This window comes from Pleuronectes platessa, chromosome 7 (genome assembly GCF_947347685.1).
Source record: "Pleuronectes platessa chromosome 7, fPlePla1.1, whole genome shotgun sequence".
NCBI lineage: Eukaryota > Metazoa > Chordata > Actinopteri > Pleuronectiformes > Pleuronectidae > Pleuronectes > Pleuronectes platessa.
Genome location: NC_070632.1, coordinates 11,038,368 through 11,142,347, shown reverse-complemented (window position 1 = coordinate 11,142,347; position 103,980 = coordinate 11,038,368). Strand labels below are relative to the sequence as shown.

The window sequence follows — 103,980 nt, the reverse complement described above, 5'->3', positions numbered from 1 at the left end:
TATTTCATCCCCTTCTCCTCCCCCTCCCCTGTATATCTCTCTCTTCTCTCCCCACCTCTCCTCTCCTCCCCATTTTTCCCTGCTCACCCCGGCCGGTTGAGGCGGATGGCCGACCACACTGGTTTCTTCCAGTTAATGAGGGACCTTTTTTTCTCTCCACAGTTGCCAAAGTGCTGCTCATTATGGGAACTGTTAGGTTTCTCTATAATCTTTAAGGTCCCGTCCTTCTATGTAAAGGGACTTGAGACAACGTAACGTATTGAATTGAAATAAACATATCAGGGATTAGGACACTCTAATCTTTTCAATATTAAAAACCTAATCTTATTTTAAGGAAATTGTGTTCAAGTTTTAAAATAATTGAAAAAGATCTTAAAGTGCTGACCTCTGCTCTTCTTGCGTTCTTTGTTAAAGTGTGACTTAACAAAGGATTTTTCTGAAGTTGTATTCGTCCTTCACTGTACAAACTGTATTTAGTTCTATCACATCAGCACAACTCATATAAAAGTGACGGTCACTGCAAAAGTGTCTAAATATCCAACATTTGACAAACAACTTCTGTTTATAGGTCGTCCATAACTGTCAATTAGGTTCTGTAGTAAACAGGCGAGAGCTCTCACATCTGCTTCACTCAAATCCTGCAGAAATACAGAAATACCTCGAGCATGGGTCAATATCTCAAGGTGCCTCTAGGTTTGTGTGAGTGTCAGAATTTGAAAGAAAAACCAAACAAGCTGTTTTTATTTTCATCTTAAATGTAGTTTCATGAGTTTATTATTCAGCCATACATGAGCGTAAATCCAGTGTTTATGCAATGGACTTGTTTGCTGCATATTTTCAAAAGGAAGCCCAACCCATGTTTTATACTCCGTCCGTGGGCTGATCACGTAGTTGACCCCTCCAGCCCGGCCCTCACCCTCATAAAACTGCAACAATGTTCAAAATACTTCCACCGCGTTACTCGGAGCACTAAGTTAACTCATGCATAGTTTTACACCCAGGGTGAACCTTTGGCTATAAACTTAAACAGGTAAATTATACGTCTCCAAAATTACAGTGTTTATGCAGCTTTGATTTTACGAACTGCAAGATGACCACACTGAGTAATACAACAATGTGAGCTGTGTTCTAGCAGGCTAAATGTAACTCTGGACTCAGGGACTTGTACATTTGAAGAGGAATAACAGCCTGGACACATATTATTCTCCTCGTTCCATTTTGTTTAGATATTAGAATGAATGTAATTTAGCCTGTGCCTTGTAAATCTTTCCGGCTGAGTCACTTACTGTAAGGGACTCAATAATATCAGGCTTCAGTGTTTTTCAAAAGCTTCTGTAAATCATCAACTCAGATGTTTTGCCACTTAAAATGTCATTGCAGTACATACTGTATTACTGCATGTCTGAATTTGCCTGTTGGTAATAATTCATTTTGTATGAATGCAAAAAAGAAAAAGTACCAGCGTGATTGATCTCATGCGTATCTGGTCACATTTTCTCTAAAAAGTCAAAGTTTGCAATTGTCAGTTTCATAATTTTATGGTTTTCTTGCAGTGCTTTTAGATTCTCACTTTACGCATGTCTACAGTATGGACACAGATCCCCACACCCTTAAAAATCACGAAGGCCATATTATAAAATATTTAATATTTATTTCATAGTTTTACAGTATGATAAAAGTAGAGGAGAAGACCTTCACAATATCAAGTGAAATATACTATTGTTTACACATTTTGTCACTGTAAACCACACCTTTTTACATCCTTTTTTAATCAATGTAGTTAATAGTTTTAAATGAAAATGTTACTTTTAAGTTCTAAGGAATTAGAATATCAATGAATTTCGTGATGTTTATTAACTATTTATTGGTAATATTGAGAGTTATTACCCTGAAGGAGTAGAATCCTGCTTGTGTCTGTTTGTTATTATTTGTCTCTTATGCAAGGCTCAATTTTCTTCAAGCTGGAATAAAAACGAAACATGAAACGTGGCCCAGTAACTGGAAATAATTTGCAGATGCTTCTCTACGAATATGGTCCCGTTGGACTGATGGTGGTTCTGTGATAAGTGCCCAAAAATGGAAATTTCGAAAAATTTGACACAAGTCTAGCTCAATATGCTCCACAAAGAAAGTGTCTTGGACTTTGAAAGTCTACCATGATGGATTTGTTTAGCCAATTTGCATAATTTGAGTTACAACCCTATCAACACCAAGTTCAGTACACGTGAAGAAATGGGATACACAACGCTGTTGGAACATGGAAGCAGCCAATTAAAACAATTTGAAAATGAAAGCGGTTAGAGTTGAAAAAAATTCGATTTGCCACAAGGTCGAAAAAAGACCACTTACAAATGATGGGAAATGCTGCTCTCTCACTTTGAGTGGGACGTCCTGCACAGAGATTCAGCCCTGTGGTCCCACTCCTTTGCTTTGCTTACGTTACGTGTTGTTTAATGTTGAAAAAAGCTCAACAGCGTAAACACCAGCCAGTCAATGCTTGGAATGTATATGCAACGCAAATACAGATCCCAAACATCAAAATGAGCCTGGGGGGAGTAGGCAGCTAGTGTGTGTTCACATGGTTGTAGACTTTCTTTCCTATTTTCTCCCCTTTGACGCCTGCTGAAAATGTTGGTCACTTGTCGCTATGAGGATCACACCAGTAACATGTGTCAGGTAGGCCCATTACAAGTGTCAAAGCAGGGGGCACCCATTCCTGTGTCCTCAACTTATATAATAAATACACCAATATGCTTAACACACTTTGTATGGGGTGCCCAATAGATCACCTAGTTGAACAGGCACTCGATTGTTCTCCTGCAGCGACCTCAGGTTTGGTTCCAACCTGGTCATTTGCTGCATGTCCCTAACCCCTTACCGCCTTTCACCCTTAACTCTATCCCATCAACTAAAGGATGAATGTCCAAAATATCTAGTACTAAAGTTATACACACTTGTGAATCACTTGTATGATATACTGTATCTGAAACCGGACAAAGAAACATCGCCGTGTCAGAACAGCACTTTCCATTGAATTATTCTTTCTCTCTTTTTGCGTTAGCCTATCACAACTGCTGCCACTTTTTGGTCAAATATAGTAAAATACAACGGAATTGGTATCATAAATAAATCTCTTCTCCAGATTAACTCAAATCAACCGAAGTGACTTGGCTCCTCTTTTGTTGAGCCTGACATCCACTTGTTGCTGCCCGTGGCCCTAATTTTGTACAACTGAGTTGCTTCCTCCTGTGGAGCGCAAAAAAGTTTAGAACCCGCAAATTGCTGCTTGTGGCTATATTTAATTTTAAGACATTGTATCCACTTCCGATCACCACTTATACTATCAGTTACCATGACCAGCAAGCCCTCTTCGTCAGGCTCTCCTTTCCTTGTGTTTTTGCTTCTGTCACTCAACCCCACAGAGGGGACGATATCAAAGATTCCATCAACCCCAAGCTAGGACTTGTTGAGGTATCCCTAAAGAACCCAGTTTTACCCCCAGTCACTCCATGTTCCTCCCAGGGAGAAGTGAGATCATCCTCACTTTCTGCACAAAGTCCGGGACATGCATGTAGGCACACAACCACACATACAGTGCACACAAACACATATGCACGCACGCTCATTCTATCCCTAAACCTAAAATCAAGTCTCAACCCTCAAACAGCCATTTAAACATGTGGGGTCCATCATTTTTTTCCCCATGAAGAATGGTGGATTACCAGTTCTTGGAGCCCACAAATATAGTAAAAGAAGCCCACGCAGACGCACTTACACACATACACAAACACTCACACAGACAACACATTTATTCACACAGGCTCATTGTACTGTCCTCACCTCCAATATAAATGAAAGAATTATGTGTTGGAGCAAAAAAGCCTGTGATCTGTCAGAGAAAGCATTCCCTTGTCATGTCTCTCTCTCACCCTCTCCACTTTTTTCCCCCTCGAGCGCCGTGGTGACAGTTCATTATTCAACTCCCAAGAAAGCTACATACTGTAGATAGGGGTTCAGGAAAAGTGTGTTATTAGAGGAGTCCACAGAAAAACGAATTGAGGAAAAAAGAAAGCTTTGTTTTTGTAGCCAAAGGTGATGAACCTGAACAAAAACGTACAAAAACACACTTTCTGTTTTTAGTTTTTTTTCCAAGCGTATTTGTCATATGTCAAGATCAACTGCCAATGAAAATGTTCGGCAGAGACGCAGAATTCTGCAGTCATACATAACCTTACTAAATATGCACGCTACGAGGTAATTTATAAATACCTATCACAATTTCCATGTAACCTTATTACACAAGTTCAATGTAAGGGTTCACATTAAATTACTTTTTGAGGTAGTGAGAAGTTAAACATTAATGTATACGACAATTTATTTAATTAAATCACTCATGTGATATGTGAAATGCATAAAGTCACCCTTGTAGGCATAATTATTATTTATAAACATAGAAGAATATATACAAAAAAATCAATATAAAGTGTTATTGCATATGACTGAAATATATAAAGTGTGTCAGTGTGGAAACCACGACTTCTGGGGTCTTATCTGTGCAGCCCTGGGTGAGATGAGGAGCTCATGAGCCACTGTAACTGGCTCAATGCGGTTGAATCGGGTATTGAGCATTCATCACTGTCTGCGATGAGGCCTCGGAAAGTGTCATCGTCAGCAATAATATTGGTGCTCTACCTGGCAACGCAGTATGTATGTGTGTAAACAGCGAGCACAGCAGTGGACTGAGCACACACCCCCGACCCTCACCCCTGCGCCGCCTCATTGAAAAGATATTCAACACAGACAGCCTTTTCTTGTGCAGTGTTAATTTGCAGTTTGGAAAATGTCTTAATTCCCCTCGACCAATATTTCTAACTCGACAGAAAGAACTTGTTTTGGGAGATGCATCAGAATAGTCCGATACACCAGATCTTATTCATGAGCACATCTGGCAGATCAGATGAACTGCTGCTGCTGAACCCATTTACATGAGATGAGTCAGGATTCTGCTGTTCATCATCTTAAAAAACGTGCTAATTCGATCATAAGTACAAAAGTTTTGGGAACTACAAATAAATTGACCATTGTACACCATTTGGATCTGCTTGTGGTGACATGACTGCAAAATTTGTCGGAAATTCATTCGGTAGCTTTCATTTCAGTCTGGATCGAGGTGCTAGACATGCTAGATATCTAGAGCCACTTTGCCCTTGTTAAGCTTAAAGTTTGTTTTTTAAAGTTTGTTTTTGTTCATTTCCATGAGGCCGTTCCAAGTGTAATAAGATCAGTTAACACTTTTTCACATTAACTTGTTCAGATACAGCAATGTTGACCTCATCTCCAGCCTAATGTTCTCCATGTGGACAAAATGTCTTGATATGGGTACGACTCTTGTTTTCCAGTAAGTATCATGTCAGCAAATTTACACAAATGATTAATTATTTCTTGACTCATTTACACAAATATCTGTCACTATTATTTAACAACAATGCTCTGACTGCTACTTAAAACTAATTGTTCCCGACGGTAATATAAGTCCAAGAAAAGGCCAGAAGAGCGGTGAGTCACACAAATACATTTCAGTTATTTCTGCTTTCCCTGTTGAATTCTCTTCGTCCGCAGTACTGAGCCTTGAACTCACTTCCATTATATAACCCCAGATGGTTCTCTGGCGCCTCTGCTCATCTGTAACATGTTCATAGGTCCAGCCGGCACATACACCAGGGCCTGCCGCCGGTGGCTCTTTGATCTCCCTCCCCTCCAGGGCCTCCTCGGTAACGTCGATTCTCCTCGTGCTCGTCCAGCCTTGATGCTTGTAGCCGAATCTGCTCCAGGTTTGATGCGGATTGTAACTCTACTGATTTCATCTTCTGCATCTACGCTAATAATATGACACCACAGGGTTTGACCTTATGGCAGTTTGCGTCAGCCTCTCAAGTGGACGTGCAAGTACTTGTGCACCGCCGGTCCAGGTATTACCCTGTTGGCCCTCAGTTCCAGACAATGCCAGCGTTCCTCCAGGCCTTTCTTCTGACAGTTATTTCATTCTGAAGGCAGAGGAAACCTTATGCTACAGTGTGAAAGGTGCGTGAAACACACTCCTGTCAAGATTTTTTGGTCGACCAAGGAGGTTGTGGTGTTTGTCTTTGAGTAATCAGGCATGTGCTATCCTGTTCAAGCAGGGTGACTTTTGGCTTTGGCTAAAAGTGAATGGATGGATGGACGGGCAGACTGATGGATGGATGGATGAATAGATGGATGGATGGATAAATAGACAGAAGTCAAGTGTGTTTACAGTTTTACATCTGTAAATTGGGTGTGTGTGCATACTGTATTTGCACAGATGGTTGTATGTGATCCAGAGGCTAAAGGACAGTAAAATACTGTGTTGGCTTTACTCTGTTATGCTCTTGTCGTGAGTCTCAGTGAGAGGAGGTTGGCTTGACTCTCTTGTTTTGGATAATTGTACGCTGCCGAGGTCTGTGGTCCCCTGCTCTGTCTCCCTGTGGCCTCGGCTGCAAGAGCCATATTTAGGTTGCACGTCCTCCTCATCCTATCCTGTCTCATCCCCATCCTGTCTGACACTCCCCCACAGCGCAGCAGGGGGCAGATAAAGGGACAGCAAGTGGTCCTCAGGTCAAGCTGTATTGTAGATATCTGAGTTATTACATCACTTGTGTTGACTTCTGAGTGATGGTCAGAAAACTTTGTTTTGGAACTATTTCCAGGACATAAAGTTACATGATTCCACCACTGGAAAACCAGGAAAAGAGTTGACTACTTTTACAATCATGGAAAACCCATGGAAAATAATGTGTTGTCAAACTATTTCAACATTCGCCTCTTTTCCTATGAGTCTAGCAGAGCTCACCGAAACAGATCACACTGCCTTCTGAGAGTCATGTTCAGAATTAACCTTCAAAATAGTAGTTAATGGAGGAAAGTCTTTTGAATAGTCTCTTCTGTTTTGTTGAGAAATGCCCCCGCCCCCCCGCCAAACATATCTTAACCTTACCTTACCGGAGGCCTAACCTCACAACGTTTTGCCTCATTAGGACCAGGCTTTGGTCCCCATGAGGTCCACTGGTCCTGACAAGATCTTTAATACTGGAGAAAGGTCCAGTATGAGGGTGAACAAAAATGAACACACTCATAAACTACCCTGTGTGCTCGGCTATGCCGGCGCACAGGCTAATACGAAAAAATTGGTGTCAGATGCCCCTTATTACAACTGCAGCCATAGCTAATATATTTCTCCACAGGTTAACTATTTTTTATGATATTTTTCTAAAATCTACATTTATCAGTGTGTGTTACTGAAGATCCATGAGAGAGGGCTCTTCCAATCTCTTTGATGGACAACAACAGATAAGATATGACAGATAAAATATATATTACACTCACAGCACGGAGCCTTCGCTTTAGGCAGAGCGACTGTTTGAAAAGGAAGACCTGTTAATAATTATTATATTTCACTCACTGTTCTCTTGAAATTACAGATATTTAGGTCGTTCATTAGACATAGGTAAGGCGCTCTAGGTCTCTGTATATCAGTCAAGTGGCTAATCTATAGGCAGCACGCTCATAATCAAAATCTATAAGCAGTATCCATTGGTTCGTTCAGGGCTGCAATGTGATGCGTGCTGTAGTGTCATCATATATGATCTCCAGCCATTACCTGCATCAACTCATGCCTGTCTCCTGCAGGAAATGATCGAAGGAGCAGGTGTTGATGCCTCTTTTATATATGGCCTTTGGTTAATTCAAACAAAGGCTTATGGGAGAAACTCTAGATTATACTTCGTTTTTCTCTCCTCCTCTCTCCCTGTGCACGTTCCAACAACACCCTTCACCTACTCTTTGCCTCTCGGTGAAGTCACCCAGCAACGACTCATCACTGCAGGGCTTGGATTCCAGTCATTATCTATCGAAATCAACCATGCATTTGCATGCATTTTTTATAATAGCTCGAGGGCTACTTTTCTATTTTTTTCTTCACTTATACTCTTTCAGGGAAGATTTGTGGTAATTCATCATTCTGTGGCTCATTTTTTCTTTTCCTTACTTTGACAGCTAAACATTGACCACGTCATGTAGAGTCTTTTGAGGTGTAATCTGGCAGAAGTGTACCTGCTTAGACTGATGAGTTTATATAGTTCACTGTGAGTATGGGGCAAACGATGGGGTCAGACGGGGGCTTCTTTCCATTGGAGCTCCTGTCTGGGGTTATAATGTGAGTTACTTAGGAGAAAAAAAAGGGTTTCATCAGTATTAGAATGGGAGAATGGGAGTAGATACAGGACCTTGATATCATGTGGTTTTATTAAGGATTGAGGATGTATCAATCAGGACTAAAGAAAATGTGACTTGAGCTTGAACTTCAATAAAGCAAAATTATCGACAAGTTACAGGCCAGGCTGATTCATTTTCCACTGCAGTCACTTCACTGCTTTGGCCGGAATGTGTTTATGACCTGTGCCATTGTACAGCAAACCTTACTGGTGATGACTAAATGATTCTAGTTGTTGCTGGAAATGTTTCCAAACCACAGCTGTGCGAAACGAAAACCCACTGCTTTCCTTCTTCACCACTGTCGTCCCTTATATACTTCGTCATGCTCCTCATAGATGCTCGTAAGCCCCGCTCCTAACTGGAATTGAGATGCAGAATTTCCAGCACACAACCATTCATCACTCCAGCAACGTTTCTCCTCACTTCAAGTGCTCTGTGTTCACGTGCAGCAGAGAATGTGATGATGTGCTAAAAGATATTTTGACGTCCCAGGAGAGGAAACATAATATAGCCCCCCCCCATTCCAGACTAACCCAGATGTTGTTTGTTTATTAGTCATCACTTATATGTCTCTTGAGATTCACCATGTAAGATTAGTTGATCGTGGTCCTTCATATTCCTGGTGGGAGTTGGCCAGGAAACATGTCAGACTAAAAGTGCTGCCACTATTCAGAAAAATCTCTACATTATGTCTCACAAATTATTAGATGGAAGGAGCCTGATTGACTTTGATATATCTTTTATGAAAATGAAAAGTTTAGGTAATTATAAATCATTACTTTTGTACAGATATTTGTGGTCCCTGGAGGATGAATCCTAATTAATCTGATGATCCCTTGAATGGAAGATTTGAAAAGATTTATTACTCAAACATGTCCAGAACTAATAGATTGATTGGCACAAAATTCAACACAGAAGTTTGGGATTCTCAGATGTAATGATTACCTTATGACCTCCTAGTGATTCCCTGACCTTCCCTGTAGCACCACCATGAGGTTGATGGGTCAGTGGCAAATGTCTAAACTAGATTGGACGGATTACTGGGAAATTTGTGCAGACTCTTAATGGTCAGCTGGCAAACACATTAAAGTAAAATAACAGTGATGGACACTAATTGAATCGGATGATGATCACAGAAACACTGCAGTACATAAGATAAAATGTGTCATACCTAAATCTGCTCACCCATTTAACATGATATCGGGAACTCCAATGGAGCAGTTGGGGTGTTCTAAGGCATCTAATCAGGAGGCCTCCTGGGCCCCTTTCTTTGGAGGTTTATGGGCACACCCAACTGGGAGGTGCCCCGAGGTTCACCCAGAACTCTCTGGAGGGATCCCATATACCATCTGGCTATGGAATGCCTCAGGATCCCCCAGGAAAAGCTGGACAGCATGGCGAGGGAGAGTAACGTCTCGAATAGCCTACCTGGCTGGCTACTTCTGCAAACCCGAGCCCAGATAAGCTAAGGGCGATGCATGGATGGATGGATCATAAATCCCAAGAGGTGAATTAACAAAGTTACTCTCTTGGAAAGTGTGACAAAGCACATCTTGGAGATAATCAAACTAGGCAACAAAAATTTGGGTTTATTCAGAGGGCAGAATCTGTTGCCTTTGGTTATGACAGACTATGTTTGGAGTAGTCCATTATCTGCATTATGACTCACATCTCAGCCCTGCATGTGAACATACACATCAACGCTCTGTAAACATCCAGTGCGAGCTGGATCGCACTGGACGTTAGGTCTGGTGTTGTGCACATGCGTAGTTGAATGTGCATATACAGACATGTAAAGTATGCCTTAATGGTTTGGTTTAGGGTTTGGATAAATGGACTGACTATGAGAACAGCTATATGGTCTTAGCAAATTAGGATCCATGACAGAGGCGAACCCTTCTTTTGAAATGTTGTTGAGTGAGATAGAAGTGGGAATGTTTGGGAGAAGACAAGCAGGAATTGGGAAAACTCTGGGGGAGTGAGGGATGACCATGACCAGAAAGAAGAGAATGCTGTGCCAAGCTCTCAAAGCCTACACAATGACTCATAGGTCGAGGCCCCACTGCCTGTAAACAGGATTTTTCTGGTAATTTGCATGCTGAATCACATGCTGCTCTCACACACTCTGCTTCCATCACTTTGATTCAAGTCGTACTAATCTCCCAGGGAGTATGGGAGAGATGAGTTGGGAGTCAGAAATGAAGCAAGGGATAGTAAACTGGTTATCAGTGGAGTCAGGAGAGAGGGAGGGAGTATGTGTGAACATTTTCAGGATATCCCCAAGTGTGGCGATAAAGCCGGGGCCAATCAGATGACTGCGATCTTTTGCGATGATGACTCCGCGCTTTAATCTGGTTTTCAAGTACATATCTTTCATCTCCCGCAGGGCTGGGGAATGATGTGAAAGAGATTGTGCGTGTCAAGGTCATGGTCAGGGTGTCAGCGCTGCTCCGGTTTATCTCCTATCAGTTACAAGATGACCAATGAACTGGACTGACTGTACTCTATCTCTTTTACTCACAATTCGGAAGAAATGCAGAAATCAAGATGATGCAGAGTTTCCCATGAATCTGGGACAAGGTTTTGTTGACCATTTGGTTAAGTCTCCTGCAACTTATCTAAGTTTCCCCTATTTCCTTTGCACTCTGCTCCTTTCAGTCAATGAGACCATGACATCCTGAGGAGACACCCAGTAGGGTTGCCCTTTAACAGACCAGTAAGCATAATGCATTCTTTGCATTCTTAAGAACACAGTGTCATGGCCGTTAAAATACTAAAATGAAAGGTACTGTATGTGAGAGTGTTGCAGCGGTCGGGCATCCACGAGCCGAAGTGTGCATTTCTCTGAATCGTCCGATAAATACCTTCAGTAGACCGTAAATTTAAAGTCTCACATTAACTACTTCTGAAACCAGACTACAGTGGAAACAGTATGGTTTGGACAGCTAAGTCCAAAAAGATTCCCTATTTTTGCTTTACAGTACCACCCACCCACACACGCACACACACGCACACACACGCACACACACGCACACACACGCACACACACACACACACACACACACACACACACACACACACACACACACACACACACACACACACACAAACACACACAGACACACACACACACTTTAATAATAACAGGTGTGTCTCCGTCATCACACAGCTGCACACCAGAGCTTGAAACTGAGGCAGAAAGGCGCATACTGTAAGCAAAGTGTGTGTGTGTGTGTGTGTGTGTGTGTGTGTTGGGGAGAGGGGATTCTGTCTGTCAACAGTGACAGACTACAGCAGGGAGCGAGGGAACTAGTGTGGAATATTTTTGCGAGTGAAACAAGCAGAAAGATCATTTAAGAAGAGAGGGTGGCTGGTTTACTGATTGGCAGAACGTTAAGAAAGCAACAAAATAAGTGGTTTCAGGAAAACTTTAAATGCTGCTGGGAAAAAAAGTACCTTCAGAGAAACCGGGTAAGAAGAAATCACTGTGAACAGAACAACATTTTAGTGGAGTGAACCGTATTAATCCTTTCTCCTGAGGGCGTTTTTTGGGAAGTCTCTCTCTCATCAGTCTGGGGAGGACTCATTTGTCCCTCTATCCCTCCCGCCCTCCCTCCCGCCTCCTCCCCCCCCCCCCCCCCCCCCCCCCCGTGCCTCCACTCACTGCAGTAGAGCATAACCAGAGCCACGCGATGACTACAGGTTGGGAAGTGAGTGAGAGGAAGGGAGACCAAGGAGAGGAGAGGGACTGATACACACCTCACACATTGGAGATTGGTTTGGTTCACAAAGGTGAGGTGAGGAGAGAATCTTCCCAGTTTGTCAACTTTCCCTGTGCATGAGTGTGAGCATTTGTGTTCATACATATTTGTGTGTGTGTGTGTGTGTGTATGTTAACAATTCTTTAGGGGAGTGTGACCATGATTAGAATTAGAGCATTGAGCAAGCAAGTGCATGTTGAGGAGAGGGTTTTTCTTTGAATCCTCCTCAATGAAGGCTGCTGTTCATGTTGTGTTGTGTAAACCATTCTCTTGTCAGTGTCACAGTTTGAAGTGTGTGTGACAGGTTTGCCTTTCCAGCATCACAGATAGGTGTGTTTGTGTGTGTGTGTGTGTGTTTGAATCCCCCTGCGAAGCGGATAAAGAGACACATTGTGAAAATCACTGCATGCAGCTGCCAATACATTTATGGCTGTGCAAGCAGGGTATTGTTTCATTTTCTTTGATTTCTCTGCGGTTATTTTTTTTGAGGGTTCTATAAACTACAAGGGATTGTTTAGCTGTGTCAGCAGTGGACACCTAGTGAAGGACAGAGACTGGAGGGAGACAACACCTCATCTGGCCAAAATATGGCCTGCCTGCACGTTTCACTGTCATGTTTCAAATTGGCGAGTTTCTTTTTGAAAAGACTTGTATTTGCAACAGACATGAGAAGTTATGACTGTGATGAGAAGCAGAAAACATCTGTAGCTGATAGATGGGAGAGCTTCTCTGCAGAATCTGCAGGCATGCATCCACCATAACGATCTGTTTAATGCAAGAAGACGCTTCACTGGTGGTACCGTTTTGCCCATAGCTCTCTGATCCTACACACAGATTGGTTTTCATGTCTTTGTCTCTCTCTTATCCTCTGATTCATTTATTTGCAACATGCGGCTGCTTTACTTTCAGTCCTGCTCTGACAGCTCAGGGTTTCTAGGGTGTGGCTGAAGTACCTCAGGCTGGGGCTCAGGTTGAGGACACCCACAGGTCATAGTTGAATATTTGAGATTCCAGTGAAGTGCAGTGAATATGCCCACAGCCCCTTAACCTGCATGCCCCCACCGAACCTCTGTATCTTCGCCTCGCACCAGGCACTCCCCTCGTCCTCTTCCACCCACGTTATCCTCTGTGCCTGTGACTGGAACCTGCTCAGTCATGCCAGCCTGCCTATCTGTGCCAGCCTAACTACCACACTCTTTTAAAAAAAAGATGGAAAATCCTCCTCAGCACGACCAGGTGTGGCATTCCCCCCGTGAGTTTAATGCTCTCTTTTACCAGGTGTGCCATTAGCATGTCTGTGAGAAGGAGACATCAATATTACAGTGGTTATGAGTGGGCTGTGGCCTGGGCCTGGCCTAGTGACTGATCTTGAATCTCTATGTTCGCGGGGGAACAACCCTTATTGAGCAGCTGCCAGTATTCATATCTTGTCCTTGCGATGTGTGCGTATATTACATATTTTCTATCAGTGTTTGCGATAATTAGCTTAGATTGCTATGTGCCACTCCCAAGGGAATCGGGAAGTGTGGGTGTTTGCGTGTGTGAGAGTGTATGACCCTTTGAGCACCACGGTAAAACAAGGTTTACAGCAAGACTGTAAACCTTGTTTTACCCCTTGCAATCACAAGAGCACATAAATAAGCTTCTTGTGCCTTTCAGACTGTATAACACGGATTCTGGTCCTTCTCTTTTTCTCTTTTTGGAATGCGATATACCATAAATATAAAAAGCCCTATATCTTTTATATCCCATGCATGGACCCCTTGGACTGACAGCGGTCCATGCACGGGATATAAATACAAAATTATAACAAGTTGCCAGATTTGTCCGTCAGTCAGCAATCAGAATCATGCGCTCATTATCAAGGGACCAGCCAGGTATTTATTTTACAGGAGAATTGATTGATTTATGAGATTGGAGGCGGCAGTGAGGTCAGGAATCCAGGTGTAGAACACTGCAAGATGAAGGCGCCAGACAAATATTCCACTGAGGACAATAGAATGGACGAGGGAGGCTTGATATAAAGTTGCTGTGCACTTGAGACGTTGGCTGGGAGAAGGAGAGGGCTCAAGATGTCATTGATGGCCACGGGAGTAAAACATCAGGCACTTAGCGAAAGGAGTGGGACAGATGTGAAGCGAAGGGTGTGTCAGGAGAGGGAGACAGCAGGGAAGTGAGAGGAGAGTCGCCGTCCAGCTGTATGAAAGCAGTGTTGGCTGGTACACAGATCTCTCCAATGGCTCAGTAACTGCTGCCGGAATGAAAACTATATCAGCGCTGCAGACCTTTTACCTCATGTAACCTCTCCCCCTTCCTGCTCCTTCCCCTTTATCCCTTTTTCCCTTGTCCCTGTCTTGTGGCCTCAGTGGGGCTCCTCTGGCAGTGGTATGCTTTTCATTAGTCAATTACAACCTCAGAGGCTGGCGGCTTTTCTCTCCTATTTTTACTTCTTTTTCTTTCTGAGGTCGCCTTTCATTCTGTTCGGCAACATATTCCTTCTGTTTTTTTCTTCACCCTCTGAATTGCACTGCCTATCGCAGCTCAACCGGCGACTCATTGCAGTACGTTATGTACCTAATGGGCCCCATATGATATAGCAGTATCTATGACAGGCTCTTGTCAGAATGCCAAAATTTGATGTGCTTTAAATTTGAAAGGCTCGACAAGTTCACCGAATACCTTCTGAGCATAGTGCATACCGGCTTCTTGCATCTGTAGGTAGAAATGTAAGATGCAAGATACACAGAACATGCTCACGTGTCGGATAAGCTAACACATGCGAGCCCTCACTTGCTCTTGCATTAATCAATGCATGCAACAATAGGATACCTCAATATTCCATCTGGGATTAAACTAGTCAAGCACGTGACACGCTAAGCATTTCAAAGATATATTGACATAGATATCCTTATGTCATTTAAACGACCATTTTTTATCTGTGCTGTCGAAATGTGGTGATCTGGTCATGTCTATGGGATCACACAGAGTCCATGCCCCATGGCATGGGAAGGAACCAGGAAAATATTCTATTCAAATTCTAAACTTGCAAGTACTTGCCTATTGATTTTTTTCAGTTTAAAATATTGTAATATCTTAAATGTATTGGGTGCCATGTTGCAGGTTTGCACTCATAACGTACATAACTGATTAATTACTACTACATTACTGTGTAGTATAAGCAGCCAAATGCAGCTGCTAATAGGTTAGAGTTAACACCCTATGTGTAAAGCTGTATATAAGCACTGGGCTACAATAACAGTCAGAGTGTGTGGTGGGGCCAGGGATAAACAGCTGGAGGCAATTTAGCCTGCTGGATGTAAAGTTCTGGGCAGTGGGCGGTAGGCTGTGTATTCGCTGTGGCAGCTTAATCTCCTGCTGAGATGTTGGAGGACACTCAGCCATTGGATGCACGCTACTGTTTTCTTCACTGATGGACATCGGTTGACCAAAAGAAAATAAGAAACGAATGGGACCACAGCCCGAAAAGACGGAGCTGGATCACAGCCGAATTATCATTAAACCCCACAGAGTCTCTCATCGACCCGGCTCAGCATTTCCTCCCACAGGAGTGTTTCCTCCGCTCAGCCAGAGGAAAAGAGGTGTAGTCATTCGATTTGGTCCAGTTGTTGCTGCCTAAATTTGTTCAATAAGCAATTCATATCAGCAGTTAACAACCTATTCCCCTTGATATTAAAGCCACTCCCATTTTGTATCAACTGACATATCATTGGATTGTCTAATTGGTAACAAAACAAATAAAAAATACTTCCCTATTTCCTCTAACTTGGTGTGACGTCATAAATCTCCAGCAGTAATCTTTTTTTGGAGTTTTTTAATGTGTCTTTGCTTTGGTTTAGAGTATAGATTCCTGTTAATACTGTTACTGGATATTTAATTCTGTCCTTCTGTGTTCTGGCTACTTGCCGTTGTGAGGAATGATGGAACACTGTCATGTAGCAGCAGTGTAGCAGCAGTTTAAAGGGATCAAAATGTCCTAAAAATAAAATAACTCACTACTGGCGGGTTGGTTTTATGTTTTTTGGCCATGCGAGATAGAAGCATAAATAATGATTTAATAGTTTTTTTTAATATTTCAAACTATAAAACTTCAGCAACATTGATTTGAAAAATGTTTGTCAATTGGACACAGAATTAAATCTGTAAGTAATGTTTGCTGTATGTACAAATAAGATCGAATAGAGGCAGCGCTGCTTTTAATGCCTGATGCAGCAAACTATCAATTGAAAGCCTGTAACCCATCTCAGCACTTTCTCTGAGGCCTCAGGAGGGAACTCGGAGTGGGGGGTGTGGAGATAATAATGTCCTGACAACTACCACAAACTTTAGCTCTGTTTGACAGCACATATCTTATTTAATGAACTCAAATTCTTGCCTGAGGCTTCATCCACTTGTTTCATCAGTTGTGTTTATTATATTTTTCCTGGTTGAAATTAACAATCCCACACCCTCTTCAGTGTAAAGGCCGGAGCAGGCTAATAGCAGAATAGCGTTCCCTCTTCACCACTTCACTGGATTTAGAGACAATGCCACTGAGGACACAAAGCCTGCCAGTAGGCAGTGTAAGCAAGGATGCCAGGAGGGGATTAGCCCGGAGTCAAGCACACACACAGCATACAGACACACAATCACATACTGTACAAGAAAGACCTCTTTCTGAAGTTTCCCATGATACTGCACATACGTCAGCCGCCTTACTGCGAGATCCTCAGCTCCTCGCCGTCACCAAACGCACAACCTCATGTGGTCACTTTCCTGTCACAGATCTTGTGCCAGGACAACTTCTCACTTCGGCCCCTGAGGTTTTGACTGCGTATACATGTGGACCTAATTGAATGGGGAAGGTGTAACTCAGGGCGGTAGAGCGGAAGTTCAGTCTGTTGCCCTCAAGCACACAATCCCTGTTTCATCTTTACTTAAATCCCCATTCAGTTTTTTAATTAGAAAGAAGGCAGGCAAATGCTTCTTTGTGGTTCAGGTGAGGAGAGTCTTCCAACCTCCAGCTTTTGCCTTTGGGCCGTTATCCGAGTGTTCTTTGTGTTAATAAGAGGAGTCGTGATCCACTAAATGGCTTTGTTCTAAAAATGAAAGCGGGACACACCTAAAGATGGCATTAAGTGGTATATGCAGACGTTCCCATCCCTGATAAGTAATATGACTCACGTTTCCTTCCGTGTGTGTGTGTGTGTTGGGGGGGGGGTGTTAATGTGTGGGTGTGTGTATGTGGCTTTGTGGTTGCACGACTGCGTCTTTGTGTATTTGTGTCTCTGTGTGTCTGTGCGTGTGTACACATGTTTGTCACAATAGTAAAAGTGCTTAACTCCTTGTGGTTGCAGCTCTGTGGTCGCATGGACTAGATGAACTCGAACGTCACACACACATACACACACACACACAAGTCAGAACACCTCGAGGTGACTCCCCATGGCAGTGTGCCCAGTGTGTCACAAAACCACACAGTTGTGCATTCCCAGACTTCGAGAGTGGGATTAGATTAGCAGAGTGGAACTTTTGAATCTGTGGGCGATGGCTCTGTGTGTTTGCCTGATTGCGTCTCTATGTTTATTTGTGTCTGCGCATAAGCGTGGCCTGTGAGGCTCATGCCAGCTCAAGGTGTGTGGGGAAGGAGCGCTCGGCAGCGGCTGCACTTTTATTGGATTATATATGAATGCTCTCCAATGAGCTCACGTGGGTCAGTATTTTATGGTGGCACAAATGGCTCTGTCTGCCATAAGCCAATTTCAGTTTGTGAATAATTTAATGGTTTTACACTGAATGGTGATCGGCACACACGCCGTGTATGGCTCAGTGCTTCCACTCTTGCCACAAGAGGATACTTTTCTGATTAAATGTTAGAGCACTGACCCTTTGGATCAATTGCTTGAATGTATTTGTTGTAAAATCACACTTTTTAAATTGAGTTTTTCCAGCTTTGAACTCACACCTGTTCTGTGCCATTGTAGTTTCGTGCCTCCTCTACCGTATGGTATGCATGTGCACCAGATCTCAGGCCTCTGATGTGAAGGCTAAATCAGAGTCAGTAGGGCCCACTTTTGTTCTTCAGCACCATCCTACCTCATGTGAAGTTATTCAAAGGGTGAAACAGAGTGTCATCACAGACGTCAGCGCTTGGTATCAATTTATCCCATGAAGCACATGTCAAACACACTCAGCTGTAGCTGCGTTGAGGCTGTAGACTTAGAAATTATATTACAGCTGCTTCCAGTGGCTTTTTAATTGCTGGCATGGTGTTTGTTGCTGACAGACAATCTAATGAGATCTGATATCTCCCACAGCTTCAGGCTGAGATTTGTTTTAGCAAGAAGAGCGACGGCGCAACTTAAAGCAGCATACTATACAGTGTATCCATATTTTGGTAAGAAGGAAGCAGGAAACACTGAGCAGAGAGATGTACAGGGATGAAGCTGATTATCCTTACACGAGTGCTTTGGTTTCTGTTTTTGACACGTACTTCATTCCTACTTTGAAAACCAAAGCCACATTTCAAACCTAGATGAGGGGAATGTTTGATAATCAAAGGCGGATGGATTTTAAGTGGGGTATCACTCTAAGCACGATGTGGAGAAAGACTGACAGGCTGTAAAGTCGAGGTCCTAGACTGTATAAAGATGGACGATCTGAGGGCTTTCCAAAAGTGAAGCCAAAATGTAGTGATCGCCCCCTGGTGGCTGGAAACTGTACAGGTCCATACAACATGTGTCCTCCATGTTAGTCGATTGGACAAGGTCCAAATAAAAATGTCAAAGTAGACATCAAATACATTTTGCACATCAACAATCTCTGGTTCCAAATGTGTGATGGCAGCGTGATATATTTTGGCTTCATTTCTGTACAATGGGAGGAGATTCACGGATCATCTGTATACAGTTTATGTTCCTGGTCTATAATTCAGGCATCTGTGCGTGTGTGTGTGTGTGTGTGTGAGTGCACGTGCGTGCGTTTGTGAAGCCTGTGTGGAGATGGAGAGTCTCAATGCCCCTAAACTGTGTTTGTTGTTTCAGCTGAGATGGTGTTGAGTATCTATTAGAGTGGTGCTGAATGGTCATTGTGCAGGGTGGTGAGATAGGGTGTAATGTGGATGAGTCCGGTGTGGATAACCCACCATGCAACTGCAAGTCCCGACTCCCTACGGCTGCTGCAGACTGACTGCAACTGCCCATGTGAGTGTTTAATTCAACTTCAAGTTTGCAGGGACACTGGCCGAACTGTGGCAGACACAGTGGGGGCTCGAGTAAGCAGTGATATGACGAGGCAGAAAAGAGGAGCAGGATGCCACCATCTGTTAACCACATGCCCGCCCCACAGCAGTCACATAAATCTCAGCCATGCTCAGCAATGCAAGGCCGCATTCCAACAGGCTAAACGTCCACTGGCTAGCTGCCTCCTCACAAATGTGCGGCTCATGCATCATACAGACCCGGGTCATATATTAAGCATATATACTGTACAAGTTCAGGCAAAACCCAATGATTGGGTCAGGACATTGGACTGATCTGGGACAAGTACGAGAAGTGTATTGACAACAAATTCTCCAGTGGGAAGAGTTGTTGTATATTTAATTAACAACTTGCCCGCATGTAGAGAAGTAAGTGAGCCTCGGTAACACAATCATATTGAATGTGCTGCTGTCACAGTAGACGTGTGAATCAGAGCTTCAAACCATTGGCTAGAAATCTGTAGGAAAAGTACTGCAGCGAGGCGATGGTTGATTTAAAAGATGTTTATAAAGGCAAAGTTCTTCTGTTCTTCTGGTGTGGTCCTTTGGCCGTACACTACACAAGGAACAGTGGATGTGCAAATACACAGGGCACACACACACACACACACACACGCTGCTACAGGTCACCAGGGTTAAAGTAAAGCTCAAGCAGGGAGCCGTGTGGATGAGTTGGGTGTGCCTGTCCTCTACAGATGGGCTGGAGATTTTCAACAATGATTCTTCCCACCAACCTTTGTTTTATGACAGTTGCTATGTTAAACTGCCGGTGTGTTTTGCCTCTGGAGAGACTGTGAGGGCAGCTTCAATGCCCTTGTCCCTGGCTACGTCTTGGCCCTCCACTGTCTATTTTATAGACAGTGGAGGGCAAACGTAGCATATTAATGTGTGTTGATGCATGAGATTAAAATTAGAACATTCATATCTATCGCAGGTTATTCCAGCCCTAGAGAGGTATCGTAATACCCTGCTGTTAAAAACGTCATTTTATTAGTGCTGATGACGATGTTTTAATAGAAGCCGTATTTGCGTCATTGGGCGGGGCAGTATGTGCTCCTACAAGTGTTCCAGGGCTTGTCAACAATGCAGATGCACAAAAGAAAATGTGGTTATATTCCCTTATATAACCAATAGTCCGGCCGAGCCAAAGGACACCACAAAGCCTGTCTGTAAAACATGTCTGAAACCTACTGACAAGGGAGCCAACATGTCCAACTTGGCAAAGCACAGACCATATGTAGGGGCCCCTGCAAATGGTGTTGTAAAACGAGCAGTTTTCCACATCACTGTGCTCTTTGTTAATATCTATGATATTCCCTTGTCATGTCTCTGATGTCACCTTGTATGACAAATTACAGGGTTGGGGAAATAATGCTGAGGGTTACCGGTTTTTAGTTGTAATGCAAAGAGGCATTTTATTCTGTGAAATGTCCTCCATGTGTGGAACTCGTCTTCATGTTTGACCTTTTGTACCCATTTGAAATCGTCTATGATGTATAGAATGTGAAAGTAACATGGTAATTACAAAGAAAAATCAAATTTTCCATCTTTCGGAAACGGAGGCATATTTGGGGCTTTTTTGGTTTGATTTCATGGAACTTTAGATCGATTGAAATCATTGCTGGTGAAGAAATGATATAATAACATAGCGGCAAGAGATGAGTCACCACTAATTTCACGTTTCCTTTCGAACCCGCCGTTCAATTGTAGCGTTCAAGCACTGCGGGCAAACAGGGCCCAGCCAATGAGAACGTCCAGTGATGACATCAGAGTCACGCAGTGTGGGACATGGATGTGAACGTTCCAGAATACACATCAGAAACACGGCAACAGAAGCAAGAGTTAAACTCTTCTTTCATGATTCATGGCAGTGATCAGCAGAAGTGGTTAGAGGGTGGCGTCCGGCCGAGCGCTTGCTTATGAGGCAGGAACACAGTGACACTCCACAGCTACTATAGGAAAAAGGAAACCGGAAACTGAGGAATAATCCCAGCCTCAGAGTCTCATTGGTGTACGTCCATCATCAGCCCCTCATCAGCATGCCTCTTCTATGAGGCGACGGGAAGCACAGCCAAAGTGGCTGCTTGCCTTGCCCCGTGTAAATTAAGTAAATGAAGGAACGTCCTTCAGAATATAATTGAAGACTACAGGGAACACTGCACAGGGAGTATACATCTGAGGTATTGTTCCAGGAACTCTTAGGGGACATTTGATTAATCTTCAATTTTCCATGGACATTAACAAAATGGCCAGTTGATGAAAGCTTTGGCATGAATGGTTACTGTCCGTCCAGCTGGTGCTGCTCCAACAAGCCAGCCAGCTGCCCAGATGCCAATTAATCCCCGGTTTGAGCCTCTTCCTGCTAACTCTAATCTGGTTCACCATCATCAGAGCATATATCAGAAATACTGTAGCTAAAATGTGTCTCTGTGACATCCGGAGAGATTTATAGCGCTCTGTATCATCAGGATGGGCTGATTTTGCAGCCAGTCACATGCTCACTCAGCAGCTGCAGGACAGCTGTGACTTCCTGAAACCCAACTACTGATACTGTTGTCCAGCCTGGCTAATCATTCTGATATGATATGTTGAGGTGGGTCCTTGAGAATCCCACTCGATGATCAGAGGTGTTACCTTAAAGATCAAAAGTACTCTGGGTTGTACGGAGCATCTACTACTCTCCTCCACAGCTGGTTGAACCTATTCCAGGTATGCATGATTCAGAGCGTCTGCCCATTAGCGACATAGCGTTCCTGAGGGGTTTATTTAATTGTTTGACGTCACCCTGCGAGGGAGCAGGAGTTCATAAATCAATCCACTTTGTACATAGCATCAAATTAAACAGGCAATGAGTGAAGGAAAGGACGCTCACTTTATCAGATTAGCCTTATAATACAATCAGATCAATGGGGGTTGTGGGAGCTGATCAAAAGTAAGTTAATGAAAGAAACAATACTGTCCTACGATACTACCTTGTGTGTCTGCCTCACAACACATAAAATTTGTTCATCTCGCCTCGCTGACTTTCTTTTCTCTCTTCTACTTCTTCCTTTCATCCTCGGCCAGGAGTTTTTGGACATGTAAAATGTAAAAAAATGCAGGAAGGAGGAGAAGAAAGAAAGGACAGTTCTAAAGGAATATGGCTCGTATTAATCTGGAAATATTGCTTTACCTCATCTGAACTAAATTACTTGTCTCTTGAACTCGCTGTCCTCAGAGAGCAGGCAGTGCGCCACCGGCAGCCCAGATGGGCAAGAAGCGGTCGGCAGATTTGTCACCATGACCACGGTGAGCACATGGACCCCTTGTCTGTGGACCTGTGTAGCTGTTCTCTCATACAGAGGACCATACGTGGGTCGTTGTTATTGTTGGGCTCAGGTTTGATACTTAGGGGCACCAGGTCTGGAGCCAAATCCACAAGATTTGAGACTCTTTCTCTCATCTGTGTGACTCTGTGCATGTGTTAAGAGACACAAATACCGTCTAAAGAGATGGCCAGGCATTAGAAGAGGATCTGTAATTTTGAAAATGTCCTTTTAGATGACGGCATTTGAAAAATGCCTTTGAGGACTCAGTCACACTTGTGCCTTGTTGTTGAGTAGGATCCAAATGAGCTTTGCTGGAGGCCATGAAATCTATAGTTAGATTGGTGTTGCTAAGGCTTGCCATGGCTTGTGGCTTCCACGTGTAAGGAGTAGAGGCAGGCACAAGTGACCTCAGCTTCTCTAACTGCTGTTTCGGAGGAATTTAAAGGTGTGATTGAACGCGCTACAAGTAAACACTGGCCCATCCACTCTCTTTCACTCATAACTAAGCAGAGCTGACACACAAATATTTCACTGTGCTACTCAGTAAGAGAGACAAGAGACTCGGAGAGACAAGACATAGATGTGATTATTACGTAGTAGCAATGCCCAGCGGCAACTAGTTGAACAGTGTTGCTGTGAAGACTTATAACTCCAGCTGTCATGGATGTTAGCCATGCTGTTTTGGTTGGAATGGTTTAGCTGTGAAAATGCTGAGATGACAGGGTTCGTTGCATCACTCCTCTGTCATCAAACACGTAAACATGCTCGAGATGCAGAGTGGCGTGCTCGGGCCAGTCAGAGAGAACAGGTCAGTGATGGAGGCTGAGCGGGACGTTTTTCAACTCTTAAATGAACTCCAGTTTTTACCTTTGAAAATTTTACAAGACAGAAGAAAGCTGTGATTTATCTCCAGCGATGACCGTTCATGCAAGAAATCATAAATTACCGCACATGTGCCCCTGACAAGAGTCTCTAACAGAAACCAGCATGAATATCACGGTCGGTGTGAGTGACAACTTGCAAGCAGGCTCGACTGCCTAGGTGCTTCAGTTGTTACTACTCACTACTCAGCACATGCAGCACAAACCACACTGTACATCTGCACAACACAAAATCAAACAATCTAAACTGGAAAATAAAAATTTGATTATGACCTGATGAGACTGTTTGCTAAGCATTAAGCCCCTAGATCGTCTGTGCGAGTTGTTTGTCACAACTTACAGTTACTCTTTATTGCCTCCAGTGTCTGCAGTAATTATGACCGGAGCAAAGGAGGAAGTCAGGTGAAGTAGTTCACACTGACAGGATGAATGGGCCGAACCAACGACAGGACCAACACACGTGTGTGGAACCATGGATCTGTGTTATTTTTTTCTCTATTACCATCCCACATATTTACTATCGTAACCACATCAACGACATCCTCTAATTTTAATCTTTTCCTGAACCTTCCATGTCAGCTGTATGTGTTACCATGACAACGATGTTTCCGTTCTCCTGTTAACATGACGACAGAGGTCGAACATACCGGCTGCCGGTACACTCTTTTCCCATGCCCATATAATCTCATGTAATGTCCATATGTTTTGTATCATATCTAAAGAGACCAAGTGTCAGTGTTGATAAGTTAAAGAATGAATAATCGGACTGGATTTGGACATTATAATCAAAATACTGAAGTTCAAATGTGGTTCCTGTTTAACCAAAAGCAGGCACGGTAGTTGGATAAGAAAATCTGTGTTAAATATGCACAATTTTAGCGGACATGCTTTGACCCTGAGATATAGGAAATTACTATATCCTGACAATTTGACACAGATGCTGTCAATTTGTGTTGGCTTTTAGACATTTTATCAGAATTGCAGCAAATGTTGTGTTAATATCTACTTTTAACTAGATCTGCCTGCACAGCAGCACAAAACCACCTAAGCATTGGGAGCATTGGACACCACTATTGTATGCTAGTTGATCCTTCTCTCTCCTCTTTGAGGCCTCTCCATCTAAGTGCCTGGTGGCAGTTTATTGACACACGCCATCATGAGTTGACACATCCCCTTACCTCTTGGGACTAGCAGCCGTTTCATCACATTTTTTCCAAAGATCCCAGCTACTGTCCAATAGACAACATCTTTTGTCTCATCCAGTGTCCGGTGTGTGGTATGGCATCACTTAATGTCACATGACACCACAGATGTGTATCCAGCAGCAGTCCTGCCATACACGGCTAGGAAATGTGCTATTGCTATGGTCCTCCTTCATAGGAGATGTAGTGGTCAGTGTCTCCTGTGTGTCCAGATTCACCTGGCCTTGCCGAACTCTGGCTGCAGGAAACACATCACCGTGGGAGAGGGAACTGTGCCTGTGAGAGGCCCACTCGTGGGCGGCAGAGTGGTTTTATACACAGACTGGCATTATCTGCGTCTCCTACTCCTACTCCACTGAAAGGACAGGGCCACTAAATATACGCTGTGAGGCCTTCCCAGGCTTCTCTGGGCTGGGGAGATGCGGCCAATGCTTGGGCCGAAGGCCAATGACATGGTTGCCGACCTCCACGGAAAGTATTTTTAAGGTCAATTACAGGGTACAGTGCCTTTAGATGGCCGACTGGTGCTGAGGAGGCCTCATATTAAAGGTTTATGTGGAGAAGGACCAGAGAAGTCTGTCTTAGCTCACCCCAGCTCCCATTGTTACCAAACACCCACTAAGACAGTGCACCGAGGGATTCACAGGGTGATGCATTCGGCGGGTGTGGCCTGAAGGACAGACCAAAACAGAGACATAAGCAACAACAAAAGTAATTTGATGATGGACTATTGTCAAAGTTAAAGATGACTTCAATCGCTCAAAGGGAATTGTTGGACTTTTGTCTGTGTACCCAAAATGCATCACTGTTATCAAAACACTCTGTTGAATTGTGCTGTTATCTACTCTTATGTTGATGTCCAACATATGCAGCAGTGGTCTCCAATTAGAGCACTTCAGCAGTTACATTGAGTCTTGAACTTTGTGTGCAATGAAGGCTTCCTGTAAGCTTATCATTGCATAAAACTAACAGTGCTTATAATTAAAGGATAGGGTTTCCCCCCCCCGAGTCTGTCTTAAAACAACACTCACAGGCCCATTTGTTTATTGAACTTATAAAACAGTTTGAAAGATTTACCGGCCACTGTAATCATTGCTCCTCTTTTACTGGCCATGACGAGAGACTGACTTCCTGTAAAAAAGACCAACCCCCAGGTCGTCTGCAGCACGTCATCGTGACCCACAGCTCCATTTTACTGTTAGATGCCCTCTGGCGGCCTCATTCATTATTATTGGAGCAAAGTGAAAGTCAGGTGACGCAGTACGAAGAGCGAAAAAGTCCATGTAAGGAGGAAGGGGTTTCGTTAAATCAATACCTTTATGTTTATTTTATCCAAAACCATTCCACAATGTTTTCTGTGTATTTATTTTTGAAACCATGAAAACAAAGATATATTTAATTTTAACCCAGAACTAAATGCCATAACAACGCGCCATCGCTTATATCCAAAGCGACTTACAATAAATGCCATGACGAAGAAGATTCGGTACAGCTGTCTCTGGTAGGCTCCTGTGGGTCGAACCTGAGGGGAGAGACAAGTGATATGAGAATATGAGCTTTTAAGTTTGATTACTTGTTCCATGAAGAGCTTTCCTGACATGATTCCAGTGAAGATAACATTAGCCTGAGGTAGTTACGTTAGCATGACATCTTAAGTCTTGCTTTCCCATCAGCATTTATCTTAGCAAGATTATGCAGTAATACAGCGGTAACTTCGAAAGATACCCTCTGGATTTGAATAACTGGAGAAGCCTCCAATTAAACCCTGATTGAACTTTTCAATTTCCCTTAGTTGAAATTGAAAGTCATCTCTCCATGGATGAATGACTGGAAGGATCAGTAACGTTTTCCACAAACACGTGTGTGCAAATAGATCACCCCAAGTCAGGCCATGATTTTTATTTTTATTTATATCACTTAAAATAATAAAAGCAAGTCATAAAATAACCATATCGTGATATTTTTCATATTTTTATGCAATATAATGTCAATCTAATTGTTTTTAACTAGAGTAAAACGTTTTTCGTTAGCATTGTGTTTTTCTTTCTTTGTGAGGACTACTGTGCCTCAAAGTTCTCAGGGGAAACACTGGATTATAAGTACATTTTAATGGCTGGACTTTCTGTATTGATAATGTTGGACCAGAACACACAGTCTCAGCAGAGAAAACACGTAGCGTCTTCGTCCGTCCGGACACAGACAGATAATAAACTTGTGATAAAAACAAATACACTGTTGCTCATTAGAGGGCTTATCTTAATCCTCCGTCCCCCCCCACACACACACACACTCACACATGCCCCATTCTCTCTGCACAGGCCACACACGCAGACCCACACAGCTGACCGACACTTAATATAAATGAACGTCCAGCGAGATGATTTTGGTCCTTTTCATGATTCATTCCAACATGACTCCAGCCGGCCATAAATACAGGTCTGTCAGAATGTGCTCTACCCCACAGAGTGGGGAGTGGTGGAAGGTACAGTAGACACCATTCACCTCTCTGTGTGTTTTAGGAGGGGGGCACACACAGGGAAGGTGGGAGCTGGTGGCTTTGGTCTCCATGAAGAGTGAAGTATTGATGGGACAAAAGTGAGGGGAAGGATTGAAAGGCCTATTTGTGCAGATGAGGGCCAGGCATCTGTGTGTTTGCTTTGCCGTGGCTCCGCTACAGTTCAATGGCAGCTCTATCCGCCGCCCGTCTCTATTTCAACCCAGACGCTTCAATCAAACAAAATAAAGACACCGGAAAATGGAGCCCAAAGAGGAAACACCGATATGTTTTGTAGTATTTAACTGTATCGCTTTATCACTGTGTTCCAGACATAATTTACATTTTGCCTCAGTAACCCTTCAATTAAGTACAGTTTAGCCTGAGACTCCAGTCTAGCGAAGCACAGCATAGTGATTATCTTGTTTTCACTGTGTGAACATGATTAGTAAATGAGCTGGGCTTTTTGAAGTGTCCCACGATGAAAACGTTATTTCTTATTTGCTGAGAAAAATAAGAAATACATGAAACTTCTTTTAAATAAATCAGGCGTAAAATAACGCTTCTATGGATTTCCATTCGATACCAAGTGCAGCTATGCAAGCAATACATTTAGCCACAGCATTCATCAGGTTTAACCAACATAATAATTATTCTTCGTGAAAGATAATTGCAAGGAGAAGCCAAGTTTCGTGTGTACGCTGAATCCTTTTTCTTTCTTTTTTTTTCTCATATAATTCTTGCTTTCTTCAGCACCCAGCACGGTATAATCATGAATGGGGAACTCACAGCAGCATTGCTAGAAAAACAATTCATAGTGGATGATTTACATTCATTGCCAACATTCAGAGCCAATTCAATGTTTGGAACAAGTATCACTTTAAGCCGGGTGGGGTGGGGTGATGGATGGGTGCAAGGTAAATTGACCCAAGTAAAAACACATTATATTTTTGGTGCAGATCCAGGTTAAGGGACGGATCCAGGATATTTTTTCACTCACTTTCACTAACATAATGAGATTTTTTTCCAATAAAAGAAGAAACAAATCCAGCATTTTTAGGGGACTGATATATATGAGTCACATTTGTTGCAGATCAAAAAAATCTAAATCTGACCCAAGGGAATTTAAATGTGGTTTCATAAGGGGAAAGTTGGGCCTTTGTGGAGTTATGCCTTCTACTGGGTGCCAATCTTTTTGCCATTTTATCCACCATAGCTAATGATCTTTACCTAACCACGTTCCAGAGTGGTGTAACCCAACCTGCCCTAGGTATGTGTACTGTGCTACCTGATCCAGTGGTACTTATCCAGATTGTTACTTTGTCATCATCATTAAATAAAGTGTATCTGCTATCGTTTACATTCCCTCATCCACAGAAAGGTGCCACCTTAGATTTATGTTATGTTACCTTATCTAAAAGTTGCATGTAAATAAGTGTCAAACAGTTGGTTTACAGGCTTTGGATTGGAACAATAGAATATTGGGTATCACCAGATACTCTGAGTTGAGGTGTTATCTACGGTGGCCCTGAAAGCTCAACGAACGGCAACTTAAGAAAACACATGCAAGTTGACAAAACACCTGCAAAAAGAGAAAAGAGCTGCAAATACCGGAACGAGCTGCAAATAGAGAAACGCGCAGCAAATACCGGAACGCGTTGCAAAAAGCCAAACGCGCAGCAAGAAGCCAAACGCGCAGCAAGAAGAGGCCACAACACAACGGAAGTGTTTCCAGGGGACAGCTAAAAGTGATGGACACTGCTGCCACAAAAACGTCCAATACACCATAGAAATTCGGTTCCACACAGGGTTCGGCCACCCGCGGCTCTTCGGCCCCTCTGCAGTGGCTGTACAGTACAATGTTGTGCATATGTTTAGCGAACGCTGAACTTAACGAATCAGTTTTCATATTATTAACGTGAACGTAACGATGAACGTGAGTGAACGTCACGTACATTTTTTAAATCATCACCGTATCAGGCCATCATGAAATACCAGGAGCGGGCGAGTGTGTGTGTGTGTGTGTACGTGTGTCCCCCGGCGCTCCGACCCCGCCCACTCACTCGGAGAGAGCCACAGTGAGCTCTGATCACGGAAGATGATCCGATCTAGAGACATGTCGTCTTCTCCTGTTAAACTGAATAAACAGCGCTAACAAGCAAGCCCCTGTTTGTGAGGCAATATATTGTCCATAGTGTGCAGGGGTACGAAACCTTTACTATCAAAAGAGCGAGTGGGCGGGGTCGGGGACTCGGGACCTATATACAGTCTATGCCCGGGACCGGAGCACTCGCTACACACACACACACACACACACACACACACACACACACACACACACACACACACACACACACACTCGCCCGCTCCTGGTATTTCATGATGGCCTGATACGGTGATGATTTAAAAAATGTACGTGACGTTGACTCACGTTCATCGTTACGTTCACGTTAATAATATGAAAACTGATTTGTTAAGTTCAGCGTTCGCTAAACATATGCACAACATTGTACTGTACAGCCACTGCAGAGGGGCCGAAGAGCCGCGGGTGGCCGAACCCTGTGTGGAACCGAATTTCTATGGTGTGTTGGACGTTTTTGTGGCAGCAGTGTCCATCACTTTTAGCTGTCCCCTGGAAACATTTCCGTTGTGTTGTGGCCTCTTCTTGCTGCGCGTTTGGCTTCTTGCTGCGCGTTTGGCTTCTTGCTGCGCGTTTGGCTTCTTGCTGCGCGTTTGGCTTCTTGCTGCGCGTTTGGCTTCTTGCTGCGCGTTACGGTATTTGCTGCTCGTTCCGGTATTTGCAGCTCGTTCCGGTATTTGCAGCGCTTTTCTCTTTTTGCAGGTGTTTTGTCAACTTGCATGTGTTTTCTTAAGTTGCCGTTCGTTGAGCTTTCAGGGCCACCGTAGTTATCAGAACGATAAAGCCAAATGTAAACATCACAGACCATAACCACTATGTCCAACTCAAACAGCCCTTTGTTTGTTCCTGGAGCTGAGTTGGCTTTGAACCTTTTTTCTTTCCAAAAACGAAATGATCTTAGGAACGTCCTTCACCCATTTTTCTACACCTCCTCTTTCACCTCTAACCCCAAAGTCCCAGCCCACCTTTTCACAGCCCTAACCCCCAGCCCATGGCTTCCTGGGAACATCATCACTCCTGGTCCACAGTGCAGGGCGAGTACACATCGCCATGCTGCTAAGTCTACACTGGCTGGGGTGCCCCGTGTTTGCCCTGGGGGAGAGCATGTGTTCATGGCTGCTGGGCTCTCTGGGTCAGAAATGGCACACCAGGGTGTGATGGGCTCTGCCCGTCGCTGGTCATGGCCATCGTAGGTGTGAAATTCCCTGAGCTGAGGCTGGCCACTCAACCCAGCTGCTCCAGAACCCAAAAGCTGCACAGACAGAGGGCGGGAGTGGATGTGTTAGACCTTTTGGTCAGACACCATTACTGGAAGCTGGAGTTTAAACCCAGTCTCAGTTGTCTGCAGCGCTTTCATGTCACGCTTTCATGCACAAACACACATAAAACTGATCCTTGTGTTTGTAAAGTACTGGATTTTCCTGCTATAAAGTTTTAACATACTTGTTTTTATTGGACATTTCAGGTGTTAGGGTTACTCAGTGAGTCATGGAATAATGTACCATATGTAGTCAGTGCCTACACTCAGTACACGTAATTGACAGTTACATGAGTGTTGGTATTGGTGGCGATGGGAAGGCCTCTTATTGGGGCTCTGGGTGTGTCCCCAACAGAGCCTGGAATGACCCTGGTCCTGTACATCCTCACAGAATTGTGGCAAAATCAGATCGCAGATATCATTTTACAACTTGGAAGGAAAACAGTGCTCGTACTGTTCTTGACGTGCTAACTAGCTACTGGCATGTCAAGCTGAAGTAAATAGTTTATAAAGCACAGACCCGAGGCTTCATCTTTGCTGTGGCAACTTTTGTCAAGTCTTGCTCCAGGAGCAGTCCAGGTTACCACAGATTAATGACTGTGTGCTTCAGCTTGCACCAGCTATTCTGGCACACAGCCAGGGTTCGACACTTGACTCCGTCTTCCTGCCGTGGCTGCACTGATTCATCCTCTTTTACAATGAAGTCCATCATTGGTTCCTAAATATCGTCTCCCGGTGTTTTTTAGGAGAAAGCTACTGTGGAGAGCATTTACATTACCACGCTTTTCCCATTGCTATATTTAGCTTTCGAAGAATATATTTAACTTTACAGTGGGTCAATAAATGCCTGCCGGCAGCTTCTCTCCTAAAGGACACAGTTTAATTAGTTATTTTTGACCCCGGAGTAGCTCCCATAGGGAAGGTTAGAATAGTCCAAGGTCATTAAAACAGTTTATATGGGGATCACTGGTGTTTTATATGATTATTTTGCTTGCAGTCTATGAGACACATCAGGGAGAATTTGAGTCCAAGGGTAAAGAATGAATTTTGTGTTTTTAATGCCTGATATATGTGTTTAGACTAGTATAATACAAACCACTGATGTCTCCTGATATGCATATGCCTTTGGGCCAGGTTTCTATATATTCATACTGGAAACTTATTGTAGGTTCCTTCACTTTGATGCATCTCACAAAGGTTTCCTGTGAAGAACACAGAAAGTCCCTATTTTTCCATCAGCCGCAACTCTGCTTTTAAGTGTGAAATTTCTATTTCACAACAACCTATGACTGAATCCTAAAGTCTGTTATGATTCCAGCTTCCTTCCAAAAATCATCTTATTTATCCTATTGTATGTTCTTACCGCAAGCTATTTGCTGTTATTGGCGTTACAGAGTTTTCATTCTCTACTTTAATGTGTTTCTCCTTTTGGCCCACACCAGTCTGGTGCTTTGCCAAACGTGTGTGATGCCCGGCAGTCAGACCTTCTCCTGTGGCTTTTGAAGTCCAGTCAATTAGGCAGAGTTTCTGTGAGATGATGGAGCCGTGCTTTCTGCAGCCTGCTCTGTGCAAAGGCTGTTTTTTTGCTACAGCTGTGCTAAGACCCCCCTCTTACTTTGATATTTGATGTTGTAATTTTTTTTTTATTAGTCAAAATCATATGTTTACATGCAATCATTGGACATTTTATGACATATCGTCCAATCTATCGTTTACGACTAGCAGATTTTTTGCACCATGCAGCACGTGGCGACCACATTAAAGAAAGCTGTGCTTGTTTCAGTTTTTGGACTGATTTCAGTTTTAAGGCAACAGGAATGATAACATTCTAGTGAATTGTTGTACAGTGTGTGTGCTGCACCAGATTAAATGAATGATAAATAAACGTGGGAGGAATTGCTCTTGAAAAATCAACAGAACCCTTCAGATAAGCGTGAGGCACAAAGGTGTATCCTCCCAAAAAGACACATGGAGGGTGAGAGTGGTGTTGTGCAAAAGGGTAAGTACCAAACTTCCTCCCTCTCTCTAAATCCACTGTATGTACATTATGCAGCTCAAGTCAGCCCCTAGTGGCAGGATATAAAATTGTCTCCTGTCAGGGAAATCTACCTCCATTTTTAAATCCCAGTTTTTTAACCAGAGTGCAATCATACGTTTGTGCAACAAGGTACGACTGAAAGCCTGTCATTACTCTTTTAATTGTCCTCATTATGCCACCGCTTAATGCTATTTTTATCTATTTACTATCGTTAGGGTAATGACAATTCTTGATTGCACAGTAGGACAGTAAACAAACTACAGCTTTCAGATGTTGGATTAGTCTTTTCTCTGTCACTAAAGCCTCAGATTACAGACATAAAACGCCACAGAGAGGCTGTTCATGTCTCTGGTTTTGCAGGATTAGTGTTTCTTAGCAGTAAAAAAAAAAATGGCAGTGAAATGAATTTCACTGCTTTCTCTGTCGTCCCTCCACCAGCCCGGTCTAAACTGTCTGGAGCTCCAAACCCAGGCCTGGGCTTTCACAGCCCTTATTGAAGGGAGCCCATAACCTTTAAGTGCTGTTTTGTGGACCTGTGTAAATGTGACACTATAATGCCACAGAGAGGGCCTGTATAGGTGTTAATGTTAGTGTGGGAGATCATTACGTGCTGCCCCAAAAAAGATTCCTCCCTTTTTCTTTTTTTATGTGCAACGCGACTTTTCAGTTCCTTTTGTTCCTCTTTTTTTTATCGCGTGGATTGTTTTTCACTGCTCTCCTTTAGTTTTTATGCCTTATTGCAATATGATATTTATTGTATATCCAAGTGGGTTTTTTCACTGAAGTTTATATCACTGTATCTTGGATTCATGTTGCCTCAGCACTGTGAAAGCACTTCAGATGGCCCACCAGATGCTGCACTGGCAGGCCGCAGTCGTGGTGGAGGTAGTGATGCTATGTGGTGATGGTTCTTTCTAATTTTCAGCAGGATCAAGGCTGACCTGTCACGCTATGAAAAGAAAAGTGACCTACAGCAGTTCCCAGGAAATGAGCCCTCTGGGATTCTAGGAAATTACCACAGGGAATTTTGCTTCTCATTGAGCTTCCAAACTATTTCTTTTGCGATTTCATGTCAGGAACCTACAGTATGCTTTGACCTCCAGTGCACTCGGAACTGCACAGTGCTTTATCTGCTTCTTTCCTGATGTTAAATGAATATTTCTTACAAATAGATCCAAGACATTAAACCTTCTTTTCTCTTTCTCTTCACCCCTCTCCTCTTGTGCCATGGCCCGGTTTAAACTTGGTATAGCTAGGTTTTGTGTGCGGTGGCACTGGGGGCAGGGTGCAGCGCTCGCCTGGGTTGAGTGTACCCAGCCCCACATAATTACAGACAGTAAACAGCTCGTGCTCTTAGGCCTATTTTCCCCCAGTCTGATGGGGAGAGAGTTCACTTTTGGCTTCAGAAGAAAAGGCAGCGAGAATGAGTCGGAGGGGAAAGACTCGCTGAAGACGGACAGAAAGTCTCAGCCAGGGTGTTGATGATGGAAGCAGTTTGTAAAGAGCTGGTGAGACTTACAGACAGGTTTATAGAAACACAAACACGCCGAGACAGACGCTGTCCCCACCCCCTCGAACCCAACACACACACTTTTATAGACACACACACACACACACACACGGAGTCACGCTTCCTCTTGAGCGACAGACTTTTGATGTGAATTTCTTACATCAAGCCTTCATAAGAACTTTGAACAACCCCTTGTAAAACTCGTCTCTTCTCTTTTTAATTTCCCCTCTGAAGCCGTCAAACTGATCACTCTCGCTCTCTGCCTTCCTCTGGGCGTCTGTGTTTTTCTTTCCACCTCTCCCGTGAATCCCCCCACTGCCACACACTCTTCACTTCACTTGGACCAAATTTAGTTCTCCTCCTTCTGTTTCCCTTCTTCATTTCCCGTCTCACTAATTTCACACTTCCACCTCACACACTCTTTGACCTTCAAAAGTGCTCCACTGGCAAAACTGTTCATTCTGAGGTAATGAACTTAACAAAGCTTGAAGACAAAGAAGAGTTTGTGGAATTAAACCATATGCCATATGCCATCTCCTTGACTGTCCATCTCCTTTCCTCGTGTCTCTCTGTCCCTCTCTCTCTCTCTGTGCACTGCACAGCCCTGGCAGGCGGTGGGTTTGGGAGGTTTTCTCTGGCAGACTGCTCCCCCCTCTCTTGGCTGGGACAGGCCCTGGAGCGTGCTACTGGCTGGGAGTGTGGAAGGGAAGCGGGGAGGTAGTGAAGGAGGGAGGGAGGAAGGGAGAGGGCTTGGGAGGAGGGAGACTGGAGGGGTGGAGGCGTGGTTTTGCAGCTGGTAATGAAGTCTTCTCTTTTCATCCTCAGAAGGCAGAGTGTGAGCGGACGAGCCCAGGATCTGCGTGGCTCCCCTGCTTGCCCTGCCTGTAAAGTGAGCCGAGTGTCGCACCACATTGTGCTGCTTGGTGTGTGTCGCTGCTCAGCCTCCCACAGCTGAGACATACAAGGAGACCAGGACTCTGAGAGACGGCCACAGTCATGAGGCTCTCCCTTGTGTCGGCTCCCCAGCATTACTCCTGAGGTAAGACGTCAGACTGTGCTGCTGTGTTGCTTCTGCCTGTCTCGCTCTCTCACTGTCTGTCTGTCTCTGTTGATTATTGTGGTGGTGGTGGGTTGGTGGGGGTTTAAAGGGGGTTGTCGGGGTTAGGTCCCTCCCACTTTCAATGTGCACGTGTGTGTGTGCGCGTGCGTGTTTGTGTGCGTGCAGTGTGAGGTATGTATGCGCTTGTGCATGTGTGAGCATGCACACATGGGTATACTGTATGAGTGTGTCTATGCAAGTTTCCTACACTGTTTATGTGTGAGCGCAGGCTGAGTCAGCGTTCAGTGAAAGGTTTATGTTAATGGTGATAAATGGCTCCTACTGGTCAGTCGAGGAAGAGGGTCAGACGGAGGCTTAGCAGTTGTGTAAAAAGGATGATGGGACACCAGTAGAGGGATGGGAACTTTTGTAATAGAGTCATAATTTAGTTTTTCAGAAAAGCTTTTTCTCGGGAAGATTAAGTTTCACTCTGTTGACATTTACAGTGGCTTTGGTCGAGTTCTCTTCAGACACAGAGCCATACAGTGATACCGCCCTCTAATATCAAACGAGCTGTTGAATACAGAGGGTAATATTATGGCAGCTGGATATGTGGATGTGTTGTGTGTGGGCATGTGTGGAGATGTTTATTTGCCCTTTTGATGCTGAAGGTAGATTGATGCAACAGGCTCTTGGGGTTTATCTCTGTAAATAAAAAGGACAGGAGGCTGTCTGTGCTCATCTGCAGCCCAGTGACACCAGGCTTTGAAGTGATTTCAGTGGCTCTGTCCTCCTCCCCGCTGGGCAATTCAGATCCGGCCTGCAGCTCGCTCACTTTCATCCACATCCCCCTTGGAAATCCATCCATCTGTCTACCTTCCCTCACCTCCTTCCTGCTCTCATTCACCCCATGAGCTCCTGCACCCTGATACTCCTGCTTGAGGCCTTTTGCCTCCCGTCAACACTCACTCACACTGTATTCTTACTGTGCTGCTCCCACGCTTTTATTCACCATCCCCACTAGTCTGACACGCTTTCTAGCGAAACGAGTCTTTCCAATACCTCTCCCGGAAAAAAAAAAACCTAAGCGACTTTCCATTAGTTTTCTGCCGGGCCACGAGAATTATGGTTTCCCAAATGAATAGTGTACAGGAGCCTGAGTTAATTGAAAAAACACAAGCATGGTTTGCCATGAAGGAGACGGTCCTTGTGTCACAGTTGAACTGTGTGAATGTACTTTCCAGAGCTGGAGAGGGGGAGAGAAAGAGAGAGAGGAAAATACCTAAGAAATAACATGAGATAAGCTGAGGAAAATAAAGTTTTGAAACAAAAGTATGGAAAAATCAAAAGGAGTGATTGAAATCATTGTGGGTACAATGTAATGTAGATTTGGACGTGAATGAAGAGGGATCATCAGGGGGGCTCAGAGGATTATATATGAAAACTCTCCTACAGGAACCAGGAGGAAGAATAAAGGAGTGCTGTGTGTGAAGATATTTGGCCTCATCTGCTCTGTCATTCAGGACAGTGTGTACAAAGGGGATTTTAGTGGGATCTAATGGCCACCAGTAGAAAGTTTGCTGGTCATTAAGCCCCGACGTGCAACAATAGCACCCCACAGTAAAAACCTGCTTGTTTGCAGTCTAGCTAACAGCAGCATCTCTCCCATGATTTTCCCAGCAGGGATTCATCATAACATTTCACCCCAGTGGAGAAGTCTGCTCAGCAGTGAGAGCGTTTGTATTGTAACCAGACCACCAGCAAGTCTTCAGGGAACTTGCCTATGTGTTATGGAATTTCCCATGTGAACAATACTTGTCACATCCTATCAATATCCCACGTCTTGCTATCTATTTATCTATTTTTTATTGTGGCTGCTGCCTCTCCCCGAGCAAAATTTCTCTCCCCCCCACACTGTCTTTCTCTGTGTTTGTGTGACATGTTTGTGTGGCAACTCCATATGGTGAAGCTCGAGACCCTGTCATTGGTTCAGAGGGCACATTTGTCCCACATGTGTTTGCCAGCAGCTGCCGTTGCCCTGGCTCCGCAGTTCTACAGAGGGAAGCATCTTTTGTTGACTTCCTTAATGGTTTGCTCATTTGTTTGTCAGGAGACGTGACCTCTGACCCTGCAACCACCTCCTGCCTCTCATGCCGCCCGTTACTGTTGCTCTAGACTCCCTGACAGCTCCATTGCACACGCCCCCTCCCTTTTCCACCACCACCCCCGCCGCCGTCACCACGCGTGCACAATTACAGAAAGGGAGAAATATGAAAATACCATCACTTGCAAGCAGTCTTAGTGAAAAGAATCTGCAGGGAGCGTGTGATGAAAATACATCTCGGCGAAGTGACTTTAAGCTCCCAGAATGTGCAGAGACTGAAATATGAAAAGGACGATGACCACAGGAAGTGTGATTTAAGACTCAGAGGAGAGGTGCAAACCCATTATTTTTATGATTAATGCACATTTGCCATCTTTACTAAAGATTATTGAATCATAATACACCTTCCAGATATTGATACCAAGTTTTAGATCTGGTTCACTGGCTAAAGTTTCGAATGCACGGGACAGAAAAACCCAGTGACACCCACTAACATCTGGATATTTTTCCTCAGTGGGAAAAGGTACAATCGGTATTTATTCTAGCATCAAATGACTATTATCGGTTCCAGCTGCGATCAGCATTGAGGTATATTGACATCGGAGTGGACTCGCTAATTTTCGCTGATGATTATGTGTGTCGCCTCTGTCAGTAACTTCTGCAACTCTTTGCCATCACAGCCACAATTTCCAGCTATTGCGATTCCAGCAGCGCTCAGTAATCATTCAGTCAGCTTTGAGTCTGAGGAGACTGGAGAGGAACAGCATAAAAAAAGAAAAACACTGTAACATAGACACTGGCCTTTATACCGCTTTCTTACATAAAAAAAGAGAAAGGCAAACTTGTCTCGTGACGTTAAAGTTAAATCACATTTTTACTCGCATTCACAAACCTGCGTACACACACTGACGTTAGTGTACAAAGGGTTTAAAGGTCAGAATAACAGATTTAAGGTTGGTTTTCATTTCTGCTCCGCAGGCACGTAGCACACTGCTTTCCTTAAATTTTAACTGACAACACCCATAATGCTTTGCAACCAAAGTTAACATCACCATACTTTAGATGTTCCCCTGAGAAACACCGACTACTCCTTCAGTCTGAAATGCAAAAGGAGATGTGATGTGGCCCCTGGGAATGTCAGCGTGAGGAGTTTGACACCGTTGTGGCTTTAATGTGAAACATAAATACAACATCAGCGAGAGGAGACGCATGTATTCAATCCCACCTGAAGCACACAAGTTTTGAATGCATCATAAATAATGAGAGCATTTCATTTGACAGACTCCCAGGATTTGCTCGCGGCCATTAAACGTTTTAGAACCTCCAAATTTATACTCGCCATAAACAAACTAAGAAGCCAAGTCCTAATTTCTATGCCAATATCATTTTCAACTATATTAAATGTATAAATGAGTATTGCCTACATGATTAATATGTTAATTCATGATTAATAAATATAGATTCTGTCAACACTTTCCCTCTCTGGATGATGATTCCTGTCCCAACCAATATAACGTTCATATGTTTTTAATTTTGTTGGTGCTTCCACTCCATTCCTCTGTTTGGGATGATAAAATATGCCTCAAACTTTAATGAGCTATAGCTGAGTTGGTTCAGGAAAATAAAATAAATTGGAAAAATATTTTTTAGTAGATCTGAGGACGTTCATAGTTTAAATAGAGCTCTCTGTCACAGTAGCCTTTAATGCTATGCTGTAAAATGTCTCTATAGAGTTATAGTAGTAATTTTGCTCTAAAGGCAGATAAGATGTTTTTTATTGTTTTAAGTGGGGATGTTGAATGTAGAGCAGCGCTATTAACCGCATTCTCAATCGCCTTTTATTGCAGTCTATGTACAGACAGTAAAAAATGTGCATCCACTGTAATCCCTCAATACAAACTGCATGTTCCTGCAACACACCCCTTTTATTTAATTCAGTTTTCTGTGCACAATCCATTGTGCAGATAAAAGTTTGTTGTGTAACATCAGGAAGCTCTTAGAATTGAACTGCTTGAACTCACCATGACTCACTATGTTGCCGTCGCTTTCTCAGCTCAGCCGTACCAACACTCACACTCACTATCTCTGCAGCTACCCGAGCTGACCAGGTAAACTGTGAGATGTGCATTGCAACCATACATTCTGAAAAGGTTTTTAAATCATCAGTTGCATCTTGCTCCAGCCAGTCTGATCCCATCTCCAGCCAATGCTTCCTCTTCTCATCACCTATAGTTTACCCGCATCTATAATCAGGCCTGTGAGTGGGATTTGATTACCAAGACTTGCATAACTGAGCAGATTCAGAGTCATGCAGTTGTAAAATACAAGACCTGTGGGAGAGGAGCGTCCCTCAGGATCCATCATTTTAGCTCTTTTCCCCACCGCCTTCCTTTGTCTCTTTTCCTCTCTATCTGTGTCGTCATTTTGAATTCTGCATACTTTCCATCCCACTGTACGTCTCTGTGTGTCAGGTCACACCTTCACTCTCTAGAGGCTCCCCGAGCTCCCACACAAATCCACAGACTCGCAGACTCATGGGTTCTTTATCGTGTGCACCGATTGTGTATTGTTGTGTACATTTAACGCGCTCCTGATTCGAAGTCCTAGTATCTCCATCCGATAGCGAGCGGAACAAAATGTGTCTACTGACAAATTGTAAACGGTTGGATCAGGTATCATGTGTTTATTCGATACTTTATGCAACAGGCAGAGAATTGGCCTGAACATTTGCCTTTGCTCCTCTGTTCCCTCTGCTGCGTGAACGCAGGCCGAGCAGCTCTGATTGCTTCTGACAGTGACAACAAGAACAGGCTGCCTGAGAAGACTTGCTGAAGAACACCCCCCCCCTTATCTGCACAGAAATGTCAGAGGAAGGAGCCAAAAAAAAGAAAATACGATTCCTTTTGAAATTCTGTTGAAACAAAGATTATACGGCATTAACGTCGGAATGCCACCATACGGAATTTTTAGATCTTTTTTTTTGTTATTAGTCTAAACTGAGTGAATTTTCCAGTGTGCTGAGTTTACAATATACAAGACATCATTTTATGACACAAAGAGAAACGCAATAGTGTTATGAGCAGCTCGCAGGCCACAACTGTGGAGCTTCAACCCCTTTTCATTATGCCTTTGAGTCTTTGATCTGCAGCGGTGACCTCAAGTCTTTGGGGGGGGCAGCGAGGGGAACCACCAGTAAACTTAAGCCCAGGCACATCCCCAGACACCTTGGCGAGGGTCCTAGAGCTAAACAGCTTTAGGACTGCTTTCCCTTTTTCGACCCCTTCTCTGCTGCATTCCTGCTCTTCCCCACTCACTCCTGCACTTTTCTCCAGATGTGGCATTGTTTAGACACATTTGTTTTGGGCTCGGGCTGGGAGACCTGTGCAGGGTCTGATGTCATGCTCTATTTAAAGGGAAAGCCATGAGAACTGGGTGGAAAAAGGAGTGTGCCGCGGTCGCACTTCAAAGCGTCTGCCCGGGACTACTGATGACTGTCATCCATGGCACAGCAATCTGTGTCATGGACAGATGATCATATTCATTTGAAGTGTTGACAGATATGTCATTTTCAGGTTCAGAGAGGAGGCAGCACAGAAGCCCGAGAGATGGATGGGTTTTTTTCTTTCTGTTATCATAATTGACACATCGTCTGCTGGGTAATCTCAGTTTCACTATCATTTGGAATAATCTGTCAGTCATGTGAAGAAACAGTACCGGGTTTATCTGAGGCTTTTCACGACGGCTGCTGACGGTATAATTGTGTGAAACGTGATCCTGTAGTCGGATGAAACGAAAAGTCGATGCCCTCAAATAAACCAACAAATAAGACAGGCTCTTTATGGGTCAGAGGAGTCACATGCTGCCTTAACTGCCCTCCCTAATTAGCACTGTCAGTCAGTGAACCTGGCATCTCGCGCCATAGAGGAATGGGATAATGAAATTATTTCTCCGCGTCTCTCAGTGTGTGGGATGGGTGTTCTCCATCATTGTACTTACGAAAGAACCTTTTCTTTCCAGAGACTTGAACCCGGCACCTTGTCTTCATGAAAGCGACGAGGGGATCTTTTCCTCGATGACTGAGCTTATTGTGTCTTCCTATTGAAACATGCAGCACACCGGAGAGTCCGCAGCAGCAGCTGACTATCGGGCTCTACTGTCAGATTCGCCATGAGGACTCTGCCTTCATGACTGTTTGGCCCTCAAACACACATCTATTTGCCAGGTCCTCTCTAGTGTCCCCGGTTCAAACAGGTATAAGCTGTAATGCCACTGAATATTTCCGGTTCAAACGGGCATGTTTGCCAGATCTTCACCCCCTCGCCGCTCCCCGCCATTATTCCGTGGTGTTTGCTCAAGGAGTTCACAGTGGCTTCTTGACCTTTGAGGGGGTTGAAAGCTGGAATGACATGAAGTGCTATAGTAGACAATTGGTGTAATTCCATTCAGTCACGCACCCGCACAGGCACAGAGAAAGGAAAAGTAGGATCATATCAGACAGTCGCTGTATCCATACGGCCTCAGGGTGACCCACGCAACAGTGCAAACAGGCCACATCCTGACGATGATTAGCATCTCAAACACTTTGTTTTCAAAAGCACTGTTGCCTTAAGACACTCAATCACGAGTGTTTTTGAGCCGCAGATCCCTCAGGTGAGACGGTGAAACTGTCATCCTGTGAAAACAGGGTTCTGACAGTTTTTAAAAGCAGTGCTTGTCTCACCTGTGTGGTATGATGACCTTCCAGGTGAGCTGCTCATTTGTTCTCTCAGGTGTTCGGCCATAGCAGGCGTACGTAGGATATTCAAGCAGCTCCCAACAAGTTGGCAAAGCCGACGGAGTTTTCAACACTTTTACAGCACACATATAATTCTGTGCTTGTATTTCGAGAGTAGTTATATATAAATGCAGATGTTTTTGACACAAAAATGCGAGTCTGTGTGGGTCTCTCTTTTTCTCTGTGTAAAGTTCACTACAGTGCAGTGCCACTGTGGTCAGCTTCAAAGACTTGGACGCAGACATGTTTACACGCTTGCATGCACAGACACGCAAATATACTTTTATATATTTATATTTACTTCCATACAAGGACATAAACAATTAAGATGAAATCAGGAAAATTCCCAAGCACGTGTGTCCTTTCTCACACACACATTCACAATCAGTTTTTCCTGCTGCGGTCCAGTGCAGCGCCCAGTGGGTCCTACAGCCTTAGTGGCCAAATAGTACACATGGTGAAAACATAACAGTTCAACCCTGGGGTTATAAGGTCAAGCACATCTAGGTGATCAGCGCTTCCGCTCCAGATTCTGTTTATGACTTGTGTATACACACCATGCAGTCTGTCAGACAATTGTATACACCCCACACCCAGCTTCAAGCTCACACAGCTGGCACAGCCAAACATTGACAGTCTGTTTTAGGGAAGGGGGAGGGTGTGCGTGTGTGCCTGTGCTTGTGCGTGTGTGTGTGTGTGTGTGTGTGTGTGCGCAGGCTTGTTTTTACGTCCCACAGGGAACTTAAGCCTACAGGGACTGACTTTCTGTGGGTACAGAAACGTAGGATTCCTCTTGAGGGTTAAGATTTGGTTTTAGGATTCAGGTTACTACTCGGTTTAGATTTCAGTTAGAGCAAGGGGTTAGGTTATGACAGTTAGTTGTGTTGGTTAAGTTACGGATAAGGGGCTAGGAAATGCATTGTCAATGGGTGTCCACATGGGGGTATTTAGACAACTATTCTGTGTGAGTGATTGTGCGTATGTGTGAACTCGCTCAACTTCAGGGGTCATCAGCCGCCACCCACACACTAAAACCCAAGACATGGCAAACACACATAAACTCACATACTTGATTGACATGTAGCTTAATACTGGACAGGAATCCAAACTCAATTAATTTTCAATTCTGGAAATAAGCTCAGCCAAACTGGATTGGATTTATTTATCGTTGGCAAAATAAAAGAGTGATTGCTCCATAATTCTTCAGTGTGCGCCAGATGCAGGGCTCCTCTATCTTGATCTAACACAGCCTGTATCTGACTGTGGACATTCCCCCTCACTTTGGTCCATGGGAGTCAATGGGTTGAGATGTATTCCTGCAGAAAACGGTGAAAGTGCTGCAGGTGTGAATATATACATTGAGTAAAAAAATGTGGTTTGTTCACACAAAGTCCTTGAGCGCTAAACACTCACTTTTCAAGGGTAATAGGCTCAAGTTTTATAGGGCTAAAACAGGTGGCCCGGCTGTCGACCTGGGAGGTGCAGATGGGTGAAGTGAGGAGGTGGAGTAATGATAAAGTTCAGGTTAAATTAAAGTTAAACATTGCCATTTGAGGGGAGTGTCACAGGCAAAATGTACCTTTCATTTGCTTGCTTCTGCAGTTTGGTTGTTTCTATCCCAGATGCTTCTTTTGCTTTTATAAATAGAAAGGGGCTGTAAATCTAAAGGGATCAGGAAGGGAATCAGGTAATTCATGTAAATTTACCACGGCTTGTCTACGGAAAAGCACATTTGCCAAGCCACAAAAAGACAAACTTGTCACTGATTGCAAAAGCAGGAAATCTATCCGGGGGAAGAAGTCTCATTTAAACATAAAACCAGCCCTGGAGGAGACGTTTGGCTTCCTGTCGCTGCGCTAGGAACCCTGTTTCATGTAGCATCTCATACCTGAACCTGAACCCATTTGATTTGTGAGTGGTCATCTCCATCACAGCTGAGTTTATCTCTCCCTGTGTGTGTGTGTGTGTGTGTGTGTGTGTGTGTGTGTGTGTGTGTGTGTGTGTGTGTGTGTGTGTGTGTGTGTGTGTGTGTGTGTGTGTGTGTGTGTGTGTGTGTGTGTCTGTGGGTGTGCATGCGCGTGCCTACATATGGTTCTGTTCAAATGGCCCTGTGCGGTTTCTCACGGCTATCTGTCATATCTCTGCTGTGGGAGGTTGGTGCCCACCCCTCTGGATTCTAACCTCGGCACAGTAGTGTGTGTCTCATTACCGTGTTTGAATGTAGCCCTAAACTGCCAATGAGAAGTAAGAATTGTTATGTGAACCATGTGCGACTATACTGATGCAGATGGGATCTCTTCAATCTCTTCCACCCTCCATCTGTCGTCCGACGCGAGATTGACAGTCTGCGAGATGCTATCAGCGGCCGGACAGCTACTGAGGCCGAAAATGAACACTGATCCGCGAGATAAGAGTGTTTTTCATCTTTATTAGCCCTCTGGGTTCTTCTTGAGGCCAGGATATCAAATTAACTTTTTGATACAATAAAAGCCAAGTAGTGTTCAGCATTGCATACTTGTAGGTTGGTGGAAATGGGACTTTTATTTAGGGGGCTGACTCTCTTCGGCCGGATCAAGTGAGTGGGCTTATGCAGCTGGACTAAGCTAACAGAGCTTCTCCCTGTGAGCCGCAGTGATATCACAAGTCAATACAACAGATAGGCGTGTGTATTCACAGATCATGGGAGTGATCCGCTCGCAGTTGGCTAACAATGGCCTCATCGGTTTGAGGTGCGGTGGGTTATTGCTGCTCTGGGCTGTGTGGTGTTTATGTTGCCCTGGGACGTCTGTCCTGCTACATGTTAGCACAGTATTAAATCATCTCATGCCAACAGCATTATCATAAGGAGGTTGACTCTGGAGAGCTGCATATGGCTCAGATTCGTCCAAAAGTGTCATCATGTTGTAGTTGTGTAACCACATAAAGCACATCTGGACTTGTTGCATATGTTTTCTTTCTCTTCCCTACAGTCTAATTAAAAAAGAAAGCTGCACATATACATCGTATTACCACGTTTCACACAATCCATAGTTTGGGGTTAAGCAGTTCATCTCAAAGTTTCAGGTCTTAAGAACTGTCCTTCTGAATTGTAGATGTTATGAATAGTTCTTTCTATTGGGACATTACGTGTGGCAACCAGGCTCACTGACAGAAAACTATTATTCCCTGAGACCTTGGGCTAAATGAGGATGCTTTCCGCAGGTATGCTAACAACATAAATGCTCTGTAGCACTGGAGCAGAAAGGCTTTTCCTGCTGCAGCTCTGAAAAAGGAAACCTTTGGCTTTCAGATTTCTCCCAACAATAGAACACCTAATGGGCAGATCATCCCCCAGACCAACAAATACCTCTTTCTCTCAGCTAGTTTTTATCTGAGGAGCTTAAACACATCTAAGAAGCTTAGCTGTGTTGTAGACGCAGGCGCACACTGGGAAGAGGGGGCTGCAGGGAATCCCCCCCGTACTCTCTCATTATCAGCGGAGAGCACAGACGTTATTATCGCCAGTCTCTTAATTCAGAACAACTCCCTTTCTGTCTGCCTTCCACCTCTGCCACTTTGCCTCTCTTGTCTCCAGACATAAACACACACCTCAGTCTCCAATGCTCCAGGGAAAGCTACTGATGCAGCGGGGAAAGCCTCCTCGGGTCGGCCCTTTCAAATCGTCTTGGCTCTGCGAGATGCTCGGCCGCCACCCTGTCCCAGGCACCTCCGTCGAGAAGAGTGACAGACTCAGAGCAGAGCAGCCAGGGAGACAGAGAGTGGGCAGACCAGGGGGTATTACTATCAAGTTTCCCTCTAACTACTAAGGCTGGGTCTGAGCCAGAGCCACCATAGGGTTCTTCATATTCCCAGTGTATATTCTGCTCAAGAAATAACACCCTGGACATCAGCTATTCTGTTTCATGGTAGAAATTCCCCATTATTGCTGACACTAGGTTTTCCACGATTTTTCTATCAAGCGAGATGAAGGATAAGAAAGAGCGGGGGGGGGGGGGGGGGGGGGGGGGGGGTTGCACTGTGTTGATAAAAGAGCTGTATACATCTGTCTCTGTTGGGGAGCGGCTATTCTCAGACGTCCCATGTGTTTTAGATGAAGTAACGTATAGATATTTTTACATACAGACAATTAGCCCAGATGTGTTCCTTGTTGTGTGACTGCAGCTCCCACAGCATCTATAAAGTGTGTTTGAGACGGAGCCATGTGAGGCGGTTTGATGTGCTGTGACTCTGTGATTCATTAGTCTCCCTTGGTTTGTCTTTATCACGTTGCCTCTTTGTTTTTACACTACAGCTCTCTCCTGTTGCTCTTTGTTGGCAGACAAAAGCAGACAACTTCATACACAGCCGTCAATCAGAAGTTAAACATTTCAGCGCTTTATCTTGACTGCATGCTACCTTCGCCAAGATGGTTTTCTTCTCAGTTTGTGTCTGTTAACAGGATTAAAAACATTTAACCCTCAACATGCAGTTTTTTCTGTGAAACTTAAAGAGGGACTCATTATGTTTCGGTGGAGATCTGAAAATACGGGGAGATAAGGGAGTTTCCCACTTCTTTTACACATTGTGAGATAAGTCCCTTCCATTTTCCAAAAGTGATTTATTATTTTTTGAATTATTCATGGTTTTTGATGAAATGATCTAGCTTGTTCAGTATACTGATATTTATGAGTGTGCACCATTTGGTGCAGATCCAAATAAAAATCCAGATTTAGTGAATTTAAATTTCCTTTCATAAGGGCATTGTTGGGCCTTGGTGGAGGTATACACTCCTCTGAGTTCTACCTGAGTTTCTACCTGAGTTCCCATCACTCGGTGGTCAGACTGGGATGGAGGACATTATAAAACCTTCACCAGAACTGCCCTATACTGCTTATTTTCCAATACCTGAAGTCATGATGGACCTTGAGTGAGTTTTAATGGAAGATTTCCTGCTTGGTCCCCGCCAGACCGACTGCTACGCAATATTATCCCCTCCTTAAGAGGTCACTCCTTCAAAACGGTGAAGGAAAACTACAATGCAAAAACTGGATAAGGCTCAAGAAGCAGTAACAGGAGCCGCATCCGACGTTAGACCCTGGTGAGGGTCAGTGAGAGTTGGAATAGTAAAACCCAGAGGGCCATTTCGCCCCCTCTCACTTCCCGAGTTCAGGCCAGAGATGAGGTGATCCACATGGTGGAGGAAGTGCGTGTGTGTCTGTGTGTGTGTAGAGACAGAAGGGAAAAGTCAGATTTTGGTTTTAGTCCAAGACAGGAAAACTCTGAAGTAAGCCCCCCAATCGCCTCTAAGATCCCGGATAATGCACTGACCTAATTATACTTAATGCAGTGGTGAGATTTATGCTTTTAACAGTTTGTAAAAGCAGCATCCAGTCTTAATGCGGTGGTGCTGCAGTGGGAAAGGTCATGTGAGGAGAACTGCGTTGAGGATGTAATGATGTATCTGGCTTGTTTTTGTTCTGTAGCAGATGTGTGTTTTCTGACAGCTTGTTTTCTCTCTCCTGTTCCTTGATTTGTGTCAGGAGCTGAGACTCACCCATTTCATGCTGTACAGACAGGACAGAACAGCCCCCATAGGCAGAGGAAGGAGTTCGTTCTGTCAAATGATGTCAGTGTTTGGAGAGGTTGAGTGTGTTGGTGGTGGTGGTGGTTGTGGGGGGGAGTGGGGGAGTTAGATGAGTCTGGCAGAGAGGAAGAGAAGAGTATGTGTGTGTGGGGGGGGAGGTAACATGAGATCCCCCACAGAGATGCTAAATTCCATTACAGACTGAAAGAGAGGGATGAGGACTCTTTACAAGGATGAAGAAAAACGTTCCACTTTTAATCTGTGTGCAATCTAAAAATAACCTCCCCTCTCTGTAAACTGCCCACTGGGGCAGGCGTGTTAAAGAGTCTGTCTCCGAAGAGAGAGAGAGAGAGGGCGAGTCGAAGTGTTCGAGAGGACCAGACAAAAAGAGGAGAGCAAAGGGACAAGCAAACAGGGAGGGATTAAGATGGAAAATGGAGCATGAGTGGGAGGCCAGTGGCAGGAGTAAGAGCAAAAAAGGCAAAGTCCTGGGAAAGATGTGGGGCAGATTAATCTTCTAGGGAGGGAGAATGACTTCATGAATCTTCAGAGACTGCTGAGTGGATCAGACTCCTCTGTTGTCAGCTGCTCCCTCTCACCACGCCTGTCACCCAGACGCACTCAATACACGGCCATTACACACCTATCTGGCCCCAAGGCTTTTGTGAGTCTTGGTGCAGCAATAAAAACACCTAGTGCTTGGAAATGTGGAATAACAGATGAGCTTTTACAGGGCCCGGTGGCATGGCCCTTCTCTGAGAGGTTCACCACACAAGCAGTGAATCACACACAGTACATAGTCACCCATTCTTCAGATGCCTCGCTGCTCTCCAGTCTGGACGTCTGAGTCACAGCTTGCTACTGTAGCAGCCAGGCCAGCCGCACAGCCCGATGTGTCATCCTCACCTCTGTTACTGTTACGTTCTCCTTTTTCCCCTGACTTCCAGCAAAGTGAATGGAACAGGACAGTGCTGGCTTGTTTTAAGTGGGGACTGGGATTTTATGAATTGCGCCAAAGACTTATGAGAAACGTTTAACAAAGAGGGGAACGGGTTCTAAGAATACCAGACGCTGTGTCGGGGACGCTCAGATCCTCCCTCGGAAACTTAAACAATCTTTGGCCTGATTCACACCCATCTGCCCAGGGGTAGGAGACGTCTCCAGACTGCACACACCCATGGCTTTGTCTTCCCTGAAGAAGAAATGTGTCAGGGTTTCTTCCGAGTGGGTTCACTGTGGTCATCACATGGCGAGGTAGCAGCACGCTCCCTCTGACCCGACTCTCAGCTGGTTGGATTTCAACTCCAACAGGGGCCAGTGAGGAGATCATCCTCACCACAGCCTATTTCTTTCTTTTTTGACACACACTCGCACTGTGATAGCCAGGAACTACATATTGTTCTGATATTCACTCAGGCGTCGGTTGCCAAGTGCACAATCAAAGCGGCTGCAATTATCCAGCATCACTGATAAAGGACTTAAAGTTCAAGCACAAAACGTGCAGACTGAAGTCACTTTCCTTATCAGAGATGCCTTTTTTACTACTGTGATGTCATTTTCCCCACTCGAGGCAAGGGCTCTGACCCCACCTAGCACAATTTGAAACCTTTTTCTGTTTTTAACAATGGAAAATCAGCTGGGCGTCTGTGGAGCGATTGCATCACTGAGATCAAGCAGCAGGAGCAGAGGCCTGAGACTTGAAACGGAATGAACGGAGGCCCTGACCATCCAGACACCATTCATATAGTCCTCCCAGATTGAAGCCAGGTGCACAATAGCTGGTGATTTGTGGATGTCCGTTCTCCTGATTACACACTTTGTTGTCCACAAATTTTCTCTATTGGCTGTTGCTGCTGGTTTGAAGAAATGCTGGTTGCCGACCTCGCCATAGAAAGGAAGGTATTCCAGTGCGAGATAAGAGCACGTCCTCGCTTAAATCTCTCCACTAAGCTTTCACTGACCCTTCAAAGCAGCAAAACCGAGATTTTGTGTTTCACTCTCTGAGGTTGGTCCGCTGGTCGTTTAACATTTTAAATCCTCTAAAACTTTATGAGGTTGTATATCATTTTAATCGCCAAGCCGTCCCTCAGTCTGCATGCTTGATATGCAAGGTGGATAAGGCAGAGTGTCTACTTCTGCCGAAAAACACCCGTGAGATGTCCATTTGTAATTCTTTCCCTGGAACTGTTGCACACATACACTCCTCCACATAGTTTTCAGTGCATGAACTTCAAATATGTATTTCTTGTGAAAACAGAAAGTTTACGTAATTGTTAGTCCTTAATTTCATATTATAGCACAAGAGGAGGACATGCTATGACTGCACTTCAGTTATGGTAAGTCTGGGATGTTGCATACTTGCATGCTAACACATGCTTTTCCGATGCACATGTAAAATACATCAGATGTAGTCCAGTGAGTGGAAACAGAAAAGAGAATGCTATCAAAGACATGCAAATTAATTACATTTCACATGCAAACAACTCCTATTTATTAAGCATCTCCACCGGTTCAAAAATTCCATAAATTGTGGCTCCTATTTCCACCTGAATCTTTTAACTGAGATCAGAGTGTGTGTTAGTGACCAATGGTCCTTGCAAGGTCCCTTAAGACTCACTAGCCTTAGATTAATGCCTTTCCTGTTTCCTGAGATTTGGGCCGTGCCAACACAAATGGCTGGCCATGCGATGTTGGCATGACAAATTGAGGTCAGGGCAAAAGCGCAAAAGGTCGACCACAGTCCACACTGGCAGTCTTTCTAGTGGAGCTGCATAAAGGCAGCATTCGGACCACAATGCTGAGCTGAGGGGTCAAAGGCTCGGGGTTACAGAGCCCAGCAGGTCCCTCTGTTGCAGCCTTTTAATGGACTATGACAGGGTTTCCGATCCAAACAACCGGGCCAAATGGTTTATTCATCAAAGCTGCCCCTTGGTGCAGCACGAGCACTTTTCATGCCTATGGAAGTTGACACATAAATTATAGTGTTCTATCCTTACTCTGGATTGTGAGAAAGGTTTTCATGTGACTGATGTGCGTATGAAAGCACAGAAAGCTGGCAACGTGTGCTGTAGTGCTCCTCAGTGACTCGTATATTGTGTCCTGTCTCTGAATCTAATGCTGTTTATTGTCAGCACAATAGCTAAGTGTTTGTCCAATGACTTTCAAGTGTTGTTTTGTGACAGTCTGATTTGGCATCGCATTATGCCCTGCAGTTTGAAGGCAATTGGCTAAAGCAAAGTGGAAAAACAGAGGCTGCAAATCATTATTCATTCTCAGATAAGATTTATTTTGTATTCATGTGCATGGAGCTTTAAGTTCACACACTCACACACACACACACACACAAACACGTGTGTGGCATGAATGCTTGCGTGCGCTTGAAGGTCAAAGGGGGATCATTGGTGGTTGTTTATGCAGAGAGTACGAGGAAGCAGAGTGACTGTGAGAACCTGAGGCTTGAACACTCTGGGTTTCTTGTCTTTTTCAGTCACCGAGGAATAAAGCGTTCGAGCAGATCTAGTTGTGCGGCAGCTGTAAAAATAGGAAGGAGAGGGAAAGTATGATTCATGTGAGGGAGGACAGGATTACGCCAGCTTGCATTTATTGTTTAGGTAAACCATATGATTTGCCCATTTCCGGCCTTATCAGCCAGATCCAACAGTCAGTCAGAGACATAGATATAGATGAAGACCCGTTTGATAAAGGTATAGCAGTGACTGCAGATACAATATTAATCACAGGTAAAGTGATTTTTTTCCCCATGAAGTATAATGCCCCTCATAAAGTTTTTGCTTAGGAATTTGTTGCAAGAATGTCTATAAACGGTCACTGGTATCAAGAGGATTTTTTAATCTTCTGCTTTGAGGTTGCTCCACTAAGCCATATGTCAGCACCACTTCTGTGCTTTCAATGTGTTCAGGGCCTCTGGTGTATCCATTAGATATCCGTCCATTAGCTATACTGCTTATTCTTTAAGGGCCGCGGGGGGACTGGAGCCGATCCCCGCTGACTTCGGAAACGAGGCTGGCTACGGCTTCTGCAGGTTGATATAGAGACAAACATTCAGTCACAATCACATTGGTGTGACCAATTAACCTAACCTGCATGCTGACATCAGACTGGCGTAAAGAGACGGAGCCTGAATGGTGTCCATCTTTTGTGACTTTTTGTGTGTACCCGACCTGGTGCAGCTGGAAAACCTAAGCAAGCACATGCAAACTTGTTCGAAACTCACAAACCTCTTGTTGTTACGCAAAAGTGCAAACTATTGCACCCCTGTGCTGACCATTCATCCTATATACCCTCTACAAATATTACAGGAGGGGTAGTTGTGTAATCTTTGTCAGTTTTACATAAATATACTATTAGCTGCTCCTGAACCGGCACTATATTCCCCTGTGTTTTAAAAAATGCCCCAAAGCACACAACTTTCTCTTTGGGTCGCTCTTTTGCTTGGCGCGGCCTGCCCACCTCACACTCAGGCATGTGAAGCCAGAGAGGTCGGTCACGGTTGATGCACAGAAGCCACCTTCTCTATCTCAGCCTCCAGCACCGGTCTCCAGTGGGCCTGAGCAGCTGTGAGGGGAACAACGTGAGCCCTGCCAGGGACCTCTGGTCCGTTCCTCAGCCTCCAGTCAGCATCTGACCTATACTAAGGCCTCCTGTTCAGCATGGCCAAGGAAACGGTGAGAGTGGGAAAAAAATGTACTGTATTCCAGCTTGATTTAGTTTGCTGATCAACCAGAGATTAGCCCTGTAAACACAGGTTTGGTTCCGTTACGCTGCAATGCCTTAGTAGAGCTCCATCAGTAATAGCAGTTTTGCATGTGACAGGCTGCAGTGATTCAGTGCTGGACAAGGTCGAGTATCTCCATGAACCTTCTCATCTGTGCAGGTGTTGACAGAGCCAGTGGAAGGGTTCTGCAGAGGTCTGTCCCTGGAACTGAATCAGGTTCAGTGTTGCACGTTGGTTGGACCCAGCGGTGATCCTGCTGAATCAGTGGATTTGTTGTCTCTGTAGTGGTGTCCTGTCCAGCGTGGATTAGATCAATACTAGTGTTGTGTAGTGTTGGGACAGCAGGGACTGGATCAGTACTGGTTCTGTTCTAGCCACCATGGGTCAGTGCTACACACTCTCTGTGGCTGAGCTGTGGCTGCATGAATGGCTTCTTGCAGTGGCCGTACAGAGCGTCATTCTTCTCACCCTCATCTGAAGCTGACATCCGAGGGGGAAGCCCAGGGAGCCGGCAGGCCAAATGTTTTTCTATCCCCCTGGTTGGAATGGACGTATCAGGTGCTGTTTTAATGCATTTAAAGTAGAAACCCAAGGCAGTGTCTGGTGACCAATGGTAGAAACGACAAGGACAGTAGTGAAAACAGACTGTGGCTCAGACTCTCCCATTTCAATATGCAAGGGCAAAAGCGAAAACATCCAGTCCAGTGACAGACTCATTATTAATGCTCTGGGTTTGTTTGTCTAAAGAGCTATTTGCCCACTCTGCCATTTCCCCAAGAATCTTAATACCCCTGCCCCATTGGCCCTCATTCGGTCCCTGCATAAATAGTCCATCTTGGTGGGAGTCCATTATCCCCAAGCCTCTGTCCAGGTCCAGATGAGACAAAGTGAGCATTCCAGGAATAGCACTACGACTCTAACACCCAAACCGACCTGCTCCCCTCCCCAACAGTTGGGGGATATCTTTTTACACTGCAACCACCCCCCCTGCACCATTATCTGTAGCTTTTTTTCACAGAAATCAGGTTATATTGTTGTTCAGGGACCCCTCATTGTCCCAGTCTTGCTTTAACCAAACAGAGCCAGTATATTGCTGTTGCAGTATGTGATTTTACATAGGACACCAGCATTCTGCAATCAGAGGCGCAACATATTACACAATGGCGTCGGCATCTGTCCTGCAGTTGACCACCCTGTCATTCCCACAGACGTCGACTCGTCATGTGAGTACCTCTGGTGCTGGTTTAAAGACAGAACTATAATGCTCCCTCATTCTGTGTTTGTATGTTATGTCACCATAAAAACCCAATATTCCCACCTTGAAAAAGCTGCATAAAAGGTGTTACTGTGGAGGCCCCCATGCCGCGCTTCTTTTTCCACAGGAAGCTATAAGAGTCATTTACCAATGAACCATCTCCTTAACGTTTGCTCAAACTTGTCCTTTTACTTACGACCCTTGCTTCTCTTTCCCTTGTTATGTAACGGCACAGATGCCAGAGGTGAGGCCGTGCCAGACATAAAGACATCGTAGAAATACTTGACACCAGCATGCTTCACCTCCCCAGTCAGGGGGCCGCACTGACGTTCATCGATCACGCACCAAAGAAAAAGAGGGAATGAGTGGCTAGTTGATCTCAGTGCCTACGGGAGAGGAATATTTGTGACTTTTTTTAAATAAAGCTAACCTGAGGTTGGTAGAGGAAAAGCAGGGAGGAGCTTTGGGTGAGAGGATGAATAAGGTCCTGTGCTCAGCCCCTGGGTGGACTGAACCCCTCTGTTTGCACTTTTTTCGGCCTTGGCACACAGAGTTGCCTGTGAGGAGTGGGTCGGAAGCAGGAAGTGGTCGTGTAAGGCGATCTGCAGATGCTGCACAGAGCCCCTTTTCAACTGCAGACCCCTTGGTCGCGTTCTGCACAGCGACACATCAGGTAGTCCTCCTGCTGCAGCCACAGCAAGACACAGGCCACGCCCACATGGGATCAACAGCAGAGGGAGGGAGAGATGAGAATAAAAGATAGGAGGGGGGACAGGAGGAAGGGGAACAAAACTCAGATCGGTGCAGTAAGAGGAAGAAGTGCACTGGAAAAAAGCTATCTGCTATTCTAGTCACTGATCGGATAGGAAAAAATGTTAAACACATTACTGCTGCAAAACGGTCCAAATTGTTATCTGTAAAATCTTCTGTCGTTATTTTGCTGACATCAGAGATGGAAGATCAAGCTACAGGTGTACAGCAGGTTCATTTTTCCAGGGCGCATTATAGAGGAACCTGTCGAGCTGTATCCATCTCTTGCAGAAAAGCTGCCGTATGATTCCATCCTGGATCTGATGTAGATTTGGCTTCCAGCGCTCTGAGCTCAGAGAGCTGGAATCTGTCTCCTCTCCTCCCTCTCTACCAATCGTGACTTTTGGATTTCCCAGGCGACATAATGGTTGTAGGTGAATTGCCGAACTCAGTTATATCTGATCTCAGATCCTGTAGCTCCCCAAGGTCAGCCCCCCCACCCCACCCCAACCCCCGTCCCCGCTCGGTATTTATAGACAGTTTTTGCAGCTGCAAATTAAAAAAGGGCCTTTTTCACAAAGGTGGCCCATTGACAAAACCCTGTGCAGGAATGTGAGGCACTCCAACGAGTCCATCACTTCCCCCTTCATTTTGCTTTAATTGTCTTGGCTATTTCCAAACCATTACCATAAAGTGGTTTTGAGCGCGACGCATACCACCTCGTCTGCCGCAGTCCTAAATAAACAAACAGTAAGAGGATGAAGTTAGAATCCTGCTGAAACGTCACTAAATGACAGCTCAGCTCAGCTTTTACATGGTATGAATGAAGCTTTTGTTTGAACAGGATTCATTGTTATTGTTTCCAAGCACTACTTTAGCTGCTGCTAAGCTGCTGAAGTGGACCAAAGTGTCGGGACCCAAAAACAGAAACAATTATTTAATGGTGTTTGTTCGGGCAGGGCCGTTTTTGTGTGCGAATGCCCGTCTATGCCAAAAGTTGGAGGGTCAGCTGTACTTTCAGCACTGCAGCGAGTATTGCTGAAACAGAGTCGGCGGTTGGTATTATTATGACATAGATTAAAGTCTGATGAAATGATCGGGTCAGATCTATGTCCCTGGCAAATCGTTTAGCTCCAGTGAGTCTTTGAAGGGCTGCCCAGGCCGGGGGAGCGAGAACCAGGACGCAGCGGAGAGGAACATAGACACAGGCAGACAGAGACCAGCCCACTGTCCCACCATAACACTTATAAAACCAAACAGAAGGAAAGCATGCTTCACTTCCTCCATAGTCCTGCTGTTTTGTGACTATGTATATTTTTGAATACCATGTCACAGACTACTTAGGAAAGCCTGAGTCGTAATTAGGTCATTTGGACATTTCCTTGGACTATTTAAAGGAAGGCAGGCAGGATGAATTTGGAAAATACTGGTACTGACTCACGCACACTGTGCCTGGAATTCCCTCTTTACCATTGGCCAGGGGACTACTGATTTTGGCACAGATGCAAATTGGACAGAAGAATAGAAAAAGAGAGAAAAATATTACTCACTGTTTTGTTTTTTCTTTGCTACCCTTTCCACCGGTCCCTTACTCTGACTGGTCCTGAAGTGAGAAGCGAACACTTGACACCGAATCACCTCAGCTCGTGATCTTATTCCTTGAGTTAGCCATGTTGCTTCTAGCATTAAACCTTGACTGTCAATCATGCGTTTGCCTCATGAACGTTCCTCCTAAATCTTCTCCAAATATTGCTGTTTCCTCCCCACCTGCCTCCCAGGTCCTGTGACATAATGCAAAACCGAAGAGATTTGCTTTCATGTGCACTCGGATTGGAGAAAGACAGACACTATAAAGAGAGACAGTAACAAAGGCTGATTGAAGGAAAGACGTATAAAAAAAAGGCAGGATGATTCATCCGGTACTGTGCTTTCAAACAGAGAAACCCAAGAAGGTGGATGTTTACTGATGATGGTTTTTAGCTCTGTTCTCTACTCCGTCCCGCCCTCCTGGTTCTGTTTTTCTCTCAGCGTTCTTTACATATAACCTGATGCCAAGTTTACAGGAAATGAATCACTTCCTGATCCCGGTCACCCTTTGATTGAAATGTTTGTGTGCCAGTCGGTGACCCCAGTGAGACTACATTAAATTCGACTGAAACGCTCAGAAAAGTAACATTATACCTACGACCCGATAAAAAGCGGACCACCAAACTGCACGTCAGTCACACAATGTATAGTGAAATTATACATAAAAGCACTCGCAGGCTTGCAAAGACATCCACTCACACATATATATATATATATACAATTAAACTCGATGGAGTGTGCAAGTGTTCTCACACACGCTCATTCACTGCATTCGTGTAAAGGCTGCAGTGCTCTCCCTCTCTCTTAATTGCAAACATGAACTCAGACCAAAGGCTCGTTCACAAACAGAGCGTTTGTGTATCCTCCGGCTCCGTAGTCTCACAGGGGAAACTGTATTTCATGAGAATTGACTTGTTTCATTTGGCATTGGTGTGAGGTGCATTTACGTAGCCTGCCCTCCCAAAGTTTGAAGGAAAACCACCTTTCACAGTCACTTGTTGGAACTTGACTGTCTGCCCCTTTGTCGTGCGTATATGCACAGAAACTTCCCACTAAATCTTACAAGCAGAGGTCTTACCTAAAGGTCAAAGGTCATGAGTGTGGCCTGAAGGCGTATTTAGACACAACAAACTTTCTCCTAATATTTTTTAACGGATTTCTGCCCCTCCCGACAACTCAGAGTCCCACTTCAAAGTCTTTCTCACCAAATGTCACTGCGGCCGCTGAGAGCCCATCGCTCTTTCGCATTTGTCAAAAAAAACATTCAGAGGAAAGTGATGGTTCGGAGGCTCATCAGGCCTCCAGCGCTCGGAGACACAGCTGTGTACATGAGGAATAAATCAAAACAAGGCGTAGTTAGATAGAGTCAACTTTATTTCATCTCTTGTTGTATTTATTCATTTCACACAGACACATGAAATGCTTCAAATTGCAGATGCTGGCAGGTTTACCTTTTGTTTAGTTTGTGGAGGAGTTTGGAATTTCCTGACTGCCCAAGACGTTAGCCCTGTCTCTGGAGCCGCAGCCCCTGTTTCACCTGTAGAACCCATTATTGAGCTTTTCTGACACTGCACCCTCAGTTGTGTAATGCTGAATTAAGTGTTTTGCCATTTATGCATTACTTATAAAGAGGGCCTTTCAAAAACGTGGGGTTAGAGGCACGAGGAACACAGAGATCTAGAGCCCTTCCTGCATGTGCGTGCGTGTCTTGCTTGAGTTGGTTCATTGATTTATGGGCGGGGGGGTGACGGGTCAGTAAGAAGAGGCCGAGGCCCCCGAGGCCACCGACACTGAAGTTGTAACCCTGCTGCTGCTGCAGTTCCAGTCTCACCTCTGGACTTTCACCTAAACTGTAGTCGGCCAGAACCCCCACCTCCACCGGCCTCCTGCTGGTAGACGATATGTAAATGGAACAAAACATGCAGTTCTTACATAAATGAACGGCTTACTTTGTAATACTGTCCTAAATTAGCCAAGGAAGTTTTTTAATTGACGCTTGTAGGATCTACTGAATGAGTGGAAATCTTTGAAACAAGTTAATTAAATTAAAGCTACATTTTATTGTTGGTCTTATGTGTGAGTGTGCTTGCATCTGTCTGCATGTCCGAACATGTCCTTATCTCTACATAGACATTAAATGTTTGAGGGGAGAGACATAACATTTTCACATCTGGAGGTAAAGATAGACTTTGTTTACATTTTGTTTTCATTGATGTGCTCAGGGTTTCCGACCTTGTAAACCTATGAATAGCGTAAATGAAAGATTCAAAATCTTTTTATCTTTTCTAGTTCGGTTTTCTTGAGCAATTCGAAGCATAGTTCAAACTAAAGATTGATGGTTTCCTTGTTGTTTGTGTCAGAAAATGTTGAAGTCAAAGTGGCCGTCTTTCATCCTTCACCATGTGTCTATGCGTGTGGGGGGTCCATACTAACACACAGGTCCTATTATCTGAGAGAGCAGCACGTAAAGGTTTGCGTTACCTTGCAGTTTTTGCCCTGTTAGATTTTTAAGTGGTAATCTTGTTAGCATGTGCTTTCTAAAATGTGGTCAAATTCACCCATTAAAAAGTGTTAAAAAGTGTCGCGTGAGGATGGTCTGGCTCAAATCCCCTTCGCTTTGGGAAACAATAAACTTGTAACAGATTCACAGAAAGTGTCAAACTGAAAAAAGCACACAAATGAAGTAAGTTTGCTCATTTTAATATTACATTTTTTTAGATAATTTGTGTGATATGTTTTGAGGAATTGTTTTTCAAGTTGAAAGCACATTTTGACATAAATCTTACTGTTTTTGGTGGCGCCATATAAAATCACGTGCAAACATTCCACCTAAGCAACTGGTTTGCCGGGGGCACTGTCACTTTATCCTGGCACTAGTACCGCCCAAGACGATTTTGATTGGTTTAGAGAAATACAAACAAACCAGGGTGCTTGATAATGGCTCCAGCCAAACTATTCTCCAGTGCTGACACAGCACTGGAGAATAGTCTGGCTTTGTGAGACCTCTCCAGATGTGACTACGATAATTAAGTCTGAGGTTAAAGGGGACCATCATTAATGAATCCTTGTCCCAGTCTGTCTCAAAAGTTTCTTTTACGTTTAATAAAACTTTGCTGAGCTTTGTGAAGCAACCAAATACTTTGCCCCAGGTAGAGCAAGGGACAGGCAAATATTGATACACTGAAAAAAAGGAATTTCTGTCGATTAAACCTTCAAGAAGGATTCTGTCCATTAGGGATAAGGTTATCGTTCTTCTAAGTGCGAGTCAGGATATTTAGCTTGTCCTTTTGCCAATATCCTGTTCCACTCGGTCATGTTTAACAGTCTATCCCACATTTTCTGCAGAGCCGCACAATTAATAATCCATAGACTAATGCTGAAATAAGGGAAATTATGTCAAAAAGAGGAAAAACCTCATCTTTAAATGCTCTAAAACAAAGATTCCATCATGTTTGTGGAATGCAGTGGTTCGCAATATGGAAACAGTTTGAATCCAGAAACCAGTGGTTAGAAAAAAATAAATACAAGAAAAAACCCGTCTAAGAAAGAGGAAAAACTTAGGAGGGGGTAAGGGGAGCCTCTGGAATTACACACCAAAACCCCCTTAGACACACACACACACAGAAGCATGCACACAGACAGACACTAACACACACACTACATACACACACTTCTTTCCTTTTCCCAACTGCTCAGCTAACCACGTTGGGTTAAGGGTGGGGTTGGTGGAGGCACGAGTATAACAGGCCTCCTTCAGTACTGTGCTCACTGTTTTGTTTGAAGTGCTCCGACGTTCTCTGGCATCTTCCAAATATTCTGAAAGCTTCTCACAGAACTTCACCAGCGTGAAGGAAAGTAGATGACCGAGGAATTCTACTCTGTGAATCATGAATCTAGGAATTAAGTGCGTAAACTGACAACAACTCTGTTTCACACGTGCACATCCACAGCTTCTGTATGAAAGCCTGTGCGGTGGTGTGGTTTGTGAATGCACGTGGAGCTCTCTTCACATCGCTGACATATCTCTCCTCCTGGTTGTGCAATTGAACGTACAAATGTGCAAAGATCTAAAAGGCAAATTGCTTGCATAATGTATGTTTCCAAAAATACAGAGGAGTAGGCAGACCGAGGTCTTGGCGGTGCGCCGCAGCTTCCGGGCCCTCGGCCAGCTGTTCTCACAGCACATTCACTTCGCTGGACCCGTCCTGCTGGGAGAGGTGTGATGAGAGCAGTCAGACAGCTTCTATTCTGCCACCCGGGCCTCCCCCCTGCACATCTCCCATTACACAGCCTACTGGGCTACGCAGCACATGGATCATCTCCTCTTCACTTACTGATACTCCTTTCCTCTCCTCTCCTTCCCTCTCCTCTCCTCTGCTCTCATCGCCTCTCCTCCTCCGCTCTCGTCTCTTGTCAACTCCTCTCACGTTCTCAAATCAGCTCTTGTGTCCTCTCCTCTCTTCCTCCTCTACTCTTGTGTCCTCTCCTCTTCCTCCTCTACTCTTGTGTCCTCTCCTCTCTTCCTCCTCCTCTCATATCCTCCTCTCTCGTGTATTTTCCTCTCTTCCTCCTCTACTCTTGTGTCCTCTCCTCTCTTCCTCCTCCTCTCATATCCTCCTCTCTCGTGTCTTTTCCTCTCTTCCTCCTCTACTCTTGTGTCCTCTCCTCTCAATTCCTCTCCTCTCACGTCCTCTCCTCATGACCTATTCTCTTTTCCTCTCCTCTTGTGTCTTCTCATCAGCTCTTATGTCCTCTCCTGTCTTCCTCCTCCTCTTATGTACTCTCCTCACCTCTACTCTCATCCTCTCCTCTTTTCCTCTTCATCTCATGTCCTCTCCTCATCTCAACTCTCGTCCTCACCTCTTTTCCTCTTCCTCTCAAGTCCTCTCCTCATTTTCTCTCCTGATCCCACTCGTCTTCATCTTCATCTGCCTTCCCTCTCTAGGTGATCCTTGGGACTACTGTGTGGTGTTTTCAGTGAGTGAGCATATGGAAAAGCTGAACAAGTTGGGAAATTCCTGCTAATGCCACTTATTGATTTATATTATTATAAAGGGAGCCATGGGGGAGAGTGGATTTGTCAGCCTGACCCTGCCCTTCTCTCGGCTCTAATAATGCTTAGCATATCTGGAGAGTTTTGTGTGGTATCTTACGCAGATGTTGAATTCCTACGCTGTTGAGTTCGCCTATCTTGATGGCGGTGGTCTGTTTTTATCATTTCTTTGGGCGCTCTCCTATTACAGAACTTACATCAACAAAAATGTTTAATAGCTCAAAGGAAAGAGACGCCGGGGCCTTTAGTCTTTAAAGTTAACTGACTTTGAGAGATATGGAGCTTATTGGGGGCTTTGGCCACACGGAAAATGTAAAATCAATTATGAGCTTAAGGCCGTGATGTGATGAGTGGACAGAGATTTTCCCAGTGCTACCAGCATATTTAAACTCAAGCCAACACCACATACATCCTTCACATAAATTACAGGAAAAAGGGTTTCAGGAAATTGAGTTTTCATTCAAGCACCTTTTACCCACTGCCTCATCTCAGGGGGAAACCAAGACATGCTCCTTGTATGAGTGAGGGAAATACATAGTTTCATTGGTTTTGCTCTAGTTATGTGCTCACACACACGCACACACACACACACATACATGTGCCTATACCACAAACACACCAATTCTTCAGCACTCAGCAGTCTTGAGCATCAGGGTGGTGTTGTGGTGAAGCCATATGGGGCGCCACAGCTTGAGAGACTTGGGGATTTGACAGGAGGCCCAAAGAACACACACACACACACATACACACACACAAACAGAAACACACACACACACACAGCCTTAATTGACTTGTAAAACTCCACTAAAACGCACTTTTATGGAACAAATTTTAGACTAGTCTCACAGATTTTGATATCAACTTCTGCCAAGCGTACAATTCTTTCCCCAACACACTGTATTTATGCACAGTCCAAGTACAATTTATACGTTTCAAGATTAAACTGCAGAAACTGCACCAAAGACTGGCTGAGTGAGTAATTTAGTAATTTTGGCTTGTATGGATGAGATTGCAAGAGAAGTTATTGAGCTGCACAGGGCTGTAGGGGAAGTGGGCAGGGCATTTGCTAGGATATAAATGAACCCTTACTCTTTGTAAACTGACAGCTCAGGCTTCGGTGCTACTTCTGTGAGGCCCCAGTGATCCTCATGCTGCTCTTTCGGATGCCTGGTGCATTCATCCTCAGCCCCAACTTCACAGGCAGGTCTGAGCAAATACAATTGGGGCAATGATGTATGATCGTGTCTGCTGCCTCCCTCAGCTGAATCAAGTGCTGCCTGGTGCAGATGTTGGCTGGGTCATTCATACTGGCTTCCCTAGCCACTGGAAGGGATGGCTACAGACACTCCGGCTTTCAGGTTCTGTGGAGCTGTATAGGGGATGTGACTTTTCACAACCAGGCCTAAGCCCAGCCAGGTCTCAGTCTCAAGACTCCCTCCCAACCTGCTAAATGCCTCCAGGATGTTTACCAGAGGATGAGACGGGAAGAAACGTGGCAAAGACCGATCCCTCCGGGTTAAAGTGGAGGGTCATATCACGCTATATTCCATTATTTTGTCAGGTGGTGTCATGAATATATTGGCTTCATGGCCTTGACTTTATAAACTCAATAAATGTACCCTTTGGGGCCACATATGTGCAACAGGGGCCCATAGGACACGGACAAGACACTGACAACACCTCATCCTTGTGTCTTTGATTGTGAATCGGACCACATATAATTTCCATCATGATTGTAAATCTATTCTAGCTTCATTCCTGCAAAAGGAATTTGCATTTGTTCCAGGAAAAAAATGAAAGCACTCTCTTCACAGCCAACTGTACTGAATGGCCTCTAACTAATTTTTACCATACCTCCTTGAAGTGGCTGTTTTAAAAAATATAACAGACTTTCTTTCACTTTGAGACCTCTCACTTGTACTTGGTTATGTAAGACAAAGGCCTTTATGTAATCAATGCAATAAACCAGCCGATAGAGGGAAAGCCCTCGGGGCTGATAGAGAGGCGTTCAGGAATTTCACACAGAAACTAAATCAGGTGATCTTTAAATGACCCTGACAACAAAATATTGTGATTTGTGGACAATGCTGTGGTGGTGACATTTACAGCATCGCTTCATCTTTGCACATTTAGCCAGTCCCCGACAGGTTTGAAATAGTGTGATTTGATGACCTTCTGGACACTGGCAGTCATCTCATGAGGAAGAGGCCTGATGCATTTAATAAAGCTGGAATTTCAATGTACAATTTGTATTAGCTCATCCTAGATAGGACCATCTAATCAAACCTAAACAGCACAGCTACAACTGTTGGAAATGTGCCTTGCTCATGGACATTTGGATTTCAGCCAGATTCTGAGCCCAGACCTTTTTGCTAAGGGTCTCTCTGGCTTTGGTAACAGGCAGGGGAGAGGTGGTGGGGACGCTTGGTTACCAATTATCATTTTGGTGCTAACTCCAAGATCCTTCTGGTCTGTCCTGAAAAGAAGCAAAATCAGTGGAGGGCCAGAGTAAACAGGGAACTGAGAGGTGGCGTCTGGGATGCCCAAGGAAAGGCCACAAACGTCAGGGTGCCAGTGGTTCTCACTGTCGAATGGCTGACTGAATAATCCCTGATATTCCTCCATGATCTAAACCTGCAGCACTGTGTAGCAATAGAACACTGTGGCATTGTGTCCCTGCTCCTAAGGAGTCTGTGATTCATTTACTGGCAGCACTCTCTGGATCCATGCACTGTAGTTTTTTCTCATCGTCAGTAACTGTAGTGGGCTCCATCATTTTGAAACTTCAGGGAAAACAAATTTTGTCTAAAGTAATTATGACAAGGAATCTACAGCTGCAAAGCAGGAACACTTACCCAACACCCAGATGGAACCAAATTTATATTGTTAAAAGTGACTTGTTTTCAGAAAGTAAAGTGTTAGTGGTTTCTCCAAGCCTTTGAGTTTGAGTTTGGCCATATTTGGAAATTCCCTATTGATTATGCTGATCTTTGTCCACTATGTAATGATGCAATAGTGCTCCCTGCTGGCGGAAACTAGGACTATAGTAATGGTACCTCATCTTTCATATGAAAGAAGATGCTTCCATTATATTTAATGAATCTTTTAACCTATAATTATGTTAGAATATGCCTTTTCACACATTTAAGCTTATACATTATTGATTATACTTTTATGAAGGTGCTTGATGCTTTGTTTGCATGTAGGAATAGTAGATTACAACATGCAAAGATTGTATCTCATTTGAATCTTGTCATCTGATCGTCTCCACTCTCTTTTCTCTCCAGGTGCTTGCTCCTGTGCCAGATCCGTGGTACACAATGAGGGTGCAGAGATGAGCCTGCAGCAAGCAGTCCTGTCCCTGCAGTTCCCGCCCCTGGACATTTACTGATTCATACAACCCAGAGGACGATGCCCCTGTCTCCCAGATAGCACTTCTGAGGACCAGGCCTTCACAGCACGCATTGTGCACCATGGCAGGAGAGACTCAGCGATTGCACGCTGTCAAAGAGCTGGACGCTGAGTCCAAACTGCAGGATGAGGGGAAGGCACTGGAACAGCATAGAGACAAAACCACAGAGGAGTCTTCAGAGCACTTTTCAAGCATCGGCACTGAGGCCAGAGCCAGCGGCAGAGGGGCCAAAGTTGAAAAACTAGAGAAGGAAAGGGACTGTCCTCAGCAGAGAGAGGCTGTAATACGGCCACAGCAAGCAGGGAAGATTGACTTCAGGTCACTGCAGAACAGATCCAAATTTACCACTGACAGGACTTGGTCAAGTGGTAAAGTCAGCCCCCAGTCCCCGAGCGGAAAGGGCCGCAGCCGAGAGAAGGGGAAGCGGTCGGGGAAGGCAGAGCGTGGCAACCCGCAACAGCTGTACCGACTTAGCATTACAAATCCTCGCTCCAACAACCCCATCGGCATCGCCTACCCACAGCAGAAGGTTGCGCCACCCAAGAAGTTGGAGACCAGTCGTGGCCCGCTCATGGGCAGCTACAGATTCCACGTCCCCAGTATACCAGAGAGAGAGGCCGAACTACAACAAGAAGAGCTCAACTACAGCCGCTGCTTCCAGGAGGCCTCCTCTAACCTCACCTCCCCAAGTTATACCTCAAAGGCACTGGTCTCCTCAAGTGCAACGTCCTCCCTCCCGCACCCACCTGTGTCCCAGCAGCAGCAGCAGCAGTCTGCCTCGATGGAGAACAGCAGCACGCAGCCTGGCAGTCAGCTACTGCTGGCAGACTTTCATCTGAGCGGCTCTAATACATGGCAGTCCCCTGAACGGACTTTTAACGGTGCTACCTATGGGGTTTCTTCACAAAAATCCACTGCCCTTTCAGAAGCCAACAAAGCAGGTGCCTTCGTGCCGGGTCCTTTTCAATATGGATATAATTTTTTGGAAGAATCGACCTCTGACTCTTTTTCCTGTGAACAGAACTCTCAATCACAAGACTTTGCAGACTCCTCCATAGGTTCAGTTCATGTGACCCACAACTCATTTTCCTTTACAGCCGGAGAAGGAGAAAACATTGCTCCGAACGGCAATCAGTTCAGTAATGAGCAGCAGTCAGAGGACGGAAGCTCTTATTCTCACTCCCCACAGTCTCATTATATTCAAGGGGTAGCGTCCTCCATCCAGTGTCCGAGGAATATGAGTGAGGACTCAGCCAGCAGTGACAGCTCTGGCTCCAGCTCGCAGCAGACAGAGCAGGGGAAGACTTCGTTGCCTGAGAGCACAGACACTAACGGACAAGCAGACAACAGAGATGCAACAATCACCTCGGGGAGTAAGAGGAGCTGCCACCCTAAAGACACAGCTGCCAACCAGAGAACATTCATACAAGGAACTGTGCACCACGCAAGAAATATTTCACAGCAAGGCCCGGGGTCACACGTGCGATTTTCCAGCAAAACATTTAACAGCCCCCCGGTCAATAACATTCACACAGGCTCAATGACCTTTGATAAAAACATTAATAATAAGGTGCTTAATAGGATACCACACTCCTGGGAAGGTCCAAGTAAGACATATTCACCAGCTGATCAAAACTCAATTCAGTATTCTGACATGAACGATAAGTTTCAGTTCCAGGAGCAGCCAGGTCTTGACCAAAGGCCAAATTCATCTAAGACTAGCAGAATGCCCTGGCAGCAGATACGGCCCACCCCTGCCATGCCAAACCAAAGGAGAGTCGAGTTAACTCGGCAAATAAGCAATCAAAAATTGGCCTACATTGTTTCCCCCTCCGACTGGCATGATGACAGTAAATCACATAATAACAGCGTCCTGAAAACCCCCAGCTCTTTTCAGAACAGCAGGACCAGCGATGGGTTTTCAAACCAGAGACAGGAGACTGTGAAACATAACACAGTCACAACTTTCAAAGAAGGGATGAGCCACGCACAAGTATGTGAGTCTAAAAATAAGGCTGTATACTTTGGACTCAACCAGTCTATTCCAGTGGCATCAAGGAACTACAGCTACCCACCACTACAGGTCCCGCCTATGGGACTTATGATGGTGTCGCCTTATGAATCCCCATTGCCCTCCCCAGTTCAGAACCACGCATCTAGTAGTACCTGCTCCTCCCTCTCCCCGGCATCAAACAGCCCTGTAAACATCAGCTCAGAGGACAGTCAAATGTCAAAGTCTGCACCGCCGCACACATTTTACCACCAGCACCAAACGAAGACTCAGCTACCATCCGATCACCTGAGCCCTCACCACCACCAGTTTCATTCGGATGCGTCACGAAACCTCACGTACGCACCAGACCGAGCCAAAGATGACTTGATGAGCTACATGCAAAACAGCACACACCAAAAGACAGCTATGGATGGAAACAAAGGTTACATGGACAGTTTTGGTGTGGAGCATCACCAGCCTCCACCGCCGTACTCCGCACATCAGCTGTTAGCCACCTCATTAGCCACAGCCAATCTCGACCAGTTAGACGTGCTTCTAACGTGCAAGCAGTGCGATCAGAATTTCAATAACCTGGCTTCGTTTCTCGGCCATAAGCAATACTGTGCTCAACACACGTTTGCACAAAATGACCTCAAAGACATATCAAAGATGGAGGACAGCAGGAAGTTTCACGCAGATCCATCCAAAGCAGTGTCGTCCGTGTCGAATGTTTCAATGACCAGGTGCCCGTCCGACCTTCACCTATCCCTGTTGGGCCTCAATAAAAATGGAGAGCTGATGTCTGACAGTGAAACCAAAGGAGACAGTAAAGATGATCCCATGAAACTGAACCTGTTCTCTGGCCCAAGCAACATCCCTGTCCCTCTCCCTGACTTGGAAATTGAGGACGCCAAATTAGACAGCCTAATCACAGAGGCCTTGAATGGACTGGGCTATCAGTCAGACAATGCAGAGATAGACAGCAGCTTCATCGATGCGTTTGCTGATGACGAGCTCACCACCGTCAAAGCTACATCGCACAAACAATGTCTGAAAACCAAAGAGTCCCTGGTCATTGAGAGCAATAATAAACAAGCAGCAGATGATGACAGGCCTTTCACACAGGGAAAGTGTTTTTACGACTCTGATGTTGAAAGCACAGAGACAGGTGAACAGTACACAGAGAGCAAACTTGAGAAAATATCTCTGAAATTGGAACAAGATGAGAAGATTAACATAAAAAAAGAAGCCTCTCATAAAAATTCAAGAATCGCCTCGAGGGAGACGAGGAGAGAACAAGATGGCAAAGTGAAAGAGGTGACAAAGCTGTGCAAGAGGGAGGATGAAAACGCAAGCGCACACAGATTCCTCTTATCCAGCAAGTTGTCCGAACGATGTGGTGGGAAAAGCTTTCAGGATGGCTCCGCACTGCGAGGGTCAACGCCCTCACTGGTCTCCACATCTCCAACCTCAAGGGCTGCAATGAAAGAGAGCAAGAGGAAAAGCTCTGGAGGCGGCACCTGGAGCAAAGAACTCATCCACAAAATAGTTCAGCAGAAAAATAAGCTCAATAAGCTTCATGTTAAAGGCACCAAAAACCTCCAGTTATCCTTGGTTATGGAGAGACTGACTCCCACTGTACAGAACCCTGGGTTTGGAGAATATGACTATGTCTCAGACTCAGAGGACGAATGTGAGCCTGTGAAGATAGCCAGCCAAGGTCGACTGAATCAAAGCAGCCGCTGCAAATACACGTACAGCAAAGAGTGCAAATGGCGAGCACGGAGCGAGAGGGACCAGGCGGCGTGGAGGCACGAGTCAAAGGAGTGTTTTGAGGTGAAAAAAAGCGAGGAAGTTTCTCTCTCGCCTGAGAAACATGGTTCTCACCAGAGACTCCGGAGAAGGGGAAGCCGGTCATCGACAAGCAGTGAACTCAGCACATCTGTGAGTGTTTCAAGTGATAGCATCAACAGCCCCAAAAGCACTGACCGCACTGACTCAGACTGTGAGAAGAAGACGGACATGAGAAAGAAAGAGTCTCCGGAGCAGAAAACCTACGAAAGGTCCTCCCCACAGAAGTTATGTAAAGACCCCAGCACACTATCACTGACGTTCACTAAATCCATCAGGAAGTATAACGCTGACAAAGGGGTTCTTACTGAAAACAAAGACAGTCCACCGAATCCAAAGCATCACTCGAACACAGGCGATGCCAATCCGGTGTCATCCTTGCACGAAGCAAAAGACACAATGAAAAACTATGAAAGAAGCAGAAGCTCTCATTCAAAATCCAGAGAGAAGCTGTTGTCTCACAGAAAAGAAGCCGGCGCAGCAGTCAGCTCAGACGGAGACACTCTGCACAGAGCCGACGGCACGTGCCCCAAAGAAGAAGCAACGCAGAGTACGGATAACAAGCAACTCCACTTTGATTCACAATCTCCCATCATCAACAAAGAAACCAATTTCAATCATGACGCATACACAAACGGTAAAGGCCAAGAGGGGCCTAAAACCACACAGCCAGAGCTATCGGACTGTACCAGTCGGAGTGTCTGCATGGTTAAAGAGGCGATCACTTTAAGCAACGACCTAGAGAACCACAAGCCTGAGTCTCTTTGCACGTCTCTGATGGATGAGGTGTGTCTATCTCCCACCGAAAGCCAGGCCCCGCTGATACAGAAAGATACGCTCCATCTCATGCCCTATCCTCTGGATCAGGAACAGGGGCTCATGAAATCCCCACTTTCATTCGACACCTCGTCGATGTTCGGGGACCTGGCAGGATTCGACAGCGGCATCTACTCAGATCTGCCCATTCAGAAAGAGGGTTTCCATTCAATAGAGAGCACCTCCGACAAAAAGGAAGAATTTGTGTCGTCCTTCTCTCCCTTTCTGGAACAAAGAGACTGGAGCCTTATAGTTAGCCCGGTGCTGCCAGATGAGATATCTCAGTACAAAGACAACTCTGAGAAATCGAATGAAAAGAAACCAGATTACAATCACGTCCCTTTGTCTCTGCCAGAAAAAATAATCGACTACAGCACAAATCTCAACAGCTGCGCATCGGAGGATGAGCTGGAGATAAAAAGAATAGTGAACGAGCTCGAAAACCAGCTGCAGACGACCAAGTTGGAAAGTCCACCATTGCTTGCTCAGGATGTCCCCAAGCAGATGCAAATGAGCAAATTTTCACCTTTACGTCTGAGTGATGAGTCGGAGTGTGACCCGGCTGGTCTGGATATGAGGTGCACTGTGCAAACGATGGACGAACCAGTGACCAGAATGTCCTCCGAGCCTTTCACCGAACCCGGGCTCCCGTGGTCCAGTCCATTCCAGTTTGAACTGATGGGTGGACACCACAGCCCCCATACGCCAAGTCACAATGAACCAAGGGCGCATTTTACTGAAAAAGACAATGATGCACAGAATGTGATCGCCACAGCCTCACATATTGAAAACTCACAGCTCCACCATGACGGGAAATCACAGGAGAGAAGTGCGGAAAAACAGGCTCCGCTAGAAACAAAGGAAGATATTTTAGAACAGAAGAGATACACGGAAAACCTCATGAAAAGCCTGGAGGTGATTTCCGATTCTATATTCAAAAAAGAACCCATTATATCAGAACACAAGGAGCCGAACGTCACCTCGCTCACCAGTCAACAGCATCAAGAAACTGAAAGTCAGACAGCTGAGGCAGTTGAGAGAGAAGATCACAGCGAAAAGGAAGCAATTACCGAGACGAAGAATGTATTATCACCTCCAAATATCAATGAGCGGGAGGATGATATTGAATTAATTCTGAGTGAGTCACAGTCGTCTCTCTCCGCCAGCACTGACCCCACCGTCGAAGGAAACAAGCCAATTTCATCACAGCCAAGTGCGCCCTCAGAAAGCAATGATGGTGAGGGCGAGACGAAAGTCACATCAGAGGAGGACGTCGCTGAGAATAGGAATCTGATTGAGTCTGCTCACTGCTCGAGTGTGGTGACACAAGGCCCTCACGAGGACTCCTGTGGGAACGGCGGTGCAGAAAAAAACATGAATCACTTATCTATAAACAAAAGTGATGGCCAAAAACACTTGACTATGGTTAGCTGTGAGGCAGCAGAGGCAGTGAAGGGAATCATTGGTCAAACTTGCAGCAGTCCTTCATCGCCAGCTGTACCTGAGACCCTGGCTAATCTGCAAGAATCCTCCCCTATTTTTAACCATGGAGAATTTAGTACATCACATGCCGGTGAATTCAAAGTGGATTATTCGGGGGATTTGGTCGATTCAGTTGAAACAGCAGGAAAAGATCATTTGATCAGACTTTCTCCCAAAATGTGTAGCCCTGCTAAAATTTGCGGTGGAAGTCCAGCAGCTGATTTGTCAGTGGAGATCGTCATAACGGAACAGCTCTGCAGTCTGATAGTAGAGGACGCCAACACGGGGAGCTCCAGTCACTGCTCGCCCTTCCAGGAAGCCCAGTCTTTAGAAGGACAACACAATCTGTTGATCCTCTCACAGGCCGAGGACCTCATCGACAGTGTTTCCTGCGAAGCCGCTCCGTTTAATGACTCTCTGAAAGCCGACGAAGGTGTCACCTTCGACACTATCCAGAAACAAGAAGAGATTTTGCATGTGCAGGACATTAAAGAGCATCTTCCTATTGATTTCATGGCAAGTCACCAAAACTCACCTTGCAGAGAGGAGCTTGAGGAAAGTCACTGCCTTTTCCTGAACGCTGCCCCATCAAGCAGTCCTCTTTTATCGCCCTCTATTCAAACACACGAGCAGAAACTGGAGCTAGAGGAAGATTCATGTCAGCCACACATCAAAGGCAGTAATGGGACTGTCGAGAAAGACTCAAGTCCAAATGGGAAATCACCCTCAAACAAAGACGATAACCAAAGTGTCAGAGAGGCTCTAAACCAGGAGGAGCAACTGAACACAACAGCTGAGATGGAGTTTTCTTTGATAAGTCCTCCTCAACTGGATCTGGGAATCACAGAGTGTCAAATCTCCAGCCCTGAAACCACCAGTCCCACCAGCACAGCAGAAGTGGAGAGGGAGCGTGATCCAATGTACGAGTTCAAGCTTAGCCCCCTCAACTACACCAGCATCGAAGATGAGCCTTCCCACCTGAACCAGTACAACTACATACCAATTTCACCAGCCGGCAAACCTGACGACAACGCAGACATGAAGCAGAGAGATGACTGTGAACCATGTGACTTGACCGTTAACCCTGCACTGATTTTCGACAAAACTGAAACAGACATGAAACTGAACACAGACACCACATCTGAAATGAATGGATCAGATGAGCCGCTAGACCTCCAGCAGCATATCAAATTCACATGTTTCTCAATGGGTCTCCTAGCTGAAACAAACAGCGCAAATTCCTCAGCTGGCAATTTAGAAAAGGACTCGGAGATTCGCCCTGATCCATCTGAACCTATTGAGCAACTGCACATCCGCGCGGACATGCTGCGAGAGGATGAGTCAGTCAATTTAAACTCTCACAAGGCTTCGGCTGAGGACAGTGCACTCCTCAGAAAAGACATTTCAGATGGTACGCCCACTCCTAAGCCACTCATCATCTGTGAAAACGAAAAAATGCCTCTCCCACCAGACCCGGCAGAGAAGGATGCCACAATAGAGACTGGCCAGTGTTCAATAACGCACAAAGTACACAGAGAAACACAGCAGAAAAAGACCCAGAGCGACACTCAACAGGGGAAAGTGCTCTGTGAAATCTGCTTCATGTGTTTCAGGACGGTGCCGGGGTTAAAGAGACATAAGGCCATGAAACATTTGGTCCGAGCTGAAAAACACATCGGCCTGCAGAAAACATCCAACCACCAGGGAACTTTGCTTATTTATGAATCGTCCCAAACTACAGAGAAAGAACATAAAGATGATTCACGGACCTGTTACCCGGCAAAAATAGATGGGCTGTCTGAGACAAATAACACTCTCAAATCTAAAGCATCAGAGACTGAGTCAGCCCGGGAGGAAATGGCAACCGAGACGAGTGCGGTGGCAGTGGATGAAGTAGGCCATCAGAACTCTCTGCTGCCAACAAAAGCCAGGAAGAACAACAAAGCCAGGAAGAACAAGAACAGCGAGCTAAACATAAAGCCCGACCCTTTCTCTGATGAGATCCTGAATATATTAAAAACAGACATACTTCAAGCAATAACTCCGGAATTCAAAAGTGCTGCATTACAATTGCAACGCAAATCTCCCGATGAGCAGGGGAAAATCCATGAGAGAACTGTCGGTGGAGCAGAGGAATTCCCCGTCACTTCAGGCTCTAGCTTTGACAACGCACCGCCACCGCCAACAAAAGACATGAATGCACTTACTGAAACTGCAGAGCTAAATCCGGTCACTCATACGGTGGAAATGAAATGTATGAGCGTCACAGAGGGGGCAAAGGGGGAAGTATGTGCAGATAATAATGAGGAATGTGACATAGGAGCAGACAAGGATATAATTAGAGAATGTGATGAGTCCAGAAAGACTCCGTCTCCCGTGGAGGAGATGTGTGACCAGAGAGGATCGGACGAGAGCCTCGCCCAGGAGATTCTTAGGAAAGTGGCAGTCGAGATCAAATGTGAGAAAAACAGTGTCCCATCAGACGACTTACATCCTCTCTCCTGTCTGAATGCGTCCCCCCTCAGTTCCCCTGCCTTAAGCTCAGATCTGAAGGCCTTATTCGATGACGACACCACATTCTCGCAGCTGTTCCCAAGAGATGAGGAGGCCAAAAGGAAAAAGTGCACAAGGGATTACAGCAAAAGAAACAAAAGACAGAAGCTCCTGCCCGACTCGGATCGGCCTCAGGATTATCCTCCTTCAGAGACCTCGGTGCAAAGTAAAGATCGATTCGTGGAAAACCAGTCAGAGCAGATATTCACTGAAGATCAAACAAAACAGTGTGAGTACGAGACGATATCTATCGATGATGCCATCTTGTTGAATATGTGCCACAAAAGCTCTTTAAAAGCCGATGACAAGCCGCTGTCAGACGTTTCACAAAGTGAGGAGAAGGATGCACCTGAGAAGGTCAAAGAGCCCGTCAACAATCTCTTGAATCCACTTGAGAGCACCATTGATAAATCCTTGATAGAATGGAGTGGGTCCACTGACTTCAGCGTGACCCCTGACCCCAGCACCTGTAAACCAGGGGCTCCACAAGCACCTTGCCCCCCGCCCCTTCCTGCTGCCCCATATCCTGCGGAGCCATGTGTCACAGAGAATGTCCAACCCTTCCACAGCATCGACATCCAGAGCATCAACACCACATTTCAGCTTCCTGAGGTTCAGTTCTTTGACTCTAACACCGATATCTCGGTGGCTCCAAATATTGCAAATGTGGACGTGGAGAGCAGAGATAATGAAAAGTCCAAGAAAGTGGTAGAGCGGCGAGGCCGGAAGCGTCAAGATGGCGGAATAAAGATCAAAGAAAAGCAGTACAAGTGTAAAGTGTGCTTCACTTGGTTCCTCACCCTTGGAGAGTTGAACTTTCACAAGTTATCCCACAACCCATCTCCACCTCCGACCTGCTACATGTGTGTTCAGCGCAAATTCAGCTCCCGCGAGCAACTGAGAGACCATCTGAGGGAGAAACACGCCAAGAACAAGACGGGGATCTGGACCTGCGGAATGTGCTTGAAGGAGATATCAGATGTGTGGATGTACAATGAGCATTTGCGGGAACATGCCACCCAGTTTGCCCGGAGGGGTCAGAATCAAGGTTCCATATTAGACATGCCAGGCTGCTTCATGCAGGAGACGGCCGTGAAGAACTTTATCACCTCGATCATGCAGCACCGCCCGAGCAAAGCAATGAGAGATTCCAGCAAAGTCAGTAAAGTGCAGCAGAAAGCTGCTGCTGCTGCTGCTGCTGCTGCTTGTGCTGGCCGCGCCGTGGGAGACGGGAAACCCTCAGAGGGGGCTGAGCCCAAACTTCACAAAACTAAAAGCAGCAGCGGAGCAGGCGGGAAGCAAAGCACATTAACCCATCTGGAGGTCCTCCACAACACGGAGACATCTAAAAGTGTGGAGATGCATCCCAACTGCAAAGACCCCTCAAGAGACTGCCACCACTGCGGGAAACAGTTCCCCAAGCCTTTCAAACTCCAGAGGCACTTAGTGGTTCACAACTTGGAAAAGATTTTCCTGTGTCATAAATGTCCCGTCACCTATCAGGAGGCGCGGCCGCTTAAAGAGCACCTGAAGAGAGCACACGAGGAGGCTGAGGAGCTCGATTCGAAGCACACCACCCTCTACACCTGCGAGCTCTGTGCCGATGTCATGCATGTGATTAAAAAGTCCTTCATCTGCAGCACCTGCAACTACACCTTCTCCAAAAAGGAGCAGTTTGATCGTCACATGGAAAAGCACCTGTCTGGGGGTAATACAATTTTCAAATTCCGAGGTGTTCTCAGACCTGTCAAAGCATCCGCACCCAATGAAGATGAATGTGTTTCTCCTGCAAGTAAGAAGAGACGGATTATCTCTGACAGTTTGCAAGACAGTAGCTCAGACAGTGGAATTGGCAGTTTAAGCTCAGTGCACTTAAATCAAGACTCTGAGACGCAGTCCTCAAAACCCTTCACAGCCGACGACTCCACACAGACCAACACAAAAGAATACCACAGCGACACAAGCAGCGCCAACGTGAAGACCGAGGACATGGTGGAGGACTACTCTGAGCTACTTGTGGAGCTGGAGAAGTGTATTCACATGGGCTCGTCAGAGTCTGCCTCGCCCAAGAAAGAGGAAGTCTACCCAACTCCCTCGCCTAATCCTGATAAAGAGGGCAATGGAAAATCAACTACGGAGCCATGTGATGTGAAAGAGGAGAATGAGACAGTCTGCATTAGAGCAGAGACAACCTCATGGTCAGCATCTAGAGAGAGCCGCGGTGTGGGGGAGGCGATTATTAAAGGGAAGGAAAGCTCAGCTGGAGGTGACAAAGCCCAGTTGGAGGGAAAAAACGATTTGCTTGCACCTGGTGAGGAGTCTCCTGTCGGCTTAAGAGACAATCAAATCATTTCAAAGACACATGCAAAGCATGAATTAGCCGTTGACGTGACGGAGCAGCAGAGGGACGACGAGAAGTGGCAGCACACTTCAAAAACTTCCAATAATGACAGCAGACAGCAAACTTGGTCTCACGGTGCTGAGCAAGACGGCAGCTGTCAGGCGAAAGACAAAGCTGCCAAAAGCATCGACAACACTAAAAACAGCAGCACCAAGGCTCCAGAATCAACACCTGTCCTCCACTCCAAGGTCTCCCTCAACAGCTCCGTCTCAAATGAGGATAAAGAATCTCTGAGACCACAGAAGAAGAGGAAGGACATGAAATCCCCCCACAGCCTGCAGAGGGTTTCCTCCCCGACCACACAGGAGAACTTTGGTGTTGACTCTCGGCCCAAAAAGAAATTCCGGCCCAGCAAGTGCTCGATCCCCTCCCTGCAACGGAAGACAGACGGACCCAGCGACTATCCCGTGTTGTCGTCCGTCCGGGACGACGTTGTGAGCAACAAAATAGTTTCCAAGTGCAAGACTGCAAACTTGGGTTTGCAGTCCAAAAGAAGTTTGCTTGATAGCTGCACGCCAAAGAAAGTTGACATTGTGAACCCTCTAAATGGGGATTATAAAACCAAAAAGGGACCTTTGGGGCGCTCTTTGCATCCCCCTATTTCTAAAGCGTCTTCAGTTCCCATGAACAATTCTCTGAACAAATCTAGGCCAAAGATGGGGGTGAGGTCAATGGAGAGCCATTCCTACCGGACAGCAGAGTCCCAGAACCACCTCTTAAGCCAGCTGTTTGGCCAAAAACTCACTAGCTTTAAGATTCCTTTAAGGAAGGACACGTCAGAATCGATTAACTGAGTGGGGTTTGAGGAATCTGTGAACAAGAGACTGTAAATGTTTAAGACGAATGAATAATGGTGAATGAGATTGCACAGCTGTTTTCTGTGAAATGCTATCTTTAAATACTTACATAGTCACTTTATGTCTTATTTGTACATTGTTATTATGCAAATGTGAGGACGAATGGCAGATAAGGACGAATGGCAGATATGAATTTTGGATCAAAAATGAATATGCTATTTGGGAAAATCCATAAACTGCTTTCCCCTATGTTGGATATTATCCTTTTCAGAGATTATATTTCATTTACCTAAAGGAAAGAAAAAAAATAATACTTGAAAATACAGTAAAATATGTTCCTCTAAGAAATGCATGTTCATTTTGCATTCATTATATGATTATCAGTTTAAGTCTTTTTTTTGCAAATGACGTCATAACTGACCTGGACTTTTGTCTGTGCACCCTTCGTAAATGCTTACAACATATTCCTTTTGTATTATTTTTTTAACTTTACTGTACTGCATCAACAGTGATCATTTTAGCCTTTTTGTATAAACATTACCTGGTGCTACGTTGTGTTTTTACTTGTAATGTGAACGCCAATGTCCTCGGAAGGGAACATGAGATCTGTAGCAGTTGCAGTACTTTCATCCCAATGATTTTACTGGTTCCCTAATGTTTATTAAAGATACTGTGTAAACCATTCAATACTTCAAATGTAGACTGTTAAGACACGAAATAAGGAAAAGCTTCTGATATCTTCCTAAAGCTCCTTGGATGAACTCAGGTGCATTCAAAGATGTCACAGTCCCAATCCCTGTATTCAGAGTTCTTCCCATGCACTGATAATACCACACATCAACCACAAACTCAGTCATGTGTGTCTGCAACTCCTCAGACAACTGTTTGATTATGAATAGTATTTACTAAGACAACAAAGGTGCTTTATCTTGTTTATACTGTATGTATCTTATATTGTACAATATTGTAGGTAGAGGATTGTTTGGTGTAATGCTTCATGTCAAAGTTTTATTTTAATAATGTGCAAAAAAGATTCAGAGAAGAAAGGGAAATGCAGTGCCTCTTGCAAGTTGTAAAGTGGTTCACTAAGTGCATCTTTTATAGTTGGTTATTAAAGATCTGTATTGGTCTCTCCTTGCTCTGTTCTTCCTCTTTTTTTCTTCATGACATGTTTTTGCAAATGTTCCCACTTCCATCCCCGCGGACTGCAGCTGTCACCACATGCATCAAACACTGGAAGCAGTGGAAGCTGCTTGTGCCTAGAGGCAAAAAACAGGTGCACGCACAACAAAGTCTGACTTCATTTTTTTCCGTCTTCAGATCAGCATAAATGCATCTTTACTACAGAGGAACATTCAACACAAGACAGTTACATTTATCCAGCCATATGTTCCAGTCATCACATACACAGTTGAGCAGGTGGCAGGGAGCTCTCACTTCTGTCGGTCGCATTCCCCCCACGTGTAAAATGGCTTCTATTCTTACGTGAACACTTGTCATCATCACATAGGAATAAAAAGCCATAGCGCACATGTAGAAACCCACAGGGCACCGATGACAAGCTGTGTTCTCATATCATCCACTGAATTAACATGAGACCTGCGGAAAGGGGGGGGGGGGGGGGGGGCAAGAAAAGAGGGGAGATGGAAAGCAGGTTATTTTTTTGTCAAGGAATGAAGCTTCATCGGCTGAACAGTGGAATAAAATAAACTAAATTTATCTTAGCCGGGAAGTACGGAGGCATTCAAATCGAGATATGTAAAAAAATTAATGAACCAAAAACTGATTTAACTTAGTCGGTTGAATATAAAGATATTCTTACATATTGAAATAGGGCCAAATATTTAAATGCATGCAACGGCTGTATAACATAATATCTTGATCCATAATCTTTCACGAGTTGCAAACAGCCTTAATATCCTTTTGTGATGTGATGTAACTACATTCTAAGGCCTCATAAGTACGTCCAGAACATGTCACAAGTTTGTGTTCACATAATAAACAACCAGGGAACCGCGTGTTGATTCTAACACCGTCCTCCAGAGACCGCGGCAGACATTCAGTGGAGCTGTGGAGAACCACAGTGCAGTTGTTGAAATAACTTGTCTAATTAATTTAGTGGGAGTATTGGTTTGGCAGCTCCCGCTGAAACAATATTTTTTGATGACAGCTGAAAAATACAGCGAGAAGATTTGTTCACTCGCTGCAGCGACGTGTCAGCAGCAGCACAGAGTCTCAGCTTCATGTTGACCCATGTTACAGGACAGTAAACACCATGAGCCGCACGTTAGCGGTTTAAATCAGCTCTCACCATACTGGACACACACGAGCGAGCAACTTTCTCCTAATCCTTTGTAATTGGCTTCGAGAAATCACTTTGATTTAAGAGAGTTTTATAAAGTTTTTTTTTATTTAATTGGCTGAAGCTTCTGGAATCATAAATAACTGTGATACTCATCTTTTCAGACGTGTTAAATCTATGATATATGAGCTTTACATAAGTTGTTGCAGCACCATGTACATGGTCTTGACTCAAAGAGTTTTCTATGTATCTAAATTGAATACTGACTAAGAGCATTTTGAGCAGATGCATTAAAATCCTCTCTTTCAGGTGTTTGGGGTGAATTATAACATCAAATCAAATCCAATCATGAATCTATTATAAATTCACATGCATATCAGAATATGTTGCATGATTTTCACTTGCAAATATTGTGTGTTTTGGTTTTATCGTTAAAAAGTCTTTCTCCTCAGTTTAATGAAAGGCCTTGTCGTGTCATAAGGAAAAGTACTGACTACTGTGTTTGGCCATTTTTTGGTTCTCATCTATCACATAAATCAGAGAAATACTACTTTACATTTTCCTCTGCCTCCATCGATAGCAGCCATTGTCTTAAGGAAACTTGAATCTTAGTGTTTATGGAACAATAGATGGAAAAACGCTGAATCAAATTGATTGGAGAGGTCGATCATTTAAGCTTCCAACATTAACAAAGTAATAGAGTTTGTTTCTATACAGTCAACATGTCTTATTATGTGTTGGAAACTTTGATGGACTGGTGGTCTGTTGAATGTCACCAGTCATCAGGTGGATACCAGCACTAATGAAATCTGGTGCTGTGTCAATAGATGACATCATCTCACACTAGAATATGTACAAATCAAGTGTTTTGTATCATGTTATCAGTTTTAAAATGAATATTATCCATTTAATTTGAGTTAAATATTCAATTAAAAAAGAAGACGCACGGCTCATTCTACAATCTGAGATTGAATTCATTACGCTGCAGGAATCTCTGCCAGCCTGAGATTCATTGATGTGGGTGATGCCTCAAGGCTGAGTGATGACTTCAGTGATGTGTGAGCCAGCAAGACGTGTAAATGAAATGATTAACATTTCACACTGAACAATTGCAACAGGAGCCAAATATCAGTCACGTCACTTCTACCTCCGCCGAGGAGCTTATGTTTTCATCTGCCTTTGTTTCTTAGAAGGACAAATACTCTGCCGATTTCCATAACATTTTGTGGAGGGGTTGGGCATTTGATTTTTTTGTGTGGATCCAGATTTTATTTTACTTATTCACTTTGTTTTTTCAACATTATCATTGATTTCTAGGGGGATCGTTCATTGATCTTGGTGAAAGGGACATTTAGAGGACTAGTATCTGAGTGTGTGCAATCTGGTGCAGCTTGATTTAACTGAAGGGGGCTGTTGGGCCTTAGAGGAGCTATATGCTCTACAGTTCTAGTTACATATAAATTGATTTTTATACATCAGTTGTGCTGATGTATTTTATCACAGAAATTAGAGCTATAATATTTAACTTCACACAGTTTTTTACCTGAACTTTACCTGCTCCACCTGCGTGCTCGGCCTCGCTGCCTCCGTCGATCTCCTCCAGGTCCTCTGGTCAGCAGCTGTGTGTTGGTTGAGACAGAATTAAAGCAGAGACCCTGAGTATGTTTTGATATTTTGTCACAGTTTAGCCCAGAATGTGTCTCACACACAGAGTGAGCGGGAGCCCCACGCGCTGCTCTGTCAGGCATCCTTTTATCATCTGATCTATGAGGAAATTCTCCAGGGGCAGAGTCGTGCAGGAGCACGACAGGAACGCTTTGCGCTTTGAAGTAGAGTGACATTATCTGTAAGTATGGTCTTGAAATAGCATCTCTTCTCTCTCCCTCTCACTCCATTTGTGAGCCTCCCTCCCCATCTCTTCGATCTTTGACTTTCTTCTTTCCCGTCTATTTCCCTCTGCCGCCGCCCTTATTCTCCTTCTCTTCCCCTTTCCCCCCCTGTTTTTCTTTCTCTATTTCCCATCAATTACCTCCCCAGCAATACACCCCATCTCCCCATTTTCCCTCTGCCTCTTCCAATTTTCCTCTTCCTCTGCTTTATCTTTTTTATATTCTGTTTTCATCCATCCCCTGTTGTTCATCTCACCTTATTTCTTCCCACTCTCTATATCTCTCCCCTTCCATCCATCCCTGCTGCCCCCCTGCACCTCTCTCCCTTGTTTTCTCTCCCTTTTCTGTCTCCTCTCTTGCCTCACCGTCACCCTCTGCTTCCTCCCCCCTCGCTGTAGAGTATTTTGTTGGCTGCCTCTCTGGGAGGTCGGGAGATCGGGGGCAGATAGAGATGGGCTACTGGTCAGCGGTAATGACACACGGACTGAGGGGCCACTCGGGTCGCCTCCGCTGGGAATCGGAGGCTTCAGCTATCACAGAGAAATAAGTAGATAGATGGATGGGGAGGGATTTGTCGAGCGAAAGGGAAGTAACGACAGAGCATCCCTCTCTATACACACACACACACACACACACACAGGTGGGGGATTGTAATGAATTTCCACTGGCATGATATCTGAAATCATTTGTGTAAGGCAGCGGGAATGTGCATGAATTATTCAACGTGAACACGTTTTCGTGGCGTGAGGAAGGAGGAAGAGGAAACCTGAGATCAAGACATCAAAACTATTTCGCCTGACAACCATCAAAACCACTGCCTGCCCCCTTAAAACTCTCAAAGGAACAATTACTCAGGGAAACTACAATCCCACTACAATCCCACAAGACTGGCACCTGAAATAGGAGTCAAAGAACTGGGGCAGTTGTAACATCAAATGAATTACTGAGCAAATGAACATGAAAATGAATCATGGTTGGGGAAAATATAATGTGGTGGATGAAACATTAAAATAAGACACACACTTCTAATGAATGTCCTCTCAGCAAGAGGCCACGGCCCCTCACCGCCAATGAAGCCTTTATCTAACTCAACCATTTGTCACTCCAGTCAGCAACAGGCAGGAACAGGCTGTACACAATGGCTAAAAGAACCAGTTTGATGTTCTAGGTTTACAGGAATAAATGGGATTGCTCTGCAGGGGCTACGCAAACAAATGTGTCTGGAACACTGCAGCTAACAGCGGGTTCCTTCAGGGGCGGCCGGCCTCCTAAACCACACGGCCGATTTTCAAAGAAAGTTTCTGAAACACACTTTGTAATTACTTAACTGCCTCTTAATTAATCAAAAGGTACCAGCAGTAAACTCTATTTATTCTCTTTTTCTTCTCCTGCTCTCTTCGGCTTCATCTCACAGGGCTACAGGGAGAATCAGCAGGTGCTAACTGGGAGGTGGGCAAAAAGGAAGAAGGGGCTTAGCTACAGACAGGTCCACTGCACATAGACCGACACACAGTACAAACCATACACAAAGCTGGAGGTGTGTGTGTGTGGGGGGGGGGAGGGGGGGGGGGCGCCTCCCTTCCCATTGCTCCTCACTTCTTCCCCCATAACCTTCATCCTCTTCACCCCTCCTCCCCCCTCCTCCTCCAGCTCCACAGTGCGCTCCCCCGGCCTCTCCCCCCGCTGCCTCTGTGTGTGTGTTATCACAGAGAATCTGAAGGCTCTACCCTGACATTTGATGCGGCACAAAATTGGATTTCCAGCGTGATTCTCTCGCGCTGAGCCCCTCATGGAGTGTAATCCACGCTGTGACTAATTGAGTGGCATGCCAACAGCCTGAGTGTATAAATGGATGGCTGCTGCCGGTGAAATGTGTCCTGTGCCGGAATTTATTTTTGTTGTGTTTTGTTTGTCTCTCTGATGGCCTGTGCTGTTGTTAGACACGCACACAAACACACTAAAAACACACACAAACACACACACACATACGCACAAAAATGTTGTTAAGTACAAAGACACATTTTATCCTTTGTCAATTGTCGTCCCTTGTTTTTTCCTGTTGAGCGTGACCCTGCACAAGCTGCTGTCTGGCTGCCTGTTACATGAATAAGTCGATCTGAGCAACAGTAAAAACCTGATTTACATCTATAATACAAAACGCATCCTACAGACCGGTTGACCTCGAGCAATAGGAAACATGATCGTCACGTTTGACAACGGTATTAGCATAAGTGCATGAGCAGACCTGAGATCTGAAGGTGTCAGTGACAGATGCTGGGGGATGACTCACCACAGCTATGTCACCTGTCTGACCACCAGTATCCCAGGAGGCATTGCTTAACCTGGCAAGTCCCTCACGCAGACAGAGGAAGAGCTCTGTAACAATGACGCAACGGAGAAAAGAGCCCCCCCCCCCCCCCCCCCCCCCATGTCGATAGGTTATCTTTGCACCAAATCCCCTCACTCTCATCTCAAATCTCTGTCATGCCCTCTGCTCCGGGGACCCTGCATCTGATTTGGATTTGAATAATTGAAACTGTTTTCCTCCCCCAGAGGTCTGGATACAGTAGTTTCCTCTTCATTAAAAACTTTCCACTAATCTGTGTGTGTGTTTCTGCCCCCCCCCTCCCCACATTTACACTGAGCACTGCCCTTCCATCCACACCCCAGCTGGAGAAAGAAAATACACAAACCCTCAAAAAATGTCACTACACAGACGGGCTGGGATACAGAAGTCTACACACTCACTGGGCTTCACTGAGACACACAACATGATAATCACTGTGAACAGATGAGATGCTGGCGGCAGTTTAAAGCGTAACGGCAGGCAGAACGCAACAAAAGGCACTAATGAATGAACTCCGAGGTGGATGGTAACGTGGCATACGTACCTGCAGGTTTTCCATTCACCAGACTCTGCCTGGCTTCTCCCCTCTCACCCCCTGCCTCCCTCTTTGTGGACGCTGCTGTGTCTGCCTGCCTGTTTTTCTGGAGGAGAGAGAGAGTCTTCACCCCGTCCAGTCGGGACCGGAGCTCAGCTGCAGAGACTGACATCATCCCTTTCAGAGAGGAGGTTTTCCCCTCCCGCTATCTGCACCCTCTCGCTCTGTCTCACCTCCCTCCCTATCTCTCCCTCTCACTCTCTTTCTCTCTCTCTCTCTACCATAGCTCAGCCACTCACTCACCTCTGTACAGTATAGTGCACTCCCCCTATCTCTCCAACCTGGCCTCTCCTCTCCTCTCTTCTCCTCTTTTATTTTATCTCTCCTTCCTTTTCTTTCTTTCATTTCATCTGTCAAAGCCGGAGTGTGCGAGACACATTGGCACTAAAGCAGTGGCTCTATGCACAGTAACAAGTGCTAAAAGAGGACTTCCCTATTCAAAGCAGTCCGGACTTCCATCGTCATAAAACAAGCACGTGAATCTGGCATCACAGAGGAAACTTATCCACTGATTTTCCATTGAGGTTTTATCAAAAGCTGGCTATAGATTCTTCTTCTTTCTCCTTCTATCTCCCCTCCACCCCCGTAAAAGATCAAAGGGTTGGATGAGAACATGAAGACTGAGGTGTAACCAGCACCTATCTGTTTCCTTTTAGATCAGCGGAGGGGGAAAGCAGAGGGAATCTCTCGGAGTCTATTGAGATGGATGCCTGCTGCGGTGCCTGCGGTGGTGCGGCTCGCTGTAAGCTGTCCGTGGTGCTGATTACCGCTGAAGGAGACATCACTAAGGACAGCACTGACCCTGCAGACCCACAGAAAATAGCCTTGAACAGAGCACGGAGGAAAACCTGTTTCAGCTGCTACGGCAGCCTTAATAAATACACACGCACGCACGCGGGCACACACACCGGGTGTACACACTGATGAACACACACACGCACATATATAGAGACTTACATTTACCTCCCAGCCTCCTCCTCTGTTTCCCGGGGCATTTCTCTGCGTCTTAACTCATTTAGGCTTACATTCATCATTGTAAGGTAACAGTGGCAGGTGGGATTAAAATGGATTAGCCCTATTAAATAAATGTGTGGTGCATATTACACCCAGACCCACAAACACACACACACACACACACATTCACACACACACACACACTTGTCTAAAGAACCACATTTAACTGTTAGAACACTAGTCTTGCTTCCTAAACACACATGTTAAAATGCACATACATGTTTGCACAGACAGATTCAAACAGACTGGAAATAATAATGGGATAAAGCAGCAGAATAGGGGAGGAGAGGTATAGATGATGTGTATATTGCTGCTTTCCTGCCACTCACACTGTGGACTCCTTTCTGTTGTCTTAACTCTCGTCTCAAGAGGTAGCTTTTAGATTCTCGCCTCCTTGTTTCCATAGTGACACTTTCCCTCCTTTGTGTGAGAGAGGATGTGTGTATTTCAGAGACACACAGAGAGGAGAGAGACAGGCGTAGGGAGGGAGAGAGGAGGGGGATGACAGCAAGATAACTTGGTTCACTTACATTTATTCACTACAAAAAGAGAAGAGGGGAGAAATGCACACAGCCAGTTTCCCGGCATCAGGGAAAGCCTCCTCTGTTCCTCTATTCACCGGCTGTCAGCAGTAAGTTGCTTAACTTTTGACTAATGGCTCTGCAACATCCCAAAATAAAGCAGTCCTTGCTGCATCCGTGATACCAGCAATAGTACGCACTGATTCTGTGTCGGCTTCAGAGTTTTTAATTGATTACACACTGTGCAAAATAAACACTGTGGGGGCTGCCAGTACTACTGGAAATATAACTAACACATGGTTTAAAAATACACACCAATATGCTAATACTGAAAAAACGTTGGTTATTTTCACTTCCACTTCTAAACAGATATCCTTAATATTGAGATGTGGATTTTTCATGCATTGTGACGGCTGATTTGAGGCTAAAATGTTATTTAAATAAAGAATAGTACATAACAAGAAAACACAATTGTTACGTATCCTCATGTAACCCGAGAATCTGGTGCTTTTAAAAAACATTCTTAACATTAATGTCACTCATTATTTGTACGTAATTGCACATCTGTATGGAACACATTAGGAAGTGATAATGAAAAACAATCCAGAATGACCTTCAAGGGTACGACTATTACCTAGATAAAATACCACCTAATCTAAATCTGTGGCGCGCCGTGTGTAATAAATGATTAATTATGGATATTAAATGGCTGGATTTATCACTTTCAAAACAACCTGGGTGGATTTTGGAGATTGATGGCAGGAAAACACAGTGTGCGTGCATGTGTGTGCATGTGTGAGCCTATTTGAGAGTATATATATATATAATGTTTAAATCTCCTCTCGTGGCCCAGTAGGAATCAGCCCAGAGAGGAGACTTAACTGAGGAGCAAATCCCTTCTCCCCGTGCCCTTCCAGCATCTCATCCAACTGCGTTCCACCTCAGTGAATCAGTATCAGGGGCAAGGACACTGGAGGCTCGGCTGAGGCGCAGGGTTGACTACACATAAGGGGATTGTCTAAACTGAGACGTCTGCCATCTTGAGCTGTCACAACGCTCGCGTACAAACAAGGATACACCTGACAAACCTAATGAAATGACAGATGAGGTAAATGGAGCCTCTAAGCAAGGCTGAACTTTTGTTTCCCCTCTCAATCATTCACTCTCCTAATAATACAGCGCGTTTCAAACAAGGCCCCAGAAAGTCCCTGGAAACTTTTCAAGAGCGACTTAAAAAAAAAAAAAATGGAATAGTTTAACCTATTGTAGCTTCTCTCTGCAGTCTCTCACCGCTTGACAATGAGCAACATGGCAGCCACACATATCTGAATGCAATGGCAGCATGCTATTAGATAAATTGGAGCTGTTCCCCGTGAGCGGTTGGAGGTGGGGGGGGGGGGGGTTCTTGACACACTCTCTGGTTTTGTGTGAGACAAAAAGAGAGAGGGATGAAGAGAGAATTGGGAAGAGCCCCCCGAAGAAACGTCAGGAAAAGGTGGTGAAACGAGACTGTTCGTGTCTGAGCCGCTCTCGGCAGCCGGCTGAAGTCGTCTTAAGCCCCGCTGCTCCATCAGCCGCCGAGGTATCTCCATATAAAGCCACGGTATCATCACCCTGACAGTGAGGCCGAGGTGCAGCACTCAATACTCCACCACTTCACATGACTGTAACCTACCTGCTGCATACTCTCCACTGTAGCGGAGGGGAGGCTGCGTTACCACGTAAGCTTTTTGTTATCACCTTGCTCGTCCATGTGATTTGAAAATGTGCGTGACCGAGTGTGTGTGTGTGTGTGTGTGTGTGTGTGTGTGTGTGTGTGTGTGTGTGACTCCAGGCAAGTGACACATTGGCCATAGATGAGTGTGTAGCCTTCTCTTCACTTTTCTATTTTGTCTTGAATCAATCCCCGGAGTGTAACAATACCTATTTCTCTCTGTATAATTGGACTGGATGACAGGCACATCTGAAGTCAGCGGATGAAAGCCTCTTCTGACAATGGAGTGTCTGGCCTGTGACATGACTTGAATGACGAAGAGATAACACACGCACACACACACACACACACACACACACACACACACACACACACACACACACAAACACTGTAGGTGCCTAAAAAATAGATAAGCGAAACCACAAAACCTACACACCCGTTTTTGCTCACACAAAGTTGTCTCACAAATCAGAGCAGCTAGTGGGCACAGAGGAGATGAAACGATATGATTTGTATAATGATCTCAAATCTGCCCTGCAATAAACTCCGTATCAGCAGAATATAACACGGTGATTTGATTTACTGCGAGTGCCGACCAAATATTTGCGATCAAATTCCGCATTCTGCTCGCTCTTCATCAAGCGAGCGTGACAGACGGTAACTTTGAATAGCTGCCAGTGAAACAACTTATTATTCAGTTTCCCCCCCCTGTACTCTGGCTCGCCTATTTATATCTGTGTGTGAGGGGGTGTGTGTCATGTCGTGCAGTACATCCCTATGCATATTAACCCACACATATTCACACACACATGCCAACACACGTTGAACAAAACACGGTGACTACAGCTCAATAAAGCTCTCAAAGAGGTATTTGTAAAACCGGAACTTGTGCACCCAAAAGTGCAAAATATCTCTTTGTGTGTTTGCCATACGTAAAAAATTGTCGTCACCATATTTTCGTCAAACGAGCAAACGTCTCTGAGGAAACTATTCTTCTCTCTTGAAAAGGAAAATAAAGCTGTGGCTCAAAAGAACAGAAAGAAAAATCTCTCAGTGTATTCAACATGTTTTTCTTTAATAAATTAAAGCTATTGGTGGAAACACTATGTGGTGCCTGGATCAATAACATCACAAGGCCCAGAGTGAAATGTTTCTCTGAACAGAACATTGATTTATCTCCTCCTAGTTGGCTACTCTCTAATGACACCCTCTGTGTCACAGCATATACTATGACAAAGGTCTGTGTACATGGATGTACGGAATAGGTAGAGGAGTTTATAATAGCAGCCATAAATCAATATGACATAATGTCCAAAAGTGATTGGTTTTCTTTTTGTCCTTTGAATCCCCTTCACACTCCGCACATGGCCTCATGGAGTGTGTTTCTCTCCCCAATCACAACACTGATATGAAATGATTATTTGTTTGGGAGAGAAAGTCTGTGAGCATGAAACGAGCCGGCCGGGGAAATATTTGTGAGCAAATAAGAGAAAATCATGAATCATGGACCAATTTAATAAGATAAAGAGTAAGAAAATTGTTTTATCAATATTTGATTTTTATTCAGCAGCATCTAATATATACGAATATATATATATAATGATAGTGAGTCCTCTTTGTGTATAGTAGGTGATCAATGTACAATTTAATGCATCTTACCAACAATTATCACCCATGTAGAATGATACATTCCTCTGTGTTATGTACTTACATTGTTGTCTGAACGCTATTAATAACACATCCATGAGCCGAACAGTTGCACTGGATGACACTGAACATGGGAGCTGTAGTTTATCTTGAGTCGGTGCCATGTACACCATCCTGCTGCCAGAAATACTCACTGGTATTAAGGGTGTATTAATCCACAGCTGAAACTAGTTCCAAAGAAATGCATAAATGTAGAAACTATTCAAAAAAAGTTATATAATTGTGTCTGTGATCGTACGTCTCTGATAACAACGTGTCAGTGAGAGATCGAGAGAGAACCATCGCCCAGCTCGGCTTTTCTCTCCAGCATCTCTCAAGTGAGGCTTTTGTTCTGCATCTTTAATGTCGAGATCCTCTCATCTCCCTTCAGCATCATTTTCAGATGCAGCTGCTTTCAGCAAATTAGACCCAGTATACTTTATTCCTCTCTCCTTCCCTCCTTTGGTTGTGTGTTTGCTTGTGTTATGAGTGTTTGCAGGGCACAGGTCAAACTGAGGAGGACATCTGTTTCAAAATGTGTTTGTGTTTTTGTCTTTTTTTGTGTGTTGCGTCATCAGGGCCACCAGGCTTTATTGAAGATCCCATTCTTTCAGGTTGTATTGAATTATTTTTTAGCCACTTGGGGAAAACAGAACAAGCCTGGAATCTTTATCTCTTAAAATAAATATAGCAACGTGTTAGCAAACATTGACTGTATAGACACATCCAGTAGAAACATGAGCTCACATTTAAGGCAATTTGCTTCTTCCTAATTGTAATAGAACCAATATACACTTTATTTTTAGCTCTGGTTTGGTCTCCACCATCTTTCAAGGGCAATATCAGGCTCTATTTTCAATGTTGTGTGGAGGTTTGCAGCGTGTTTCTCTATTTGTGTTGTGCTGTGTGTATTTTCACCATGTTTCTGTATTTGGTTTGAAGAAATTGATGAACATGTTGGTTTTTTTGGCTTGTATTTTTTCTGCTTGCCTGTTTTTCAGGGCCACCGTACTAATGGGCTGGAACAGAGAGGGGACGTTGGTTTCACCAGAGCTAAGTCAACACAAGAAGCTGGAATTTAATGCAGGTCTGCTGCATTACACAGTGAAGGCGTTGATAATACTGTGTCCAGCTTTTATACCATCAGCTCCTGTGTTAAGGCGTGCATGGTATATAGGGTTTGTAGGGTTTTTATAATGGTGAGAGCAGTGGGAATGATTTAACGATTTCTCCAGCAGCAAAGTGTATCCATCATGATATGGCTCTCTGACACATTGGTCAGTGGCAGCAGGTGGTATGATGTGGCTGAAGTGTAAGTGGCTTTCAGAATGCAGGATAGGCTGTCAGCCGGAGCCCCTTAGGGGAGCAGCTTCACACCACGTCTGGCTGCAGAATGGCCTTTACACACTGCCTCTTCCTCCGGCTCGTTCACTGTGGGTCTGAAATCGACGCAGGGGCTCATCTCTCTTGCTGTGTTCGTGTGTGTGTGCGTGTGTGTGTGTGTGTGTATGAATGTGTGTGTGTGTGCGCGTGTTAAAGTGAGGGTGTTAGTGGGCGGGTGTAAATCTCTGTCCGGCAGCAGGTTGGGATGGGTGTTTGGGGACTGCTTGGAGAGCTGGCTCACAGGAGCTCAGACTGATGAAGTGATGGTGATGGATGGAGGTAATAAAGGCCTGGATGTCCTGTCTGTTGCCAGTGATGAGGCTGGTATGAATCACCCGTCTGGGGCTGCTGAACATGACGCTGCTCAATCCCCAGGCCCTATGCCTTGCCACCCGACACTCCGCCTCTGTCCCTTCCTGCCTTCGCCCCTCTGCCCTGTCATTACCAGGAGATTTCCGCCTGAACGAGGCAAAGCGCAAACATTCAACAGTGTGCCACCGCCGTATCAATATGTGCTAATGCATATTTTGGAAGATATTATGCAGCTTGTTTATCCATCTCCAATCACAGCACGCACACAGTTCAAAGCGCTGCACGCTGTTCATTAGTTTTGTGTCCAAACATCACTTGTTGAGTGATTGCGGTGCACGGCAGAAAGAAATCCAATCAACTCAGTCAGCCATTCCTCATGAATAAGGTCATTTGAATAAAAAAGGGCATCTGAAATTACAGTGTTTGTGTCAACATAACAAGTTAATGATCTCGGATGATAATTGGTGGTTGGATGCCGGGGCGCTGTGCTGTGGCCCGTGAGGTTCGGTGGCAAGGACCTCCTGTGATAAAAGAAGCAGCATGAGGGCTTTCAAAGTGGCACATCGCTGCAGGCAACACAATTCATCACCTCACCATGAATATTCATCCGCCCCTCTGTTTCCTCCGGGGCTGGTGAAAACACGTCTGCATTAGGTCTCTTCCATGTGTTGCGGTTTGAAGACACCTGAACCTTCTGGCCTCTCATTACCACACTGCACTGTTGCCGTGCCGCGCTCAGCCGCCTGCCAGAGAGGGAAGCCACTTCTCATTAAAATGAAAAGGGAGATTTTTCTCGCTCCTTGAACTAACAAGGCAGAGGTCAGACCGTCGGATGATTGTGACTTCACCCCTCTGCACACGCTCGCCGGGGTCACGACTGCCAATTGCGGTCGCAGGGCAAGCGGCGCGGATGAATTTACCCGCCAAGGTTGTGTGGCTTGTGTGTGGAACCAGTCTGAGGCTTGTTGATGGAAAATTTAGGAACATTTGCTGCATCTTTTCCTCCCCCGCCCGTCTCCCTGACAGGAGCGCAGAGTTTCTGGGGCATCTTTCAGCACTTTATCAGACCTGCAGGCTTCTCAGCTCTGTCCCCAGATTACAGTTTAGGCAGGGGGCGCTTGACTGACAGGCCTTGGCCTCAGCAGTCCCTGGGGGAATGGGGAGGGGGATTTGTGATGGCTGCACTGACTCGTACTTCTCTTACAATTTTCTCCAGGCTGGTTTCAGACTGTCAGGCTTAGAGAAAGCTCTGTCTGCATAATTCATTAGATCTCCTCTCCTTTTCACTCTCGGCTGCTATGTGGCAGGCGCCATAGCCCCATTGTTTAAGAAGAAAGAGTAATGGAACTTGTCACAATATGTTAACACAGTCTATCGTTCCCAGCAACAGTTTGAAAGCAACTTAACTTCTTCTGAAACAAGCAAAGCCAGGGTAGAATAATTATAAGAATCGGACAATTCAAGGACTAAACAGCTAATGCCACTTTCCAGTGTGCGACTGGCTGACAACATAAAACGGACTAATTAATATAATCATAACCTCCATATCAATAAACGGCTTTAACTATAATGACTCTAATCCAGAAGTGGATACAGCGATACAAGCTACCTCTACACCAAACATTGTTTTGCAGCCAATTACCGCAGCATTGTCTGCATATGACACAAACTCAGACCCGTCTTCTTGAAGCGTGTCTTCTGTCTCTGGTCATGATCTGGCTGGCATTTATTTTGTGGAAATGTGCGAGGGAAAATAAATTATCTTTGAAGCTACATGACATTCCCCCCTCACAGAATATGACTAAACAAGTCCTCAAACACACAATCCTGCACGTTGAAGCCAGAGGACGACTTCTGTCACTGCGGATGTAAATAAGGGCTGTGGGGGTGGGGGGGGGGGGGGACTATATGTGAAGCAATGCCAATACAGATCATGTCGACACCTGGCATGTGTCGCAAAACGGCAGAAATGTGTTGACGCTGACGGTGCCTTCAAACATTTTGTCAATTTGGGTTATTGGTCGGATTTTGTGTGTCAAGTGTAGTAGTGAACATTTGAATGCAGACGGCTTCAGTTTGTTATTAGAGTGTCACTCAGGAGAGCCCATACCTCCGCCAGGGCCCAACAGTCTCCTTCACTTCACTCAAGCGGCAACAAAATCCACTAACGCATAGATCTCAGTTCTCTAAACATGCCTGATTCCCTTGGAAATTAATGAAAAGGTCCAGAAATCAGCATCAAACAGTTATGGGTTCTTCCCTGATCCACACCACATCCGTTCATGTTAATCTGTACGGTGGTGTTTGAGTAATCTTGCTTCAAAACAAACCAACAAACAGGACTTAATTGCAATCTTTAATGTATGGTGGAAATAATCTGTAGTAACATATTATTATGTTGTGAAAAAATATTTCACAACATAATTTGATACCAAGTGTATAAGTTATATTTATTATAGATAATTAATCTATAATAAATATAACTTATACACTTGGTATCAAATTATGTTGTGAAATATTTTTTCACAACATAATAATATGTTATAATATCAAACTTATAACTTACAAAACCACACAGTTAAACTCATGTTCACCACAAACCTCCCTTATTTAAGAAGAGCAGCAGATTCTGAAAAATGTATAGTATGAGCTCACAATATGGGCCAAATACATACAAAAATATATATTACATTCCCTGCTCTGTAGTTGCTTTCAAACAAGCATTACTGTTATTAATTCCTATTTTGGAGTTGTCTCAGGTAAAGAGGAGAATCCTTTCTTGCCTGAAAGGTCATGAAGTATTCACAAGCAAACAGGACTTTTTTTTTCGAGAGAGAGAGAAAGATGGAGAAACATAACAACACATGTCTCAGGAGGCCTGTTCCATGCAACACGCAGGAAACACAAGAAGCAACTTGCACATTACCATGAACTTTAACAGAATCTCTCTCAAGTTCACAATTTATTTTTCAGCAGTCTTGGCTTCTCGTTATTCTCATCGCTGCACGGCTGATTTCTCTCCTCCTCTTTCTCCCCATCCTTCTTCTCTCCTTATTTATATTCTCCCCATTTCTCTCCTTTAAACCCAACAGGTTGAGGCAGATCAAATTGAAATCAAGGGGCGGATCTTTTCTTTTTTACTAACTGAAAATAGCAAACATGTTTTTTTTATTTTTTTGAAGAACACAATGTGCTTGAACAAGGAAACTACTTTCAAAATATATTCAATGATATGTTGCTTTGCTCAAAGCCAGAGAGCCTACAGTAAACAAGGAATGACTGAAATATGCACCTTACTGAATCAGGAGTGGTGTTGGACATATAATCGGCCCCTCTGTGTAAATTGGGGCCCCTTTATGGCCCCTGATTTAGGAGAATCTCAGATGTGCCCCTGACAACTGAACTGAATTTAATGACAGTTGTAACTCGTTTCATCCACAGTATCATCTTGCACACAAAAATACACACACACATACACACACAAAACATATCCTGGGTTTGTTTGTGTTTTGCAATATGTTAGGATACAGTTCCTCATCATCATCAGTATTATATATTCTTGAATCTTGAATCTTGAATCTTGAATATAAAAACAGATAGTTAGGTTTATTTTGTGTTTATTGGTTCAGTTCAGTATTTCACAAGTTAATAGCCTCTTTTCATTTGAACTCACCTCATTGGGGCCCGAGCACGACAGTGAGAGGCCCTATTGAAATTTGAAATGGGCGTGGCAAAATGGCTCAACAGCGCCACCAGCGGAAAGCCCCCTCAGTTAGCTTTCAACGATCCTAATGTGAATGAGGACAGTGGTGTATCATGACCAGATGCACAAAAAAGTCTCTCAGTGCATTATGAAAAACACGGCAGGAAGCCTGCCATTTTCCATTTAGTGGCCATTTTGGCCATATTCCACATTTTTACTTTGACGTAGTTGTCGTATGGCTTTCACCAGATCAACTTCAAATTGAGGTGAGTGTCATCACAACAAGATGGAGATATAAACTACCTCGGTATATTTTATTTCATCACACGGTGTGACCATAGCGTGTCACCAAAGTTTGATTACACGCCATCAAATCATGATGTTCTGTATCTCGGACATATTTGGTCCAATTGAGTCCAGACTAGACATGTAAAACAGGAGTCATGATCTGATGACATCTACACAGAAATCATGACTTAAAATCACATTGTCACCTGCTGGCTACAGGAAGTCACATGTTTTATACTTTGATGAACTGCTCTTGGGTGCAAAAGAGCTCAGTCAACTCATTGGATCATGGTCAGAATGGTGACATGTCCTCAAACCGTGTAAACATTGATGTGCGGCCAAGGATCATCCTTCGCCAAAGGAGACGATGTTGTCATAACTCCACTATGCATTGTCTTATTACCACCAAACTTATGTCACATGATCAGAGACTAAGCCTGAAAAGCTCTATGTGTCAATATTTCCTCAGTGTCATAGCGCCACCTATTGATTTGCCATGAAACAGGAAGTACTTTGTAAATCCACTTTGCATTATCCAACCGGCTCCGAACTTACAACCTATGATCACAATCCAGACCTGATCAGCTCCATTATCTAGGCAACGGAGCACATTTGTGGTCATTTGACCATTATGTTTTCAAGCCCCTCCCATTCCCCCCTTGCCATGAAGGAGAAGTTGGTGCTGGTGCTGTGGAAAGTATGTTTTTTTCACAAAAATTAGTTTTTTGCATGTAAAAGTAAATTTTCTTGCTTTGAACTTAATCAACTGTTGTGTCAAAACCAATTGAATCAGGTAGAAAAACAACTCATACATGTTGGTGAACTTCCAACATATAAAACCATGTGATTGATGCTAGCTGAAGATTAGCCTGAATTGATAAGAGATGTTGTTTTTTCTAAAATTGTGGCTTTGGGGTAAAGTGGGACAAATGCTGTGGGGTAAAGTGGGACAGTGTCTCACTTTACCCCACTATGAAGCACAAGTTAAGTTTAGTCTTAAACATATTCTAGTGTTATATTACATTACATATGTTTTATTTTTAATGTCATAAACATTGTATAAAAGCCATCATGCCAAGAAACTACACCAGGAAGACCACTTGAGGCCAAGCACCCCTCACAGAGATGGAGAGTGCAGCCGTTGAGGTCATGCAAGGAAAGAAGTCCTTAAGAAAAGATGGAAGGGATAGAAATATTGATAAGACAACCCTCAAAAGAATCATAAAGAAAAAAGAGAAAGGGAAAGTAAAATCAGTAGCCTGGGGTGCAGTAGCTGAGGTAAAGAGAATATTCACAGATGAGATGGAGGAGCTGGCCAAACACTTGAAACAACTAGCTGACCAGTTCCATGGCCTTGCTCCAGTTAAGTGCCGTGAACTGGCATCTGAATACGCAGAGAAAAACAATATCCCTGTACCTACCAATTGGACAGAGAAACAATGTGCAGGTTAGCTAGGGTGTGCAAGAGATCAAATGAATCATAATAATCATAAATGTGCTTAATTGACCAATCCCCATGATTCTGTTACTAGTCCGATATTAGTGGTTGTCAATCTAGCTGTCGGGATTTAAACTATTACAACATGTGTTGTTATGGTAGTGTAAAGTGGAAAAAGTAAGTGGACCACTTTACCCCGTAGCTGGGGTAAAGTGGGACACAAGACCACTTTTTTTTAAATAATCATATTTTCACTGCCCTTTGTCCTGAAGACATTCTGATCATTTCCATTGCTAGAAAACATCCTGAATTAATGGGAAATGTGTACATTTTACTGATATATCACTTTAGCTCGCCTAGAGGGGAGCAAATGTAAAAAATGTCCCACATTACCCCGCTCTCCCCTAAGCTTTGCTTAACAACTATCATTCGATTAACATAAAATCTTCCCAGTGTGATGTGCTATTTGATAGCGTGGACCGTAATGAGCACGTAGCAGGCACGCATCGACATCCAGTGACGGACGTAGGAAGTGAGAGTTTATCCTCTCCGCAGTGCGCAAAACGCATGCAATGCGGAGACATGCATTTGATCATCGATCGCTCTCTCCACCGACTGCATCAGGCTTCAACATGCGTGTGCTCAGTCCCGTTAGTGCTACAACGTAGCCATGGTTGCCATGTATTTCAGGAACAAACAAAACTTTCCACAACTTCCTTTGACTTCAACTTTCACCAAGTTTCAGGGCTTACAGGACCAGACATGTGAGCAAATAGCTGAACAGCAATAGTCTTATAATAATCCTACAACTACAGTCACATACAGTGAGCTCCAGGGTCTGAGAGGAGTTTCAGACTGGACCTCACTGAACCTATAACGAGTCAGAGGTGTTTCAGAGTTTAGTCCTGATTCAGAGGCCGGGTCATGAGACCAGGTCAGGTAACTCATCTTAATTCATTCAGAACAGAACAGATCTCTGCTCATGCAACAGTCTCTACCAGGGGTGGGCAAACTTTTTGACTCGCGGGCCACAATGGGTTCTAAAATTTGACAGAGGGGCCGGGCCAGGACCAGATGGATGGAGTGTTTTTTGTGAACTAATATAAGTGACATGGAAAAATCGTTACATGAAAGGATTTGGCCTTTAACACGTAGCAAAGCATTTATTTGCAATGAAATTTAACAAAAACTCGCCTTTGGAGAAAGGCTTGCAAGCCTTTGCTATTTCGAATGCCATGCACACAGCCTTCGATTGGAGAAGAAGGGCTCACAGGGCAAAGCGAAAAAGTGAAGGGAGATCATGTGCCCTATACACCAAACTCCCGGTCAAATTTAATTTAGCTGACGTTTTTATCCAAAGCGACTTACAATAAGTGCATTCAACAGCGAGGGTACAAACCCAGAACAAGAAGCAAGAAAGTACAATTTCTTAAAAAATGAAGCAAAACTACAAAGGGCTATGAGTAAGTCCCATTTCAGTTGTTTTTTTCATATGGAAAAGTACGGCGGTCTGGTCTATACTGCTTAATATCAGTTTGTTCGATGTTGTTTGTAGTCTGCATACAAACAGCCCCCCCCCCTCCCTGCAAGGAAAATAATAATAATATATAATATATTTATTTGTTTAGCACTCATCCAAACAAGGTTACAAAGTGCTTCACAAAAAATTTACCAATTTTTTTTTACTAATAAAAGGAATTCGATTAAACTGGAGACCTTCAAATGTGAAGCGAAACAGTTCCCAAAGCGTAGAAGACATAATAGACGGCCGGATGTATTCTGTCTGACATGAATTGGTTAACATCAAGCCTTTTTGCACTTCATGGCCAATTGATGTGAGCTAAATATGGAGTTATGGCTTCATTAAACCACTGTTGTGTAGACATTGACCTGAGCAGTTCATCGTGTTGAACCTGAACCTGCTGTTCAAGAAAAAAGTACAAAATGTGCCCGGATATGGTGACACAAAACAATTAAGGGTATAATTATACAGGTATAAGTTTTCTCTTTCTATTTCTTTTTCAAGAGCTTCAATTTAATTGATGACATCATTTTAATAGCTGCATTTGAAAGGATGTTTAATTTTAATGCATCTGCATATTTTAAGTCCAGCTGCAAGCACTTGCCCGCAATAAAAAAATTGTGCATGGCACTTCTGCAGACATTCCTGCATAAAACAAGTACCTGTGAGCACTTAAAAACTTTTCTTTGATTATATGCATCTGATGAACCAATTATTTACTGAATACACTTGTCACTCTGCTGCAGCTGCAGTGCACTGGACTGACCCTATCTAATTCTAATTTGGGGATTTACTTTGGTATTACCTAATTGGTATTAGTCACTTAATTGTTTATCATTTAAAACATGTAATCAAATATAAAACATTATTTTTGAAAGTGCTGATTAATCAGGTTTATCATTTCCATCGTGTTTAAGCACTTACAAACTTAAGAGAGTAAGTAAAGGGCTTAAATGACTCAATAATTACGTTTTTGTCTACAGTTTTTTTTTTGCTCGTGTGAAAGTCAGAAAAGTTATTTGTTTACAATAAGCCACAAATGACAAATGAAACTGTTTTACAGATTTTGAAAATGTAGGTCACTTGTTTCATTTAAACCTCAGATAATCAACTTGACAATGCGTGAAATGATTTTTCCCTAACAAATATGACTCCCTGCGTATTTCAGGAGCATTTCTGCTCTTTTTTAGATGAACACATTTAGTCTCAGTTTACTCTGGGAGATGTAAATGACTTGTAAAAGCTAATAGTAGGCTCAGTGTGTCAGGGACCGTGAGTAGCTGGAGAATCGCTCCTTCAGTTTGTGACCTTATGGAAACAATTCTTCCAGAGTGAGGGAACAGTGCCACCTACTGGGAGAAATGATTTTGATCTTCTGCCATCACAGGCTGAAACTAAATACATACCTGTCTATGGTAAGTGTGACAAACATTAAACTGTAAATTAGAGTAAATATTATGAACACGTTATCCTTCAATGGTTTAGTGAGCTGCAAGTGTGAATCCATTTATTTATTTATTTTTAAGAATCAGAAGACATTTAGAAAGAAAAGGCAAAGATGAATTCCTCTTTACTTTGTTCTTTATTACACATTAAATAGGAGTGGTGAGATTCATGGCAAAAAATAGACTCATTTGAGATCAGATTACCACTCTACACTGCCCACAACAAGTGTGTTGTAAAGTGGTCATTCATTCACTTCCCCAGACCTGGACCCAGTCACACTGTAGTCACATACACAGAGCGGAGTGAAACTCCATTAAAGCAACATTCATCTAGACACACCAACGAAATGAAGCACAATTTACAAAATATGCACCTTTCAGTATCACAACTATACAAAGGTTGTTAAAATACGATCCAGGTATAAATGATACATTTCAGAAATCAGCTCTTGGCACGCAATAAAGGAAGAGGAACATTTCAAACATTTCAGTAAAACTACTTTTGAAACAGTATTGTTAACAAGAGGGTTCCTTAATTAAAATTGCATTAACAGTTATCTACTTCATGAAAAAAAAACAAGGAGGTAATAATAAACTGGGTCAAACCTCATTAATCCTGAAAGCAAAATGTATCATGTCTGGATTTTCTGTGTCAATACCATCACTCCCCTAAAACAGCATTTTGTGTATTTCATGAGCGCACACACACAAGACACAGTGAATGTTGTCTCGGCTCTTTTTGCCGTCTAAATGTAGCACCTAATGCAAACAATAAAAGGCAAATAAACATCCCCCCAGGGAACAGCTTGCAAGTACGACGGAAAAGGTGAAATATGGGTTGACCTCGAAAAGAAACTAGCACTTTAATAAATTTAGACAATCTCCTCTAAAAACCAATTTTAAGGCAATTACTGCCTCGTTTACAAACATTAGTTCCTGTTACATCACTACGATAGATGAGTTTTGTGGGAGAAAATTACAAATTATTCTGCTTGACTATCGTTTGTTGAAAGGCAGCCCACCCTAAAAAAAAATCTTCCAACACTTGTGGACATAAATCCATAAAGCACAGAACACATAAGGAGGAATCCGAACCACCTCCGTGATACCAAACCAAGAAGAATATTCCTGAAAGCTGCTTAAAAAGATGCAATTTGCTTTCTAGCCAGTCGAAAGCAAACGAGTCGACGGCTGAGGAAAACGAGCAAAGGCATTACGCCTCTGTGGCCGGCTACTGGGGAATCGCATTTCCTTGAAATTGTGTATTTAACCTAACAAACACTGTTTGAATACTATGTTCTCTATCAGGAGAAGTGTTAAACTATTGATAAATTTGAGTGACAATTGGAGTAACTACTAATAAAATGATTTTTGTCAGGAGGGATAAAAACAGTCCTGCAGTCAAGCCTTCGCATATAAAGAAGCAGGAAATATGTAACCAGTAAAGTCAAACATTAGCTTGTGACGTGGCATCAGTCCCTGCAACAGAGAAGGACTGTTCCCAGTTTGTAAAAATCCAGACCATCAGGGATCATTGAATCTTTCACACATCAACCTTAAAAATGGCTGATTTTTGTCTCACAACAGCAAATATTGATTATTGGTTAAAGACCTGAAAAGCTACACTTGGGTCAGAGTTCATCGTCGCTGGCTCTGTTAAATGTATCAACCAAAGGCAGTTTGCAATACCCATGTCACCTAGGACACATGCATGCAAAAACTAAATTCTCATAAGAGGTAAGAAATCACCTCCCACACAAGTACAAAGCACTGACAAATGAATTAATAGTTAATTAGGGTGTTAAAAGGAGTTTGCATGCATACTTATATCAGTGACATAACTAAATGGGGACATTAGACAGTGGCTGGGACATTTGGATCTCATCTGGCTGAATCTTGGTCCTTTCCTCATGTCTGTTTTGTCTTTGAGAATCAGAATGGAAATCCTTTCTTTGGCATCCCGTGCTTAACAAGGGGCACCACACAACTTTTGAAGGTCATGCCCTTTTGAGCACAGGAAAATCAAAACGTTTTTAAAAAGCTAATAATGAATAATTTGTCAAGTGTGAGCTATGATGCAATGAGCTCATGCTCCGCAGTTGTATAAAAGAATCCGAATCAAACCGGCTGGACCAACACATGAGGGCAACTGGCACTAAAACTGAAAATAAAGCTTATTGGTGACAAAGTAGCAAATAACAGAAAGGCAGAAAAGAATCAGGGCAAGTTTAGTATTCAGTATTGTGGGTATTGAGAAAGCTAATAATTTAGTGTAATGTACAAAATGTATTACTTGAACTGTTCAACATAGTTTCTTTTTTTTTTGTCTGTCTTGAAAAGGGGTGATAATTCACATAAGTGAACACTTTGTCTTGGACTTCTTTTTCTTCTTTTTGCCCTCCTTGCTCATCTTCTCCTTATGCTTCCGGATTTCTCGCACTAATGTGTAAAAGGCATCATCAACACCCTGGAGGAAAAAAATAGAACAAACATTATTACAGGTTTCAAGTTATGATTTTAATACCTAACTACCAGTAAACACCAACATAAAAGTACATAGGATAGACAGACAAATTTAGAGCCCGATATCATTTAAAGACTTTAAAGGTAATTTCTTTATACTGAATCACAATTACAACAGATCAATTGTTTGTAATTACAGCTGTGCTCAGAACTAGAAACCAGACAACCAACCCTCCAATTGTTTATATCAAACTCATGTGTAGCCTTAACTGCTTTAGTTTTTTATGTCACAGTAAAATGTTATTGTATTTTGTCTGAAATTCCACTTAAAACCTCTAACGGTATCCTGGCTAATGTCCAATTGAGTTTGAGTTGGTGTTCTGTCAAGTGTTTGTGAGCACGACACATCAGTGTGCCAGTAAATTCATCAGTCCAGCTCAGGCCCAGTGAGACACAGCTGAAAGAAACAGATCAAAGTCAACTGTAATGTTGTTTATTTAAAATATTTAAAAGTCAGCAGTGTCCCCAACGCCAACATCCACACAAACAGTAGCTGCAGTTACATGAGCCAGTTTCTTCCCTTCAGAATTCAAAACATCCAAGCTACTCCCACGGTGTCTTTAAATGACGGTGAAATAAAACGAGGGAACCAGTTGTCCTGTTTACATTTCCAATCTTCTGTAGTCTGCCAACCCGAGCCGACTGTAAAAAACAATAATAAAAAAAGATGGACCTGCATCGAGCGCTTGGCACAAACACTGGTCTACTGCTGTGGGTTTGAACTGAGGCAACATTTTTATGAAAATATTCTGCTAACAGAGTTATTGAGCAGAAGGCGAGCCTTCTGTTTATAACCGCAAAGCTAATAAACATAAAACCAATGAAAGATGGCTCCCCTGGGAAAGATGCACCAGTCAGGAAATGGTAGAAAACTGTTATAAGCTATAAATAAAAGAGCGAGTGGCACATCGTCTTCAGGTGAAAAGCTTTGATTAAATTAAGTCGGCAAACGTGTGACGTTCGAGGATTCAGAGGCAACGATTTATTTTAAAAAAACTGTTGGTTTTTGCCTGAGGTGTTTAAATGAGGCCTTCATATTCTCACTGAGCTCTTAGCCAGATTACTGAAGAAGAAGAATAGGCTCCATGTAAAAGCAGCCGGTGTCTGCTGCTGCCGTACTGAGGCGAGGACACAAGCACCAGCACCGTTTGGACGGTGCAGTAAATGTGTGTTGAATCTGCAAGGAGCTGGAGAGAGAAAAGCCTGAGGTCACTTCATGTTGTGACAAAGACAGAGAGAAACGAAAGAATGAAGATGAAGGGATTTGTGTCCGCAAGAAAAAACTGTGTCACCCACAAACCAACACACTCATTTAACAACAGATCTGCCCGTTTTTTGAAATGGGTCATATCAGATAAAGTGGCTGCAGCAGCGTCTCAGATTTAGTTCAGACTCTTTGTACATCATCATAAGGTCTGTGAAAAAACTGTTTAATTCTTGTTTTCACATTTCTTTTACCCCCTGATGTTATATATTTTAGCCTCAAAATACATTATCTGGGAAGCTATGGTTATGCCTTAATATCTCACCAGACTTTGTAGGATGGCTGTTTTTTACATTTTATATATATAGCGCTAAATTAAAATTGTATTAATATGCACACTGCCCAGACAGGAAATTCAATAAAATACTGGGCATGTACCTCATTCAGTCTTGTTATACAAGCTAAAGTAAATGGATAATAATTTATCATGCGTTTGTAGTTTGCTACATTGCACATCATTTTGAATTAAGTTATTTTAAGTTTTACTTATATTTAGATAGATTTGGATTTGTATCACATTTGAGTATTTTACTAGCTTTTATATAAGATATATGAAGTACTACTTCAAATCACCATTGAGCATTTATGTGAGCATAGAATACAGTTTGCTTTAATGGCCTGTAGTAAAATGAACCTAAAAAAATAATTTTCTTCATTCTAAATCAATGTTTACAGAGGCTGGGACACATACGTGTCTGACATACAAGATAATAAGGTAATTTATTTATTATACATTTTTTCCTTAAGGTAAAACAAAGCTTTTAACTGTTTGCAATCTATTTCTGAACAATGTTTCCAGGCCTTGGTTTATTCTTAATATCTGCTTATAATTTAATGCTTCTTTCATTAAGGAAGCATGTGTATATATCTTCCATCCTACAGAGTTGGTTGAGGCTAGGAGAAATTCTTAGACAGTTTTAGCCAAATGTTCCTCCCAGATGAGGCGTTTTATCAAAAGCAAACAACGTGCTGCAACCACTTTCCTGGATTTTCTGATTTGACATAAAATGACCCAACACACATCTTCAATTCAGTGGATTATTTGGTCCCAGATTCCCAATGATCTCTTTAATCACACATGTTCAACACTTTGAACCCTTTTCCTCATGTTGATTTCAGCAGATTTTGACGCTTTCACACTGGTGGTTTAATCAGAATTTGGGAAGTTAGAATTTGACAATTCGAACGCTGTTCCTGAACCTGAATGCAGACCCCTTTACCAAGCCAACCTGAAGCTGGTGAGCTGTATTGTGTATCATGATCTGTGTCATGGCTTGTGTGCAGTTAAAATACAATTATTTTCTCACAGAAAGAAGTACACATTTTAAATGTATTTTTTAAAAAGGACAGATCATTCTTCATCTGTGTATGAGTGGAGATCAACCACAGCTTTCTACCCACCTATGTGGTTATGTTTAGATTTTTCGATTTCATTTAGATGGTTGTGTTATTGGAATCATGCTTGTGTGGCTCTGCCTGCTTGTATATCGCTCCTCTTGCACACATCTACATGCGCACCATCATTTCCTTGTGGAGATGATAAAGCCTGGCACTGCTGTAAAGTAACTAAAAACACAAACACACCTCAAAATCGCATTAGACTAAAGTAAATGAATCCAGTGTGAAAACGGTCTTAGACAATAATCAGCCAGGATACATAGAGACACTGAAAAGGGAAGAAATTATCAGCCTTCTGTGAGAGCCTCACAACATCCCCAATAGAAACCAGCAGG

The 103,980-nt window shown here is 44.1% G+C and overlaps 2 protein-coding genes across 3 annotated transcripts in view; one reads left to right on the top strand and one right to left on the bottom strand.

Moving 5' to 3' along the window:
* Positions 1-34,979: 34,979 nt before the first annotated feature.
* On the top strand, positions 34,980-76,467 carry LOC128445099 (uncharacterized). The gene is made up of 2 exons (XM_053427867.1): positions 34,980-35,175; positions 64,284-76,467. The coding sequence occupies exon 2, from the start codon at positions 64,470-64,472 to the stop codon at positions 76,296-76,298; it is 11,829 nt and encodes a 3,942-aa protein (XP_053283842.1). The 5' UTR covers positions 34,980-35,175; positions 64,284-64,469; the 3' UTR covers positions 76,299-76,467.
* Positions 76,468-98,578: 22,111 nt separating this feature from the next.
* Positions 98,579-103,980, bottom strand: part of kras (v-Ki-ras2 Kirsten rat sarcoma viral oncogene homolog) — a 12,097-nt gene continuing 6,695 nt past the window's right edge. The window contains exon 5 of one of the 2 annotated variants that reach the window (XM_053426287.1): positions 98,579-100,927. In XM_053426287.1, the coding sequence (XP_053282262.1) occupies positions 100,811-100,927 (117 nt within the window). In that variant the 3' untranslated portion in view covers positions 98,579-100,810. The remainder of the gene's footprint in view (positions 100,928-103,980) is intronic. The other variant, XM_053426286.1, reaches the window with a different exon arrangement.

Excerpts from the sequence above, each read along its gene's own strand:
- LOC128445099 (XM_053427867.1), top strand. The coding sequence starts at position 64,470 with ATGGCAGGAGAGACTCAGCGATTGCACGCTGTCAAAGAGCTGGACGCT.